The sequence below is a fragment of the Macaca mulatta genome, chromosome 19 (assembly GCF_049350105.2).
Source record: "Macaca mulatta isolate MMU2019108-1 chromosome 19, T2T-MMU8v2.0, whole genome shotgun sequence".
NCBI lineage: Eukaryota > Metazoa > Chordata > Mammalia > Primates > Cercopithecidae > Macaca > Macaca mulatta.
This window is the reverse complement of record NC_133424.1, coordinates 70,518,614-70,625,846: the sequence shown is the minus strand read 5'-3', so window position 1 is coordinate 70,625,846 and position 107,233 is coordinate 70,518,614. Positions and strand designations below refer to the sequence as shown.

At 50.8% G+C, this 107,233-nt stretch overlaps 6 protein-coding genes and 6 long non-coding RNA genes across 30 annotated transcripts; 5 read left to right on the top strand and 7 right to left on the bottom strand.

Annotated features, from left to right (window-relative positions):
• Nucleotides 1-10,342: 10,342 nt before the first annotated feature.
• On the bottom strand, nucleotides 10,343-19,165 carry ZNF446 (zinc finger protein 446). Of its 5 annotated transcripts, none has more exons than XM_077980227.1 (8): nucleotides 19,026-19,165; nucleotides 16,053-18,211; nucleotides 14,286-14,667; nucleotides 14,020-14,209; nucleotides 13,665-13,759; nucleotides 11,815-11,899; nucleotides 11,534-11,623; nucleotides 10,343-11,406 (listed from the first exon to the last, which is right to left on the bottom strand). In XM_077980227.1, exons 3-8 carry the CDS (start codon nucleotides 14,625-14,627, stop codon nucleotides 10,856-10,858), a joined length of 1,353 nt encoding a protein of 450 aa, XP_077836353.1. In that variant the 5' UTR covers nucleotides 14,628-14,667; nucleotides 16,053-18,211; nucleotides 19,026-19,165; the 3' UTR covers nucleotides 10,343-10,855. The 5 variants fall into 5 exon arrangements, with proteins under 5 accessions (XP_077836353.1, XP_077836354.1, XP_028695649.2 ...); XM_077980228.1 differs by lacking the exon at nucleotides 19,026-19,165 and having other exon boundaries at nucleotides 17,673-17,780; nucleotides 18,068-18,211; XM_028839816.2 differs by lacking the exon at nucleotides 19,026-19,165 and having other exon boundaries at nucleotides 17,673-18,111.
• On the top strand, nucleotides 15,917-21,493 carry LOC144337152 (uncharacterized). The gene is made up of 2 exons (XR_013409824.1): nucleotides 15,917-16,026; nucleotides 21,365-21,493. It is a non-coding gene; the product is annotated as an uncharacterized LOC144337152 (long non-coding RNA).
• Nucleotides 18,263-25,107, bottom strand: LOC100423439 (zinc finger protein 324A). Of its 5 annotated transcripts, none has more exons than XM_077980215.1 (5): nucleotides 24,906-25,107; nucleotides 22,912-23,038; nucleotides 22,375-22,491; nucleotides 19,855-21,178; nucleotides 18,263-19,177 (listed from the first exon to the last, which is right to left on the bottom strand). In XM_077980215.1, the coding sequence occupies exons 2-5, from the start codon at nucleotides 23,030-23,032 to the stop codon at nucleotides 19,171-19,173; spliced, it is 1,569 nt and encodes a 522-aa protein (XP_077836341.1). In that variant the 5' UTR covers nucleotides 23,033-23,038; nucleotides 24,906-25,107; the 3' UTR covers nucleotides 18,263-19,170. The 5 variants fall into 5 exon arrangements, with proteins under 5 accessions (XP_077836341.1, XP_014980485.3, XP_014980487.3 ...); XM_015124999.3 differs by having other exon boundaries at nucleotides 19,829-21,178; nucleotides 25,002-25,107; XM_015125001.3 differs by having other exon boundaries at nucleotides 25,002-25,107.
• Nucleotides 25,108-28,196: 3,089 nt separating this feature from the next.
• On the top strand, nucleotides 28,197-40,408 carry LOC144337122 (uncharacterized). The gene is made up of 2 exons (XM_077980243.1): nucleotides 28,197-29,019; nucleotides 38,737-40,408. Exon 2 carries the CDS (start codon nucleotides 39,780-39,782, stop codon nucleotides 40,293-40,295), a length of 516 nt encoding a protein of 171 aa, XP_077836369.1. The 5' UTR covers nucleotides 28,197-29,019; nucleotides 38,737-39,779; the 3' UTR covers nucleotides 40,296-40,408.
• On the bottom strand, nucleotides 33,527-40,015 carry LOC713528 (zinc finger protein 324B). The gene is given in 5 exon segments (XM_001102916.5): nucleotides 33,527-34,877; nucleotides 34,880-36,163; nucleotides 37,015-37,131; nucleotides 37,532-37,658; nucleotides 39,933-40,015. Coding segments are annotated over 4 exon segments (1,641 nt in total). The 5' UTR covers nucleotides 37,653-37,658; nucleotides 39,933-40,015; the 3' UTR covers nucleotides 33,527-34,758.
• A 2,774-nt stretch (nucleotides 40,409-43,182) lies between the features above and the next one.
• On the bottom strand, nucleotides 43,183-45,280 carry LOC144337137 (uncharacterized). Of its 2 annotated transcripts, none has more exons than XR_013409809.1 (3): nucleotides 44,754-45,275; nucleotides 44,250-44,674; nucleotides 43,183-43,385 (listed from the first exon to the last, which is right to left on the bottom strand). It is a non-coding gene; the product is annotated as an uncharacterized LOC144337137 (long non-coding RNA). The 2 variants fall into 2 exon arrangements; XR_013409807.1 differs by having other exon boundaries at nucleotides 43,186-43,356; nucleotides 44,217-44,674; nucleotides 44,754-45,280.
• A 1,665-nt stretch (nucleotides 45,281-46,945) lies between these two features.
• Nucleotides 46,946-65,909, bottom strand: LOC144337125 (uncharacterized). Of its 7 annotated transcripts, none has more exons than XR_013409790.1 (4): nucleotides 65,287-65,909; nucleotides 56,027-56,298; nucleotides 55,128-55,894; nucleotides 46,946-48,159 (listed from the first exon to the last, which is right to left on the bottom strand). It is a non-coding gene; the product is annotated as an uncharacterized LOC144337125 (long non-coding RNA). The 7 variants fall into 7 exon arrangements; XR_013409791.1 differs by having other exon boundaries at nucleotides 47,788-48,195; nucleotides 55,261-55,894; XR_013409792.1 differs by having other exon boundaries at nucleotides 47,788-48,188; nucleotides 55,261-55,894.
• LOC144337153 (uncharacterized) lies at nucleotides 58,593-60,444 on the top strand. The gene is made up of 2 exons (XR_013409825.1): nucleotides 58,593-59,773; nucleotides 60,362-60,444. It is a non-coding gene; the product is annotated as an uncharacterized LOC144337153 (long non-coding RNA).
• Nucleotides 65,910-66,103: 194 nt separating the features above from the next.
• ZNF132 (zinc finger protein 132) lies at nucleotides 66,104-73,490 on the top strand. Its single transcript, XM_001102643.5, has 3 exons — nucleotides 66,104-66,515; nucleotides 69,063-69,231; nucleotides 71,043-73,490. The coding sequence occupies exons 1-3, from the start codon at nucleotides 66,453-66,455 to the stop codon at nucleotides 72,932-72,934; spliced, it is 2,124 nt and encodes a 707-aa protein (XP_001102643.5). The 5' UTR covers nucleotides 66,104-66,452; the 3' UTR covers nucleotides 72,935-73,490.
• Nucleotides 73,491-75,973: 2,483 nt separating this feature from the next.
• On the bottom strand, nucleotides 75,974-79,090 carry LOC144337132 (uncharacterized). Its single transcript, XR_013409802.1, has 2 exons — nucleotides 77,367-79,090; nucleotides 75,974-77,070 (listed from the first exon to the last, which is right to left on the bottom strand). It is a non-coding gene; the product is annotated as an uncharacterized LOC144337132 (long non-coding RNA).
• A 3,246-nt stretch (nucleotides 79,091-82,336) lies between these two features.
• On the top strand, nucleotides 82,337-84,366 carry LOC144337150 (uncharacterized). The gene is made up of 3 exons (XR_013409822.1): nucleotides 82,337-82,542; nucleotides 83,038-83,476; nucleotides 83,600-84,366. It is a non-coding gene; the product is annotated as an uncharacterized LOC144337150 (long non-coding RNA).
• A 5,300-nt stretch (nucleotides 84,367-89,666) lies between these two features.
• On the bottom strand, nucleotides 89,667-100,929 carry ZNF584 (zinc finger protein 584). Of its 4 annotated transcripts, XM_077980233.1 has the most exons (5): nucleotides 98,518-99,050; nucleotides 97,596-97,722; nucleotides 92,189-92,311; nucleotides 91,896-92,017; nucleotides 89,667-91,187 (listed from the first exon to the last, which is right to left on the bottom strand). In XM_077980233.1, the coding sequence occupies exons 1-5, from the start codon at nucleotides 98,533-98,535 to the stop codon at nucleotides 91,140-91,142; spliced, it is 438 nt and encodes a 145-aa protein (XP_077836359.1). In that variant the 5' UTR covers nucleotides 98,536-99,050; the 3' UTR covers nucleotides 89,667-91,139. The 4 variants fall into 4 exon arrangements, with proteins under 4 accessions (XP_077836359.1, XP_001097216.1, XP_014980494.1 ...); XM_001097216.5 differs by lacking the exon at nucleotides 91,896-92,017 and having other exon boundaries at nucleotides 97,596-97,746; nucleotides 98,518-100,929; XM_015125008.3 differs by lacking the exon at nucleotides 91,896-92,017 and having other exon boundaries at nucleotides 98,518-99,079.
• Between the last annotated feature and the right edge of the window lie 6,304 nt (nucleotides 100,930-107,233).

Below are 107,233 nucleotides of genomic sequence, written 5' to 3'. Positions count from 1 at the left end.
GCTTTAAAAGGGATCATGTAGCTAGATCAGCCCCCCCACACCCCCAGATAATCATATAATCTCCTATTTTAAGGTCAGCTATGGGGCCAGGTGTGGTGGCTCATGCCTCTAATCTGAGAGCTTTGGAAGGCTGAGGCAGGAGGATGACTTGAGGCCAGAAATTTGAGACCATCCTGGACAGTATAGCAAGACTCTGTCTCAAAAAAAAAAAAAAAAAAAAAAAAAAAACGCCAGGCGTGGTGTCAGGTGCTTGAAGTCCTAGCTACTGGCTAGGCTGAAATGGGAGGATCACTTGAACCCAGGAGTTCTAGGTTGCAGGGAGCTATGACTCTACCACTTTGCTCCAGCCTGGGTGACAGAGTGAGACTCTGTCTCAAGAAAACAAAACTACAGCTGGTGAGGTGGCTCATGCCTGTAATCCCAGCACTTTGGGAGGCCAAGGCCAGGCATGGTGGCGCATGCCTGTACTCCAGCTTCTTGGGAGACGGAGGCACAAGAATTGCTCGAACCTGGGAGGCGGAGGTTTCAGTCAGCCAAGATGGCGCCACCACACTCCGGCTTGAGTGACAGCAAGACTGTCTAAAAAAAGAAAAAAAAAAAAAAAAGAAAAAAGGGCAACCATGCCATCTGACATAATCCAATCACAGGAGCAACAGTGTAACTGCCCAGTGGATTCACCTTTCCTGCTGCCTAGACAGAGCTGATTTCTCAAGTCGGGGGAATTACAGAGAAAGGGTAATTCACGCAGCGCCAGCTGTGCAGGAGACAAGGGTTTTACTATTACTCAAATCAGTCTCCCCGAGCATTCAGGGAGCAGAGTTTTTTTTTTTTGTTTTTTGTTTTTTTGAGACAGAGTTTCCCTCTGTCGCCTGGGCTGGAGTGCAGTGGCGCGATCTTGGCTCACTGCAAGTTCTGCCTCCCGGGTTTACGCCATTCTCCGGCCTCAGCCTCCTGAGTAGCTGGGACTACAGGCGCCCGCCACCTCGCCCGGCTAGTTTTTTTGTATTTTTTTAGTAGAGACGGGGTTTCATCGTGTTAGCCAGGATGGGCTCGATCTCCTGACCTCGTGATCCGCCCGTCTCCGTCTCCCAAAGTGCTGGGATTACAGGCTTGAGCCACCGCGCCCGGCCAGGGAGCAGAGTTTTTAAGGACAACTTGGTGGGCTGGGAGCCAGTGAACCAGGAGTGCTGACTGGTCAGGGATGAAATCACAGGGAGTCGAAGCTGTGTTCTTGTGGGGAGTCTGTTCCTGGGGGACTCAGATGAGCCAGGTTATGGATCTGGGTGGGGCCAGCTGGTCCATCAAGTGCAGGGTCTGCAAACTATCCCAAGCACTGATCTTAGGAGCAGTTTAGGGAGGGTCAGAGTCTTGGAGCCTCCAGCTGCATGACTCCTAAACCATCATTTCTAATCTTGTGGCTAATGTGAGTCCTACAAAGGCCGTCTAGTCCCCAGGCAAGAAGGAGGTCTGCTTTGGGAAAGGGCTGTTATCCTCTTTGTTTTAAATTATAAACCATATAGTTATGAACTATAAGTTTCTCCCAAAGTTAGTTCAGCCTACGCCCACGAATGAACTAGGACAGCTTCGAGGTTAGAAGCAAGATGGAACTGATTTAGTCAGATCTCTTTCGCTTAGTCATAATTTTGCAAAGGCAGCTTCAATAGCTCATCATATACACAGGGCCTGGTATTCACTTCCTCACCAATACTTTTTATTGGCGGGTTTTTTTTTTGTTTTTATTTTTTATTTTTGACGGAGTCTTGCTCTGTCACCCAGGCTGGAGTACAGTGGCGCCATCTCGGCTCACTGCAAGCTCCACCTCCCGGGTTTATGCCATTCTCCTGCCTCAGCCTCCCAAGTAGCTGGGACTACAGGCACCCGCCACCACACCCGGCTAATGTTTTGTATTTTTAGTAGAGACGGGGTTTCACTGTGTTAGCCAGGATGGTCTCGATCTCCTGACCTCATGATCTGCCTGCCTCGGCCTCCCAGAGTGCTGGGATTACAGGCATGAGCCACTGCGCTCGGCCTTTTTTTTCTTTTTTTTTTTTTTAATCATAGTCACGTTTATGCCTTTTTTTTTTTAATGGAAGGGTTTTTAATTGCTATTTTGAAGGCTGAGAAATGCATCATGTTATATTGATGTGTATCTTGTTTGTTGACAATGCTGTGAATACCAAACAGTGCTAGGAACAGGGTGTGTGGCCACGAGTAAGGCAGGTGAAGCCCTGCCCTCGGAGTGCTGGGGTTTCTCTGATTACTGCTAGGCATGTACTGCTAAGCATGTTTTCTTTCTGGTTCATCAGCCCAGTTTCTTCTGATATGTATTCCTGCCTTATAGCCTTTCTCCATGTTTCTATCGTGTTTTAGTCCTATTCATATTTATTATTTTTTGAGATGGAGTCTTGCTCTGTCACCCAGGCTGGAGTGCAGTGATGTGATCTCAGCTCACTGCAACCTCCACCTCCCGGGTTCAAGCGATTCTCCTGCCTCAGCCACCTGAGTAGCTGGGATTACAGGCGCCCACCACCAGGGCTGGCTAATTTTTATATTTTTACTAGAGACAGGGTTTCACCATGTTGGCCAGGCTGGTCTTGAACTCCTGACCTCAAGTGATCCCCTTGCCTTGGCCTCTCAAGGTGCTGGGATTACAGGTGTGAGCCACCGCGCCTGGACTTATTTGGAATTAAAAATACCTTCTGGGTTTGTTGAGTTTTTTTTTTTTTTTTGGTTTATGTTTTCCTCCAATATTTTGCTTATCTTTTACTTATTTTTACACTGTCTTTTCATAGAGATTTAAATTCGATTTATTAAACTTATCAGCTGTTTCTTTAGTCGTGAGGTAGAGGTGGACAGATTGCTTGAGACTAGGAGTTCCGGGTTGCAGTGACCTATGGTTTCTGAAGGGGTGGCCAGCCCCTCCATACCTGTGGGTATTCTCGTCAGGTGGGACGAGAGACTCAGAGAAGAAATAAGACAGAGACAAAGTAGAGAGAAAGAACAGTGGGCCCAGGGGACCGGCGCTTAGCATACGGAGGACCTGCACTGCGCAGGCACTGGTTTGAGTTCCCTCAGAGAGGAGGATGTGGCAGAACAATAGGGTAATGGTGGGGAGAGGGTCAGCAGGAAGACATGTGAACAAAGGTCTCTGTGTCATTAATAAATTTCAGGAAAGTTGCCGAGCGTTGATGTGCACGTATACAAACATCTCCGTGCATTAAAGAGCAGTATTGCCGCTAGCAGGGCTCAACTCCAGCCTTAAGGCGGTTTTCTCCTATCTCAGTAAATAGAACATACAATCGGGTTTTACACCAAGACATTCCATTGCCCAGGGAGGAGCAGGAGACAGATGCCTTCCTCTTAACTGCAAGGAGGCCTTCCTCTTCCACTAATCCTCCTCAGCACAGACAGTTTACTGGGTGGAGCTGGGGGACTGGACGGTCAGGTCTTTCCCTTCCCACGAGGCCGTATCTCAGGCTATCACATGAGGAGAAAGCTTGGACAATACCTGGCTTTCCTAGGCAGAGGACCTCCCTTCCGCAGTGTATTGTGTACTTTTAACAAGCATACTGCCTTCAAGCACTTGTTTAACAAAGCACATCCTGCACAGCCCTAAATCCATTAAACCTTGAGTCAGTACAGCACATGTCTCTGCCAGCACAGGGTTGGGGCTAGGGTGACAGATGAACAGCATCTCAAGGCAGAAGAATTTCTCTTAGTACAGAACAAAATGGAGTCTCTTATGTCTGCTTCTTTCTACACAGACACAGTAACAGTCTGATCTTTCTTTTTCCCCCCGTTTCACCACTGCACTCCAGCCTGGGTAACAAAATGAGACCCTGTATCAACAAAACAAAACAAGGACATCTATGCCACACGACATAATCAAATCACAGGAGTGGTAACTCATCAAATTCACAGGTCCTGTTCTGCACCGCCTAACCAATACTTGTTATTGGCAGGGTTTTAGTGGTCTGTATACTTTGTGTTATTATTTAAGAAATCATTTTCAACTCTTGAGGTCATAAAATTTTTACTTTCAGCTTGGGCAACATGGCGAGACCTCATCTCTCAAACAAAACAAGACAAAAACAAAAACACACACACACAACGAAAGTTAGCTGAGTGTGGGCCAGGCACGGTGGCTCACGCCTGTAATCCCAGCACTTTGGGAGGCCGAGGTGGGTGGATTATGAGGTCAGGAGATTGAGACCATCCTGGCTAACACAGTGAAACCCTGTCTCTACTAAAAATACAAAAAATTAGCCAGGCGTGGTGGCACATGCCTGTAGTCTCAGCTACTCGGGAGGCTGAGGCAGGAGGATCACTTGAACCCAGGAGTCGGAGGTTGCAGTGAGCCGAGATCACACCACTGCACTCCAGCCTGGGTGACAGAGTAAGACTCTGTCTCAAAAAAAAAAAAAAAAAAAAAAAAAGCAAGTTAGCTGAGTGTGGGTGGCAGGTGCCTGTGGTCCCAGCTACTCAGGAGGCTGAGGTGAGAGAACTGCTTGTGCCCAGGTCAAGGCTGCAGTGAGCCACGTGCGCACGACGGCACTTCACCCTGGGTGACAGAGCGAGACTCTGTCTCAAAACAAACAAAAAACAAAACAAAGTTTTACATTTTCCTGATATTTAAAAATAACTATCAGGCTGGGTGCGGTGGCTCAGCCTGTAATCTCAGCACTTTGAGAAGTAGAGAAGGGAGGATTGCTTGAGGCTAGGAGTTTGACACTAGACTAACATATTGAGACCCTGTCTCTACCAAAAAAAAAAAATATTGAAAACATCATTTAAAATATCCTAGTATTTAATCTGGAATTTAATTTCGAGTGTGTGTAAAGTGGAAATCCATTTTCTTTTGTATGAGGAGTTCAGTTGTTCGCCAATATTCAGTGAACATCCACCTTGTCTTCACTGATCAGTTGAGTCATTTCATGTATATCAAGTTCTAGAAGGTCTGTTCCTAGATTGACCTAGTTCTCCACTCCTGTGCCAGTACCACAATATTTTTTTTTTTTTTTTTTTGAGATGGAGTCTCACTCTGTCACCCAGGCTGGAGTGCAGTGGCACGATCTCAGCTCACTGCAATCTCTGCTTCCCGGGTTCAAGGATTCTCTTGTCTCAGCCTCCCGAAGAGCTGGGATTACAGGTGTGTGCTACCATACCTGGCTAATTTTCTTTTGTATTTTTACTAGAGATGGGGTTTCACCATGTTGGCCAGGCTGGTCTTGAACTCCGACCTCAGGTGATCCGCCCGCCTCGGCCTCCCAAAGTGCTGGGATTATAGACATGAGCCACCATGCCCGGCCACCACACTATTTTAATATTATGTAACTTAACAGTGTTTTCATTTACAATATGACAATTCTTCCCTACTTGTCATATTTTTCCAAATTGTCTCAGCAATTCTTGGACTTTTCCACATGCATTTTAGAATCTTTTTTTTAGATCATATAAAATGTGTTTCATTTTTTTGAGACAGGGTTTCACTCTGTTGCTCAGGCTGGCACGATCATGGCTCACTACAGCCTCTGCCTTCCAAGGCTCAGGTGATCCTCCTGCCTCAGCCTCTTGAGTAGTTGGGACAACAGGTGTGCACCACCACACCTGGCTACTTTTTGTATTTTTACTAGAGATGGAGTTTCACCATGTTGCCCAAGTTGGTCTTGAATTCCTGGGCTCAAGCAATCTCCCCGCCTTGGCCTCCCAAAGTGCTGGGATTACAGGAGTGAACCACTGCACCCAGCTGAAATGTGGTATATTTTACTTGTGTTTCATTTACTTTATAGATTAACTTGGAGAAAATTGGCTGATTGGCTTTTTAAATTTTTAAAAAAATTTTTATTGAAAAAAAGTAGAGACAGGGTCTTGCTATGTTGCCCAGGCTGGTCTTGAACTCTTGGGCTCAAGCAGTCTGCCCACCTTGGCCTCCCAAAGTTCTGGGATTACAGGTGTGAGCCACCACATGGGGGAAGGGGCCATGAGCTACAGAACAATTTTCCCCCTAGTGTTTACAGAAGGAATGCAACCCTGCCAATGCTTTTTTTTTTTTTTTTTGAGATGGAGTCTCGCCCTGTTGTCCAGGCTGGAGTGCAGTGATGAGATCTTGGCTCACTGTAGCCTCAACCTCGTGGACTCAAGTGATCCTCCTGCTTCAGCCTCCCAAATAGCTGGGACTACAGCTGTGCACCACCACACCCAGCTAAAAAATTTTAATTGTGTTTTTTTTTTTGTAGAGACGGGGTCTCACTCTGTTGCCCAGGCTGGTCTCAAACTCTTGGCCTCAAGTGATCCTCCTGCCTCAGCCTCTCAAAGTGCTGGGATTACAGGGGTGAACCACTGTGCTCAGCCCCTGCCAACACCTTGGGATTAGCTTGGTGAGATGGTGTCTAACTTCTGGTCTCCAGAATTGCACAATAAATTTTTGCTGTTTTAAGGCAAAAATACATCTCATGTTCCCTGTAACTCACCAATCCCATTTTGAGCAATTTATCCTACAGAAATAGCCACAGTCGTATCCAACTGTTTACTCGAGAGAATTTTTTTTTTTTTTTTTTTTTTTTTTTTGAGACGGAGTCTGGCTCTGTCACCCAGGCTGGAGTGCAGTGGCGCGATCTCGGCTCACTGCAAGCTCCGCCTCCCGGGTTTACGCCATTCTCCTGCCTCAGCCTCCCGAGTAGCTGGGACTACAGGCGCCCGCCACCTCGCCCAGCTAGTTTTTTGTATTTTTTAGTAGAGACGGGGTTTCACCGTGTTAGCCAGGATGGTCTCGATCTCCTGACCTCGTGATCCGCCCGTCTCGGCCTCCCAAAGTGCTGGGATTACAGGCTTGAGCCACCGCGCCCGGCCTCGAGAGAATTAATCACAGGACTGTGTACCGTGGGGTGAGGAGGGAACAAGAAATTCTTTGGTCTTGGTAGAGATGATGGTGCTGGCCAGAAAATGGAAGATTCATCCAGACATGAAAAAAAAAGTTAAGTGCTTGCTCACTTCTATAGCACATATACTAAAACTGGAACGGCCAGCATGGCCCCTGTGCGAGGGTAAACACACATTTGTGAAGCATTCCATAGGGTGGGGTCATCTCTCTCCCATTTTGAATATTTATGGTTACTTTATCCATCATCCCTCTGTCTGACCTACCCTTCCATCTCCCATTTCCATATTTTTTTTTCCAGACAGGGTCTCATCCTGTTGCCCAGGCTGGAGTGCAGTGGTGTTATCAGAGCTCACTGCAGCCTTAACCTCCTGGGCTCAAGTGATTCTCCCACCTCAGTCTCCCTAGTATCTGGGACTACAGGTATGCACCACTATGCCTGGCTAATTATTATTATTATTATTATTATTATTGAGACATGGTCTCGCTCTGTCACCCAGGCTGCAGTGCAGTGGTGCCATCGTGGCTCACTGCAGCCTCTGCCTCCCAGGTTCAAGTGATTCTTGTGCCTCAGCCTCCCAAGTAACTGGGACTACAGGCACCTGTTACCACGCCTGGCTAATTTTTGTATTTTTTTTTAGTACAGTCGAAGTTTCACCATGTTGGCCGGGCTGGTATCAAACTCCAAGTGATCCACCTGCCTTGGTCTCCCAAAGTGCTGGGAATATAGGCATGAGCCACCACGCCCAGCCTATTATTTTTATTTTTATTTTTTTTGAGACGGAGTCTTGCTCTGCCGCCCAGGCTGGAGTGCAGTGGCCGGATCTCAGCTCACTGCAAGCTCTGCCTCCCGGGTTCACGCCATTCTCCTGCCTCAGCCTCCCGAGTAGCTGGGACTACAGGCGCCCGCCACCTCGCCCGGCTAGTTTTTTTTTTGTATATTTTAGTGGAGACGGGGTTTCACCATGTTAGCCAGGATGGTCTCGATCTCCTGACCTCGTGATCCGCCCGTCTCGGCCTCCCAAAGTGCTGGGATTACACAGCCTATTATTTTTAATTTTTCTTTTTGGAGACAGGGTCTCACCATGTTGCCCACATTGGTCTTGAACTCCTGGTCTCCTGAAGTGAAACAACGTAAGTTGCCTTACAAGAACCTACTTTTTTTTTTTTTTTTTTTTTTTTTGTTGAGACAGAGTCTCGCTTTGTCGCCCAGACTGGAGTGCAGTGGCCGGATCTCAGCTCACTGCAAGCTCCGCCTCCCGGGTTCACGCCATTCTCCTGCCTCAGCCTCCCGAGTAGCTGGGACTACAGACGCCCGCCACCTCGCCCGGCTAGGTTTTTGTATTTTTTAGTAGAGACGGGGTTTCACCGTGTTAGCCAGGATGGTCTCGATCTCCTGACCTTGTGATCCGCCCGTCTCGGCCTCCCAAAGTGCTGGGATTACAGGCTTGAGCCACCGCGCCCGGCCAAGAAACTACTTTCAAACACTTCGATGTGTAAACTTCTAGAGTAAGCATTGACATGAGACAGTTGAATTAGGGGCCATTTTCACGATCTTCTGTGCCATCTTGTATATTTCAGATTTTTCTAAGTGGGCATAAATTACTTCTAAATGTGAAAAAGTTTATTAAAAAACTACCCTCATGGCCGGGTGCGGTGGCTCAAGCCTGTAATCCCAGCACTTTGGGAGGCCGAGACGGGCGGATCACGATATCAGGAGATCGAGACCATCCTGGTTAATACGGTGAAACCCCGTCTCTACTAAAAAATACAAAAAAAAAACTAGCTGGGCGAGGTGGCGGGCGCCTGTAGTCCCAGCTACTTGGGAGGCTGAGGCAGGAGAATGGCGTGAACCCGTGGGCGGAGCTTGCAGTGAGCTGAGATCTGGCCACTGCACTCCAGCCTGGGTGACAGAGCGAGACTCCGTCTCAAAAAAAAAAAACAAAAAACAAACAAACAAAAAAAAAGAAAAAACCACCCTCACCCCTGCAGCATTTCCTGCATGATCTGGCCCTTTCACAGCCTTCTATACCCTGGCTCTCCCTTCTGGGGCTGGGGCCTGGCTGGAGCCCCTGGGTACGCTCTGTCCTCTTCCTCTCTGTCCCCAGCACAGCTCTCGCCTCCTGCTTGCTCACAGATCACCCACCCACAGCTCCATCTCTAAACTGGCCCTGCTTTCGGAGGCCTGAGCACGGGAGCAATGGGTTAGAAGGTCCTCAGAAAAGGGGATGGGGAAGATAGGCCTCTGAGGAGAGCCTTGCTCTTGCAGCTTCAGGCTGCAGCAGGGTTCCTGCCCCCTGTCCCAGGGAGCCCCTCCTGGGGTAACCACAGTTGCAGCTCCCCTCAATATCTACCTGTAACTTGTGCATAAACCAGCAGCTGGCGAGGGCTCCTTCCGAGAGGGCACCTGTTTTCTGAAACCATCCCCTGTGAAAATGCCCCTTGTTTTCAGAGTAGGAAGGAGAGTGCTGAATCAAGGGGCCCAAGGACTCCCCATTGCAATCTCCAGAAGCCGTGAACATCTCATACAGCAAAAGGGATCCTGCAGGTGTGACTAAGCATGCAGGTAGGGGACAAGGTATGATGAGGGTCCTTAAGAGAAGGAGACCAAAGGATCGACTGGTGCCAGAGAGCTGGCAGCCTAGGCAGCCTAAAGAAGACGTGACTACTCATGGCTGGCTTTGAAGACGGAGGAAGGGATCAAGAAAAAACAAAAGGAACGTGGGCTGACTAGAAGATGGAAAAGGCAACAAAACAGATGATTCTCTCCTAGAGCCTTCAAGAGGAACCAGTCCTGTTAAAACCTTGATTTTAGCCCAGTGGGACCCATGTCAGAGTTCTGACCTTCAGACTATGAGAATAAATCTGTTGTTTCAAGCTGCCAAGTCTGTTAAAGCAGCAACAAGAAACTAATACAGTGCACTGGCGAGTCCCCAGTGACTGCCCGGAGATCCGGTGCTTCCCGGGGAGGCGAGTCCCCAGTGACTGCCCGGAGATCCGGTGCTTCCCGGGGAGGCGAGTCCCCAGTGACTGCCCGGAGATCCGGTGCTTCCCGGGGAGGCGAGTCCCCAGTGACTGCCCGGAGATCCGGTGCTTCCCAGGGAGCTGACCCTTTGCCCTCCTGCTGCACGACCAGCTAACTATGGAGGCTGCGACCTGACCTGGAAGTACCCATGGCCTTGGCAACACCTGCTTGCAGCCCCTCTTCTCAGAGGTCCCCCTTGTCCAGCCGTGCTTGGAAAGGAAATCCCCTTTGTGTCTACTCAAGCTGGGACTGATGAGTTCCAAGGCCAGTGAGGCTGGTGAGTGATGTGGACGGCTAAGGAGCAAGGGAGGCTGGGGACCTGGGTTCTGGGGCAACAGAGGTTTGGCCATTCCGGGACCAACTGCCCTGTGGCTCCAGCTACTGGGCAGAGACAGCAAACTGCCTATTTTCCAACCAGCAGAAGCCAGAAATCAGGATTCTTATTCAGAAACTCTGTATTATGGAAGTGGAATTTATGTTAAAATTCTCACACACACATGGAGGAGAAACGGAAGCCAATTGGGCTTTCCGGGGTCTTCTGCCCTCCACACTGAAACCTCAGGCCCAGCCTCTGCACAGAGGGGTGGGAAGGCACAGTTTGTGAACACCCACCTGAGGCAAGGAGGTCCCAGAGAGGGAGTGCTGTCATCCCAGGGCCATGTCGCGGGGAGGGAGGGAGCCTGGTGCTTGGCAGTCACCCCACAGGCACTGGTCACCCACAGAAAGGAACTCAGACCTCCCTCCAGGAGGTGGGGCAAGGAGGGAGGGAGCAGCTCCTTTTCCTTGCACCCAGGTCTTTTGGGGGAGACCAGACCAGGGGCAGGGAACTGGCTTAGGACCCCCTGTTCACTCCGGCATCCCCTTCTGCCTCCAGAGTCTTCTACTGGTGCCCCAGAGGCTGCATCCAGGCCGCGAGAACAGCGAGGCCCCGAGTGACTGCGCCACGTGGCTGCTCATGGAGCCTCCGGCCGGTGGCCCTTGCGGTGGATGACCAGCTGCGACTTCCAGTCGAAGGCGCGGCCACAGTCACTGCAGAAGTGGCGCCGCTGGCCCGTGTGGCCCTTGCGGTGGATGACCAGCTGCGACTTCCAGCTGAAGCTGCACCCGCACTCCTCACATGGGTAGCTCCGGGGGCCTGCGAGTGAATGTCGGGGGTGGCGCGGAAAGGCCAGCTCCCCTTGCGGTGGCTTCTCTGTGCCTTCCCCGGCGGCTAGCCCTGGGGACTGCGCACCTGGCCCACGCGTGTGTGTCCGGTGGTGGATGACGAACACTGACTTCCAGTCAAAGCCGCGGCCACACTGCTCGCACGTGTAGGGCTTCCTAGGGGTGGTACCCGGCTCCAGTCTCGTCTCTGTGGGTGTGGGCTGAGTGGGCACTGGTGGTGTCCCTGGGCGCGCAGTGGGGGCAGGAGTGGTGGCCTCAGGCAGGCCCTCCCAGGCTGCAGGCCCTGGGCCCTGGGGCGGCTGGGCCTCTGGGCAGCCGGGTGGACCCTCACTCTCATTTCCTGGGGGCAGGGGCAAACCAGGTGAGTTCCGGCACTCGGCACCCCCTCCCTCAGGCTTGTGGCTGTGGCACAAGCTCCCATCCCCCTAAGAGTGGGTGGCTCAGGCTGGATGGTGTGGGGCACTCACCTGAGCGCAGGCTTCTGCAGACGCCTGTCCCCATGAGCAGCATCCCCAGCTCTGACTGGGCCTGTGCCTCTGGCTGGTGGGGCGGTAACCCTGCCCGGGTGGGGGGCACAGTTAGGCGCAGGGTTTGCATGAAGGAGGGGTGGGGTGGGTTCTGGCAGGAGACAGGGTGTTCCTTTGGAAGGTGGGAGAGCTGGGTAGGGCTGGTAACAAAGAGTCCCTGCCCAGCTAGGGTGGGTGCAGGCCCCAGGGAGGGGGGCGGGGTGGGGCTGGCTGGTCCTCACCCAGGGAGACCACCGTGCCGTACTTCTCCAGCATCGTATCCCAGTACAGTTCCTTCTGTGACCGGTCCAGCAGCCCCCACTCCTCCTGCGGATGTGGCCCATCACTGTAGGTGTCCTTCTACTCCTCCCCTGCCCTATCTGGTTCACATTCTTTTTTTTTTTTTGAGACGGAGTCTCGCTCTGTCGCCCAGGCTGGAGTGCAGTGGCGCGATCTCGGCTCACTGCAAGCTCCGCCTCCCGGGTTCACGCCATTCTCCTGCCTCAGCCTCCCGAGTAGCTGGGACTACAGGCGCCCACAACCGCGCCCGGCTAATTTTTTTGTGTGTGTTTTTTAGTAGAGACGGGGTTTCACCGTGTTAGCCAGGATGGTCTCGATCTCCTGACCTTGTGATCCGCCCGCCTCGGCCTCCCAAAGTGCTGGGATTACAGGCGTGAGCCACCGCGCCCGGCCTAGTTCACATTCTTACTACCCGGGGGAGTCAGCAGGTTACCTATGCCTCATCTGCCCCTCCTGCTGAGAATGATCTCGAGGTGGGTGTTTGTTAAGTGCTAGGGTCCTCTTTCAGATCACCTGACCAGTGCGGCTGCCAGCTCTCATCCCCCTCCACTACCCCACCCTGCTGAGAGGGAGGGCCTGGCAGCATTACAGGGACCTGAGTGAGTTTATCAAGGAATGAACTCCCTGCTTGGGGGTCAGCTCTCCTTGCCTCCTGAGTCCCACCATCTGGGGCTTTGCTGGGTTGGGAAAATCATCCTGAGGGACAAGCTGTGGCAAGTCCAGGCGCAGGAAGGTGGCAGCTGTGAGGAGCCACAGCCAGAGATGGTGCTGGCTGGACGTGAGGACACTGTGGGAAGTGCAGCCTACCCACCCTGGCTCACTTTCTGATTGTGCCATGGGGCTGTGGAGGGAGCCTGGAAGGACTTCTCAGCCTTGAAACACATCTCAACCAGCAATGCTGCTGAAGCTCCCAGTGGAGCTGTTAGAAGCAGAGGAGTTGGGAGAGGAAAAGGCCTTGCTGCCCACACTTGGGAACGAAGTGATCCAGGTAGCAGGGGCCTCAAGCTGAGCTTCCAGGGCCAACAGGTGGCCTCTGAGGAAACCCCTGGGAGAGAAGGGACTTTGGGCATGTCCCAGGAAGAGTGTCTCCATCTGGTCTCAGGTGTGGGGGAGTCCTGCCACAGCTGGTCATCTTGTCCCCTCCCCAGCTACACGCAAACGTTCAAATCCCCAGGTTCTGGCTCAGGACCTCTGGGAGCAGCAAACCTCCCACCTGATTTCTCCAGAGGTGAGGAAGCCAAGCCCACCAGTTCCAGCCACTCTAAACTGCATTTTCATGGCTTGAGGCCCAAATCCTTTTTTTTGTTTGTTTTTGACACACAGTTTTGCTCTTGTTGCCCAGGCTGGAGCGCAGTGGTGCAATCTCGGCTCACTGCAATCTCTGCCTCCTGGGTTCAAGCGATTGTTCTGCCTCATCTTCCCTAGAAGCTGGGATTACAGGCGCCTGCCACCACTTCTGGCTAATTTTTGTATTTTTAGTAGAGATGGGGTTTCACCATGTTGGCCAGGCTGGCCTCAAACTCCTGACCTCAGGTGATCCACCCACCTCGGCCTCCCAAAGTGCTAAGATTACAGGTGTGAGCCACCATGTCCAGCCCCAAATCCTTTTCAATAATAGATCACCAGTCTGTCCCTCTGCCCCAGGGCCTGTGGAGGGGTACAGCTGTTACTCCACTTCTGGGCAGCAAAGAGTCACTAGCCAAGGAGCCTGGAAAACCACCAGGCAGAGGGCAGCCATGGGGACACTCCCTTCCCACACCTGGGGCCTACGCTTCCCACCTGGAGCGCTCACCTGAATCCTGGGAGGGTGGAAGGATGTGGAGGCTGCTGCTTGGTGTCCATGGTGCCCCTCAGGGGACTGCACTGCAAGTGGAGGGCTGGAGGGTGCTGAAAAGTGGGGCAGATGGAAAGGTGGTGTCAGGGGCTGCCCACATGAGCCATGGCAGACAAGGAAATCCTCTGCTGTGTGACATGGCACGTAGCCAGCCCTTGGCTCCTGCCTCCCAGGGCCCCATCCCAGACAGGGACATCCACATTCATTTCAGGAGTCCCGGCCTTGACACAACCTCTCCTGGGACTCCCACCCTAGCCAGGAGTGTCCACGCTTCCTCCAGGAACCTTCCATCCCGGGTGGACCCCAATCTCACCCATTTCCTGTCCATCGACATTGGGCTCCTCCTTCACACTGCAGCTGAGCTGGACAGACCCCTCTATTCTGGTGTCCTGGGGACCCTCTCCAGGGGACTCCACTGTCCCTGAGGGGTGGGGGCTCCCCAATGGTTCCTCTGTTTTCTGAGCTGCAGGGAGTACCTCCTGCTTCAGGATGTGGGCTGTGATCTGAGGAGAAGAAATAAGTCAAAAGGGTTCTAGCCAGGGTCTATCCCTCCAAGAAGCTGATGCCAGCCACACTCACCCAGCCCAACAGTTGCCCAGGGTCATGCTGTAGTCCTTCGACTAGGGCAGCGGCCTCCTCAGGACTGCCTGGCCGCTGACCGCGCACCCAGGCCTGGATCTCGGGAGGCAGTGTGCCCAGAAACTGCTCCAGCACCAGCATCTCCAGCATCTGCTCCTTGGAGTGTGCCTCAGGCTGCAGCCACTGGCGACACAGCTCACGCAGCCGGGCCAGGGCTTCTCGGGGACCTGCCACCTCCTGGTAGCGGAACCCTCGGAAGCGGAGGCGGGCAGTCTCAGGCTCCTCGAGGGCAGTCTCTGGGTCCATGAGGGGCAGGCATGGGGGACCCAGAGGGGATGGCATTTTTGCTCAAGGGGGTGGTCTTGGAATCGTCAAGATGGGCCTAAAGAAAAGGAAGGGTCAGAATGTCAGCCAAGAGAATCTGGCCAGGGAAAGGCAGACACCAGGCCCCGCCCAGGGAGCTGAGACCAGGACCAAGTGTACTCTGAGGCCAGAGGAGGTAAAGCCAAGAAAGCGTCATGGAAGGAGGAGGGTCACGGGAGCTAAACAATGATGGCAAATGAGGGCAGGAGGAAGTCTCGGGGACAAATGCTTGGACGCAAGGTGTCCAAGGAGCTTCCCGGAAATTGCAAACAGGTCCAATAGGTGACTGCTGGAAGATGACGGTAAAGAGGTGGAGAAGAACAGTCATCAGAGTTCCAGGGCCAGGCTGAGGAGCCACAGACAGTGCCTAGCCGAGGTGGGAGGAGAGTGGTCCAGGGAGGCAGGGGCTAGAAGGTGGAGCCAGGCTGTAAAGTATGGGGGCAAGTCTCCCTCCACAATCTCGGGGATGTTGACTGGGTGGGACCTCCCTTAGGACTGGCTCTGGGGAGGGGTCACGTGGGGCGTATGGGGCGAGGCAAGGGCCGATGTGGACACCGTGCTCGCTGACCACAGCGAACCGTGGATGACTCACACTGCCGGGACCCGTGCACGTAAAAACGAAAGGCAAACGCCAAGGAAAACGGGGCCAACGCTCCACGTTGCGTGAGTCGAGGGATGCCCACAGCATCCCGGCCCTGAGGGTCTGGAGTGAAACACGCCCACCTGGACTGGCCTGAGAGACCAGGCCTGATACCCGGCCTATCCGAGGGATGCTCGAACTTCGGGGTCTGTTTCCCAAAGGGGAAGGCAAGAGGGAGGTGTTCCAAGAGGACGTGCCCGGGCCGGCCCCCCGGAGCGGTGTTGAGGGGGAGGAAAGGCCCGTGTGAAAGCTGAGCCAACGCGCGGGGCCTGTCGGGAGGTGGGCGGGCCCCCAGGGCGCCGAGAGCAGGAGCTGTGCAGGCCCGAGGGCGGCCCCAAACCCTCCCACGGGGTGGAACGGCTGCGCCGCCTCTGGAAGCCTGCGCTCACCTCTACCCCGGAGCCGTTGCTGGGAGGCCGCTTCCCGGAAGCGGCGCCGCGCAACGCGGGGAGCCTTAGCCGGGAGTTGCCCCGGCGACGCCGCGCCGACCAATCTCTCGCCTGCACCGAAGGCACCACCCACGCCCTTTGAACTACGTTTCCCATGAGCGTCCGCAAGACAGGCGCGGCCGTGGCCCGCGGACTAGCATTTGCAGCAGCCGCTGACGCCTAAGAGGCGCTCTGTTCCTCTAGGAGGTGCCGCAGAGACCGCGTTATGTGGACTCCCTCCACCCTGGGAGCAGCTCTCCCCATGTTGTAAACCCGCGCGTCTGTACAGTGGACCGGTTCCTATTGGCAGGTGAGGAGAGAGGCAGGAGGTTTTACCCAATCAGAGGGGGCGCTTGCTTGGCCCTCGCCGCTCCCACGCCATTTCCCGCGGGCAGCCCCCAGAAAACAGGGCATATCCGCCCGCCTCCAGCTGTTCCCATGGCAACCTTCAGGCGCGTTGCCTCGACTTCCGAAGAGGCTGGAAGTGGCGGCCCAGTGGTTTCCTGGGTCGAGTAGTTCGCTGGCGCTTGCTTCCAAGTGGTCCCGGGAGAGGCGGTGGTGTGGAAGACCACCCTGAGCCTGGGCTTTCTCCCGGCGGGAGGGTGCGAGGGCCGCCTTTGACCTGTTAAGCGCCCTGAGGAGGTACCGACGGTTGTGACCGCAGTCTCTGACGTCTTCAGATGTCAGTCCTACAAAGTTGGGGGCGGAAGTTTCCCTCCAGGCTGATGGGACGTGCTCAACTGTTTATTTCCCTTTTATTTAATTTGGGGAGCAGAACTAGACAGGGTGACACTAGTGTCTCCCAATAAGCAGTGTTAGTTTTCTGTATCTGTGGGGTCAGTTTTGCTTCCACACTTAAAGTGGCCGAGCCATGAATTATTCAGTCCTAAATTACACCGCCTGTTTTGGTTGCTTTGGATACCTGGGAATCCCTGCTGCCTGCTCCGGATGAAAAGCAATGGCCTTAATCGCTGATTGGAAGCACTGAGCATGTGCGTGGGTAAGACCTGTGAACTCGGAGGTTTCCAGAGGCCTCCTCAGGTTGTTTTTGGGGATGAGGTGCTTAGGTCTTTTTTCTGGGACTATGCGTAGTCTCAGAAAACAAAAAAACTTTCACCCTCCACCAGGTGGGGAGAGCAGTGGGGCGTTAAGGGCTTCTTCAGTAGCTGTTCCCCAGGCAGCTTTGTTATAGGTCTCCCGTCTCTGGGCTGCTGGTTCTCAGCCTTCTGCAGTTCTGGAGTCAGCCTGGTGGGAACTCTCTCCACTTCCCCATGTCGCCACGCAGTATTTGGCCTTCCCTAACGTAGTGACAGCTCTCATCCATGTCTAGCTTAGGCATGCCATTGCTCCTGACTCCTCTTTCACCATCCTCATACTTGTGGGTTTATGTGTTTTAAATACTCCCCTCTGGTTTCAGTGGATTTCTGAGCCCACTGAGATGCAGGTGTTCAGTCTGACCTTTTGACCTAGAAGCCCGGAGATACTTTTACAGTCACTACCTACTCAAAAGTAAGAGCAGAGAGGGAGGTTGGAGGGAGGTCAGCTGAGGGGCCAAGACCTGCGTGGAGGCGGGAGCCTAGGCTGGGGGCCACTGACCAGTCATGGGTTTGGGGAGGGGGAGATTGGAAGAGGGTGGACAAACTGAGGGACAACAGGGGCACAAGCAGATACGGAAAGGAGCCTGATGGAGGGAGGAGGCTGGTGGGAAGACAAGGTAGGGCACTGAGCCCAGCCTGAGGGGTCAGGCGGGCTCAGGGCAGAAACTTTGTTCAAGAAGCATCTATCAAAGGCACAGAAATGATTTCATGTAACTCTCTGGGTATATACTTGACAGATGCTTTTGCTCCTGACTCCCATGGGCTCCCCCAGAAAAGTGCTCTTTCAGGCAGGGAAGGGTTATTGTCTGCATTTCACAGCTCTGCAGACTTAGTGGGGGACAATGGTTCAGGGACCTACTGGGATTCTGGTGGCCCAAGTCTTGCAGGCTCCGGGGGCGCTGGGTCCTGTGTGTCTCCTCACAGGTGGAAGAATCTGGCCCCAATATCAAGTAAGTGGGGCCTGAGTCTGCTCTTTGTGTATAGGGCAGGATAGCTGCAAGATTTTGGAAGATGAGATGGAGTGCCCACTGGTCTGGAGGCAGCCTTGCAGGGTCACCACATGGCCACGCCCTCTATCTCAGCAGCAGAAGGGACACAGCCCCTGCCTTGGTTTCTCCACCTACCATCCTCCCATTGCCAGGATCCACCAGGACTCGTTTCCTAGCCCAGCTGCTGCTCCAGGCAGCCCCACTCTATCCCATTTCATCGAGCTCCTGGCTCCCACAACCCCACCTCTGGCCCTGAAAAGGATACAGGTATCCCACTCCCTCCCTGGGCCGCAGACAGGCTGCATCTCTACTCTGTGGCCTCTTGAGGGTACCCAGGTTGAAGCCAAGTCCAGGAACTTCTGTGATGACGACAAACGCTGATGGCATGTCAGGGTATGTTCAATACCATCTGCATTGTATGAGGGTGAAATGGGTGTCAGGTTGCTACCGTTCACACACGTTTAAAAAGAAACCTTTATCAGAGAAGCTCTTTCAACTGTTATTGAAAACAACCATGCTCTGGAGGTCCCAACTGCTGTACAGGAAACTGCAACACCTATTCCGAGTTGCAGAAGCTAGTCGGTTTTTTTTTTTTTCCATTAAGGAGAACATGAATTTGCTTGGAGGTGAGGCTCCAGGTAGGGACACAGCCTGGTCTGCTGAAGGCCACAGGAAGCAAATGGCCCCCAGTCCCGGCCATGCAGGGCCATTACACTGGGGTGGGGAGGTCCTCAGGAGGGTGTCACACATGGCCTTAGGTAATAGCAAGTCCTTCCTATTCAGCTCTCTGTCCAGCCTCCAAATGAGGAGGGATAACGGGGGTAAGGTGAGACAGGGGCTGGGGGGGAAGTGGCCACCACACCCAGCAAAAATGAGCAGCTCCATCTTGTCTGAAGTTAACATCATCCCCTCAGGTGTAAAGGCTCCTCATCACATCGACTTTGGTAAGCGAGTCAGTGACAGGCCTTGGCCAAGCTGAGACTTGGGCGAACACCTGAACGAGTGCCACTGGAAAGCCAGCATCCTAGCTCTGTCCTTCCAAAGCTGAGAGTCACATGTTCCCCCATGGGCATCCCTCTCCTGAGTCGGCTATGTGTGTGAAGCCAGGCCAGGCCCTCATACCTGACCAACTAGAGTGCAGCCCAGGAGATGAGGCATCTGGATGCTGGATCAGTCCACCCGGACTTGGGTGCCGACTCCACTGTGTGCCATGGGAAACTCACCTTCCCCTTTATGTCAGTTTCCTCATCTTCCAAGTCAGGATACCAGCCACAGCAGCCATCTCACAGGGCTTCAGGAGAAATTTCCCAGCACTCAGGACGGGAGCTGGCAGTGAGCACGTGTTGGCTCTCATTAGGACCCCACCTGTCAGCGTCTGCAAACATGATGTTCAGTGGACCCAAACCTTTTCTTTTCCCAGAGGAGGTGGCTGACACTGAGAGCCCACACCCTGATCCCCAGTCCCTTGTGGTCTCGTCTGCTAGGCTGGCCTCTAGGAAGCCTTGGATGAACAGAGGCAGTGGTGGGTTGAGAATACCCTCAGTGGGCATCTATCCAGCAGCCAGTTTGTGTGCAGCTGTCGTAAGTTTCTCTAGGCCACCCCCAACCCATGCCCGCATCCCCCTCACCTTAGCACCCACTGTCAACACATGAAGCAGCACCACAGTGCAGTGCTGTGACTGTCCACCTCCTACTGGCTCTGAATAGTCTCGGCCCCACTAGAGTTCAGCCACCACATCCTCCCCATGAGGCTTCTGTAGTGCTACCTCTTTGGGGATGGAGCTGTGATCTGTGGGTGAACTGGCAACTCCTGTCCCCAAGTGCAAATGAAATCACAGCCAAAGCCCTGACTAGCAAACACGGGGCTTTTTCTCTGCTGTGGATCTGCAGAGGACATACGCCCTTTAGCTGTGGACGGGATTCACACAAGGCCAGGGCTGCAACCTGTGACCTCAGACCTCCCCTGGCTCCGAGACTGCGGCTGGGCCCGAGGCGGAAGTGGGCTCGGTTTCCTTCCCTGGCGCACCTTCTGATGATGTCGCGGAAACAGACCTGGCCTGGGGGTGCAAGCTGGCCCTGGATCGCCGGACGGGCTTCTCTCCGGTATGGATCCTCTGGTGGTGGAAGAGGGCCGGGCGCTCACGGAAGGCGCGGCCACACTGCGTGCACACGAAGGGCTTCTCGCCCGTGTGAATGCGCCGGTGGCTCAGCAGCACAGCGCCTTTGGCAAAGGCCTTGCCACAGTCCCCACAGCGGAAGGGCCGCTCGCCCGTGTGCAAGAGCTGGTGCTGGGTGAGGTTGGAGCTGTGGCTAAAGGCGCGGCCGCACTGTGGGCAGGCGAAGGGCTTCTCGCCTGTGTGCACACGCTGGTGCTTAAAGAGCGAGGAGCCCTGGCTGAAGGCAGCACCACAGAGCGCGCACACGAAGGGCTTCTCGCCCGTGTGCGTACGCTCGTGCTGGATCAGGTGCGAGTTGCGGCAGAAGCGGCGGCCACACTGTGCGCAGGCATAGGGACGCCCGCCCGCGTGGATCTTGCGGTGCTGGCTGAGGTTGGAGCCGTGGCTGAAGGCCTTGCCGCACTCGGAGCAGCTGAAGGACTTCTCGGCCGTGTGGATGCGCTGGTGCCGCACCAGTGAGGAGCTGTGCCGGAAGGCCTTGCCGCACACGGGGCAGGCGTAGGGCGTCTCGCCGCTGTGGATGCGCTGGTGCTGCGTCAGGTGCGACGTCTGGCTGAAGGCCTTGCCGCACTGGGCGCACTCGTAGGGCCGCTCCCCGGTGTGGGTGCGTAGGTGCTTGAGGAGGTCGGAGCTCTTCACGAACACTTTACTGCACGCCCTGCATTCGAAGGACTTCTCCCCAGCAGGGAGAGCCTCGCCCAGCTCATCCCAGGTGGAAGGTTCCTGGCCACCAAGGAGTCTCTGAGGCTCCTGCCAAGTCGGACCCATTCCATGATGCCCTCGACCGCTGGTGGCCTCCAGATCCGGGGCATTCCCGAAGGCTCTCCCAGGGACCTCCTGTGCACATGGTTTCTGCCGCTCAGGGGTCCTGGGCCGCCTCCCAGGCACCGGGTGCTCTGTGAGGGTCTTTTCCCTAAGCTGGCCGCCTTCGGGAGGCCTAAGCGGGGAGGTCAGTCGCAGGCTGACGCTGGCTTGCCCACTGCCCGAGCCTAGCAGGAGTCTCTCCCAGTAGATCACCGACACCCCTGTGGGTTTTCTCTCCCGAGATGGGGAGGCACCCCGTTGTCGCTGCAGGCTTTTTACACTGTGGTAGGCACCGGCAACTGGGAAGATGCTAGTAGTCATCCCAGGTGGGGTATCTGGGAAAGCTCGTGGCCATTCTCCAGAAACATCTCCATCCGCTGCCACACTCCAGGAACCTAAAGGCAGAGAAACGGTGGTTGCCAGGGGCATCCTGGTTAGGAGAGGACCAGGGCAGGTTGAGTGGACAGGCAAGAAGGAACCGGGGCGGGGGGGGGCTGACACAAAAGCTTAGGGGAAAAGTAGAGGCGAGGCCGGCCCTCCAGGAGAGGGCTGGGATTTGAAGGAACCATCTGCCCTGACAGGTGTGGCACTGACTACACTGGGGACTCCCATGAGCAAGACGGCAGCCCCCAGACACCCGGGATGTGAAGCTGAGAAAACTGAGCGGCTGCTGTATGCCACATACATCTCCACACTGGCTATTCCGCCCACCTCCTGTCCATTGCTCATCTATGGTCCCCCCGGCTCAGGCACCCACTCCCCAACCTGCTCGTGCAATGACTTCCATCCAGTGCTCTATACTCCTGAATCCTGCTTACTGCCTCCCTCTCCCACCACACCAGGAGCCCCAGAAAAGCAGGACTAGGATCATCCTGATTGAGGCTGTGCCTACATTGCCTGGAATGGGCCTGGCCACCGTGAGCACTCAGGAAACGTTTGCTGAACACAAAGATGAATGATGGGTGAAAGATATGACCTATTAATTATGGCAGTGACGCCGGGCGCGGTGGCTCACGCCTGTAATCCCAGCACTTTGGGAGGCCGGGGCAGGCAGATCACGAGGTCAGGAGATCCAGACCATCCTGGCTAACACAGTGAAACCCCGTCTCTACTAAAAATACAAAAAATTAGCCGGGTGCTGTGGCGGGTGCCTGTAGGCCCAGCTACTTGGGAGGCTGAGGCAGGAGAATGGCATGAACCCGGAAGGCGGAGCTTGCAGTGAGCCAAGATCGCGTCACTGCGCTCCAGCCTGGGCGACAGAGCAAGACTCAGTCTCAAAAAAAAAAAAAAAAAAAAATTATGGCAGTGACTAGCCATGGAGGGTTTGAGGCCAGCCCAGCTGATGGCAGGACTCTTAGATGGTCTCACCACAGCCTGAGTACCCTTCTGTGTCAACCCAGCTCCTGTGCCCTTGGAGCGCCACCCTCAAGGGCAGCTAAGGCTGCAGCCTCCAGGAGGGGCTGATGATAGAAGGGAAGGGAATCAGGTGGGAGGCAGGTGAGGAGGGTGCTTCTGGGGAGTCTGGGAAGCAGGGACAGAGGCGTGGCCACAGGTTGCTCCCGAGTTCACCCCACCCTGAGCTCCCACTCACCAGGGTTGCGCCTCCTGTAAGTGTTCCTGGACAGGATCGTGTCCGTTCCGCTGGGAACCCAGGGCTCCTCGCCACGCTCAAGTTGGATGACCACACGAGGTCGAGAGGTGGAGAGTCCTGTGAGGAGGAGGTACAGGTTAGAGTCCAGCCCCAGCTCAAGACAACCGACCTCCAAACAGAGGGCAGGAGTCAGGGCTTCATGGAAACAGAAAATGTCATCTGTGCAACAGGAGAATCTAAAGATGGCACAGGACAAGAGGCTCACAGGAATAGCTCACTCACCCCAAGGCAGCAACTGTGCCCAGAGCACCAAAGGAAGGGGACTGAGCCCAGGCTTGGAGAAGCCACAGCCGGACAGGGCCAAAGGAAGTGGTTGAGCCAACCAGACTGCATGTGTACAGGACCAGACCCCTATTCCACATGACCCCTGGCTGCAAGGTATGGGCCTGCTCGTCAGCCACCAGGGAGGTGAGGGGCAGTCCCGGCTAGTCAGCTTCTCATCAATTTGCCCGTTTCATAGGGTATCCAGGACCTTACCCAGCGAGGCCACAAGTGCAAAGTTGTCCAGCATCACACGGCGGTACAGGGCCCTCTGGGCTGTGTCCAGGAGCCCCCACTCCTCCTGGGAGAAGTACACAGCCACATCCTCGAAGGCCATCTGGTCCTAAAAGAGCAGGGAGGAGGAGACAGGCATGGTGTAAGGCTGGGTTATCCAATCTTTTGGCTTCCCTGGGCCACACTGGAAGAATTGTCTTGGGCAACACATAAAATACACTAATGACAGCTGATGAGCTAGAAAAAAAAATTTGCAAAAACATCTCATGTTTTAAGAAAGTTTATGAACTTGTTCTGGGCTGCATTCAAAGCCATCCTGGGCCGTGGGTTGGACAAGCTTGGTTTAAGGTATGGCTGTGAGCCAGGACCAAGCTCCCCATCCCAACAGCCACCTCCCATGATGTCCCTCAGACACTCACCCTCCTTCCCTGGGTTCTGCCCCCACCATCTTCAGATGGCACTTCCCTCACATGTCTGGGAACCCTCCCCTCTGCCCTCCCTGACCAGACCCCAGATGCCTTCCTGGCCTCCCCACTGGCCATGCCATACACAAGCAAACTAGAGCAAGCCCTGGCTGAGCCCTCAGCTGCCACACCAAGGGCAGCCCCAGGTATCCACTCATGATTCAGCATGACCAGATGCGCCTTTCCTGTCCTTGGAACAAGAAACTCTGTAAGTCCCAGCTGGGGCTTCCCAGGCATACCCATCACTGGGACCCTCCCCTGCTGAGCCTGCTTGCCAGACATTTCCAGGCTGCTCATCCAACCTGAGGGACTGGATGATTTTCACCAGTCGCCACAGGGAAGCAGCCCCAAGAACCTGTGAACACAGGAACTCAATCCCTTCCTCTTTCCACGGTGTCCCCTCTCTTTCTTCCCCTCTGTTGCCACCCTTCCCTCCTCAGCTGGGTGCTAGGCTCTTCCCAATAGCCCCAGTCATCCCAGCTGGTCTTCTTCACACTCAAGCCATAACTGCCCACACCTGGCTGAGTCCCTACCCATTCCTTAGTCCAGTTCATAGGCCCTGTCCTCAGCCCAGGACACCAACAACGTCAGGTCCGGTGACATGACCAACCTGGGACATCCCAGACTCCTGAGCTTTCCCCCTAAAGGAAACCTGCTTTCCCTTCAATTCTCCTGTCTACAGCAGCTCCCTTCTTCCAGGCGCTCAGGCCGAACCACATGGAGCAGTTCGTTCTTCAAACAGCCCACACCTGATGCATCCGCAGAGCCACCAGAATTCACCTGGCCGCTCACCTCCACTGCTGCCCAGACTGTGGCAGTTGGTTCTTCCCTTCATGCCGACACCCCTGGCATGTCTGTTCTCCACGCAACAAACGGTGGAACCGTTTTAAAACCCCAACTCAGAGGATGTCCTGATTCTGTTCAAAACCCGACGCCCCCGAGAAAAAACCCACCTCCTCGCCTGCTACTGCAGCCACACACGTCCCCTCTCCCCCAGCTCCACATCGAGAGCGCTCAGTCCCAGAAGCTCCTGGGCTCCGGCTCCCCTCCCAGGTTTTGCACACGCAGGACTCTCCCCTCGGAGCTTCCTTCAGGACCTCAGCCCCCTGACTGCCGGAAGTCGGGAGCCCACCGGTGCCCTGGACACAGGGATTTACACTGACCCCCGCAACCCCCCAGGGCGGGGAGAGGAAAGACAACGAGGCGAGGTCTAGGAAGCGGCCTCCCTCCGTGGGGGCGCGGTCTGTGGGAGCAGGGACTCCCCTGCCTCCCCGACGCGGGCTTGTCAGCGCCGCCGCCGCCAGCGGAACCCGCAGCTGGGAGGGAAGAAAGGAGTGAACCACCCGGCACCGCCATCCCCGCCCGCAGCGTCCCAGGGCCGCCCCGCGCCTCAGCCTCCCCGCCAGTCAGGGACGTGGAACGCCCAGCGCGCAGCCTCCTGGCCTGCCGCACCGTGGGGGAGCGCATGGCTCCCGCCGCGGCCCGACAGTCCCCGGGACGCCCACAACGCACTCTGAGAAACGGAGGCTTGGGGGCGCGGCCGGTGGCCGGCGCCCTTGGTCACGACGCGTGCGCAGGGCGGGCCCGACGCGGGCCCTCAGCCAGTACCTTCCTCGCCGCCAGCCTCGGGCCCCGGGAACCTCCTGGAAACTGGCCCCGACCCGCGGGCCCCAGCACAGACCACCGGTATGGCCTGACGCGGGCGGCCAATGACAGTCCCACCGCCGGAACTCCAGCCCTTCGGTTTTCATTGGCCCAATGCGCGCCGCGGACGCTTGCGCACAGCCTTCCGGGTCATGTGGTTCCCGCCTGTTTCCCTGCGTGGAGGCGGGGCCACTGCCGGTCTCCTTGGCAACGCCCAAGCCCCCGCCGCGCGGGGCGTTGGGAAATGGAGTCGCGCGGCGGCCTCGGGTTTTCAAGGGTTTGGTGGCGCTGGTGCACTCGCCCGGTGTGTAGTCCTGCCTTCTGCATTCCCCGTGTCCTCCCAAGCAGCCCGAGACTAAACCCTGCAGGTGCAAAAGCAGAAACTGCCGAGGTTCCAGAAAGCACCACCAGCAGGCCGCACGGAGGAGAAAACGCACCGGGTAGGGCAGGTGTAAGTGGAGGCGCCGAAGCCTGGAGCTCAGGGTTCCCTTCCCAGCTCCGCCTCACCGACTGTGCGTCCTGGGCGCGGGTTCGACCTCTCTGTGTCAGTGTCCCGTAAAGGTTTAAGGTCAGTTTTTCAACCTTTACACCAAGAATTCTCAGCCCGTAACCCTACATTTGCCTCAAGTCTGTGATTGTTCTTGGACTCTTGCCCAAAGCATCTGTTTTCCTTGTAATTTGGATGGGCAGAAGGTACTTCCCCAGCCTTGCTTGTCCTTAGACCATCTAGTTCTTGTCTTGCCCTACACATCACAATATTGATTCTTTTTTCCTTTTTTCTTGGGACCCATTTAAGTGTCTTTTTTTTTTTTTTCACAGGGTCTTATTCTGTTGTCCATGCTGGAGTGCAGTGGCACGATCTCAGCTCACTGCAACCTCTGCCTCCATGTTCAAGTGATCCTCCCGCCTCAGCCTCCCTAGTAGCTGGGATCACAGGTGCGCGCCACCGCGCCTGGCTAATTTTTTTATTTTTAGTAGAGACGGAATTTCACCATGTTGGCCAGGCTGGTCTTGAACTCCTGACCTCAGGTGATCCACCCGCCTCGGTCTCCCAAAGTGCTGGGATTATAGGCCAATTTAAGTGTCTTTGACACATAAAAACGAAAGGCAGAGAAGTATCAATAGAGATTGTCCCTCTTGGCAGAGAATAAAAGGTTCTCTCTGTCTTGTTTTTGGAACCTGTAGACAGTTCTCAGGTGTCCAGTTCCTTAACTCTTTTTGCCTCCTTCCCTCTATACCTACCTCCATCTATAACTATCTCTCTGTCAAATGTCAGCTATAACTGTCCACCTAATTGATTCTACTTGTAAATCCTTGTAGAGCAAGGGAGCTCATCATGTTTTGAATGTTTTAATATAAATTTTGCTACTTTGAAAGAATTTAAGAACATTTCAGGACTGGGTGCAGTGGCTCACACCTGGAATCTGAGCACTTTGGATGGCCAAGGTGAGCGATCACTTGAGCCTAGGAGTTTGAGACCAGCCTGAGCAACAAAATGAGACCCCATCTGTATAAAAAAAATAGAAAAATTAGCTGAGCATGGTCTTGCAAGCCTGTAATACCAGCTACATGGGAGACTGAGGTGGGAGGATTGCTTGAGCTCAGGAGTTGGAGTGTTCAGTGAGCGATGATGGAGCCACTGCACTCCAGCCTGGGTAAGAGAGAGACCCTGTCTCAGGAAAAAACAAACAAACAAAAACCCTGAAGAAAAAAAAAACCCAACACTTAGAAGTATTAAAGTTGTGATGTAATCAAATGCTTAGAGGCATTATTACCATTTCAAGCAGTGTATGCATGTTTGGAGGCATTTTAACTCTTTAAACGTTTCATTTTTAAATTTTTTATTTAATTATTTATTTGAGACAGCATCTTGCTCTGTCACCCAGGCTGGAGCAGAGTGACGCAATCTCAGCTCACTGCAATCTCTGCCTCCTGGGCTTAAGAGATTTTTGTGCCTCAGCCTCCCGAATAGTTGGAATTACAGGTGCATGCCACCACACCCATCTAATTTTTGTATTTTTAGTAGAGATAAGGTTTCACCTTATCATGTTGGTCGGGCTGGTCTCGAAATCCTGACCTCAAGTGATCCACCTGCTTTGACCTCCCAAAGTGCTGGGATTATAAGTATGAGCCACTGCACCTGGCCTGAGTGCTAGTTTGATATTTTCTTTTAGTTTTTTTTTTTTTTTTAGATGGAGTCTTGCTTTGTGGCCCAGAATGGAGTGCAATGGCGTGACCTCTGCTCACTGCAACCTTTGCCTCCCAGGTTCAAGTGATTCTCCTGCCTCAGCCTCCCAGGTAGCTGGGATTACAGGTGCCTGCAACCATGCCAGACTAATTTTTGTATTTTTTGTATTTTTGTATTTTTACTAGAGACAGGGTTTCACCATGTTGACCAAGCTGGTGTTGAATTCCTGACCTCAGGTGATCCACCCGCCTTAGCCTCCCAAAGCGCTGGGATTACAGGCATGAGCCACCGTGCCCAACCGCCTGAGTGATAATTTTCTAACACATTTTCTACTTCTCATGCTGGTGTGAACTATAAGATGACTGGTATATGGTATGCTATCAGTCACAATGATGATTATTGAGTTCTTGGCCACAAAAAATAAAATGGCCAATTTTTTTTTTTTTTTTTTGACAATCACATCTTTAACCATGCCATTTTAAGTTTTGTCCTCTTCCTTCTTGGGGAATGGGACTGCCTCAGTTGGAGATCTGGAATGATCGAAGATGTCTACTCAAGCAGGGCTGCATTTTGTAAAAATGAAAAATCTGCGAGTCAATGCCTTTGAGTTTAGCTTGCACAAGGATTGGTTAAGAATACCTGACATAGGCCAGGCGCGGTGGCTCACGCCTGTAATCCCAGCACTTTGGGAGGCCGAGGTGGGCGGGTCACGAGGTCAGGAGATCGAGACCATCCTGGCTAACATGGTGAAACCCCGTCTCTACTAAAAATACAAAAAAATTAGCCGGGCGTGGTGGCGGCGCCTGTAGTCCCAGCTACTTGGGAGGCTGAGGCAGGAGAATGGCATGAACCCTGGAGGCGGAGCTTGCCGTGAGCCGAGATCGCGCCACCGCACTCCAGCCTGGGGGACAGAGCGAGACCCCACCTCAAAAACAAAACAAAAAAAAGAATACCTGATGTGCCTCCCCCAACTTTTTTTATTTTGAGACAGGGTCTGGCTGTTTTGCCCAGGCTGGAGTACAGTGGCACAATCCACCTCACTGCAACCTCTGCCTCCTGGGCTCAAGTCATCCTCCCACCTCAGCCTCCCAAGTAGCTGGGACTACAGGTGCATGCCAGCTAATTTTTGCTTTTTTTGTTGTTATTGTTGAGATGGGGTTTCATCATGTTGCCCAGGCTGGAGTTCTCTTCAACATGGTTGTAGGGAGTCCTTTATTAGATGGCATTTCTCATAAACAGAATCTCCACGTTGGAGCCCTTGATCTTTGATATTTTGTCTCCCCGGAGCTCACATTAAGGAGAGTTGGTTTGTAGGCTCCTTCATTCAGGACCATTGGAAAAGCCTTAGGCCACGGAAGGTTAAAAGTTTCTGTAAGCTTTGTAAATTGATTTTTTAATTACATTATTTGTACATTCCAGCAATCTGGAAGACTGAGAGTAGTACGCAAAATGGGAATTCTAAATAACCAGTCATATGTTAAAGTAGATTGAATTGTTTCATCAGTGAAATAGATTCCTTGGTTGCTGTGAAGCTTCAAAGGAACTCCCCAAGAAGGAAGAGGACAAAACTTTTTTTAAATTTAATTTCTTTTTTTGAGACAGAGTCTTGCTCTGTCACCCAGGCTGGAGTGCAGTGACGTGATCTCGGCTCACTGCAAGCTCCGCCTCCAGGGTTCATGCCATTCTCCTGCCTCAGCTTCCCAAGTAGCTGGGACTACAGGTCCCCGCTACCCTGCCCGGCTAATTTTTTTGTATTTTTAGTAGAGACGGGGTTTCACCATGTTAGCCAGGATGGTCTTGATCTCCTGACCATGTGATCCACCCGTCTCAGCCTCCCAAAGTGCTGGGATTACAGGCGTGAGCCACCGCGCCCAGCCAACTTTTTTTTTTTGAGATGGAGTTTTCCTCTTATTGCCCAGGCTAGAGTGCAATGGCTGGATTTCGGCTCACTGCAACCTCCACCTCCTGGGTTCATGTGAATCTTCTGCCTCAGCCTCCTGAGTAGCTGAGATTACAGGCATGGGCCACCACGCCTGGCTAATTTAATTTTTATCTCTACTAAAAATGTAGAGATAGGGTTTCTCCATGTTGGTCAGGCTGGTCTCGAACTCCTGACCTCAAATGATCTGCCTGCCCTGGCCTCTCAAAGTGCTGGGATTACAGGCATGAGCCACTGTGCCCAGCTGAGGACAAAACTTAAAATGGCCATGGTTAAAGATGCAATTGTCAAAAAAATTTTGGTCAATTTTTTGTGGCGTAAAAGTCAACATAGGCCAGGTACGGTGGCTCACGCCTGTAATCCCAGCACTTTGGAAGGCTGAGGTAGGCAGATCACGAGGTTGTCAGTTTGAGACCAGCCTGACCAACATAGAGAAACCCCATCTATGTAAAAAACTGGCACAGTTGAAAGGCAGAGCATCTAGAGCTTTAAAAAATTAAGAATTCCAGGCTATGCGCAGTGGCTCACTCCTGTAATCCCAGCACTTTGGGAGACCGAGGCAGGCGGGTCACGAGGTCAGGAGATTGAGACCATCCTGGCTAACACGGTGAAACCCCGTCTCTACTAAAAACACACACACATACACACACAAATTAGCCGGGCATGGTGGCGGGCACCTGTAGTCCCAGCTACTCGGGAGGCTGAGGCAGGAGAATGGTGTGAACCGGGGGCGTGGAGCTGAGATCGTGCCACTGCACTCCAGCCTGGGTGACAGAGCAAGACTCCGTATCAAAAAAAAAAAAAAAAAGTCAAGGATTCCGCTTTATTTTTTTCTTGAGATAGAGTCTCACTCTGTCACCCAGGCTGGAGTGCAGTGGCCGGATCTCAGCTCACTGCAAGCTCCGCCTCCCAGGTTCCCGCCATTCTCCTGCCTCAGCCTCCCGAGCAGCTGGAACTACAGGCGCCCGCCACCTCGCCCGGCTAGTTTTTTTTTTGTATTTGTTAGTAGAGACGGGGTTTCACCGTGTTAGCCAGGATGGTCTCGATCTCCTGACCTCATGATCCACCAGTCTCGGCCTCCCAAAGTGCTGGGATTACAGGCTTGAGCTACCGCGCCCGCCGGATTCCACTTTTAAATGGAATATTGAGGCTCCCACAAGATGGAAATACCACAGGACAGGGCTGTATTTCCACAGCGCACCTCACTGCATGGACATTCCCTGAGGCTGGTGGGAGACCCAATACCCATTAGCCCACTCTGTGATCAGCCCATCTCCCACAGGATTCTTATCCCTTGACAGCCACCAGCCACCACCACAACTCAGCCCTTGCTAGGAACTTGCCAGCCACTGCACACCCAAAAATCATGTTCTTTCATACAACAAAGTAACCCCTGGCACCCCCAAGCCAAAAGGTCAGAGAACTCAGTGTAAAAGAGATCAGAGCTTTAGACCTAAGATAAACTGCCTGATATTCTTAGGACTCCATGAGGAAGACAGAACTCCATAAAAGGTATATGTGACACTTTTTTCTGTGTTCCTCAAAGGATCTCAGAGACATCAGAAGGCTCTTCTAGATTTCTTTATGTGGTACCAAAGATAGCTAAAGGAAGAAAGAGTAGAAGAAAATGGGAGAACAACTCTAAGCCAATTTGGAGAGATTTTAAGTTTTTCAGAAGGTCAATAAAATTTCACATCATACTAACAAGAAAAGAAGCAAACAAAAGGATCAGACATATTTAAAGAGGAGTTTCAGTCAACTGAAAAAAAAAAAATTCCCAGAAACAGGATCCAAATGAGAAAAAGCAGAAAGGCATTTTTTCTTTAAAAGAAAAAAAAGCCTGAATATCAGCTTTTAATTAAGCTGACATCTGACCAAACAGTTCATTTTATTTACTTACTTTTGTGACGGACTCTTACTCTGTCACCTAGGCTGGAGTTTGCTGTAGTTTGATAGTTCACTGCAACCTCTGCCTCCCAGGTTCAAGTGCTTCTCCTGCCTCAGCCTCCCAAGTAGCTGGAACTACAGGTGCACGCCACCATGCCTGGCTAATTTTTGTATTTTTAGTAGAGATGGGGTTTTGCCATGTTGATCAGGCTGGTCTCGAACTCCCGACCTCAGGTGATCCGCCCACCTTGGCCTCCCAAAGTGCTGGGATTACAGGCATGAGCCACTGCGCCTGGCCTATAGAGCTCTTTTTAAAAAGCCTTTAAATATCTTATTATCAGAGTATAGCCTGCACAAACAGAAAGTAGGGCTCCCATCCAATTTGTCTGATTTTAGAACAAACATATTCGTTTCCTATTTTGCACACAAATATATTAATTTAGGAATTTCAAAAGATCTCCATTTTGGCCACTGCGTTTTAGGGTCATCTCGAGTGACCTGGGTCCATTTACCTAAGTATTTGCAAATTGGAGCTCCATAGGTATTATACATAAATCCAGGTGACGTTTCGAAGGGTGGGTGGTTTGCTCCTCAAGGGAAAGCTCAGTTTTGATGAGCAGTTTCCCATAATTGTAGAAATATCTTTTCAAAAGTGACCAAGGTTAGTACAGTGTATTTAGACGACGTGTATTGCTTTGTGAGCATCACTCTTCAAGGAGTCACCAGTGAGTCGTGATCCACTCTTTGATGTGTCTTGGAATCTATGATCACCTGTGTTGGCAGAGTGCTCAAGGTGCCAGATGACCAACCTTTATGTGAACCTTCTGGCTGAGCTGAAAGTCCCTTCTTGAGGAAGAAGTAGGGAGACCCTATGAGGCCACTACACATCAGGAACAAACATCCCGACACCTTCATAAATCTCTAGTCACCTAGAATTGGGTTTAGAGGGAGCAAATGCCTCTTCACTTAGGGCCAAGAGAACTGATATGGTTTGGATGTGTGCCTCCTCCAAATCTTATGTTGAAATGTGATCTCCAATGTTGGACGTGGGGCCTAGTGGGAGGTGTTGGATCATGAGGTATATTAGGCCATTCCTGCATTACTATAAAGAAATACCTGAGGCTGTGTAATTTATAAAGAAAAGAGCTTTAATTGGATCACTGTTCTGAGGGCTATACGAGCATGGCTTCCGAATCTGCTTCTTGGGAGGTTCTCTAGAAGCTTACAATTGGTGGGTGCGATTACAGATCACACCTGTAATCCCAGCAGTTTGGGAGGCCGAGGCAGGTGGATCATGAAGTCAGGAGATCGAGACCATCCTGGCTAACACCCGTCTCTACTAAAAATACAAAAAATTATCCAGGTGTGGTGGTGGGCACCTGTAGTCCCAGCTACTTAGGAGACTGAGGCAGGAGAATGGCGTGAACCCGGGAGGCGAAGGGTGCAATGAGCCGAGATCGTGCCACTGCACTCCACTCTGGGCGACAGAGCAAGACTCCTTCTCAAAAAAAAAAAAAAAAAAGTGTGTGACACTTCCCCCTTCTCTCTCTTGCTTCCTGTCTTGCCATGTGATATGCCAGCTCTTCCTTCATGTTCCATCATGATTGCAAGCTTCCTGAGGTCCCACCAAAAGCCATGCAGATGCTGGTGCCATGGCTGTACATCCTGCAGAACCATGAGCCAATTAATCCTTTCTTTATAAATTACCCAGCCTTAGGTGTTCCTTTATAGTGACACAAAACAGACTAATACAAGAACTCACCCCTCATGCACCTTTCAGTTTAAAACAGAAATTGGTTACCATTGGAAAAACAACTGAGTTACAAGCAATAGGAAACAGCTGCAACTTTAAAATCATGGTATGTAGGCAGGTGTGGTGGGTCACGCCTGTAATCCCAGCACTTTGGGAGGCCGAGGTGGGCCGATCACTTGAGGTCAGGAGTTTGAGACCAGCCTGGCCAACATGGTGAAACCCCGTCTCTACTAAAAATATAAAAATTAGCCAGGTGTCGTGGCGCAAGCCTGTAATCCCAGCTTACTGGAGGGGCTGAGGCAGGAGAATGGCTTGAACCCAGGAGGCAAAGGGGAGTCGCTCCATTGCATTCCAGCCTGGGCGACAGACTGAAATGCTGTATCAAAAAACAAACACAGTGGTTCATGCCCTAATCCCAGCACTTTGGGAGGCCAAGGTGGGCTGATCACTTGAGGTCAGGAGTTTGAGACCAGCCTGGCCCAACATGGTGAAACCCTGTCTCTACTAAAAATACAAAATTAGCTGGGCATGGTGGCGGGTGCCTGTAATCCCAGCTACTCAGGAGGCTGAGGCAGGAGAATCGCTTGAACCTGGGAGATGGAGGTTGCGGTGAGCCGAAATTGCGCCATTGCACTCCACCCTGGGCAACAAGAGTTGCCTTGAGACTCTGTCTCAAAAACAAACAAACAACTGAACCATGCCCTGGAATACAGACAGGAGGCTGTAAAGGAAACTACATCTATTTTAAATTGCAAATGTTAGTTGTTTTTTTTTTTCTTCCCCATTGAAAAGACCATTAATTTCCTTGGAGGTGAGGTTCCAGGTAGGGATGGGGCCTAGTAGGCTTAAGGCCACAGGAAGTAAATGACCCCCAGTCTACCCTTTTGTCTCTGCCATACAGGCCCATCACACTGGGGTGGGGCAGTCACACATTGCCTTAGGTAATGGCAAGTCCTTCCTATTCAGCTCTCTGTCCAGCCTCTAATTGAGGAGGCATAACAAGGGAAAGGTGAGATAGAGGGGGTGGGGGTGGGGAATGGCCACCAAACCCAGCAGAAATTAGCAGCTCCACCTTATCTGCTCTGAAGCTATCACTGTCCCCACCGTTGTAAAGTCTGCTCCTCACATCGACTTTGGTAAACGAGTCAGTGACAGGCATTGGCCAAGCTGAGACTTGGACGAAAACCTGAACGAGTGCCACTGGAAAGCCAGCATCCTAGATTTGTCCTTCCAGTGCTGAGAACCACGGGCATCCCTCTCCTGAGTCGGCTGTGTGTGTGACCACAGGCCAGGCCCTCACACCTGGCTGACCAGAGCACAGCCCAGGAGCTGAGCACACATTGACTCTCATTAGGATCTCGCCCAGCATCTGCAAACACGAGGCTGAGTTGACCCAAAGCGTTTGTTTCCCAGAGGAGGAGGCTGACACTCACAGGCCACACCCTGATCCCCAGTCCCTGGTGGTCTCCTGTCTGCTGAGATGGCCCCCAGGAAGCCTTGAACAGAGGCCTCAGGGGGCAAATGTCCTCAGAGTCCATCCAGCGGCCAGTTTGTATGCAGATGTGGTAAGTTTCTCTGGGCCACCCCTACCCCATGTCCGCATCTCCCTCACCTCAGCATCCACTCTCATAACACATGAAGTAGCACCACCATGCAGTGCTGCCTTTGTCGGCCTCCTATGGCCCCAGCTGCAGCCTCAGCCCCACCAGAGTTCCAGCTGACATGTCCTCCCTCTGATGTTTCTGCAGTGTTACCTCTTTGGGGATGGAGGTGTGAGCTATGGCTAAACTGGCAAATCCTGTCCCCACCTGCAAATGGAACCACAGCCAAAGGGTCTCCCTCGTCCCTGACTCTCAGGCACAGGGTTTTTTTCCCATCGTGGATCTGAAGAGCACACGGACCCTTTAGCTGTGGAAGGGATTCACAGAAGGCCAGGAAAGGGTGGGGCTGCGAGCTAGGACCTCAGACCTTCGCTGGCTTCAGGACTGGGCTTGGCATCCTTCCCCGGCGCACCTTCCGATGTCGCCCCTGAAGGAAACCTGGCCCGGGGGTGCAGTCTGGTGCTGCCGCATGGGTCTTCTCTGTGGTGTGGATCCTCTGGTGGTGCAGGAGGGCCGGGCGCTCACGGAAGGCGCGGCCACACTGCGTGCACACGAAGGGCTTCTCGCCCGTGTGAATGCGCCGGTGGCTCAGCAGCACAGCGCCCTTGGCGAAACCCTTGCCACAGTCCCCACAGCGGAAGGGCCGCTCGCCCGTGTGCAGGAGCTGGTGCTGGGTGAGGTTGGAGCTGCGGCTAAAGGAGCGGCCGCACTGGGCGCAGGCGAAGGGCTTCTCGCCTGTGTGCACGCGCTGGTGCAAAAAGAGCGAGGAGCCCTGGCTGAAGGCAGCACCACAGAGCGCGCACACGAAGGGCTTCTCGCCCGTGTGCGTACGCTCGTGCTGGATCAGGTGCGAGTTGCGGCAGAAGCGGCGGCCACACTGTGCGCAGGCATAGGGACGCCCGCCCGCGTGGATCTTGCGGTGCTGGCTGAGGTTGGAGCCGTGGCTGAAGGCCTTGCCGCACTCGGAGCAGCTGAAGGACTTCTCGGCCGTGTGGATGCGCTGGTGCCGCACCAGTGAGGAGCTGTGCCGGAAGGCCTTGCCGCACACGGGGCAGGCGTAGGGCGTCTCGCCGCTGTGGATGCGCTGGTGCTGCGTCAGGTGCGACGTCTGGCTGAAGGCCTTGCCGCACTGGGCGCACTCGTAGGGCCGCTCCCCGGTGTGGGTGCGCAGGTGCTTGAGGAGGTCGGAGCTCTTCACGAACACTTTACTGCACGCCCTGCATTCGAAGGACTTCTCCCCAGCAGGGAGAGCCTCGCCCAGCTCATCCCAGGTGGAGGACTCCTGGCCACCGAGGAGTCTTTGAGGCTCCTGCCAAGCCGCACCCATTCTTCGATCCCCACCACCACTGGCGGCCTTCAGGTCCGGGGCATTCCCGAAGGCTCTCCCAGGGACCTCCTGTGCACATGGCTTCTGCCTCTCAGGCGTCCTGGGCTGCCTCCCAGGCACCGGGTGCTCTGTGAGGGTCTTTTCCCTGGGCCGGCTGCTCTTGGGGGCCCTGAGTGGTGAGGTCAGTCGCAGGCTAATGCTGGCCTGGTCACTGCCCGAGCCTAGCAGGAGTCTCTCCCAGTAGATCACCGACACCCCTGTGGGTTTTCTCTCCCGAGATGGGGAGGCACTCCGTTGTCGCTGCAGGCTTTTTACACTGTGGCAGGCACCGGCAACTGGGAAGACGCTAGTAGTCATCCCAGGTGGGGTATCTGGGAAAGCTGGTGGACATTCTCCAGAAACATCTCCATCCTCTGCCACACTCCAGGAACCTAAAGGCAGAGAAACGGTGGTTGCTGGGGGCTTCCTGGTTAGGAGAGGACCAGGGCAGGTTGAGTGGACAGGCAAGAAGGAACCGGGGCGGGGGGGGGGCTGACACAAAAGCTTAGGGGAAAAGTAGAGGCAAGGCCGGCCCTGCAGGAGGCGCTGGAGTTTTGAGGAAGTATCTGCCCTGACACGTATGGCACTGACTGCAGTGGGGACTCCCATGATCAAGGTGGCAGCCCCCAGACACCCAGGATGTGAAGCTGAGAAAACCTGAGCAGCTGATGCATGCCACCCAGGTCTCCACACTGGCTGTTCCACCCCCTCCCTTTCCATAGCGCACTGCCCTCTCCCTTGGTGCCCTGTCTCAGGAACCCACTCCCAAACCTGCTCTTGCAATGACCTCCATCCAATGCTCTAGACTGTACTCCTGAACCCTACTTACTCACTGCCTCTCCTCTGGCACCATCACCCCCACGAAGGCAGGACCATGAGTGTCCTGGTCAAGGCTGTGTCTACAGTGCCTGCAAGCCCTCAAGAAACATTTGATGAATACAAAGATGAATGATGGGATAAATAAATGACCTATCAATAATGGCCGCTAGTTGTGGAGGGTTCAAGGCCACACAACCCAGCTGAGGGTAGGCCCTTCTGTGTGAACCCAGCTTCTGTGCCCTTGGAGCTCTCCCTTCAAGGGCACCTACTAAGGCAGCAGCCTCCAGGAGAGGCGGATGATGGAAGAGAAGGGAGTCAGATGGGAGGCAAGAGAGGAGGATATGTTTCCAGAGTTAGAAATGCAGGGACATGGGCTTGGCCACAGGTTGGTCCTGAGTTCACCCCACCCTGAGCTCCCGCTCACCAGCATTGAGCCTCCTGTAGGTGTTCCTGGCCAGGGTCATGTCCTTTCCACTGGGAACCCAGGGCTCCTCACCACGCTCAAGCTGGATGACCACATGAGGTCGGGAGGTGGAGAGTCCTGTGAAGAGGAGCCCCAGGTGAAGACTCCACCTCTCAATAGAGAGCAGGAGTCAGGGCTTCATGGAAATAGACAGTTATCTGTGCAACTGGGAGAATCTAAAGATGGCACAGGGCAAGGGGCTCATAGGAATAGCTCATGTGTCCTCAGAGCAGCAACTGTGCCCAGAGCACCAAAGGAAGGGGACTGAGCCCAGGCATGGGAGAGGCCACAGCTGGACAGGGCCGCAGGGAGTGGTTGACCCAACCAAACTGCATGTCTACAGGACCGGACCCCTGCTCCACATGGCCCCGGTCAGAAGATTTGATCCTGCTCATCAATCAGGAGGGAAGTGAAGAGGCAGTCCTGGCAGGTCAGATGGTCACCAAGTGCACTTTTCATGGAGCACCCAGGGTCTTACCAAGTGAGGTCACAAGTGTGAAGTTTTCCAGCATCACGTGGCGGTACAGGGCCCTTTGCGCTGTGTCCAGGAGCCCCCACTCCTCCTGGGAGAAGTACACAGCCACATCCTCGAAGGCCATCAGGTCCTAAAATAGCAGGGAGGTGGAGGTAGGCATGGTCTAAGGTATGGCTGTAAGCCAGGACCAAGCTCCCCATCCCAACAGTCACCTCCCCTAGTGTCCCGCCTTCCCTGGGTTCCACCCCGGGGTTATATTCAGGTGGCACTTCCCTCACCTGTCTGGGACCCTTCCCCTCTGCCCTCCTGGTCCAGGCCCCAGATGGCTTCTTGACCTCCCCACTACACAAGCGGGCTAGAGCAAGCCCTGGCTGGGCCCTTAGCTGCCACACCAAGGGCAGCGGCAAGTATCCACTCATGACTCAGCATGACCATTCATGACCCTCCCCATGGCCCTTCTTGCTTTTGTAATAAGTAACGCTGTAAGTCCCAGCTGTGGACACCCCAGGCATGCCCATGACTGAGACCTTCCCCTGCTGTGCTTGCCTGACATTTCCAGGCTGCTCATCCAGCCTGAGGGACTGGATGATCCCCACCAGTCATCATAGGGGAGCAGCCCCAAGAACCCGTGAACACAGAGAAACTCAATCCCTTCCTCCCTCCACATGGCGCCCCCTCAATTTCTTCTTCTTATTTTTTTGAGACGGAGTCTTGCTCTGTCACCCAGGCTGGAGTGCAGTGGCGCGATCTCAGGTCACTGCAAGCTCCGCCTCCTGGGTTCACGCCATTCTCCTGCCTCAGCCTCCCGAGTAGCTGGGACCACAGGCGCCTGCCACCACACCCGGCTAATTTTTTTTTTTTGTTTTGTTTTTTGTTTTTTTTTTTTTTTTGAGACGGAGTCTCACGCTGTTGCCCAGGCTGGAGTGCAGTGGCGCGATCTCGGCTCACTGCAAGCTCCGCCTCCCGGGTTCCCGCCATTCTCCTGCCTCAGCCTCCTGAGTAGCTGGGACTACAGGCGCCCGCCACCGCGCCCGGCTAATTTTTTTTGTATTTTTAGTAGAGACGGGGTTTCACTGTGGTCTCGATCTCCTGACCTTGTGATCCGCCCGCCTCGGCCTCCCAAAGTGCTGGGATTACAGGCTTGAGCCACCGCGCCCGGCCATTTATTTGTATTTTTAATAGACACGGGGTTTCACCGTGTGAGCCAGGATGGTCTCGATCTCAGCGCCCCCTCACTTTCCCACATTGCCACCACCCTCTCCTACTCAGTCACCTGCCAAACTCCTCCCCTGATAGCCTCAGGCACCCCAGCCAGTTTTTCTTACCCTCAAGCTGTAACTGCCCACGCCTGACAGCTCATCGGTTCATCACCTTCCTCAGTCCAGTTCATAGGCCCTGTCCTCAGCCCAGGACACCAACAACGTCAGGTCCAGTGACATGACCAACCTAGAACATCCCAGACTCCTGATCTTTCCCCGAAGGAAACCTGCTTTCCCTTCAAGTTTCCTTTCTGTCTACAGCAGCTCCCTTCTTCCAGGCGCTCAGGCTGAACAACATGGAGCAGCAGTTCGTTCTTCAAACAGCCCACACCTGATGCATCCGCAGAGCCACCAGAATTCACCTGGCCGCTCACCTCCACTGCTGCCCAGACTGTGGCAGTCGGTTCTTCCCTTCATGCCGACACCCCTGCATGTCTGTTCTCCACGCAACAAACGGTGGAACCGTTTTAAAATCCCAACTCAGAGGATGTCCTGATTCTGTTCAAAACTTCTGTCTCCCGACGCCCTCGAGAAAAAACCCACCTCCTCGCCTGCTACTGCAGCCACACACGTCCCCTCTCCCCCAGCTCCACATCGAGAGCGCTCAGTCCCAGAAGCACCTGGGCTCCGGCTCCCCTCCCAGGTTTTGCACACGCAGGACTCTCCCCTCGGAGCTTCCTTCAGGACCTCAGCCCCCTGACTGCCGGAAGTCGGGAGCCCACCGGTGCCCTGGACACAGGGGTTTGCACTGACCCCCGCAACCCCCCAGGGCGGGGAGAGGAAGGACGACAAGGCGAGGTCTAGGAAGCGGCCTCCCTCCGTGGGGGCGCGGTCTGTGGGAGCAGGGACTTCCCCGCCTCCCCGACGCGGGTCTGTCAGCGCTGCCACCGGATCCCGCAGCTGGGCGGGGAGAGAGGCGTGGACCACCCGGCACCGCCATCCCCGCCCGCAGCGTCCCGCGGCTGCGCCGCGCCTCAGCCTCCCCCGCAGTCATGGGCGCAGAATGCCCAGTGCGCTGCCTCCGGGGCTTCCGCAAGGCGGGAGAATGCGTGGTTCCCGCCGGGGCCCGACCGCCCCCAGGCCGCCCACGTCATACTCGAAGATACCGAGGCTTGGGGGCGCGGCCAGCTGTTCGCGGTCAGTACCTTCCTCGCCGCCAGTCTCGGGCCCCGACCCGCGCGCCACAACCCAGACCACCGGTGTGGCCTGACGCGAGCAGCCAAGTGACAGTCTCAACGCCGGAAGTCCAGCCCCCACAGCTCATATTGGCCCAATACGCGCGCGGACACTTGCGCACAGCCTTCTGGGTTGTGTGGTTCCCGCCTGTTTTTCGGCGTGGAGGCGGGGCCATTACCAGTCTCCATGGCAACGGCCAAGCGCCGCGGCGCAGGGCGCCTGGAAGTGGAGTAGCGCCGCTGCCGCGGGTTTCCAAGGGCTCCGTAGCACTGGTGGAGTCGCCCATCGGGTTGTCTAGCATTAGGGATTCCTGGTTCCTGGAGCCCACCTAAGCAGCCCCGGAGACTAAACCCTGCAGGCGTGAAAGCAGAAACTGCCGAGGTTCCAGAAGGCAACACCAGCAGGGAGCACGAAGGAGAAAACGCACCGGGTAGGGCAGGTGTAGGTGGAGGAGCCGATGCCTGGAGCTCCGGGTTACCTTCCCAGCTCAGCCTGTCACTGATGTGCATCCTGGGCGCGGGTTTGACCTCTCTGTGTGTCAGTGTCCCGTAAAGGTTTAAGATCCGTTTTTCAACCTCTACACCAAGAATTCTCAGCCCGTAATGATGCTGTCCGCTTGTCATTTGTCTTGAGTCTGTGATTGTCCTTGGACGCTCGCCCAAAACCTCTGTTTTCCTTGTAACTTGGATGAGCAGAAGGTAATTCCCCAGCCCTGCTTGTCCTTAGATCATCTAGTTCTCGCTTTGCCCCACACATCACAACATTGATGCTTTGTTCCTTTTTTCTCTGGACCAATCTAAGTGTCTTTGACACAAAACAACGAAAGGCAGGGCAGTCTCAATGTAGACTGACCATGTTATTGGCAGAGAATAAACGGCTCTCTCTTTGTTGCTCCCCTGTGAGGGTCTTGTTTTTAGGACCCCTGGTTCCCAGATGTCAAGTACGTTAATTCATTTTGCCTTCCTCTAAATCCACCTCCATCTATAATTATCTGTCTGTCAGCTACAACTGTCCACAGAATTGATTCTACTTGTAGATCCTTGTAGTGTAAGATAGCTCGACAATTTTTGAATGTTTTTATTTAAAATTTTCCTGCTTTGAAAGAATTTAAGAACACTTAAGGTACTATTGTGATTTAATGAAATCCTTAGAGACATTATTAAGATTTCAAGCAATTTTTTTTATTTTTTATTTTTTGAAACAGGGTCTCACTCTGTCACCCAGGATGGAGTGCAGTGGTGCATACTCGGGTCACTGCAACCTCTGCCTCCCATGCTCAAGCAATCCTCCAACCTCAACCTCCCAAGTAGCTGGGACTACAGGCAGGAGCCATGATGCCTGGTGTATTAGTCTGTTTTCACGTTGCTGATAAAGACATATCTGAGACTGGGTAATTTATAAAGAAAAAGAGGTTTAGTGGACTCACAGTTCCACGTGGCTGGAGAGGCCTCACAATCATGGCAGAAGGTGAAAGGTATGTCTTACATGGCAGTAGGCAAGAGCGAATGAGAGTCAAGCAAAAGAGGAAACCCTTATGAAACCATCAGATCTCGTGAGACTTATTCACTACCACAAGAAGAGTATGGGGGAAACTGTCCCCATGATTCAATTACCTCTGACTGGGGCCCCTTCCACAATACATGGGAATTATGAAAGCTACAATTCAAAATGAGATTTGGGTAGGGACACAGCCAAACCATATCATTCTGCTCTTGGCCCCTCCCAAATCTCATGTACTCACATTTCAGAACCAGTCATGCCTTCCCAACAGTTCCCCAAAGTCTACTTATATCAGCATTAGCTCAAAAGTCCACAGGCCCCTCGTCTCAGACAAGGCAATTCCCTTCTTCCTATGAGCCTGTAAAATCAAAAGCAAGTTAGTTACTTCCTAGATACAATTGGGGTACAGCCATTGGATAAATACACCCATTCAAAATGGGAGAAGTTGGCCAAAACAAAGGGGCTAAAGGCCCCATGGAAGTCTGAAATCCAGCAGGACAGCCAAATCTTAAAATTCCAAAATAGGCCGGGCGCGGTGGCTCAAGCCTGTAATCCCAGCACTTTGGGAGGCCGAGACGGGCGGATCACGAGGTCAGGAGATCGAGACCATCCTGGCTAACACGGTGAAACCCCGTCTCTACTAAAAAAATACAAAAAACTAGCCAGGCGAGGTGGCAGGCGCCTGTAGTCCCAGCTACTCGAGAGGCTGAGGCAGGAGAATGGCGTAAACCCGGGAGGTGGGGCTTGTGGTGAGCTGAGATCCGGCCACTGTACTCCAGCCTGGATGACACAGCGGGACTCCGTCTCAAAAAAAAAAAAAAAAAAAAAAAAAAAAAATTCCAAAATAATCTCCTTTGATTCCATGTCTCACATCCAGGTCACGCTGATGCAGGCAGTGGGTTCCCATGGTCTTGGGCAGCTGCAGCTCTGTGGCTTTGCAGGGTACAGCCTCCCTCCTGGCTGCTTTCATGGACTGGTGTTGAGTATCTGTGGCTTTTCCAGGTGCATGGTCCAAGCTGTTGGTGTATCTACCATTCTGGAGTCTGGAGGACCTTGGTCCTCTTCTCGCAGCTCCACTAGGCAGTACCCTAGTGGGACTCAGTGTGGGGTCTTCAACCCCACATTTCCCTTCAGCATTGCCCTACCAGAGGTTCTCTGCTCTTGCACCAAACTTTTGCCTGGTCCAAATCCAGGCATTTCCATACATTTTCTGAAATCTAGGTGGAGGTCCCCAAACCTCAATTCTTGAGTTCTGTGCACCCACAGGCTCAACACCACGTGGGAGCTGCCAAGGCTTGAGGCTTGCATCCTCTGAAGCCATGTCCTAAACTGTACCTTGGCTCCTTTTAGCCATGGATGGAGCAGCTGGGATGCAGGGCACCAAGTCTCTAAGTTGCACACAGCAGGGGGAGCCCATGAAACCATTTTTTCCTGCTAGGCCTCTGGGCCTGTGATGGGAAGGGCTGCTACAAAGGTCTCTGACATGTCCTGGAGACATTTTTCCCCATTGTCTTGGCGATTAACATTTGACTCCTGGTTACTTATGCAAATTTCTTGAATTTCTCCTCAGAAAATGGGTTTTTCTTTTCTGTTGCATGGTCAGGCTGCAAATTTTCTGAACTTTTATGTTATATTTCCCTTTTAAAACTGAATGCTTTTAACAGCACCGAAGTCACCTCTTGAAAGCTCTGCTGCTTAGAAATTTCTTCCACCAGATACTTTATTTTTATTTTCTTTTTTTTTTTTTTGAGATGGAGTCTCACTCTGTCGCCCAGGCTGGAGTGCAGTGGTGCAATCTTGGCTCACTGCAAGCTCCACTTCCTGGGTTCACACCATTCTTCTGCCTTAGCCTCCCAAGTAGCTCGGACTACAGGCGCCCGCCACCACGCTTGGCTAATTTTTTTTTACTTTTTTAGTAGAGACTAGGTTTCACTGTGTTAGCCAGGATGGTCTTGATCTCCTGACCTCGTGATCCACCCACCTTGGCCTTCCAAAGTGCTGGGATTACAGGTGTGAGCCACCGCGCCTGGCCCAGATTCTTTAAGTCATCTCCCTCAAATCCAAAGTTCCACAAATCTCTAGGGCAGGAGCAAAATGCCACCAGTCTCTTTGCTAAAACATAGAAAGCATCACCTTTACTCCAGTTCCCAACAACTTCCTCATCTCCATCTGAGACCACCTCAGCCTAGAGTTCATTGTCCATATCATTATCAGCATTTTGGTCAAAGCCATTCAACAAGCCTCTAGGAAGTTCCAAACATTCCTACATTTTCCTGTCTTCTTCTGAGGCTTCCAAACTGTTCCACCCTCTGCCTGTTACCCAATTCCAAAGTTGCTTCCAAATTTTGGGGTATCTTTATAGCAATGCCCCACTCTACTAGTACCAATTTACTGTATTAGTCTATTTTCACATTGCTGATAAGGACTTACTCGAGACTGGGTAATTAATGAAGACAAAGAGGTTTAATGGACTCACAGTTCCATGTGGCTGGGAGGCCTCACGATTATGGCAGAGGGTGAAAGCCATGTCTTACGTGGTGGCAGGTAAGAGCAAATGAGAGTCAAGCAAAAGAGGAAACCCCTTATAAAACCACCGAGTCTCTTGAGACTTATTCACTACCATGAGAACAGTGTGGGGAAACTGCCCCCATGACTCAATTACCTCCCACCGGGTCCCTCCCACAACATGTGGGAATTATGGGAGCTACAATTCAAGATGAGATTTGGGTGGGGACACAGTCAAACCATATCACCTGACTAATTTTATGTACTTTTTTTGTAGAAACGGGGTTTCACCATGTTTCTCAGGCTGATCTTGAACTCCTGTACTCAAGCAATCAACCCGCCTCAGCCTCCCAAAGTGCTAGGATTACAGCCATGACCCATCATGCCCAATCTCAAGCACTGTTTAATGTTTGGAGACATTTAACTTCTTAAACACTTTATTTTTACATTATCCATCTAATGTGTAATTCTTTATGCAAATGTTAATTACTTAATACTTAGAAAAATGCTAACTGTTTGAAACATTCTTAATGAATTGGTCATGAAATAAAAATAGCACCAAATTGCCTTCTGTACACACAAGAGCCTCCTCTTTTTTTTTTTTTTTTGAGACGGAGTCTCGCTCTATCGCCCAGGCTGGCGTGCAGTGGCTGCAAGCTCCGCCTCCCGAGTTTACGCCATTCTCCTGCCTCAGCCTCCCGAGTAGCTGGGACTACAGGCACCTGCCACCTCGCCCAGCTAGTTTTTTGTATTTTTTAGTAGAGACAGGGTTTCACCGTGTTAGCCAGGATGGTCTCGATCTCCTGACCTCATGATCCGCCCATCTCGGCCTCCCAAAGTGCTGGGATTACAGGCTTGAGCCACCGCGCCCGGCCAAGAGCCTCCTCTTTTTGGCTCAGACCTCTACCCTGCACAGGACTGCACTAAGGGTGGTCACGTGGGGCAGCTGATTTAACCTAGCCAACCTGGTCCTTTGGTTAAGCTCCTGCATTGTCAGCCGGGCACGTGGCTCACACCCGTAACCCCAGCACTTCGGGAGGCAGAGGCGGGTGGATCACCTGAGGTCAGGAGTTCAAGACCAGCCTGGCCAACTTGATGAAACCCCGTCTCTACTAAAACTACAAAAAAATTAGCCAGGCGTGGTGGCGGGCGCCTGTAATCCCAGCTACTTGAAAGGCTGAGGCAGGAGAATCGCTTGAACCCGGGAACTGGAGGTTGCAGTGAGCCGAGATTGCACCACTGCACTCCAGCCTGGGCAAAAGTGAAACTCTGTCAAAAAAAAAAAAAAAAAAAAAAAATTCTCCTGCATTGTCGTCTGTAAAACAGAGATAGTACTAAATTCTTGCAAGATTCTGAAGTGTGCCGGGCTCGGCTCTATGTTCTTTACACTTATCACTGGGAAAGTCATGCCATTAGGCATCCATTCTAATATTGGACAAACGGAGACACATGCTGTAGAGCACAGAGGTTATTGATTGTCAGCCAGGGGGGGATGTGAACCTGTAGAGTCTAACTCGAGTCTATGCCTTTAACCATGTCACTGTCTCTAGGACTCATCTGCAGAACTGTTGTGAACTTTAAACCAAATAAAGGTTTAAGTTGAAACCACAATGCCTGAGATTTACTTAGCTCTCAATAAGTGTTAGCTGCACCAACAAAGACCTAGAAGCTGGACATTAGGGTGGGAGACAGGTCATGTCTGGCCAATGGGGCTTCCTGAGTGGGAGGGTGAGCCTAGGCAGGGGAGTGAGGGAACGGGCTAGAGCCTAAGGAAGAGGTTTCTGGACACCTTTGGATTTTATCCTCGAGCCAGGGAAAATCAAGAAACCAGGGGTTACCTTCCCTGGTCCCACATGCAGGTCAGGAGACTCAAAGAGGCACCCAACAAAGGGACCAGGGCAAACTGCCCCACAAGACCAACCTCCAGGAGGTCCATTGCTGTGCTTCTCAGTCTACAGCAGACCATGTGCAGGGCTGCTGAGAAATCACCCAGCTTCTAGATTGTGGCAATGGACTGGACCTATTGAAACTGATCTGATTTTTTCCTCATAAAACTGAAGCTTGAGAAATTTACATTAGTCATATGTGAGTTCCTTTCTCAGGAAACCAACCTATGTGGGGAACTGATGCTTTTGAGATGACATCTGGACAGTGAGATGCACCTGCTACCCATGTTGACCAACTCCTCTTCCTTGCCCCTCCCATTTTCCTTCCCTGCTATATAACCTCTAACTTTAGTCAGTAGGGAGGGGTGGATTTGAGACTTGTCTTTCTTCTCCGGCTATATGCATTGTCTCAGTGATTGAATTTCAGTGTGGCAAACAATGAGACCTAGGCTGAAACACTGATGTTTGGCAATGCTCCTAAGTGTTATTTATTTTTAATAAGCTGTCTGGAAAATTTTGATCCAGTCTACCACCTCTGGCTTGAGCTGGACTCCCAGGCCATCCTAGTTGGAGGTGAGGCCCCAGGACAGAAAAGGGCCAGGACCTGAGGGCAATGAACACCACAAGCCAGAGTGCCAGCTTCCTTCTGGGGAAGGTCCTCATAGAGAAGAGTCAGGGACGACTCCTTGAACATGGGGGCACTAATGTGAAGGGGGATGATCTCACATGGCAGGAATTGCAGTTGCTCTTCCGGCTTTCAGTCTACGGTCAGTTGGTGCAAATGCAGGGAAAATGGGTGCATTTAGTCATAACTGCAGAGAAGGTGCAGTCATAATGAGACTTCTTTTCACTAAAAGGAGAGTGTCAATTGCTGTGGTCACCTGAGCCCCTAGAAGACAGAAAAGAGGACTGATCCAGAGGGCCTGAAATGCAGAGAATCAAGGGGAGCTCGATCAACATCCAACAAAGATGCCACCTTTATACCCCCGATCACAGTTGCCAGTTTACATTTGCTAGTGTGATTTGATTAATGTTGTCAACACACTGCTGACAGAGCAAAGGTTCAGTCAGTAAAGAGACAATAAGCTCCATACGGATTTAGATAGTTTATGGTTTACATAGGCATTAAAAAGTAGCCAAAGGTGCCAGCTCTCTGGTCCTGTCCCACACACCCAAAAAGGACACTAAAATGAAGGGGGCCAGAGAACTGCAACACGAGTTGGGGGACATCCCTTTGCTGAGAGTCCAATTCCAGACTCCAGCTAAGTAGCTGTATCGTCTGCACCTGTACCCCGAGGGCGAGGGAAAGGCAGGTATCCTCACGCCTCATCAGAAGGTTGGGGGCAAACAGAAACAGTCACATGATAGCCTCACAGTCAGAAAGAGGCAAGCAGGAGACGGCCTTGTAGCAGCTCCTCCTAAGCTTCCCATTCTCTCCTGTTCTGGGAGGATCAGGAGGCAACTGCTAAGTCTAATAAGTCGTGACTCAGACCTTCGGTGGCCTGGTCCACGTGGGTACCCGGGAGGTGGAGCTGTTCTACACATGCTTACCTCTCTCACTGAAAGTCAGCTCCCCGGGGAAGGGCACTTGTGCATTTTGTTCGCTGCTGAGCTAGTCCACTGCCCACCACAGTGGGGCTGAGGCAGCACATGTTAGGTAAGTGAACATGTACAAGATACTTGCTTGGGTGCAGCAGGGTATAGGGCATTTCAATCACCCCTCACAGTTCCCTTGTGCTTCCCTGCAGTCAACAACTCCACCTCTGCCCCATCAGAAAACTGGTTTGGGAGCCAGGTTCAAATCTATTTTAGCTTCTTGTCAGTATGGATTAGTTTTGACTTTTCTAGAACTTCTAATAGATGCAATCACAGTAGTACAAACTCTTCTGTGCCTGGTTTCTTTTGCTCATCATTTTGTTGATAATGAGAGTTATCCATGATCCCCTTTATTGTGAAGTAGGATTCCATTATATGGATGTAGGACAGTTGATTTTTCCATCATCCTGTGGTTGGACATTTTGGTTGTTTTCAGATTTTTTAGCTATTGAATGAAATTACTATGAACATTGTGTAAAATTTTGGTTTGGGACACAGGTTTTCATTTTTCTTAGGTGAAAACTAGAAGTAAGCAATTATATGTTTAACTTCATAAGAAACCAAGGAACTATTTTCCAAAGCTATTTTACTACTTATAGTCCCACCAGCAATGTATGAGTGTTCCAGTGGCTCTTCATTCTTTCCAACACTTAAAATATTTTAAAATTATTTTTTTTTTTTTAGACAGGGTCTCATTGTGTCACCCAGGCTGGAGTGCAGTGGTGTGATCTCGGCTCACTGCAACCTCCACCTCCTGGGTTTAAGTGATTCTCCTGCCTTAGCCTCTCCAGGAGCCAGGATTACAGGTGCACACCACCATGCTCGGCTAATTTTTTTTTTTTTTTTTGTATTTTTAGTAGAGACAGGGTTTCGCCATGTTGCCTAGGCTGGTCTCGAACTCCTGGACTCAAATGGTCCACCTGCCTCAGCTGCTCAAAGTGCTGGGATTACAGGCATGAGTCATCCTGCCCGGCCCAAACTATTAATTTTAATTGTGGTAAAATACACACAAAATTTACTATCTTAATCATTTTAAAGTATACCTATTAACCAATAACTTCCCGTTCCCCCTCCATGCCCCTGACAAACACCATTCTACTTTCTTTCTCTATGGATTTGGCTACTCTAGGTACCTTATGTAAGTGAAATCATTTGCCAACACTTTTCAACTGTTATAGTGGGTGTGTGGCAGGACCTCATTGTGATCTTAATTTTCATTTCTCTGATGATTGCTGATATTGGGGATCTTTTCATGTACTTGTTGACCATTGGTGCTATCTGAGCTTCCTGAATCTGTGCTGTTTGTCATGAATTTTAGAAAATTCTTGCCACCATTTTTCGGTTATTATTTTTTCCTGTGTGCATTTTAGCTTCAGAAGTTTCCATTGGCCATGCACAGTGGTTCTCACCTGTAATCCCAGCACTTCAGGAGGAAAGGGCAGGAAGATCACTTGAAGCCATGAGTTTGAGACCAGCCTGGGCAGCAAAAGTGAGACCCTATCGGTACAAAAAAAAATTTTTTTTCTTTTTTTTTGAGACGGAGTCTCGCTCTGTCGCCCAGGCTGGAGTGCAGTGGCCGGATCTCAGCTCACTGCAAGCTCCGCCTCCCGGGTTCACACCATTCTCCTGCCTCAGCCTCCCGAGTAGCTGGGACTACAGGCGCCCGCCACCGTGCCCGGCTAGTTTTTTGTATTTTTTAGTAGAGACGGGGTTTCACCGTGTTAGCCAGGATGGTCTCGATCTCCTGACCTCGTGATCCGCCCGTCTCGGCCTCCCAAAGTGCTGGGATTACAGGCTTGAGCCACCGCGCCCGGCCCAAATATCTTTTTTCAACAAATGGTCCTGGAAAAACTAAAGATACACATACAAAAAAAAATAAATAAATCTAGACATAGACTTACATCCTTTCCAAAACTTAGCTCTGCCCTGGTCTCTCAGCAGGTCGGAAAATACACCAAAGTTCCTGGAAGCTTTCCCATGCTTGACACTCCCAGAGTATCCCTCCACTGGAGACAGACATGTGATTCCACATCTGGCTGAGGGAAATTTCAGAAATGCTCATACTGTCTCTCACATGCAATTCATTTTTTTTCTTCTTTTTTCCAAGGTTCATTTTAAGTTCAGGGGTTGCATGTGCAGGTTTGTTACATGGGTAAATTGCATGTTGCTGGAGTTTGGTTTACCAATGATGTCACCCAGATCGTGAGCATAGTAACCTCTTCCTCAAGTTTTTTGTTTTTGATCCTCATCCCTCACCCTCCACTCTCAAGTAGGCCTGGGTGTCTATTGTTCTGTTCTTTGTGTCCATGTGTACTCAATGCTTACCTTCCACTTAATGAGTGAATATGTGCAATATCCGGTTTTATGTTCTTGTATTAAGTTTTTTTATTTTTAATTTTTTTTTTAGACAGTCTCACTCTGTTGCCCAGGTTAGAGTGCAGTGGCAGGATCTCGGCTCACTGCAACCTCTGCCTCCCTGGTTCAAGCGATTCTCCTGCCTCACCCTCCCGAGTAGCTGGGACTACAGGCACCCGCCACCATGCCTGGCTAACTTTTGTATTTTTAATAGAGACAGGGTTTCACAATATTGGCCAGGCTGGTCTCAAACTCCTGACCTTGTGATCCACCTGCCTTGGCCTCCCAAAGTGCTGGAATTACAGGTAATTTGCTTAAGTTAATGGCCTCCAGCGGCATCATGTTGCTGCAAAGGACATACTTGCATTCTTGATTAATCCATGTGTAGTATTCCATGGTGTATATGTACATTTTTAGAAATCCAATCCATTGCTGATGGGCATGGAATCTAGGCTGATTCTATTCTTTGCCATTGTGAATAGTGCTGCAATGAACGTACAAGTGCATGTCTTTTTGGTAGAACAATTTATATTCCTTTGGGTATATGCCTGTAATGGGATTGCTGGGTCGAATGATAGTTAAGTTTTTGTTTGTTTGCTTGTTTTGTTGTTGTTGTTTTTGAGACAGTCTTGCTCTGTCGCCCAGGCTGGAGTGCAGTGGCACAATCTCAGATCACTGCAAGCTCCGCCTCTTGGGTTCACGCCATCCTCCTGCCTCAGCCTCCCGAATAGCTGGGACTACAGGTGCCCGCCACCACACCTGGCTAATTTTTTTGTATTTTCAGTGGAGACAGGGTTTCACTGTGTTAGCCAGGATGGTCTCCATCTCCTGACCTCGTGATCCGCCCGCCTCAGCCTCCCAAAGTGCTGGGATTACAGGCTTGAGCCACCGTGCCAGGCCCAAGTTTTTTGAGAAATCATCAAATGGCTTTCCACAGTGGCTGAACTAATTTACATTCCCACGAGCAGTGTGTAAGTATTCCCTTTTCTCCACAACCTTGCCAGCATCTATTATTTTTTGACTTTTTAATAATTGCCATTCTGACTGGTATGAGGTGGTATCTCATTGTGGTTTTGATTTGCATTTCTCTAATGATTAATGAACTTGAGCACTTTTTCATATGCTTGTTTCATAAATGTACGTCTTCTTTTGAGAAGTGTCTGTTCATGTCCTTTGCTCATATGTTAATGTTTTTGTTATTGCTTGTTAAATTCCTTATAGATTCTGGATATTAGAACTTTGTCAGGTGCATAGTTTGCAAATATTTTCTCCCATTCTGTAGGTTGTCTGTTTACTCTGTTAATAGTTTATTTTGTTGTGCAGAAGCTCCTTCCTTTTTTTTTTTTTTTTTTTTGCAATTGCTTTTGGAGACTTTGTCATGAAATCTTTGTCAACGCCCCCGTCCAGGATGGTATTTCCTAGGTTTTCTATAGTTTTAGGTCTTATATTTGTCATTAATCCATCTTGAGCTGATTTTGTGTACATGGAGTAAGGAGGTTCAGTTTCAATCTTCTGCATATGGCTAGCCAGTTATCCCAGCACCATTTATTGAATAGGGAGTCCTTTCCCCATTGGTTTGTTTTCCCCATTGATTTGTTCCCCATTTGGTTCAGCTTTGTTCAAGACGAAATAGATGTAGGTGTGCAGCTTTATTACTGGGTTCTCTAACATGTTGCATTGGTGTATGTGTCTGTTTTTATACCAGCACTATGCTGTTCTAGTTACTGTAGCCTTCTAGTGTAAGTTTGAAGTCAGGTAGTGTGACGCCTCTGGCTTTGTTCTTTTTGCTTAGGATTGCATTGGCTATTCAGGCTCTTTTTGGTTCCGTGAGAATTTTAGAATAATTTTTTCTAATTTTGTGAAAAATGACATTGGTAGTTTGATAGGAATAGCATTGAATCTGTAAATTCCTGTGGACAGTATGACCATTTTAACAATATCAATTCTTCCTATCCATAGCATGGAATGTTTTTCCATTTGTTTGTGTCATCTCTGATTTCTTTCAGCAGTGTTCTGTGGTTCTCATTGAAGAAATCTTTCGCCCCCTGGTTAGCTGTATTCTTAAGTATTTTATTCTTTTTGTAGTTATTGTGAATGAGATTGAATTGATGATTTGACTCTCAGCTAGGATATTATTGGTGTATAGAAATGCTACTGATTTTTGGCCAGGTGTGGTGGCTCACGCCTGTAATCCCAGCACTTTGGGAGGCCAAGGCAGGGGGATCACGAGGTCAGGAGATCGAGACCATCCTGGCGAACATGGTGAAACCCCGTCTCTACTAAAAATACAAAAAAAATTAGCCAGGCGTGGTGGTGGGCGCCTGTAGTCCCAGTTTCTAGGGAGGCTGAGGCAGGAGAACGGCGTGAACCCGGGAGGCGGTGGAGCTTGCAGTGAGCGGAGATCGCGCCACTGCACTCCAGCCTGGGTGACAGAGTGAGACTCTGTCTTAAAAAAAAAAAGAAAAAGAAAGAAAAGAAAGAAATGCTACTGATTTTGGCACATGATTTTGTATCCTCAAACCTTACTGAAGTTGTTCATCAATTCTGGGAGCCTTTGGGCACAGACTATGGGGTTTTCTAGGTATAGAGTCCTATGATCTGCCAAGAGAGAGACTTTGACATTCTATCTGGAAATCTTTATTCTTTCTCTTGACTGACTGCTCTGGCTAAGACTTCCAGTACTATGTTGAAAAGGAGTTGTGAGAGATGGCATCTTTGTCTTTTTCCAGTTCTCCAGGGAATGCTTCCAGCTTTTGCCCATTTGGTATGATGTTGACTGTGAGTCTGTCATAGATGGCTCTTATTATTTTGAGGTATGTTCCCTCAATGCCTAGTTTATTGAGGATTTTTAACATAAAGGGCTGTTGAATTTTATGAAAGGTTTTTCAGCATCTATTGAGATGATCATGTGCTTTTTGTTTCAGTTTCTGTTAATGTGACGAATCACATTTATTTATTTGTGTATATTGAACCAACCTTGCATCCCACGATTAAAGCCTTCTTGATGGTGGTGGATTAGCTTTTTGGTGTGCTGCAGAATTCACTTTTTATTTTCTTTTTCTTTTTTTTTTTTTTTTTTGAGACAGAGTCTCACTCTGGTGCCCAAGCTTGAGTGCCGTGCCATGATCTCGTCTCACTGCAACCTCCGCGTCCTGGGCTCAAGCGATCCTCCTGTCTCAGCCTCCTGAGTAGCTAGGATTACAGGTGCCCACCACCACACCCAGCTAATTTTTGTATTTTTAGTAGAGACGGGATTTCACTATGTTGACCAGGCTGGTCTCGAACTCCTGGCCTCAGGTTATCTGCCTGCCTTGGCTTCCCAAAGTGCTGGGATTACAGGCGTAAGCCACTGTGCCCGGCCGGGAATTCATTTTTATACTGACAGGATAATAGCAGCAGGGCTCTGAAGTGTCACTTAGGTTTTATGTTTGTTTTTAGAGCCAGGGTCTCCTTATATTGCCCAGGCTGGTCTTGAACTCCTGGGCTCAAGCAATCCTCCCACCTTAGCCTCCTGAGGAACTGGGACTACAGGTGCATCCTATTGCATCCTGCCCATTTTTATACTGAAAATGTCACAACAGCAGTTGAAGGGGTTTCTAGGTTCACTGCACTCATATGCCTTTTTCTAACACAAACCTTGGTGCTAAACGAGTGCACTACATGGGCTAAACATTTTCTCACATTTGCCACATTAATAAAGCCTTTCTCCAGCATGAACTATTTGGTGCCTGTCAGGAACAGAGAAGGGACTGAGATTTGACCCTATGGCAAGTTACAAGTTACCCTGACAAACTATGAGAGCCAAGCTTTGAGCCTCCAGAATAGGTCTAGAATCCACACTCTCAACTTCCTTTTTTTTTTTTTTTGAGACAGAGTCTCACTCTGTCACCCAGGCTGGTCTCAGCTCACTGCAACCTCAGCCTCCCGAGTAGCAGGGATTACAGGTGTGCGCCACCACACCCAGCTAATTTTTGTATTTTTAGTAGACACGGGGTTTCACTATGTTGGCAAGGCTGGTCTCCTGACCTCGTGATCTGCCCGCCTCGGCCTCCCAAAGTGCTGGGATTACACGTGTGAGCCACCACGCCCGGCCCATACTCTCCACTTCTTATCTCATAAGATTGTAGGGAGGATACAATAAAATAATATGAATTAAGTGAACATGAGCATAACTGGTCCAGAATAAGCAGTCAGCAAACAGTACTGATGTTGGGGCTGGGTGTGGTGGCTCATGCCTGTAATCCCAGCACTTTGGGAGGCTGAGGTGGGCAGATCAGCTGAGGTCAGGAGTTCAAGACCAGCCTGGCCAACATGGCGAAACCCTGTCTCTCCTAAAAATACAAAAAATAGCCAGGCGTGGTGGCAGATGCCTGTAATCCCAGCTATTTGGGAGGCTGAGGCTGGAAAATCACTTGAACCTGGGAGGTGGAGCTTGCAGTGAGCCGAAATCACACCATTGCACTCTCCAGCCTGGGCGACAGAACAAGACTCCACCTCAATAAGCATAAAAATAATAATAGTATTGATGTTATTAACATCATGGCTATTCCTTTTGTTTGATCAATGTACATTGGTTTTTCTAGGTCATAAGGTATGGAACAAGTATGTCCATCCTAACAGCATGTGAACTAAGGCCTGGAGGCTAACAGCCTGGGCCTCTAGATAGGCGTCTTCTGTGGATTGAGTGGGCTGAGCTGCTAAAACAAGGGGTTAAAGGGAAGGATTGAAGCTTGGAGGGCCTTCCCCCACCCCCTTTCGGGTTTGGACTTCAGTGAAGAGAACTGGAAACCAAAAGGTAACGCTCTCTGCACTCTCAAAGGCAGGATGGGTGGCAAACGAAGGTCCAGGTCTTGGATAGAACCAAGGCGAATTGCAGAGCCAGTTCCACCTCCAGGAGGCACTGCAACTGACATGCCAGCCACTGTGGCTGGCTTCCTCAGATGCCTCACAGAAGCCTCAGATTCAGTCCCCTGCTGTGCAATCATCTTACTTTTAGGTAATGGCATCTTAAAATCTTGACTATTTCACAAAAATTAGCTGGGTGTAGGCCAGGTGTAGCGGCTCACGCCTGTAATCCCAGTACTTTGGGAGGCTGAGGCGGGCGGATCATAAGGTTAGGAGTTTGAGACCAGCCTAGCCAATATAGTGAAACCCCGTCTCTACTAAAAATACAAAAATTAGCCAGGTGTGGTTGCATGAGCCTGTAGTCCCAGCTAGCTATGCGGGAGGCTGAGGCAGGAGAATCACTTCAACCTGGGAGGCAGAGGTTGCAGTGAGCCGAGACCACACCATTGCACTCCAGCCTGGGTGACAGACTGAGACTCCATCTCAAAAAAAAAAAAAATTAGCTGGGTGTGGCAGCACATGCCTATAATCCCAGGTACTAGGGAGGCTGTGGCAGAAGAACTGCTGGAACCCAGGGGGCAGAGGCTGCAGTGAGCCGAGATAGCTCCACTGCGCTCCATCGTGGGCAACAGAGTGAGACTCTGTCTCAAAAAACAAACAAAAAAAAGGAATCCTGAGTATTTCACAAGCCCTTTGGGGAGCCTCAAAAGCAACTGTTACCTTGGAGCTGGATTTCCCAGACAGCCTTGGATCAGGAGAAAGCTTGGGAGGTGGAGATCGGTCAGGTCCTAAGAGAATGGGTAATTACTGGGCTTGGTAGTGGTGGGGATAAAGACAGAGCCTGGGGCATTCACAATACCTGTGTCAAAGGTTTTCCAGAGACAACTTGGCAGATGACTGCAGTCAGGCCTGAGTCTAGGTGTCAAGGAAGGGAGTGGGGAAAACAATATCATCTCCTTTTAGGGAACCACAGGGGCTTGTGGGTAGAGGAACAGTATTGGGAGAGTCAGGGGTTGTTGATGTGGCCCCTGGCACTGAAGTCTGCAGGCAAAGGTGCTCAGTGGATTCCACATCCAGGAATCTTGGTGTCCCCATAAGGCCAGCATGGAGGCTACCGTAAGCGTTCACAGCATCTCTGGACTTCTGGGCAGGTCAAAGGATAAGGTCAGCAGGCTGTGGCACGGGCTGTTCTGGCATCACCATGGAAACATCCCCACTGCACTGACCCCCAGCATGGCTGTTACCTAATGGCCCAAGTGGAGAGATTAGAGCACAGAATGGGAGCAAGGTGTTCAAGATCTAACTGTGGCTGCCCAAGCAATGTACAATTAAGCTCTGATGGCCCATGCCACTCTCCCACCCTTCATGCAGCTTACCTGGACATTTACTCGGGCTCCACTGACCTCTGTCTCCAGTAGTGTTGAGAGAAACTTCAGAAGGTATGTTTTTCAGGGCACATACTTTTTGGCGTGGATGTCATTTCTTCCTCTAGACGGGTAGGTCTGAAGCAACCTGAGTAGTCCAGAGGACTTCTGGAATTACCAGGGAGGTGTCAACTTGGCTGACTGTGTTTTTGCCAACAATGAGACTGGACAGGGTATATAAGTCCTTCCATGGGTGATGTCATCTCCTTCCTCTCTTCATGGTGCTAGGTAGGGCAGACAGGCACAAGGGCATGAGAGACAGCAGCAGTTGCCACTCACCCAGTGACATAGTATGGGGCAGACTTGGGGCTCTCCATCCTTCTCAGGCCAGCCCTTTTGAGGGCAGGGTGCGTTTAGGGGGTTTAACCCTTATCTGGAAGTCATAGCGTAGCCCGGGGATCATTCATGGACTATACATTGGTTTTGCTGAATAGAACCTTTTCCTAACTCCTTAAGTGTTTTGTAAATAGGTAGGAACTTTTACAAACGAGGTGATTTCCACATACAGTTACCTATCTCCCATTCCTCTTGGAAGTCTGGAGAATCCAACAGTCTTGTGTTACCTTGCCCACCCGCTTCCCATTCCTTGTTGGGGTTAGCCCTGCCTCAGTGAGAATGTAACCAGAAAGGAATGAAGATCACAGCTGCTAGAGTCCACCAGGAAGCCTCGCTGAGTCTCGCCTTTCTAACAGTCCTAGAGTTCCTGACCACATAGTGATGCCCAAAAGGTGCCTGGTCCAAGGGAGCATGACAGGAAGGTATAAAAATTATTTTGGTGGCCGGGCACAGTGGCTCACACCTGTAATCCCAGCACTTTGGGAGGCCGAGGCGAGCGGATCATCTGAGATCGGCAGTATGAGACCATCCTGACCAACATGGAGAAACCTTGTCTCTACTAAAAATACAAAAAAAAAAAAAAAAATTGGTTCTTTTTTTTTTTTTTTTTTTTTTTGAGACGGAGTCTCGCTCTGTCGCCCAGGCTGGAGTGCAGTGGCCGGATCTCAGCTCACTGCAAGCTCTGCCTCCCGGGTTTACGCCATTCTCCTTTCTCAGCCTCCCGAGTAGCTGGGACTACAGGCGCCCGCCACCTTGCCCGGCTAGTTTTTTGTATTTTTTAGTAGAGGCGGGGTTTCACCATGTTAGCCAGGATGGTCTCGATCTCCTGACCTCGTGATCCGCCCGTCTCAGCCTCCCAAAGTGCTGGGATTACAGGCTTGAGCCACCGCGCCTGGCCAAAAAATTGGTTCTTTAAAAGGCCAGGAGCGGTGGCTCATGCCTATAATCCCAGCACTTTGGAGGCTGAGGCAGGTAGATCACGAGGTCAAGAGTTTGAGATCAGCCTGACCAACATGGTGAAACCTCGTCTCCACTAAAAATACAAAAATTAGTTAGGCGTAGTAGTGTGCACCTATAATCCCAGCTACTCAGGAGGCTGGGGCAGGACAATCGGTTGAACCTGGGAGGCGGAGGTTGCAGTGAGCCGAGATCGCACCACTGCACTCCAGCCTGGGTGACAGGGCGAGACTCTGTCTCCAAAAAAAAAAAAAAAAAAAAAAAAAAAAAGCCTTTTGGCATTTGTATGGCTTTGATAGATGTGCAAGTCTGCAGGTCCTGAGAACCTTACCCTGCATGGACTCAACCATCAAAGCAAAGTTTTGGCTGTCCCTATGGACTGGATACAGTTCCTTCAGGTCACTGATCTCACTCACTCCCTAATTCCTCACACCCGTATTTCCTTACCATTTAGTATACCGACTTGGCCACTGTCTGAATACAAGGAAGTGACACTGCCTAACACAGTCTGGCGTCCAGATGGCAAATGTTCATAACAGCATTATTTTTTATTTTTTATTTTTTTTTTGAGACAGAGTCTTGCTCTGTCGCCCAGGCTGGGGTGCAGTGGCCGGATCTCAGCTCACTGCAAGCTCCGCCTCCCGGGTTTAGACCATTCTCCTGCCTCAGCCTCCCGAGTAGCTGGGACTACAGGCGCCCGCCACCTCGCCCGGCTAGTTTTTTGTATTTTTTAGTAGAGACGGGGTTTCACCGTGTTAGCCAGGATGGTCTCGATCTCCTGACCTCGTGATCCGCCCGTCTCGGCCTCCCAAAGTGCTGGGATTACAGGCTTGAGCCACCGCGCCCGGCCAACAGCATTATTTATAATAGCCAAAAACTGAAAACAATCCAAAAGTCCATCAACTGGTGAATAAATAAAATGTGGCATATCCATGCAATGAAATGCTATTCAGCAACACAATAAATAAAAGAGTGATTTATAATATGTATGAACCTCAAAAACATTCCAGTAAGTGATAAAAGCTGGACACAAAAGGCCACATATTACATGATTCCATCTACATGAGATATCCAGAAAAGACATAAAAAGGATTAGTGGTTGCCAGGGGCTGGGGGCGGATCTTAGCTGCAAAGGCTGTAAAGGAACTTTTGAGTCTGATAGGAATGGGCTAAGATGATGTTTGTACAACTGTATAAATTTACTTAAAATCATTAAATTGTACACTTATTTTTTTTTTTTTTTTTTTTTTTTTTTGAGACGGAGTCTCACTCTGTAGCCCAGGCTGGAGTGCAGTGGCTGGATCTCAGCTCACTGCAAGCTCCGCCTCCCGGGTTCACGCCATTCTCCGGCCTCAGCCTCCCGAGTAGCTGGGACTACAGGCGCCCGCCACCTCGCCCGGCTAGTTTTTTGTATTTCTTAGTAGAGACGGGGTTTCACCGTGTTAGCCAGGATGGTCTCGATCTCCTGACCTCATGATCCACCCGTCTCGGCCTCCCAAAGTGCTGGGATTACAGGCTTGAGCCACCACGCCCGGCCCCTAAATTGTACACTTATAATGGGTGAACTTTATATGTATATTATTTGACAGTTCAATTAAACTGTTTTTTAAAAAGGAGGTATAGAGGATGTTTGTCACAATCCTGGAGTTCCTGACCACATGGTGGTAACCAAAAGTACCCAGCCCACTAGGAAATGACAGGAATTCATAAAACCTTTTGTTATGAGTAGAGCTGTGGGAGATAAACGGGTGGACAGGCCTCAAGACATTGCACATCCTCATTCTGCAAGGGTTCAGTCACCAAGCAGTTTGCTAGGCTCCCCATGCTCTATTTCCTCACATCCAGTGTTTCCTTATCCACCTATGATACTTGACCTAGTGCTTGTATGAATACCAGAAGGTAATATACTACCAAGGTGTGGCCTCCAGAGGGCTTGCTTTCGACATTGCTGGGGGAGACATTCCTTGGAAGAGAGGCCACTTTCTTGCTTCTTCCAGACCAACCACTCCCCTCTCCAGGCAAACTCCAGGTCAGAAGCTTCAGAACACAGCCTTTCATTCTTTCCCAGGGGCAGCCACAATTAGACAGAGAGATGCTCCCTGCTGCTGTGCTCTGAGTCAAGTGCACAGGGGCTCCTGGTGGCCAGTCTGAGAACACCTCCATGCTCAATTCACTCCATCCTCTAAACAGGACTCCAATACCAAAGGTGAACCAATGAGTGATGAATGCATTATGACACAGTCCAGTGTACTCTCTGAGGTAAGGGCACCAGAGCTAGGTGATGACAAGAATGCATAAAACCTCTGTTATAAGTACTTAATGAAGACATCATGGATGTCAAATGCACACTTTTCTTTTTTTTTTTTTTTTTTTGAGACGGAGTCTCGCTCTGTAGCCCAGGCTGGAGTGCAGTGGCCAGATCTCAGCTCACTGCAAGCTCCGCCTCCCGGGTTCACGCCATTCTCCGGCCTCAGCCTCCCGAGTAGCTGGGACTACAGGCGCCCGCCACCTCGCCCGGCTAGTTTTTTTGTATTTCTTAGTAGAGACGGGGTTTCACCGTGTTAGCCAGGATGGTCTCGATCTCCTGACCTCGTGATCCGCCCGTCTCGGCCTCCCAAAGTGCTGGGACTACAGGCTTGAGCCACCGCGCCCGGCCAAATGCACACTTTTCAATGTCTGTGGAAAATGGGAAACTTACCCACAAGTCCCTCAGAAACTATCCAATCAGGGCTGGGCGCGGTGGCTCACGCCAGTAATCCCAGCACTTTGGGAGGCCGAGGTGGGTGGATCACTTGAGGTCAGGAGTTTGAGACCAGCCTGGCCAATATATGGTGAAACTCCATCTCTAGTAAAAATACAAAAATTAGGCAGGCATGGTGGCACCACCCTATAATTCAAGCTACTTGGGAGGCTGAGGCAGGAGAATTGCTTGAACCTGGGAGGCAGAGGTTGCAGTGAGCCGAGATCACACCACTGCACTCCAGCCTGAGCAAGAGTGAGACTCTGCCTCAAAAAAAATAGAGAGAAGAGAAGAGAAGAGAAGAGAAGAGAAGAGAAGAGAAGAGAAGAGAAGAGAAGAGAAGAAAAAGAAAAACAGAGAGGCCGGGCACAGTGGCTCATGCCTGTAATCTCAGCACTTTGGGAGGCTGAGGCGAGTGGATCACGAGGTCAGGAGATCGAGACTATCTTGGCCAACGTGGTGAAACCCCGTCTCTACTAAAATACAAAAAATTAGCCAGGCGAGGTGGCACGTACCTGTAATCCCAGGTACTTGGGAAGCTGAGGCAGGGGAACTCTTAAACCTGGGAGGCAGAGGTTGCAGTGAGCTGAGATCGCACCACTGCACTTCAGCTTGGCGACAGAGAAAGACTCTGTCTCAAGAAAAAAAAAAAAAAAGAGAGAGAAAGAAATTATCCAATTAGGCTCCTTACTTGGAATGGGGTCATGTCCATATCAGAGCCCATCACGAGTGAGCATGATACCACCCCAATGCGTGCAAGGCCCCTACCATCCCTCCAAGGTAGTATAAGCAAGAAACAGGGAGTGACTTACATTGAAGAACTAGGAAGTCACCATCAAACCCAGATGGGCTTCCACCACAGGACCCAGTGGTGTCATAGCTCTGCCAAGGTCCCTCAGTGGGCTGCAGAACATGGGTTCTGTCGGCTTCTCCACATGCAGGGCCATCATGGAGTGTCTCCTCAGGGAGGAATCCTCTACACAAGGTTTAGCTGTGGCCGAAGGCTACTCATGTAGGGCTTTTTGTTGTTGTTGTTGTTTTGAGATGGAGTCTTACTCTGTTGCCCAGGCTGGAGTGCAGTGGCATGATCTTGGCTCACTGCAATGTCTGCCTCCCGAGGTCAAGTGATTCTCCTGCCTCAGCCTCCTGAGTAGCTGGGATTACAGGCGCCTGCCACCACGCCCGGCTAATTTTTCTGTTTTTAGTAGAGACGGGGTTTCACTATGTTGGCCAGGCCGGTCTCGAACTCCTGACCTCAAATGATCTGCCTGCCTCGGCCTCCCAAAGTGCTGGGATTACAGGCATGAGCCACCATGCCCAGTTGTGTCTCTATTTTTTTTTTTTTGGTGGGGGAGACAGGGTCTTGCTCTGTCACCCAGGCTGGGGTGCAGTGGCTCCAACTCAGCTCACTGCAACCTCAGCCTCCTGATGTCAAGCGATTCTCCTGCCTCAGCCTCTGGCATAGCTGGGATTACAGATGCGCGCCACCACGCCCAGCTGATTTTTGTATTTTTTGTAGAGAGGGGGTTTTGCCATGTTGGCCAGGCTTGTCTTGAACTCCTGACCTGAGGTGATCCCCCTGCCTCAGCCTCCCAAAGTGCTGGGATTACAGGCATGAGCCACCACACCTGGCCAGTGTGAATTCTTTTATATTAAATAAAGGAGCTGAAGACTTTCCTACATTTACTATAATAAAAAGGCTTTTCTCCAGGGTGAAGTTTCTGGTGCCAAGCAAGGCAGGAGCTGTGGCTGATGCTCTCCCACACTGGCTGCACTCCTAGAGGTTTTTTCCAGGGTGAATCACTTTGTGCACATCAAGGCAGAAGCTGCAATTTTTTGCTTTCCTACATGCTGCACTCACAATGCTGTAAAGTAGCTGGTGCTAAATAGGATTAAAACTGTGAGAAGAGGCTTTCCAACATTAGCTGCATGCACTGGGCCTTTCTCTGGTGAGAATTCTGCAGGATGAAGTTTCATACTTCACTGAAAGCTTTCAAGTAGTTATTGCATTTGTACAACCATTCTCTGGTGTTAATTTGTTTTTGCTAATGAAAGCAGAGCTCTGAATATAACATTTATGAACCTCAAGTCAGGTACCAGGGAAGCCACCAGGACAGCTGGCACTGCCCCACTTTCCCTGAACTTAGGAGTCCTTCATAGGGTATGACCATTTTGGTGCAGAAGAGTTTTGCAAAATTTTGCTCACGGCTGGGCCACACTCCTTGCGCTTATGGGGACTTTCTCTGGGGTGAATATTTTGGGCTCAAAGGAGGTAGAGTTCTGGCTGGAGGATTCCCCATGTTACTACACTTGTAAGGCCCTTCGAAGATGTGCGTGTACTCCTACTTTCTCAGGATGAAGACAAAAGTGAAGGCCTTCCCATGCTCATAACACACTTGCAATTTTTCCCACTGTGAAGTTTTTTGGTAGGACAAAAGGTTTGCTTCTTCTCAAACACCTTTCCATATGCTATGTATTTATCAGATATCTCTTCAGTGTCAGTTCTCTGTAGGTTCTGCAAAATGTGGAGCTGCAGGGCCCTCGTGTCTGGTGACAGGCCAGTACCATGCAGTGAGCGAAGCCCGGGTCTTGAACCATTGACACCTATGCCCACACTCCTCAAATGGAACAAGCCAGTCTCATGGAAGAACGGGTTTTCAAAAACTATGTATTTATGTTCTATTTATATTGGAGATAGGATCTCGCTCGCTATGTTGCCCAAGCTGGACTCAAACTCCTGGACTCAAGCGCTCCTCCTGCCTCAGCATCCCAAGTAGGTGGGACTATAGGTATGAGCCACCATGCGCAGATAACAACTATTTAAAGATACATTATCAGTTCAAGACACATTACAGGGAGGCCAATGGTAGGAGATCTGGCCATTGGAGGGGAGGAGGGGAGAAGGGGAAAGAATGAGTCTTGGAAGACAGAGAGGAGGCCATCCAGGGAACAGGAGTCAGGGGAAAGTAGGATAGAGTGTCAGAAGAACGTCAGGAAAATTTTTTAAAAAGGCATGTCTGGCCAGGCTCACGCCTGTAATCCCAGCACTTTGGGAGGCTGAGGTGGGCAGATCACCTGAGGTCAGGAGTTCGAGACCAGCCTGAACAACATGGAGAAACCCCGTCTCTACTAAAAATACAAAATTAGCCAGGTGTGGTGGTGCATGCCTGTAATCCCAGCTACTTGGGAGGCTGAGGCAGGGGAATTGCTTGAACCCGGGAAGTGGAGGTTGCAGTGAGCCGAGATCATGACATTGCACTCCAGCCTGGGCAACAAGAGTGAAACTCTTGTCTCAAAAAGAAAAAAGAAAAAAAGGGCATGGCTATACATCCTGGTGCCAGGACAATAGAGGTCACAACTCAGGTACCAGGTGAGCCACCAGGGCACTGCCAACAGCTCTCCCACAGCTGTCTTCCATTCAACAGAACTGGTGCACCATGGGGCCTCTCTGTCCATGGCCTAATTCAAGCCACCCTGTCCACCAGCCAGGTCTCTTCATTAGTTCTAGTTAGGTGATCACACGGCACGGGTGGCGGCAGTGATCCTATAGAGCTCTGATCAAGTGGTTTGTGAGAAGGCAGCCCACGTCAAGGTGATCCACCCCATGACAAACCACCGTAGGCGAAGATCACCTGTCCAGGTATATAGCTGGGAAGAACTGAACCTCACAAAGTCAATGCTCAGTGACCCCACCATCAGTGACCCTGTCAGTGCCCACTGGGACTCGCAAGGGACAGCTGGCAGAAAAATTCTACTAGAGTGAGGGGATGTGGCAGAAGGGACAGAAAAGTGACAGATCCTGACAGCGTAACCTAGCCAGGAAACCACCCAGCTGCATGTGATATGCTACACAGGTTTTGAGACTTATGATTCCAGGTCGGCGTTGAGGGGCGGGACTTCCGGCACCGCCATAGTGGTCCTCACTTTGCGGCTGGTGTGTTGGGCTACAGGAGACCTCGGGAGCCGGACAAGGGCGAGGGAGTGGGTGCAGGGGCCGTCACTGCAGCTTCACAAGGTTGTCAAGGTCCCAGGGCAGAAGGTGTGGGGGTTTATGAAGCAGCCAGGGATAAGTCGCAGAACACTGGCCAGTGCCAGGGCCAGCAGCACCTCCCACAGGGAACAAGGGAAAGGCGGAGGAAAACCTAGATTTCATGTGTAGTGGAAAGAGGAGACACAGTAGCCTTACCTGGTGAGCACAGGAATACAAAGCTCTGTAGCATCACGTCACTATAGAAGCCCCCCTGGACCTCACTAAGGAGCCCCACATTTTTGGAAGATGTACTGACCCTGCCCTTAAAGGTCACTAAGCCCTGCAACACCAAGTCAATGGGCAGACAGATGTGATCTAAGCACTGGGCATGAGCCCTAGCCACTGGTCCTTAGTCTCAACACTTCACCACGAGGGCCCATCTGTAACTCCAACCTAAAACCCCCCTTCCCAAATCCTATCCTCAGGCCCTTCCCTGGTCCAGGCCACCAACATAATGCAGTCTGGAGGTCCGGAAACCACACCAGAATGCTATACATCCAGAGGCCCATTTGACTCCTCCACTCACAGGCCTCCAGACAATTCAGACCCTATAACTACAAAATCCATCACTAATCTTCCAAGAAACGTCCTCCTCCTGCCAACTGCCAACCTCTATTCTCCACAGGAGGCATCCTAATTCTTCCTAACTACTTGGGATGGTCCTTCACCCCTACTCATGCTTATTCCACTTATCTAAGGTAGCAAAAAATTCCATTAGCTCTATCTTGAAGATCTATTGGGAATCAGATCACTTCTCCCATCTCTCTTGCTTCCGTTCTGGACAGGCCACTATCATAACTGTCTGGAACAATACTGCAATAACCTCCCCACAGTCTCCCTGCTTCCAGCCCCGCTACAACCACCTTCTCCAGTAGTGTGTTCATTCAGCAGCCACTGGAATACTTTCCAAATTCTAAGTCAGGTCATGTCCATCCCTTTTCTGTCCAACACCTTTCATGGCTCCCAGCGCCCTCAGTGTGCCAGGAGAGGCAGGACTCCTCTTACGCTCTCCACTCACTGCCGAGGGGGCACGAGATCCTTCCTGAACGCTAAGGTCAGTCTCACGTCCAAGTCTTCGCATATGCAGATCCCTCCTTCTGTACCCTCCACGTCTCAACAAACTGGATTCTGAAATGGTGACCCCCCTACCTGTGAACGCTCCACACTGTTCGGTGGGGCTGCAGAGGACCTGGGGAAGGTACTTCTCAATTGGAGACTTAGGGCAATGGTGCTGAGTCCAGCCGAGTGGGTGCCAGGAGACCCTTGGCACACGCTCCAAGCCTGCAGCCGGGCGCACGCTGGGTCAAGACCTCCCAACGCGTGGCTTTTCTTGGCCTCGGCCTCGCGCTCCTTAAAGCCGACACAACGCCAAGGGCGACCACTCCCGGGAGCCGCGGACACCTCCGCACGGTGCGACCTGAGGGTCCCATTGGGCCGGCTTTATCTACGGCCGGGGGCAACACTGGGGCTCGGGGGGCGATATTCGCCGCGGTCGGGGCGCTTATATGTCACGGAGGCGGAACTTCCCCGACTCTCGTGCCTTCCTCACTCCTGTTTTCATGGGCCCAGGGAGCCTCCAAGATTCCGTCCCTCGCCTGACAACGCGGTCCCTTCAGATGCAGACAAAATCGAGAAATGCCAAAGTGACGGTCCGAGGACGACGACAGAAGTCCCGCTTGCAGACTGATTGGCCCGCGTCTTCCACCCCGCCCGGAAGTGCCCTTCTCCTGGGCTGCCAATGGCCAGCCCTGAGGCACGGCGAGGGTCCTTCTGGATAATGTAGTTTGCGTTGCGTGAGCGGCGACGCGATAAACGCCTTTCCTCAATCACCTTGGCAACGGCCTAGCGGCAGCGTGACGGGCATAGGAAAATAGCGTCATAGTCGGCGGGGAGCCTTGAGCCAATGAAGGCGCGGACCAGGAGCAAGTCAGAGCCGGCATTGAGGGGCGGGACTTCCGGCGCCGCCATTGCGGCGCTCATTTTGCAGCTGGTGGGTTGGGCTACAGGAGGCCTCTGGAGCCAAACAAGGGCGCGGGAGTGGGTGCAGGGACCAACAACGCGCCTTCGCACGCACCATAACCCCCGGCTAATTACTATGCTTTTATGAGCCAAGGTGTTCCCGAAAGTGGAGCCAGCGCCACGCGTCTCAGGGGTCTCCATCCCCAGCCTTCGTCCCTGCGGTGCCCGGAGGCCTTGCGCGCATTTTGTATTAGGAAAGACAGGTCCTGAGTGCGACCGTCACCCAGCGTTCGCGCCACTCAGTGGAAGTGTGAGGGTTCGGCTGAGCGGCAGGGCTAGCCCTAGCGCCTCCTAGTATGGCCCTGCCCAGCCCACAGGTTCCAGTGGGGTTGCCAGCGTCGCTGATGGGCCCGGCGCAGGTGAGTGGAGTGTGCCCCAGGCCCTCACCCGCTGGGATTCCGGCCCTTAGGATCCTGAAGCCCAGATAGAGGGGATGTTGGTGTCCTGGGGCGCTTGGCCGTGTCCTGTCCTCACACGTGGGTCTTGGGCCCTGCCCTGGGAGTCACTTACCCTTACCATCCTGAATCCAGGCCAGGCGTTATATCGAGGGATTCCCATTTCTGGAATCCTGTGTAATGAGATCTGGAAGGCTGTCCCAGGCACAGGGACCAGCATGTGCACCTTGCTTGGTTGTGATGAAATGGAAGCATTCCAGGGACTGCAGGTCTCCATTTAGTCTGGTGGAAACAGAGCAGGGAAACCAGAGTTAGGCCTGGAATGGCAGCCTGAGGAGCTGGGCCTGTATTCTGATGGTGGTGGGAGCCATGGAAGGTTTGGAGCAAAGGAAGGAGGTGCTCTGACTCCAGTCTTAAGACTCCCTATAGATGCCTAGTGGGCAGCAGACTGGAGGGATGGTGAGGGTGGAGCAGGAAGGCCAGTGAGGAGCTGACAGACGTGGTCCAGATGTGTGCTTTGGGTAGCTGGACAGAGGGGTGCCCATGGAGGTAGGACAGATGGTTGGCTTCTGAATCTGCCCAAATTGGGCCATAGATTACCGGATGTGGGACAGTGAAAGAGAGTGAAATGTTAAGATTGACTTTAGGCTGAGCGCAGTGGCTCACACCTGTAATCCCAGCACTTTGGGAGGCCGAGGTGGCCGGATCACTTGAGGTCAGGAGTTCAAGACCAGCCTGGCCAACATGGTGAAACCCCGTCTCTACTAAAAATACAAAAAAATTAGCCAAGGCATGGTAGTGCGCGCCTGTAATCCCAGCAACTTGGGAGACTGAGGCAGAAGAATCGTTTGAATCTGGGAGATGGAAGTTGCAGTGAGCTGAGATCATGCCACTGCGCTCCAGTCTGAACGACAGCGAGACTCTGTTTAAAAAAAAAAAAAAAAAAAAAAAAGGTTTCCAGGCCCAGTGGCTCGCGCCTGTAATCCCAGCACTTTGGGAGGCCGAGGCGGGTGGATCACGAGGTCAGGAGATCAAGACCATCCTGGCTAACACTGTGAAACCCTTTCTCCACTAAAAATACAAAAAATTTGCCAGGCGTGGTGGCAGGTGCCTGTAGTCCCAGCTACTTGGGAGGCTGAGGCAGGAGAATGGCATGAACCCGGGAGACAGAGCTTGCAGTGAACCGAGACCACGCCACTGCACTCCAGCCTGGGTGACAGAGCGAGACTTCATCTCAAAAAAAAAAAAAAAAAAAAAAAAATTGACCTTAGATCTTTCAGATGTGGAAGTTGGTGTGAGGAGCAGATTTCAGGGGGAAGATAAAGAGTTGGATTTTGTTGTATTTGAGATGTCCCAGACACTACCAAATTGAGTTGCCAAGTAGACCCCTAAACATGCGATTATGAAATTACGTCGGGTTTAGGCTGGAAACATCCAAGGGATGGATGCTTGTGGGTGGGCACTGCATGCAGTTGTGGGTTGGGTTCAAGATAGTGGCCGAGCCTCCTAAACAGAGAGTAGGTCTAGGACAAAAATGAAGCATAGCGGCAGAAGTAGGATGAGAGTTGGGCTTTGGTTTAGGTTGATTTATCTCTCTACAGCTCACTACATTGTTGTGGCCATCCTTGTGGTCAGGGCATGTTACCTCCTCTTAAGTAGGGTCCTGGGGTTTTTGTCAGGCTGGTGTAGTGGCAGGATCAGAAAGGATCAGCCTAAGCTGAGTCCCCAAGCCAAGGTGGGGGCCAGTGGGTCTTGGATTTGAGTGTTAGGAAGAGCAAGGACAGCTATGACTGGGAAGGAGACAACACATACAAAGGCAGAGATATAAGAGGGAAGAGATATTTGAGATCTGCTTATGGTTCTGGGCAGCTGATGGTTGAAGAAATAGGGAAAGGACGGGAGGCATTGACTTGAGGGGCTATGGCCGCCTCTGGCAGTGGGGTTTTTGGAGCCCTGTTGTTGGCTTGGACCAGGATTGGATCCTGGTTGCGTCTGTCAGGTATGCTATGTGCATGGTGAGATGCTAGGGAGAATACCTACAGTGTGAACAGGGAGGAGGTGGAAATATAAGAACTGTATGGTCTGAGGAGTCACGTGTAAAGGTGAGGGAATGTGAACCATTGGGCCCATGGCCCTGGTACAAGAGTCTTAAGAGAAAGGGAAGCCCAAATTTTCTTATGTTTGGGAGGTATGAGCCAGAAGTCACAAGGAAAATTGACCAGCAGGAGGGAGGAGGCAGCATCCATCTGCCCACCTGCCTGTTGTTCCTCTAGGTTGGATTGGCCTGGATACAGTGACCAGTGGGACTACTAGGAGAGAGGGGCACCATTAATTCCAGGGCATGTTAGGCGGGGGCCCTGAGGAAGAAGATAAGCTGCGGATGGGTGAGTAGTGGATGGACTGAGAGGATCATAAGAAAAAGAGATGTTAGTGGTAGATGTGGCAGGATTCCGAGTCACACGGCAAGGGCCTGCATATTTCCATTTGACCAATTGTTTGTTTCTTTGTCAGCATACCTCTTGGCCCTGTGGCTCAGCTGTCCCCGCATTGAAGAGCCTGGTAACCTTTGAAGATGTGGCTGTATATTTCTCCCAGGAGGAGTGGGAGCTCCTTGATGCAGCCCAGAGGCACTTGTACCACAGTGTGATGCTGGAAAACCTCGAGCTCGTAACCTCACTTGGTAATACCCTGTCCCAGCATGGTGATGACCAGCTTATGCCCTGTGTCTTTTCCTCATAGAAAGCTCTGTTCATCCCAAAGCCAGATCACGGGTACTGCTTCCTTCTCAGGTTTCCTGTTGTAGGTGCTGGGGTGCTGAGACTCTGCTGTGTGTACTTCCCCTATCGCTCTCTGAGCAGCCTCATGAGCTTTCCTAATAGCTGTTGCCCAGAAGCCTTGTGGAGGCAAAGGTTGGGGATCAGACATCTCCAGTCTGCCTAACAGATCCCACTGAGCTTCACCAAATCCCTGGTTGGGTTACCTAGTATGAAGCCATGCCCAGATTTTGTCTCTGTCTCCAGTGAGATTTTTTTTTTTTAGATGAACTCTAGCTCTGTTGCCCAGGCTGCAGTGCAGTGGCGTGATCTCGGCTCACTGCAAGCTCCAGCTCCCAGGTTCATGCCATTCTCCTGCCTCAGCCTCCCAAGTAGCTGGGACTACAGGCGCCAGCACCACGCCCGGCTAATTTTTTTGCATTTTTAGTAGAGACGGGGTTTCACTGTGTCAGCCAGGATGGTCTCGATCTCCTGACCTCTTGATCCACCTGCCTCGGCCTCCCAAAGTGCTGGGATTACAGGTGTGAGCCACCGCGCCCAGCCCTCAATGAGATATTTTTAAAAAACAGCTTTATTAAGATAAATCATACAATTCACCTTTTCAAGTACACAGTTTAGTGATTTCTGTATGTTTTCACATGGTATAATCATTGCTATAATGTAGTTTTAGCATGTTTTCATCACCTAAAGAGAAACTATAGATCTCATTAGCAGTCCCATTAGCTGTCACTCCCCATCTTTCCTTATCCCTTTCCTTCCGGTCCTAGGCAACCACTAATCTACTTTCTGACTATATAGATTTACCTTTCCTAGACATTTTATAGAATACTATGTTTTTCTGTGACTGGCTTTCTCTTAGCATGTTTTTGAAGTTCATCAGTGTTGTAGCATGTATCAGTATTTCGTTCTTTTTTACAGCCAAATATTCCAGTGTGTAGATGGACTACAGTTTGTTTATCCATTTATCAGTTGATGAGCATTCAGCTTGTTTCCATTTTTTAGGTGTTAGAAAAAATGCTACTATAGAAGCTGGGCGAGGTGACTATAATCCGGCTACTCAGGAGGCTGAGGCAGGAGGATCACTTGAGCCCAGAGGTTTGAGACCAACCTGGGCAACGTAGCAAGACCCTATCTCAGTTTTTAAAAAATACTGCTATGAACAGTCTTGTACACATTTTTGTGTGGATGTGTTTTTAGTTCTCTTGTGTAGCTCTGTAGGAACAGACTTGTCAAACTATTTTCCAAATTGGCTGCACCATTTCACATCCCTATCTGGAGTGTATAAGTGCTCCAGTTTTTCTACTTCATCTTCATGTATTGTTGTTTATTTTTTTATTATTATTTTAGCTATGTTAGTGAGTGTGAAGTGATATCTCATTGTGGTTTTGGTTTGCATACTCCTCATGATTAAGGATGCTGAACTTCTTTTCATATGCTTATTGGCCATGTGTGTATATATCTTCTTTTACAGAAATGTCTAAGTCCTTTGACCCATTTCTGTGTCCTTGCCCCTAGGGAGGTCTCCCTTATTCTGTTGCTTGGCTGGTCCCTATCCTGCCAATAGTAGTGGGCCCTTCCTCACCCTGATGGCCCCGTTGGCCTATCAGCAATCCCTGGGACCTCTTCTTGAGTGTGAATTCCTGGGTAACATTTCTAAGGAAGTCACCCATTCCCACCAAGTAGAATAGTTAATTAACTGGCATTTCTGTATTTTCAGGTTGTTGGCATGGAGTAGAGGGTGAGGAGGCCCATCCCAAGCAGAATATTTCTGTAGAAGAGGTGTTACCAGTCAGGATCCCCAACGCAGATTCTTCCACCAAGAAAGCTAACTCCTGTGACATGTGTGGGCCATTCTTGAAAGACATTTTGTACCTGGCTGAGCATCAGGGAACACACTGTGAGGAGAAACCCTACCCATGTGGAGTATGTGGGAGAGACTTTTGGTTGAATGCAAATCTTCACCAGCACCAGAAGGAGCATAGTGGAGGGAAGCCCTTCAGATGGTACAAGGACAGGGATGCACTTATGAAGAGCTCTAAAGTCCATCTGTCAGAGAACCCCTTCACTTGCAGGGAAGGTGGGAAGGTCATCCTGGATAGCCAGGACCTCCTCCAGCTTCAAGCTGTTGACAGCGGGCAGAAGCCGTATTCCAATCTTGGGCAGCTTCCAGAAGTCTGTACCACACAGAAACTCTTCAAGTGCAGTAACTGTGGAAAAGCCTTCCTGAAGAGCTCCACTCTCCTCAGCCATCTGAGAACTCACTCTGAAGAGACACCATTTGCATGCCCAACAGGTGGAAATTTCTTAGAGGAGAAATCAACCCTTGGTAATCAAAAATTTCACACTGCAGAAATACCCAGTGTGTGTAAGGAGTGTGGGAAGGCCTTTAGTCACCCATCTAAGCTGAGGAAGCACCAGAAATTTCACACTGAAGTAAGATATTATGAGTGCATTGCGTGTGGGAAAACCTTCAATCACAAACTCACATTTGTTCATCATCAGAGAAGTCACTCAGGAGAAAGACCTTATGAGTGCAGTGAATGTGGGAAAGCCTTCAGTAACAGATCACACCTCATTCGGCATGAGAAAGTTCACACTGGAGAAAGGCCTTTTGAGTGCCTGAAATGTGGAAGAGCCTTCAGCCAAAGCTCCAATTTCCTTCGGCACCAGAAAGTTCACACACAGGTAAGACCTTATGAGTGCAGTCAATGTGGTAAATCTTTCAGCCGAAGCTCTGCTCTCATTCAGCACTGGAGAGTTCACACTGGAGAAAGACCGTATGAATGCAGTGAGTGTGGAAGAGCTTTTAACAATAACTCCAACCTTGCTCAGCACCAGAAAGTTCACACTGGAGAACGGCCTTTTGAGTGCAGTGAATGTGGAAGAGACTTCAGCCAAAGCTCCCATCTCCTTCGACATCAGAAAGTTCACACTGGAGAACGGCCTTTTGAATGCAGTGATTGTGGTAAAGCCTTCGGTAATAGCTCCACACTCATCCAGCACCAGAAAGTACATACTGGGCAAAGGCCTTATGAGTGCAGTGAATGTAGGAAATCCTTCAGCCGCAGCTCCAGCCTGATCCAGCACTGGAGAATTCACACTGGAGAAAAGCCTTATGAGTGTAGTGAGTGTGGGAAAGCCTTCGCTCACAGCTCCACTCTCATTGAACACTGGAGAGTTCACACAAAAGAAAGGCCTTATGAGTGCAATGAATGTGGGAAATTCTTTAGCCAAAACTCCATTCTCATTAAGCATCAGAAAGTTCATACTGGAGAAAAGCCTTATAAGTGCACTGAATGTGGGAAATTCTTTAGCCGAAAATCTAGCCTTATTTGTCATTGGAGAGTTCACACTGGAGAAAGGCCTTATGAATGCAGTGAATGTGGGAGAGCCTTTAGCAGTAACTCCCACCTGGTTCGTCATCAGAGAGTTCACACACAAGAAAGGCCCTATGAATGCATCCAGTGTGGAAAAGCCTTTAGTGAAAGATCTACGCTTGTTCGGCACCAGAAAGTTCACACCAGAGAAAGGACTTATGAGTGTAGCCAGTGTGGGAAACTCTTCAGCCATCTTTGTAACCTTGCTCAGCATAAAAAGATTCATATTTGAGCCTTATGGAAGTGGTCTTCGTGAGAAAATCTTCAGCCAAGTCAAACTTTATGCAGCAGTATCCCCATACCAGAAAAATTACCTACAGGTACTGCTAATGTGGAAAAGCCTTCAGAAGCTACCCTGTTTCTGACCAGCCCAGGAACCTTTGCAGGGCCATCTCACCCATGCAGCATAAGGCAGAAGCCATGGCCACTTTCCATCTTGCCTGGATCCAAAAATTTGCAGCAGTCCTGTCCTCTGGCTTGGGGAAAACAGTACCCTGAGCCTCCCTTCACCTGTCCTGTAGGGATTCAGGACTGTCCTCAGCTCACTGGAATGGTTTAATTCCCATTGCTTCTGAGAGGGTTAGGCAGTGAACTGAATGCATGCTGGCCGAGGGGCCTTGAGGGAAACCTAATTTGAGCTCAGGAAGATGCACATTCCTCGTGGATGTAGTCAAGTCTGTGTTTAACCCCTAAGATGTGTCCATTGAGACCACAAATCACCTGCCACTAGAATCACCTACCTTGTCTGCACCATACGCGTGATAATAAAGACCTTATTGATCAGGTCACCTTTAATCCTAGGGGTTCTGTTGGGGTAGGTTGAGAAAATGAATGGATAGAGTGGGGAGTGCCTTTTCAGGGCACAAAATCTGCCTGAGGGCACAGTAGAAGAGCAGGTAGTTGCTCTGTCCTGTTGTAGCCTACTTTGCATTGCTATGTGAGACTGAAAGGCTCTGGATTGAACGTAGTGGCCTATGTTTCAGTTACCACAGGGCCCAAAGCTTACCCTGAGGAAAAATAAATCCGTCTACAACACTAATGTGTCACAGGGTCACCAAGGCAAAGACCTAGAGGGGTCCAGGGAGGACTCTGTGCATAGAGAAACACTGGATGTGAGGTAATAACTAGGAATTTAGGGAGACTGTGGTGAACTAGGGCACATGCCATCATGGACAAAGAAGCAGCCATAGTTCCCCATCAACTGGGACTCTGCAGGGTGAGGGTGTGCAGAACAACTGCAGAGCTGCAGACCTTTGTATTTGCCATGTTAAAGTTTTTGCTATAGTTAAAGCAGATAAATGCAATATTGTTTACATTCACTTCTCTCAAACTGTATCTTGGCATCCATCACTCCCCAGGTAGGAACTGGGGACTGAGAGAAGCAATAGCCTGACGTCCAGGAAAGTGTTTTTTGTAGTCTGGCCAGGGTTTCTGGTCACTAACACATACTTCATGCCTTCACAGTCTTGCTGGCCAACAGAGTGGGCACAGGCAAATGGGGGCGTTTAACACAGTTGACAGAGCTGGTATTTTAGAAGGAGATTGAGATTTGGAACCTTGCAGAATATGGTGTTTAGCACCTATTTTAAAAAGCTTATTTACCATGTAATGTCATCATCATCACATGTGAGTTGTTGCTGTTTCTTTGACCTCCCCCATACAAGGAAGTACTCATGAGAGCACTGGCTGGGATGTGAACAGGAGTCCCCATAAAGGAGAGGCCTGGCCAGGTGCAGTGGTGCACACCTATAGTCCTAGCTGCTTGAGAGGCTGAGGCAGGAGGATCTCTTGAGCCCAGGAGGTTGAGTCCATCCTGGACAACATAGCAAGGCCCCATCTCTAAAAAAGAAAAGAGTGGCCTGGGCTCACATCACTGAACAGCAGTTTCAGTAGCCACTGCCAGCTGTCCTAGATCCCTCTGTTCTCCCTGCCCATGTGAATGTCACCTAACAGGCTCAGCAGTGGGGTATGTGACAGGACCAGTACTCCATGACTGGTCGTTCCTCACCCTGACCATGGCACCCTTGCCCTGCCAAAGATTGTACTCCTGGCTGAACATTAGGCAGTATACTCCAGATAGAAACCAAACAGAGTAGTGGATCAAACTTTTCACCAACAACAAGACCATTTATGGTGGAGACCACCTTTTCAGATGTGACATGGCTCACAGTCTCATTTGTAAAGAGCACTTTTCAGTTCATGCACAGCAGGATTCATAAGTGAGAGGACTCAAGGACCAGGCATTTGTGAAGGCTTTCCAGGGTAACTACCCACTTCTGGCACTGGAGTACCCGAATAGTGAGAAGCTCAAAAGAGAATATGGAAATGCCTTCCTTTCTCCATCACCAGAGCACTCATGGCACAGGGAAGCCATGAAAAGTTGAGTGGGAAGATCCTGCCACACAGCTCCAACATCAGATAACACCAGGCAGGCCATGATAGGGAGAAGCCCTTCAAGAGCAGTGGCTATGGGAAGACATGAAGACTTTTGCCCTCTTCAACCACCTAAGAACCCACACTGAAGAGAAATCTTTAAACACTTGGTATGAAAAAAGACCCTCAAGAAGAAATCAATCCTTATCTATAACCAAAAAATTCACAATAGAGAAAACCCCCGCATGTAAGGAATGTGGGATGGTCTTTGGTCACCTCTCCTGTGTGAGAAAGCAATATAAAGTACCTGTGGGGAAAAGGCATTACAAGTGAAGTGAAAATGGGAAAGCCTTCAGCTGTAGACACCCCCTTTAAAGAAAAATCACCAGAGAATTCACGACAGAGTTATGGGCAACAAATGTGGGAAAGCCGCAGCTCCCAGAATCTTAGGCAGCACTGTATTACTGCTATTGCAGAAACCATCTGTATTAGTTACCTATTGCTGTGTAACAAATTACTTAAAACCTAGTGGCTTAAAACAATAGTTATTATCTCACAGTCTCTATAGGTCAGAAACTTTGGTGCAGCTAGCTGACTCCTCTTCAGGGTTTCTCACAAGGCTAACATCAAGATGTCACCTGGGGGGTGTGGTCATCTGAAGGCTTGCCTGGGGAAGGCTCTGCTTCCAAGCAAACTCACGTAATTGGCAGCATTCAGGTTTTTTTTGTGGGCTGCTGGACTGAGGGCCTGTCTGTTGGTCTGAGACCTCCTCCAGTTCTCTGCCACATGGGCCTCTCCAAAATGGCAGCTTGTGGATCAAAGCTTGCAAGCTGATAATGCAATGGAGAATACCAACAAGTCAATCATTTGTAATCTAATAATGGAAGTGAGATCCCACCATCTTTGCTATGTTTTATTTGTTAGAAGCAAGTCACTTGGTCCAGCCCACAGTCAAGGGGAGAGGATTACACAAGAGCATGAATACCACAGGGCAGAGATCATTGGAAGCCATGTCAAAAACTGCCTGCCACACTGTGTCATCTCTGCCACCTGGCAAGATCTCATGATGTGTCAGTCTCCTCCACTGTGCTAAGGGAAGGCAGCCTACCTTTCCATTCTCTAGAGAGAATTTCATATAGTCTGAGCCCTTTGAGTACCCTCATTTTCTTTCCCACTGATGGCTTTAGATTTTGGTATGACACAGTTCTTGCTAAGATCTGAGCTGGTGTCTTCTGGAGCTTTCCAGAAAAGGCTTCTTGCCTGGGCGTGGTGGCTCACGCCTATAATTCCAGCACTTTGGGAGGCCAGGGCAGGCAGATCATGAGCTCAGGAGATTGAGACCATTCTGGCTAACATGGTGAAACCCCGTCTCTACTAAAAATACAAAAAATTAGCTGGGCGTGGTGGTGGGCGCCTGTAGTCCCAGCTACTTGGAAGGCTGAGCAGGAGAATGGTGCGAACCCGGGAGGCAGGGTTTGCAGTGAGCCAAGATTGCACCACTGCACTCCAGCCTGGGTGACAGAGCGAGACTCCGTCTCAAAAAAAAAAAAAAAAAAAAAAAAAGAAAAGGTTTCTCTTCGTGGACACATTGTTTGCATCTACAAGTGACACTTGGGAATGATTTGTTTAATCTCAATCACCCAGTCCTGGATCTGCCTGTCTCTCACTGAGATAATAAAGGCCTTAATGTGTAGCCCCTTGCATCAGAGGTGGCAAGGTGAGTTGAAACAATTCATCCTAATAAAAAGAACAGGCCGGGCGCGGTGGCTCAAGCCTGTAATCCCAGCACTTTGGGAGGCCGAGACGGGCGGATCACGAGGTCAGGAGATCGAGACCATCCTGGCTAACACGGTGAAACCCTGTCTCTACTAAAAATACAAGAAAATTAGCCAAGCGAGGTGGCGGGCGCCTGTAGTCCCAGCTACTCGGGAGGCTGAGGCAGGAGAATGGCGTGAACCCGGGAGGCGGAGCTTGCAGTGAGCCGAGATCGCGCCACTGCACTCCAGCCTGGGGCACAGAGCAAGACTCCGTCTCAAAAAAAAAAAAAGGCCGGGCGCGGTGGCTCAAGCCTGTAATCCCAGCACTTTGGGAGGCCGAGACGGGCGGATCACAAGGTCAGGAGATCGAGACCATCCTGGCTAACATGGTGAAACCCCGTCTCTACTAAAAATACAAAAAAACTAGCCGGGCGAGGTGGTGGGCGCCTGTAGTCCCAGCTACTCGGGAGGCTGAGGCAGGAGAATGGCGTGAACCCGGGAGGCGGAGCTTGCAGTGAGCTGAGACCCGGCCACTGCACTCCAGCCTGGGCGACAGAGCGAGACTCCGTCTCAAAAAAAAAAAAAAAAAAAAAAAAAAGAACAGCTTTTGTAGGGGGCACTGAGTGTCTCAAACAGCCGCATGGGCAGGAATAACACTCAGTCCAGTTTTGGTTGAATTTGCCTTGTTGCCCTAAGGCCTCCTGTGAAAAACTGACAGGCTCAGACTGAATCTTGTGGTTTAGACACCAAGGGTCACCTGTGGACCCAGAGCTGGCTCTGAAGAATGGGGTAGTTTCTTTGAGAACCTCCACAGCAAAAATTTGGTCCTCTGTTCCCAGTGCATGTCCTACTTTACTAGCTATGTCTCCCAGTACCTGCCCATGGCTCATGACTCATGAAATATAGAGCTCACTAGGCAGGTATAACTGGTTCAGACCTGCCAGGGCTATGTGGAAACTATCATTGGTACAAAAACAGTGTGGAGAAGACTGTGGTAGACAAGAGGGGACATGTCTGTTCTAAGGGCATATCAGAAACTTCCAATGACTATGGCCAAGTGAGATAAGGGTGTATAGGACTTCTCAGGACATGCAGACCTATGTGTCACTCATAGCTGAAATTCAAATAAATGTTTTGTGGATTTCCTGTGGACTCCCTGGGCTGTTCATCTCATGGCCATCCCTGCACAGGTAGGAACCTCCAGACAGAGAAGACAGAAACCATGGTCTGGAGGGGCTTATGTGAGTAGCCAGGGTTTCTTGAGACTCACATGGCCGTGGCCTTCATCATTCCACTTCTGGTGGCCACCAAGCAGGTCTGTCCCTCTTAAGGGGTGGGGAAACAATATGGTGGAGTCAGTACAGATTTCCCATATCTCCTGCTTTTCCAAGAAGAGCCAAATATTCAGATTTTTATGTGGCATGTGATTTTATAAATGTTGAAAATCATTTCCAAAAACATTTCAATGCAAATTCAGTTCACCAAAACTATAGGTTGGCTTTAGATATTTCCCTGGGTCCTCCTGAGGCCTAGGGGAGAAAAGACCAGAAATCCTCTGACATGAGAATCTTTGGCCTGTGGTGTCCATCCATACTGTATGATGGATCAGAGGCCACTGCAGCTGCCATCTCTCCCAGAAGCCCCTGAGGGGATGGACAATGATAACCACATTGTGAGCAGAAGCCACAACAGTTTTGCAGTTAGCAGAGTTTACAGCAGGGCTTCTCAAATACTCCCCAGCACAGTGAGGTGTCTGGGGGATCCCTACCCTGCTTGGGCCTGCCTTCCTGAGTGTAATGTCTCCAATATGGAAGACGCATGTGGGATCAGAATTAAAGGTCAGTTGAGCCACATGGGGCTCAGGCTTCTAAGCTAATAAAGTTAGGGTAGACACATCATCAGAGCTCAGTCCTCTGTGTGAGTGGCCAGGATTAGATCTGATAAGATGGTGCTGGGCATGATGGTGGCATGCCTGTTCCCAGCTACTTGGGAGACTGAGGCAGGAGGATCACTGGATCCCAGGAGTTCAAGACTGCAGTGAGCTATATTTGCACCACTGCACTCCAGCCTGGGCAACAGAATGAGACCTTGTTTCTAAAACAGGGAAAAAAGGTCCGGGCACGGTAACTCACGCCTGTAATCCCAGCACTTTGGGAGGCCGACACGGGTGGATCACCTGAGGTTGGGAGTTTGAGACCCGCCTAATATGGAGAAACCCTGTCTCTACTTTAAAAAAAAAAAAAAAAAAAAAAAGCCAGGCATAGTGGCACATGCCTGTAATCCCAGCTACTCAGGAGGCAGAAGAATTGCTTGAGCCTGGGAGGTGGAGGTTGTGGTGAGTTGAGATCGCGTCATTGCACTCTAGCCTGGGCAACAAGAGTGAAACTCTGTCTCAAAAAAATAATAAAAAGTAAAAATAAAAAAGGGAAAAAAAGGTTCCTAAAACATGAGTAGAGTCCTATGTGTTTCTATTGAACCTGCCTTCTGATCTCCGACTGGGTCTCAGTATACAGCACCCAACCTGTTAGCGGAAGAGAGAGAGATGTTTGCCAATAACGCCAGAGTATTCCAGGCAAAGTCTTGATGGCTCTGATCTTTGAGCTGTCCAGGTTACCAGCTTTTGTGGGATGCAGTGGTTCCACTGCTTTCAGACTATGCTCAACCCAAAAGGTAGTTGCCTTCAGCCCCTTGATGCAGTGTACTGACTACCCTCTTACTGTACACTCCGCTGTATGCAATGGTAGTTCTCTTCTGGAATCTACTGGGCAGTTCCATGCCCCTGGACCTTTGCTTGTGCCCTCCCACATCAGGGACACCCTTGAAAGGCTTCTCAACCTCTCCCAATCATACCTCCAGATCAGCCGCAATCTCTCCTTTATGCTGGTGTCAGCATCTGTTGATTGCCTCATCTCCAACTCCCAAGCTTTGAGTGAACTATCCGGAACATGAGGGCTATGAAATCTGAAGAGTAGCAGATTAAGGCCAAGGGTGCCAAAACACTCAGTAACCTTCTCTGGCTTGGCTCAACTTGGACTCCTACTGCTAACAAATTATGTGATCTGGGACACAGACTCCCAAGTTTCAGTTGTCTCTTCTATAAATCCATGAAATCTGTCTCGTAGTGTCACCAGAATTTCGGTCAACACAGAAAGCTCTCCATCAATATGAAGCCCTTTACACCTAGAGTGGGAATCACTACATTCCCCTTAGGCCACACCCACTAACCAGAGCTTCAGCCATTATACCCGGATGGCAGACAATGTTGTCCTACCATGCCATCCTCTCACCTTGGACCCCAATTTTGACATTTCCAGACTTGCCTCTTGTGAAACCCAGATCCTCTACCCCCAGCCCCAGCCTGCTTTTGGCACTCAGTGAAGTCAGCCAAGCTTCGATTGTGTGATGGGGGAGGCACGGCCTGACAACCAGTGACTCAGAGCTACCAGTCTCTGGCCTCTCCAAAATGCCAAGAACTCATCGATCTGCAGACCTTGTAACCCTCAACGAATCACTATTCCCTCAATGGGTATGAAAATAGACACCACTGTGATTCAAGAAGGTGATCCCAGAAAGGAACACAAGTGAAAATTTATAACCAAGAGATTTCAACATGGGAGGGTAGAAATCTAGAGGTAGGGAGAGGTGAGTAAACAGTGGAAACATTAGACCCAGTTCACCTGCCTTGAAATCCCAGCTCTCTTTCTTACTAAATCCTACCTACCATGTGACCTTTGCATTAGGCTGTTTTTGTGTTACTTTTTTTTTTTTTTTTTTTGAGACGGAGTCTCGCTCTGTCCCCAGGCTGGAGTGCAGTGGCCGGATCTCAGCTCACTGCAAGCTCCGCCTCCTGGGTTTATGCCATTCTCCTGCCTCAGCCTCCCGAGTAGCTGGGACTACAGGCACCCGCCACCTCGCCCGGCTAATTTTTTGTATTTTTTTAGTAGAGTCGGGGTTTCACCGTGTTAGCCAGGATGGTCTCGATCTCCTGACCTCGTGATCCACCCGTCTCAGCCTCCCAAAGTGCTGGGATTACAGGCTTGAGCCACCGCACCCGGCCGTTTTTGTGTTACTATAAAGAAATATATCAGGCTGGGCACAGTGGCTCACGCCTGTAATCCCAGCACTTTGGGAGGCCGAGGCAGGTGGATCACCTGAGGTTGGGAGTTCGAGATCAGCCTGGCCAACATGGTGAAACCACGTCTCTACTAAAAATACAAAAAATTAGCCGGGCATGGTGGCAGCGATTGTAATCCTAGTTACTTGGGAGGCTGAGGCAGGAGAAATGCTTGAACCCAGGAGGCAGAGTTGCAGTGAGCTGAGATCACAGCATTGCACTCCAGCCTGGGCCATAACAGCAAAATTCTGTCTCAAAAAAATAAATAAAAATGAAAGAAAGAAAAGAAATATCTAAGTCTAGACAGTTTATAAAGAACAGAGATTTGGTCAGGCGCGATGGCTCACGCCTGTAATCCCAGCACTTTGGTAGGCAAAGGCAGGAGGATCACTTGAGCCCAGGAGTTTAAGACCAGCCTGGGCGACAGAGCAAGACCCCTTTTTTTTTTTTTTTTTTTTTTTTTTTTTGAGACAGAGTCTTGCTCTGTCACCCAGGCTGGAGTGCAATGGCTCCATCTTGGCTCACTGCAAGCTCCGCTTCCCGGGTTCAAGCAACTCCCCTGCCTCAGCCTCCTGAGTAGCTGGAACTACAGGCACACGCCACCATGCCTGGCTAATTTTTTTGTAGTTTTAGTAAAGATAGGGTTTTGCCACGTTGGCCATGCTGGCCTGAAACTCCTGACCTCATGATCCACCTGCCTTGGCCTCCCAAAGTGGTGGGATTATAGCCATGAGCCACAGCGCCTGGCCAAATTGTTTCTGACTATCTCAAATGAAGCCGCTATAAACATTTGTGTACAAGTCCTTGTATGAATGTATCCTTTGAACTATCTTGGGTAGATACCTAGAAGTGGAATTTTGGGGGTATATAGTAGGTGTATGTTTAATTGTTTTTTTTGTTTTGAGATGGGGTCTGGCTATGTTGCCCAGGCTGGACTTGAGCTCCTGGGCTCAACAGATCCTCCCGCCCAATGTAGCTGGGACTACCAGTGCACTCCTCCATACCCAGCTTTTATGTTATGTTTAACATTTTAAGAACTGTCAAACTGTTTTCAAAAAAACTACGACACTTATATTAGAACTCACTGAGAGTTCTAGTTTCTCCACATTCTTGCCATATTTTTGTATGTTTGTCTTTTTCATTTTAATAATTCTAATAAATGTGTAGTGGTATCTCATCATAGTTTAAATTTGCATTTCCTGAATGACTAGTGATATTGAACTTTTCAAGTGTTTATTTGATAACCATATATCTTCTTTCAAAGAATGTTTGTTCAGATCTTTTGCCCATTTTTAACTTGGGATGATTATCAACTTATAATCAACTTGTGTTATTTATATATTTGAGATAAAAGATGTCAAATATATTTAGCAAATATTTTCTCCCAACATGTTTTTCCTTTTCCTTTTGCTTGTTTGTTGTTGTTGTTGTTTGTTTTGTTTTGTTCGAGACTGAGGTTCACTCTTGTTGAACATATTGAGACTTCCAGTTCATGAACATGGTAAATGTCCTCATTTACTTAGGTGTTCTTCAATCAGTCTCTCTGAGTCAAGCCATTCTCCTGCCTCAGCCTACCAAGTAGCTGGGACTACAGGCGTGGTGGCAGGTGCCTGTAGTCCCAGCTACTCGGGAGACTGAGGCAGAAGAATGATGGGAACCCAGCAGGCGGAGCTTCCAGTGAGCCAAGATCACGCCACTGCACTCCAGCCTGAGCGACAGAGTGAGACTCTGTCTCAAAAAATAATAATAATAATAAAAAAATAAATCCAGTGTTCATTAATTTCCTATCTAGATGATCTATCTGATGCTGAGAGTGGAGCATTAAAGTTCCTATTACTGTATCAGGGTCTACCTCTCTCTTTAGATAGAATATTTGCTTTATATATCTGGGTCCTCCTGTGTTGGGTACATATATATTGGTAATTGTTATATCCTCCTGCTAAGTTGATCTCTTTATCATTTATAATGATGTTCACTGTCTTTTTCTTTTCTTTTTGTAGAGACAGGGGTCTCACTATGTTGCCCAGGCTGGTCTAATTCCTGGCTTCAAGTAATCTTCTCACCTAAGCCTCCAAAGTGCTGGGAATTTAGGTGTGTACCATCACACTAGGCCTCTTGACTTAAAGTAGGTTTTATTAGTTCCTCTCGCTCCATTTTACTCCATTTTCTATCTGCATGGAGTACTTTTTTCCATCGTGTTACTTTCGGTCTTTATGTATCTTTACAGGTGAAATCAGGCAGGCTAATTCTTAGGCCTACAGGTGGCTTGCTCAGGTGCCGGCAGTGGCAGAGGTGGGCCAAACAAGGTCCTTGGGCCCCTAGGAAGCATGTGTGGCATGGGCAATGGCACCAGTGGCGGGACAATCCTCAAGTTCCCAGGCAGCATGCACAGGCATTACTATTGTCTGCAACAGGCAGGGCTGACCAGTCTCCAGAACCCCAGGTGGCAGGTATGGGAGGGTGCTGGTGGTGGCAACAGACTGAGTGGGCAAATCCTCAGGCCCCCAGGAAGAGTGCATAGATGCCAGCAGTGGAGGACAGGGAAGGGTGATCTCTAGGGCCCCAGGCAGTGTGGATACCACTCAAGCACACTGCCTGGAGTCCTAGGAATCACCGGTGCTTCCCTGTCCACCACTGCCGGCATCTGTGCCAGGGAGAACCTGTCCTCAGGGTGTGTGCAAGTGTGTGGTGGCCCTGATATTGGGAGGGGAGTAGGGTTGCTGTTGGTGGCAGCAGCCCCAGGCAAGCAGCTTTCAGGCTCTGGGGAGTACACACTTTGGCTCCCCTTGTCCCCGGGGCAACCTCCAGGGGAACTACACTGCTAGAGTGCAGGGGACCCGACCACACTGCTGGGTCCAACCCCTGTACAGCCACTGCAGCCTTAAAGATGGATGTAGGGGGATGTCAGAGGGGCTCCAGGGTTGTGTAGATGCAGGGTCGTTGGGTCCCAAGGCACGATACAGTCTGGTCTCTCAAGTATGGCCATGCAGCATCTGACCTTAGGTCCAGCAGTGAAAGGGGTGGGGTGTGGGGGGAGGCGGGACACCACATGAGCTCCCTGTATGGAATAATGTCATTATGCAAACTCTAGACAAATCCCTATGCTAGTCTCAGGGGCTGTAAAGATTAAGGAGATCTGGCCAGGTGCAGTGGCTCACACCTGTAATCCCAGCACTTTGGGAGGCGGAGGCGGGTGGATCAATTGGGGTCAGGTGTTCGAGACCAGCCTGGCCAACATGGTGAAACCCCGTCTCTACTAAAAATGCAAACATTAGCCAGGCATAGTGGTGGGCACCTGTAATCCCAGCTACTTGGGAGGCTGAGGTACGAGAATTGTTTGAACCCGGGAGGGGAAGGTTGCAGTGAACTGAAATCACACCACTGCCCTCCAGAAAAAAAAAAAAAAAAAAAAAAAAAAAGATGAAGGGGATCTCTTGTGACTGGGATGGCTGGAGACCATGGTAGGAACTTGGACCACTGAGGATGTCTCACTTTCCCTTTCCCTGCACTCGGGAGCCTCTCCCAGCCAAGTTGGATTCTAACTTCCTTCTTCTGTGCCTCAGGTGTTTCCTGTCACTTCTCTGCTGAATTCCATAGTTTTCTCTTAGGTACCGTATTCAAAATGTGATAATCTCCTCGCTATTTCGCTATTTCGTTGCCTCTTTGTGGAAGAGGCAATTGCCAGATGCCTCTATTCAGCCATCTTGGAGCCCCCTCTCAATTTAATTTTTAATGCGGTGTGATTTAAGGATCAAGGTTTCCATTCTGTTTTCTTTGCTTCTGTTGGAGTATGGCTATCCAATTGTTCCCGCACTCTGTGTTGAAAAGACTATACTTTCCTCCACTGAATTACCTCTGCTGCTCTCTCTAAAATCAATTGATGATCTATGTGTGTCTATTTCTAGATTCGGTTCTACTTAATTTGTCTTTTTTTTTAACTGTAGCTCTGTAGTAAGTCTTGAAATCATGCTATATAAATTCTTTATTCATTTTAAAGTTGTTTGGTCCTCTGCATTTCCATGTGAATTTTAGAATTAGCAAGTATATTTCTGTTTTTAAGAAAGCCAACAGTGGCTCACACCTGTAATCCCAGCACTTTGGGAAGCCGAGGTGGGCAAATCACTTGAGGTGCGGAGTTCGAGACCAGCCTGGCCAACATGGTGAGACCCAGTCTCTACTAAAAATACAAAAATTAGCCAGGCGTGGTGGTGCGCACCTGTAGTCCCAGCTACTTGAGGGGCTGAGGCAGGAGAATTGCTTGAACCTGGGAGGCGGAGGTTGCAGTGAGACAAGATCGCACCACTGCACTCTGGCTCTGGTTACAGAGCAAGTCAAAACCAAAAAAAAACCTAGTGACATTTTTATTGGGACTGCATTGAATCTGCAAATCAACTTGGGGAGGATTAACATATTGAGACTTCCAGTTCATGAACATGGTAAACGTCCTCATTTACTTAGGTGTTCTTCAATCAGTCTCTCTCAGCAACGTTTTGTAGTTTTCAGTGTACAAGTCTTGCATAATTTTGTCAAATTTATTTCTAAGTATTTCATAATTTTATGCTTTTATAAATTACATTTTTAAAATTACACAGCTGGGCGCAGTGGCTCACACCTGTAATCCCCCAGCACTTCGTGAGGCCAAAGTGGGCGGATCACGAGGTCAGGAGTTTGAGACCAGCCTGACCAACATGGTGAAACCCCGTCTTTACTAAAAATACAAAAATTAGCCGGTATGGAGCCACACGCCTGTAATCCCAGCTACTCGGGAGGCTGAGGCAAGAGAATCACTTGAACCTGGGAGCTGAGACTGCGCCACTGCACTCCAGCCTGGGCGATGGGGAGACTCCGTCTCAAAAAAAAAAAAAAAAAAACTTAACAATTTGAATTGGCATCCATTCACCCCAAAAAAGCAGCACTGAGATTTCTTTTTTTTCTTTTTTGGAGATGGAGTCTCGCTCAGTCACCCAGGCTGGAGTGCAGTGGCACGATCTCGGCTCACTGCAAGCTTCACCTCCTGGGTTCACGCCATTCTCCTGCCTCAGCATCCCGAGTAGCTGGGACTACAGGCGCCCACCACCACACCCGGCTAATATTTTGCATTTTTAGTAGAGACGGAGTTTCACCGTGTTAGCCAGGATGGTCTCAATCTCCTGACCTCGTGATCCACCCGCCTCGGCCTCCCAAAGTGCTGGGATAACAGGCGTGAGCCACCGCGCCGGCCAGCAATGAGATTTCCATAGGCAGCAAGGTGATCAATATCCTATCCAGCAGCCAGTCTGAGTGCACAGGCTGGGGAAGTGGGGAAGCAATGGAAAATGAAGGTAATTCCTCCCTCAATGGATTTTTGTGAAGCTGAGGGAGGAGGCAGATGGAACTCTACTCCAGAGCAGGTTGAAGACGCTGAAATCAGCAAGAGGCTGAAAGCACTTCCCCACAAGACAGGCCCGTCATTGCCATGGCAGTTTGCCATTGCCTTGGCAACACCCGGAAGTTACCACCCATTTTCTAGCCCATTCTGAATAACATTTAGCATCTTGTATGTCTTTAAGAGTGGGTATATAGGCTGGGCGTGGTGGCTTACGCCTGTAATCCCAGCACTTTGGGAGGCTGAGGTGGGCAGATCACAAGGTCAGGAGTTCGAGACCAGCCTGGCCAGCATGGTGAAATCCCGTCTCTACTAAAAATACCAAAATTAGCCAGGCACGGTGGCAGGTGCCTATCATCCCAGCTACTTGGGAGGCTGAGGTAGGAGAATCGCTTGACCCCAGGAGGCAGAGGTCGCAGTGTGCTGAGATCGCGCCACTGCACTCCAGCCTGGGCAACAGAGTGAGACTCCGTCTCAAAAAAAAAAAAAAAAAAAATTGGGTATAAGCCAGGAACAGTGTCACACCTGTAAACCCAGCACTTTGGGAGTCTGAGGCTGGAAGATCACTTGAGCCCAAGAGTTCAAGATCAGCCTGAGCACATGGCAAAACCTTATCTCTTAAAAAAAAAAAAAAGAGATGGGGTCTTGCCATGTTGCCCAGGCTGGTCATGAACTTCTCGGCTCAAGCGATCCTCCCACCTCAGTCTCCCAGAGTGCCGGCATTACAGGCATAAGCCACTAATCCTGACCCCCCACCAAAAAAAATTTTTTTTTTTTTTTTGAGGCGGAGTCTTCACTCTGTCGCCCAGGCTGGAGTGCAGTGGCACCATCTCGGCTCACTGCAAGCTCCGCCTCCCGGGTTCGCGCCATTCTCCTGCCTCAGCCTCCCGAGTAGCTGGGACTACAGGCGCCCGCCACCTCGCCCGGCTAATTTTTTTTGTATTTTAGTAGAGACGGGGTTTCACCGTGTTAGACAGGATGGTCTCGATCTCCTGACCTCGTGATCCGCCCGCCTCGGCCTCCCAAAGTGCAGGGATTACAGGCGTGAGCCACCGCGCCCAGCCAAAAAAATTTTTTTTTTGAGACAGAGTCTTGCTCTGTTGCCCAGGCTGGAGTGCAGTGGTGCAATGTTGGCTCACTGCAACCTCTGCCTCCCAGGTTCAAGCAATTCTCCTGCCTCAGCCTCCCAAGTAGCTGGGATTACAGGTGCCCACCACCATGCCCTGTTAATTTTTTTGTATTTTTAGTAGAGATGGGGTTTCACCATGTTGGCCAGGCTGGTTTCGATCTCCTGACCTAAAGTGATCTGCCCACCTTGGCCTCCCAAAGTGCTAGGATTACATGCATGGGCCACTACGCCCAGCCTAAAACGATTTTTTTTTTTAATTAGTTGGGTATGGTGGCATGCACCTGTAGTCTCTGCTACTCAGGAGGCTGAGGTAGAAGGATCACTTGAGTCCCAGAAGTCAAGGGTGCAGTGAGCCGTGATCACACCACTGCACTCCAGGCTGTGTGACAGAGCAAGACTTGGAAAAGGCCCCATAAACCCCAAGATCTGGATCCATACTTTGGTTACATCACCTGTCTCCCTTGAGCCCTAGAGGGAGAGCCCTGACGCTGTGACTGCAAAAACTTGACAGTGGAAAAGGCCACAGCATCCAGAGACACCGGGAGTACTGGCCAGGTCAGAAAAGGCACATCCCATGACTACAGAATCCTTCAGTCTCAGGATAATGGCCATGAGAAGAGAACAGCCCAGAGAGTATATGAGAATCCATAAAGTCTGTAAATTATTTGCTGACAGTGAGCTTGCTACAAATAACAGGTCTGCGATTGCTGAGTTCTGGTGCCCTCACTCCATGAAACCTCAGTTGCTGGAACATTTGTGGATGCGTCTTTAGAACTGGCACAAGCCCTCTTGTTTACCAGACACTTCACTCCATACTGCTTCACTATTTCTATGCCCACTTACTATACTCAGATTACTCTACCCAGCAGGCCCCTAAGGGTTTTACAGTCAGTCTAGAACTTACCTCAATGTTCCAGATTTTGGAGAATATGGCTTCTGAGCTGAAAATGGAAATAGCTCCTTCTGACTAATGCTGGAAGTTCTGGAACATTCCCTGGGAACAAAGAACGCAACTTTTTCTGTCCATAAACATACAGAAGATCTCTCACCAACTATTCCCTTCCTCAAGGTGAGCTCTGGACCCACAAAAAAAAGCCTGACATCCAGGCTACAAGTCTTTCCCTGGAGGACTCAGGGGCCAAAACAAATTAGGCCAACCTTGATTAGAGCTATTTTCTGTCATCCTGCCATCCCCACTGAGGCAGAAAAAACTCAAGAGACCACCCCCACAAAAGCCATTCCCTCAACTTATGGTGATAGTGCCTGATTCTATTCTCAACAATCTCTCCAAGTACAGGGATCAGAATCTCAATTTTTTTTTTTTTTTTTTTGAGATGGAGTCTTGCTCTATTGCCCAGGCTGGAGTGCAGTGGTGTGATCTTGGCTCACTGCAAGCTCTGCCTCCCGGGTTCACGCCATTCTTCTGCCTTAGCCTCCCAAGTAGCTGGGACTACAGGCATCCGCCACCACACCCGGCTAATTTTGTTTGTATTTTTAGTAGAGACGGGGTTTCACCATGTTAGCCAGGATGGTCTTGATCTCCTGACCTCGTGATCTGCCCGCCTCAGCCTCCCAAAGTACTGGGATTACAGGTGTGAACCACTGGCGCCCAGCCCCAGAACCTCAATATTAAAAGTGACTTGGCAAGGCACAGTGGCTCACAACTATAGTATCAGCACTTTGGAAGGCTGAGGCAAGAGAACTGCTTGAGGCAAGGAGTTCGTGACCAGCCTGGGCAATGTAGCAAGATCCTGTCTCTGTAAAAAATTTTTTAAATTAGCCAGGCATAGTGCCACACAAGTACAATCCTAGCTATTCAAGATGCTGAAACAGGAGGATCACTTGAGTCCAGTAGTTCAAGTCTGCAATGAGCTAGGATCACACCACTGCACTCCAGCCTGGGCAAGAGCGTGAGACCCTGTCTCTAAAAAAACTAGGCCAGGCACAGTGGCTCCCCGCACTTTGGGAGGCCAAAGCAGGAGAATAGCTTGAGGCTCAGAGTTCGAGACCAGCTTGGGCAATGTAGCGAGACCGTGTCTACGAAAAAAAAAAAAAAAAATTAGCCAGGTGTGATGGCACACACCTGTAGTGCCAGCTACTCAGGAGGCTGAAACAGGAAGATCCCTTGAGACCAGGAGTTCAAAGTTGCGGTGAGCTATGATGGCACCATTGCACTCCAGCCTGGGCAACAGAATAAGACCATCTCAAAAATATTTAAAAAAAAAATTTAAGCGGCTTAAACCATAAAGCCTTTATTGCCACACAGTCCAGAGCAGTATGAGACAGTCCATGCTAGAGCATGACAAATACCACGTATGATGTCAACCATGTCCATGAAAGTGGTAAACCTTCCCAGGAAGCCCCCAGCAGATACCAGCTCAGCTCCTCTGGCCAGAGGTGGGTCATGTCCACAGCTAAACCAGTCAGGGGTAGGGAATGAGATCTGTTTTGGGCTCTACCATTAATGATTCTCTACTGTTTAGAGCAAGGAGCACAAGGTCTCCTGTCCCACTTGCTGTAGGGACCTTACGGGGTGGACAGAGGAGGATGGCGGTGGATAAACTGACAGTGATGTGACACTCCCAACAGCCACAGGCAATTCAGAGTGCAGTGTGGCTCCTGAAAGCTTCCCACACGCCAGGCACACATGGGAACTCTCCCCGGGGTGGATGTTGGGATGTACAAGGTTTAGCTTCTTTCACATGGCACTCTCATGGCCACTCTCCTCAATCTCCTTTCTGGAAAAAGACCCTTCCTGATGAACACGGTGCTAGCAGCTAATGACTTTCCCATGTGAGCTGTCCCCCTGGGGCCTTTCTGAAGTATGGACTTTCTTGTGCTGAAGGAGGGTGGAACTATGTTTGAAGGCTTTCCCACACTCTGTACATTCATAAGACCTCTCTTCAGTGTGGAACTGCTGGTGCCGATTGCGGTAGGATCTGGTAGTGAAGGTTTTCCCACACAGGCTACATTCATAGGGCCGTTCCCCAGTGTGGACTTTCCAGTGCTGATAGAGGCCTGAACGGGTCACGTAGGCTTTCCCACATTGCTTGCATTCAAAAGGCCTTTCTCCAGTGTGAACTCTCTGGTGAAGAATGAAGCTATTACTGTATTTAAAGAACTTCCCACATTCTGTACACTCATAGGGCCTTTCTCCAATGTGCACTTTCCGGTGCCGAATGAGGGTAGACAGAACACTGAAGGTTTTCCCACATTTGCTGCACTCATAAGGCCTTTCTCCAGTGTGAATCCTCTGGTGTAGAACCAGGGCGTCTTTGCGGTTGAAGGTTTTCCCACAGTCACTACACTTAAAAGGTTTTATGCCTGTGTGAACCTTCTGGTGTTTCCTCAACTTGGACGGGTAACAGAAGGCCTTCCCACACTCATTACACACATGGGCTGTTTCTCCAGGTCGAATTTTTCGGGGATTAATGTGAGTTGACTTCTCCTTGGAAGCACTTCTGCCTGCTGGGCATCTGAAGGGTCTGTCTTCAGCATGCGTTATCAGATGGTCAAGGAGGGCGAAGGCCTTTGAGAACACCTTCCCACAGTCACTGCATTTGAACAGCTTCTCGGCCACATGGACTTCTTGCTGTTGCCCACAACTGGAACCAGGTGGGAAGGCTGCCCCATGCTCAGTGTGCCTTCTTGGTTTCCCCTCACCATGAGTGTCCTGGGGCTGGATGACTCTGTAGCTCTTTAGATGCTTAGGACGGGCTCTCTCATCCTCCACTCTACATAGACCATCTGAAAGCAGAGATGAATCTGTTACTAAGAGTTGAACTAGAGAGAGGAGGTACCTTCATCACCAGTGCATGTCAGACACACCCAAAGGGACTCCATAGAATTGCTGAAAGGCTCAGGTGCGGTGGCTCACGCCTGTAATCCCAGTGCTTTGGGAGGCCAAGCTGGGCAGATCACCTGAGGTCAGGAGTTCAAGACCAGCCTGACCAACATGACAAAACCCCGTCTCCTCTAAAAATACAAAATTAGCCAGGCATGGTGGCGTATGCCTGGAATCCCAGCTACTTGGGAGGCTGAGGCAGGAGCATCACTTGAATCCGGAGGCGGACGTTGCGGTGAGCTGAGATCGCGCCACTGCCCTCCAGCCTAGGCAATAAGAGCAAAACTCCGTCTCAAAAAAAAAAAAAAGAATTGCTGAAAGGTTGCTAGGAAAGGTCTGGACTGGGAAAGCCTGGCCCAACTGAACATGGCTCCACCAGACTACAGAATAAGGAAAACCTCAACTGAGGTGAAGGCACAAGATAGGATGCAGTGCAGGGAAGAGAAGTGGGGTCTCCAAGTCACCCCTCTGCAAACGGTTTCAGCAGGGCCTTGGCTGCTGGGGACAGTCAAGCATTATGAGGAGGCATGCATCTAGACCCAGCAAAATGTGATTCCAAAGTAGTAGCTAGTGTTTAAGTAAAAATTAAGGATGGGCTGAAGTTCAAATACCTGTTTAAGGATATGAGCACATCTCAAGACACGCACTGAGTCGCCAATAATAGACAGCTCTGCACAGATACAGAGAAGGGCAATGAGGACACACAGGCCAGACAAGCAGGAACATGCGGGGCCTAAAGTCATGGTAGAGATGGCAGACTGCACAGTGTCCAGATAAGACAGGAAAGGTGGAAGGAAATAAGGTATGGTCACTGCCCTCAACACCAAGGTAACAGTGTATGCAGATACTCAGCATTCTGTGAGCCCACTGTTGAAACCAAGGTATTCCCCTCCATGCCACTTACCAAGACCAAAACCTCTCCTGGCTTCTGCTCTGCTGACTGGAGTCACATCCACCCAGCTGGGCACCCACAACTGTTCATCCTTCTCCAGTTGGGAAAACACAGGGGATCTCGAAGGTGCAAGTCCTGCGGGCGACAGGTAGTAAAAGAAACAGGCTGGGCATGGTGGCTCATGCCTGCGATCCTAGCACTCTGGAAAGTGAGGTAGGAGATCGTTAAGCCCAGATGTTCGCAACCAGCCTGGGCAACACAGTAAGACCCCAACTCTACAAAAAATATATTATTTTAATTAGCTAGGCATGATGGCATGCACCACCTGCAGTCCCAGTTACTAGGGAGGCCATAGTGAGAGGATTGCTTGAGCCTAGGAGGTCAAAGCATCAGTGAGTCATGATTACACCACTGCACTCCAGCCTGGGCAACAGAGTGAGACCCTGTCTCAAAAACAAACAAACAGGCCAGGGACGGTGGTTCACACCTGTAATCCCATCACTTTGGGAGGCCAAGGCGGGTGGATCACGAGGTCAGGAGATCAAGACTATCCTGGCTAACACGATGAAACCCCATCTCTACTAAAAATACAAAACATTAGCCGGGTGTGGTGACAGGCAACTGTAGTCCCAGCTACTCAGGAGGCTGAGGCAGGAGAATGGCATGAACCTGGGAGGCGGAGCTTGCAGTGAGCTGAGATCACGCCACTGCACTCCAGCCTGGGGGACAGTGTGAGACTCCGTCTCAAAAACACAAACAAACAAACAAAAGGAAAAAAAAAAAGCCTTTCTGTGAACCAAAACTGACATAACTGAAGAAACAGACAGTTCAGCAATAGTAAAGATTGTAATTTCCTACCATCAATAATGAATAGAACCACTAAGAAGAAAATGAACGAGGACATAGCAGACTTGAACAACAATGAAAACCAACTAGCCCTAACAGACACCTACAGAGCATGCCATCTAACAACAGCAGGATATACATTGTCACGTGCACATGGAACGGTCTTCAGAACATACCATTTGTTAGGATATAAAATAAGGCTCGGCCGGGTACAGTGGCTCACGCCTGTAATCCCAGCACTTTGGGAGGCTGAGGCGGGTGGATCATAAGGTCAGAAGATTGAGACAATCCTTGCTAACACAGTGAAACCCTGTCTCTACTAAAAATACAAAAAAAAAAATTACCCAGGCGTGGTGGCGGGCGCCTGTAGTCCCAGCTACTCGGCAGGCTGAGGCAGGAGAATGATATGAACCCAGGAGGCAGAGTTTGCAGTGAGCCGAGATCATGCCACTGCACTCCAGCCTGGGCGACAGAGTGAGACTCTGTCTCAAAACAAACAAACAAACAAACAAATAAATAAATAAGTCTCAACAGATTTCAAAGGACTGAAATAACATCAAGTACGTTCTCTGTCCACAAATGAATTAAAACAGAAATCAACAACAGAAAGAAATTTGGGAAACTCACAAATTTAAGGAATTTAAACAAAACATTCCTAAAAATCCAGAGTCAAAGAACAAATAAATCATATGAAAATTACAAAGTACTTTGAGAGGAATGAAAATAAAAACACAACAGACTGGGCGGTGGCTCACACCTGTAATCCCAGCACTTTGGGAGGCCGAGGCAGGTGGATCATGTAAGGTCGGGAGTTCAAGACCAGCCTGACCAACATGGAGAAACCCCGTCTCCACTAAAAATACAAAATTAGGCCAGGCGCGGTGGCTCACGCCTGTAATCCCAGCACTTTGGTAGGCCGAGGTGGGCAGATCACCTGTGGTCAGGAGTTCGAGACCAGCCTGGCTAACATGGCAAAACCCCGTCTATACAAAAAAAAAAAAAATACAAAAATTAGGCGTAGTGGCACATGCCTGTAATTCCAGCCATTTGGGAGACTAAGGCAGAAGAATCGCTTGAACCTGGGGGGCGGAGGTTGCAGTGAGCCAAGATTGCACCACTGCACTCCAGCCTGGGCGGCATAAGACTCCATCTCAAAAAACAAAAACAAAAACAAAAACAAAAACAAAAATATTAGCCGGGCATGGCAGCACATGCCTGTAATCCCAGCGACTTGGGAGGCTGAGGCAGGAGAATCACTTGAACCCAGGAGGTGGAGATTGCAGTGAGCCAAGATTGCGCCATTGCAGTCCAGCCTGGGCAACAAGACTCCATCTCAAAAAGAAAAAGTAAAAAAAGAAAACAGAAAAAGAAAAAAAAAACACAACAAAAAATTATGGGATGCAGAAAACGCAGTGCTTAGTGGGAACATTATAGCTATAAATACCCATATTTTAAAAGATCTCAAACCAATAACCTAACTTTACATCTCAAGGAACAAGAAAAAGAAAAACAACTAAACCCAAAGATAGCAAAAGGAGGAAAATAATAAATATTAGAGCAGAAACAAATGAAACAGAGATTAAAAAAAGGGAATCAACAAACCAAAATTTGGTTATTTGAAAAAATCAACAAAATTGGCAAACATTTACCTAGAGTGACAAGAAACAGAGAGAAGACTCAATACAACTTCAAACAGGAATGGAAAAATTAAAAAATAATGAAATACTATGTAAAAATGTATGCCAACAAATTAGACAACTTAGATGAAATGGACAAATTCCCGAGTAGACACAAACTATCAAAACTAACTGATTCAAGAAGAAATAAAAAAGTCTAAATAAAAGTGTAACAAAGAGGTTTTTCTTGTTGTTATTAAAAAACTTTCCCCCCAACAGGCACATAACCCCAAGCCCCGATGGCTTCAATGGTGAATACTAACAACACTGAAATAAGAATCAACACCAATACTTGACAAACTCTTCCAGAAAACAGAAGAGAAGGAAACATTCCCAACTCATCCACTGACGCCAAAATTACCCTCATACTCAATACAGAGACATTATAAGAAAACTACACCACTGGTCGGGGATGGTGGCTCACACCTGTCATCTCAGCACTTTGGAGGCCGAGGCGGGTGGATCACCTGAGGTCGGGAGTTCAAGACCACCCTGGCCAATATGGTGAAACCCCCGTCTCTACTAAAAATAAAAAAATTAGCCGGGCATAGTGGTGCATGCCTGTAATCCCAGCTACTCGGGAGGCTGAGGCAGGAGAATCACTTGAACCCAGGAGGTGGAGGTTACAATGAGCCGAGATTGTGCCACTGAACTGCAGCCTGGGTGACAAAGTAAGACTCTGTCTAAAAAAAAAAAAAAAAAAAAAAAAAAAAAAAAAAACAAGTATTATAAGCCATGACAGGGAATTTATCCCAGTAATGCAAGGTTGAACATTTGAAAATCAGTTACTGTTGGGAGGCCGAGACGGGTAGATCACAAGGTCAAGAGATTGAGACCATCCTTGCCAACATGGTGAAACCCCATCTCTATGAAAAATACAAAAATTAGCTGGGTATGGTGGTGTGCACCTATAGTCCCAGCTACTCGGGAGGCTGAGGCAGGAAAATCACTTGAACCCTGGAGGTGGAGGTTGCAGTGAGCCGAGATCGCACCACTGCACTCCAGCCTGGAGACAGAACAAGACTCTGTCTCAAAAAAAACAAGACAATTATTGTAATACACCACGTTAACAGAAGAAAGGACAAAAATCACACAATTATTTCATTAGACATTGGAAAAGCATTTGACAAAATCTAGGGACCTTTCTTTTCTTTTTTCTTTTTTTTGAGACGGAGTTTGCTCTTCTGCCCAGACTGGAGTGCAATGGCACAATCTTAGCTCACTGCAACCTCCACCTACCAGGTTCAAGCGATTCTCCTGCCTCAGCTTCCCAAGTAGCTGGGATTACAGGCATGTGCCCCCTTTCACAGCTAATTTTTTATTTTTAGTAGAGATGGGGTTTCACCATGTTGACCACGTTGGTCTTGAACTCCTGACCTCACCTCAGGTAATCCACCCGCCTTGGCCTTCCAAAGTGCTGAAATTACAGGCATGAGCTACTGCACCTGACCGTGACTTTTCTTAGTAAACACATTAAATGAACTAGAAAGAGCAGGGAACTTCCTCACCTGAAATGGGCATCTGCAAAAAACCAACAGCTAACACTATACTTAATAGTGAAAGACTGAACACCCTCAAGATAGGGAACAAGGATGTCTTCTCTCCCCATTTCTACTGAATAAAGTACTGGAGGGTCTAGCTAGGTCAGTGAGGCAAAGGAAGAAGTAAAACTATTTCTATTCATAGATGGCATGATCTTATATATGGAAATAGGAAGGAATCCACTAAAAAACTATTTGAACTAATAAACAGACTTAGTTGGCCGGGCGCGGTGGCTCAAGCCTGTAATCCCAGCACTTTGGGAGGCCGAGACGGGCGGATCACGAGGTCAGGAGATCGAGACCATCCTGGCTAACACGGTGAAACCCCGTCTCTACTAAAAAATACAAAAAAAACTAGCCGGGCGAGGTGGCGGGCGCCTGTAGTCCCAGCTACTCGGGAGGCTGAGGCAGGAGAATGGCGTGAACCCGGGAGGCGGAGCTTGCAGTGAGCTGAGATCCGGCCACTGCACTCCAGCCTGGGCGACAGAGCGAGACTCCGTGTCAAAAAAAAAAAAACAGACTTAGTAATGCTACAGGATACAAGATTAGTATACAAAAACCGATTACATTTCTACAACTAGCAACAAACAGTCCAAAATTAAATTAAAAAAACAATTCCATTTAAAATAGCATCAAGCCAGGTATGGTGGCTCATGCCTGTAATCCCAGCACTTTGGGAGGCCAAGGTGGGCAGATCATGAGGTCAGGAGTTCGAGACCAGCCTGGCCAACATAGTGAAATGCCATCTCTACTAAGAATACAAAAATTAGCCGGGCATGGTGGCACAAGCCTGTAGTCCCAGCTACTCGGGAGGCTCAGGCAGGAGAATCGCTTGAACCCTGAAGGCGGAGGTAGTGGTGAGCCAAGATTGCACCACTGCACTCCAGCCTGGGCAACAGAGCGAGACTCTTGTCGCAAAAAAGAAAAAAAAAAAAAAAGGTAATATTCCTCAAACTGTTCTGATTAAAATTCATGGGTCAAGGCTGGCCCAGGGAGGTCCCTGCAAAATTTATTTTGTAGGAAGTCAAAACCCGGAGCACAGAGAAGCCATGTCTTCAAGAGTCACTGGCCAGGAAGAGACAGAGCTTGGTGGGATTTGGTGGGCAAACTATGAAACATCTGACCCCCAAAACCTGCTCCACTGGCTCCTGGGGCAAGAGGTGTTGAGACTGCCAACAGCATTGCTCAGAAAAAGGCAGAGAAAGAGCACACAGCCGAGTCCCACCACCCACAACACCTACAACAGGGAATCTGGGAAGAAACAGCTCCTGTGGTTTGGCTTCGTTACGGACAGAACTTCGCATGGGGAAAATGCGGGGGTAGTCAGTGTGCTGAGGGACAGTGTGAGAGACTTACCCAGTGAGCTAACGAGTGCAAAGTTCTCCAGCATCACATCCCGGTATAGGCCCTTCTGGGTCACATTAAGGAGCCCCCACTCCTCCCTGGAGAAATATACCGCCACATCCTCAAACATCACCAAGCCCTGCAATGATGGGTCCAACTGAACCTTGGGGTCAATGATGGGCAGAAAAAAACAACCAAAATATGGACAGATGGACATATTCAGGCCCTTGACCTGTATCTCAGGGTCCTATCACATCTCCCCGACATTATCCTTCCCTATGAGACCCAAACCCCTCCTCACTATACTCCCTACACATACCCTTATACCTTCCTTCTCCTATCCCAGAGGAATATCAGAGCTGCTGGTGTTATTGATGTCTCTGGTGTTACTACTGGAAACTGTGTCCAGCCCAAAGCGACAACAGGCTGGTGACCAGACTGATGCCATCTATGTGCAGGGCCAAGCACACAGGCTCCACTCTATCTCCTGCCTGCCAATTCCAGTCCCAGAAATCACCTCTCTCAGACGCAACCAAACCTATGCTCATCCTTCTCCCTTAGGTCCCAAGTACCTGGTCCCAGGGTCCAGTCTGCCTCCTGCTCGACAGGCACAAAAATGGACAGCAGAATGCCTAAAACTCTACACCCTCAGCACAACCTCCCCAGTTTACCCTATAGGCAATCGCCTGGCCTTCCACACGCCGTTCTGCACATGCGGCTCCAGAGTGCCTGGCACAGCAACTACGACCCCATCCTGTCCCAGTCCTGCGGCACATCTCCATTGGCTCCCACTGCCAAGGGCATGCCCCAGCCCTGCATCAAAGACCTCCCCCGAGAACCATACGCAGACCTCCTGCCCTCCTCCAACTGCCCTGGCACACGCCGCCCCCCACTTGGCGGCCCCCCTCATTCCTCGGAGGCACCCTCTGCTCACCTCCGCCTCCCCGGCCATCGGACAGTGCGGGCGGAATCCGTGGCCTGGACCCACGGCCTCAGCTGAAACGCGTCCCAGGGGCTGAAACCCTCGGCCGTCGTGGAATCTTCTCAGGAAGCTCTCCCCGCGCGGTTGAAATGCGTCCGAAGACAGGGAGCCGCTTCCCGGAGCCGCGAGGAAGGAGGACGGTACGGAGGCCCGGGAGACCCACGGCGCCTGTCCGCGAGCGACAAGTCTGAGGAAGATGGAGCCACTCGCCGGTGGGGCACGGAGCGTGGAAGGCGCGGCAAGGGTCCTTGCCCTTCACCTCGCCCAGGGGATCGCGAGAAAGTCACTCCGGCCCACGCAGAGCTGCCTGGGGCGCCGGGACAGATTTCCCGCCGAGGACTGCGGACTGCCGGGCAACGCCGGAACTCCCGGAACTCCCGTGGCCTCCGCCTCCCGTAGCTCGGCGCCCCTCACGCCACGACCTCCATTCCCGGCTCTCCTCGCGGCGCGGCTGGGTCGTTGCCAAGGCGATAAGGGAGGGCGCCGCTAGCTCCTGAAGCGGGGCGTGAACTACATTTCCCATAAGGCGCCTCGACGTGCGACCGTTCAGACTTGGCCAATGGAGGCCCAGGAAGGGGAAACGTTCGGGCGGGCCCTGCGCGGGGCGGGGCTTTCGGATTCGACTTTCGGCGCTGGCTTTGGGGCGGTTTGCGGCAGTGGGATCGTTGGGCCGTGGGCGGTTTCGAGGAGGGTCCGCTGGTCTTATTGATGCCTCTGGTGTTACTACTGGAAACTGTGTCCAGCCCAAAGCTACAAGAGGTTGGTGACCAGACTGATGCCATCTATGTGCAGCGCCAACGAGCGAAGGCGCGAGAGTCCGTAAGTTCTGCTTCGATGACCTGTACGCGTCCTGGCCGCAGTGAACGTTGCTGAGCTCCGGTGACCTCACAGTGGAGGGGCGGCCCCGTGGGGCCATCGGACCGCGCCGCGCGGGGGCGTTCGCCAGGGCCTCCGCAGAAGCCCGCCTGTGCCCGCAACCGCCCCGAAACCCTCTCCCTGGCACCGTGTCCGCTTTACGGAGCCCGGAGCAAGACTCAGAAAAACGTCCCAGCCAGAAACATGGTACATGCCTGTCATCAAGCAAGTCTTCGAAGAGCGTCTGGGACCGGGGGCCATCGTTAAGAGGCGGTGTCGGGGGAAGGTCAGCGGTTGTGTTTCAGATGTGTTGGGCTTTCCGCGCCCCACAGTGCGGGCGACGTGTGGGCCACAGGTGTGAATGTCAGGGACACGTCGCCCTGCACATGGCCGAGGCACGGTAGACTCGTAGTCTACCCCATATCAGGCCATGGTGATCTCAGGTGTGGGGGCCTGGGACAGGAGGGTGGGTACATGACTGAGTACGTCAGGGCACGGCGTCTGGGACACATCAGGGGAGGACGCTGACAGGAGAGTAAACGGGCTCCTGGGTGTCTTGCGCTGAAGTTAGACGCGTTCATGTTAGAGCATGTGGGCCTGTGTCCCCCCGGACGAACGGAGTTCTTAGGCAAGGTCCAGAGGAACTTCTACCTCAGGGTGATGCAGGAGAACTTCGCACTAGGTGCTGGGTCAGATCACTGGCATCATCACTCTCCCCAGCCAAAACTCTAGTTTTTTTCCTCTGCTCTTTCCATGTTCCCCTTGGAAGTCGCTGTTGGTCGTGGCACTGAGGCCCAGATCATGCCACCTCCTCTAACAAGTGACTGAGTGGACACTCCAGTCTACCCAAGGGCCACGAGTGGCCAAGATCGGGGCTCAGAAGTCTCTGAATCTTTGCAGCAGGTCATGTCCAGCTCGGTCACTTCCTGTAAGATTCCAGGCACTGCATGCACTGACATGGGTACGTGTGGGGCCACCGGGTCCTGCCTGGGAGCCTTCCCTGGATGTTCATTTTGTGCAGTTCTGTGTTTGTCTTGGAGTAAGGATTATTCTCACTTGCTGGGGCATGGTGTTTTGGCCTCTCCTGGGCTGGACTCCGAAAAACTCATCCTCCATAGGTCTGATGGCTTCTACATTCCCACCAGCAGGTGGACCACATGAACTCAAAACTAGTTGTGGCAGGGGGACCCTGAAGAGATCTACCCCTGGTGAATGCCCCCAGGTGTGGGCTGTTCTCACCTGGTGCCCAGCCTGTGCCCTCGCAGGTCTTGGTGCCTCCTGTCAGCTCCCCAGTTCCAGTTTTCTGGCCATGCCCCCACTCTGTTCCCTTCTCTCAGTGTCTAGCTGTGCAATGTTTGCCTCTCCTTAACATGTCCTCAGCTGACCCCATACATATCCTCAGATAGTCCTTGCAACCCTGTTCCTCAATGACTCCTGTGTATTCTCTCCAGTGGAGACGCAGGTGGGACACCCCCAAGCTCATGGTACCTGCCTGTCATCAGTACCCCTGGACTGCCATGGTGGGTCAGTCTGCCCTAGGCTGGACTGACCAACCTGTTCATTCCCCCACAGGATTGCCCTTTACAGTTCATGAGTTCCCCCAACTGGAGTGCAGACAAGAGCACTGATTGATGGACCAGGTAGACTTGAAACCAGGAATAACACAAAAGTTATCAGAGGCTCAGCCATGGAGATTGCAGGCTGGGGATGGAAGTATCCCTGGAGTTGAGCTGTTCTCACACCTAGTACCTGAGTTATACCCCTGGTGTCTGGGTACCAAGGTCACTAGCCTTGCCACTTTTCTATGTTCCTGATCCCCTACTAAACAGTCCACCTTTTTGCCTACTTCCCCTGACGCGTATACCCTGTCCCCCACTTGTCCCCTCTTTCTGCCTAATTTGAAGACATTGGTCATCCCATAACCTGTCCTGGGCTAATATATATCCTCGAATTGTTCTTGAAAATCTGTTCCTGGCCAGGCACGGCCCAGCACTTTGGGAGGCTGAAGCAGGTGGATCATGAGGTCAGGAGATCGAGACCATCCTGGCTAACGCGGTGAAACGTCTCTACTAAAAATACAAAAAATTAGCCAGGCATGGTAGCGGGCGCCTGTAGTCCCAGCTACTTGGGAGGCTGAGGCAGAAGAATGGCGTGAACCTGGGAGGCGGAGCTTGCAGTGAGCCGAGATGGCTCCACTGCACTCCAGCCTGGGCAACAGAGTGATACTCCATCTCAAAGAAAGGAAAATCTGTTCTCTGTGAGATGGGCCTGATCTCTCCCATGGGTGGAGCAGAGGAGTAGAGGGTCCAGGGGGCCTGAGTCTCCCATAGGCTGTTTGCCCTGAGTCATAAAGCCAGTGGGAGGCAGTGCTACAGTTTGATTCCAGGAAGTCTCAGGCCCAAGATCTTACTCTTTATTTTTTTTTTGAGACGGAGTCTCGCTCTGTCGCCTGGGCTGGAGTGCAGTGGCGCAATCTCGGCTCACTGCAAGCTCCGCCTCCCGGGTTCACGCCATTCTCCTGCCTCAGCCTCCCGAGTAGCTGGGACTACAGGCGCCCGCCCCTGCGCCCGGCTAATTTTTTCTATTTTTTTAGTAGAGACGGGGTTTCACCATGGTCTCGATCTCCTGACCTTGTGATCCGCCCACCTCGGCCTCCCAAAGTGCTGGGATTACAGGCGTGAGCCACCACGCCCGGCCCCCCAAGCTCTTACTCTTAACCAGTTACCTTTCCTGGGCTTAACAACTCATTATGTTTTTCCTGGCACTGCTTCATTGGACCTCACTTTAGTTTCACTTTTTTTTTTTGAGATGGAGTCTGGCTCTGTCACCCAGGCTGGAGTGCAGTGGCGCGATCTCACTGCAACCTCCACCTCCCGGGTTCAAGGGATTCTTCTGCCTCAGCCTCACAAGTAGCTGGGACGACAAGCACATGCCACCACACCCGGCTAATTTTTGTATTTTTAGTACAGTCAGGGTTTCACCATTTTGGCCAGGATGGTCTCTATCTCCTGACCTCATGATCCGCCTGCCTCAGCCTCCCAAAGTGCTGGGATTACAGGTGTGAGCTACCACATCTGGCCTATTTGTTAACATTTTAAAATGAATATTAGTACATTATTAACTAAACCCGTATGTATTGTACATTATGTGGGTTTTCACAAATGCATAAACTCATGTATCCACGATTACAATATGGCACAAAATACTTTTACTGCCCAAAAAAAAAAATTACTTGTGCTACTATTCATTCCTCCCTTCCTCCCTCCCACTGAACCCCCCCGGCAGTCACTGCTTTACTGTCTCTATAGCTTTACTTTTTCCAGAATGTCATAAACTTGTAATCATACAGTATGTAGCTTTTTCAGTCTGGTTTCTGTCACTTACCAATATGCATTTCAGACTTCTCCATGCCTTTTCATAGCTTGGTAGCCAAGTTAATTTTATTGCTGAATGATATTCTATTGTGCGGATGTAACAGAGATTAGCCATTTATCTATTGAAGGACATCTGGGTTGATTCAAGTTTTGAGCAATTATGAATAAAGCTGCTATAATAATTTGTGTGATTTTTGCATGGATGTAAGTTCTCATTTGTGCAAATACCCAGGAGTGTGACTGCCATATCATATGGTAAGACTACATTTAACTTTTTGTAAGAAACTGCCAAAGTGGCTATACACCATTTTGCCTTTCTACCAGCAGTAAATGAGAGTTCCCATTGCCTCACAACCTTGCTAGCATATGGTGCTGTCAGTGTTTTGCATTGTAGCCATTCTAATAGGTGTATAGTAGTATCTCATTATTGTTTCAACTTGCAATTCCCTAATGGCTTATGATGTGGAGCATATTTTCATATGCCTATTTGCCATCTATGTATTTTTCTTAGGTGAGGGGTCTATTCAGATCTATTGGTTTTTTTGTTTTTTTGAGACACAGTTTCCTCCTTGTTGCCCAGGCTGGAGTGCAATGGTACAATCTTGGCTCGCTGCAACCTCTGCCTCCCGAGTTCAAGCGATTCTCCTGCCTCAGCCTCCCGAGGAGCTGGGATTACAGGCATGTGCCACCACACCCGGCTAATTTTGTATTTTTAGTACAGATGGGGTTTCTCCATGTTGGTCAGGCTGGTCTCGAACTCCTGACCTCAGGTGATCCGCCCACCTCAGCCTCCCAAAGTGGTGGGATTACAGGCGTGAGCCACCACGCCCGGCCTTAAATTGTACACTCTAAATGGGCAAATGATATGGTATGTAAATTATTTTTCAAAAAAGCTGTAATTTTTTGAAAGCACAAGTAGATATCTGGGAGATTCTTTGAAGAAGTCCAATACTTAATGTGAAGTTTTCCACAAGGATAAAAATGAAAGCATCCATCCCCCTGGTGGGAGGCCACAGGCCACAGGTAGCTTGTGGCCCCTCTTAGGCACTTCTCCTATCACCCTCTGCTCCTTCTGCAGCGGCTGACAGAACAGAGTAAACCCCAACCTAGGGCGAGACTCCCAGCTTTGCCACGCCAAGCCGGGCCCCAGGGGAGTCAGTGCGAACCCTAGTCTCCCTGGGATGAGAAGACCTCAGCACTAACCAGGTTTGCGGGTGGCTGTGGGGTTAGGGTGGGTCAGCTATGTGATCCAATCAACCTATGTTCGAATTTGACTGCACTAAAAAAACAAAACAAAACACCTTTTTTTTTTTTTGATTTTTTTTTTTTTTTTTTTTTTTTTGAGACAGAGTCTAACTCTGTCGCCCAGGCTGGAGTGCAGTGGCCGGATCTCAGCTCACTGCAAGCTCCGCGTCCCGGGTTCCCGCCATTCTCCTGCCTCAGCCTCCCGAGTAGCTGGGACTACAGGCGCCCGCCACCTCGCCCGGCTAGTTTTTTGTATTTTTTAGTAGAGACGGGGTTTCACCGTGTTAGCCAGGATGGTCTCGATCTCCTGACCTCGTGATCCGCCCGTCTCGGCCTCCCAAAGTGCTGGGATTACAGGCTTGAGCCACCGCGCCCGGCCAAAAAAAGCTTTTTTTTTTCCCCCCGCCTCAAACGGAGTCTCTCGCTCTGTTGCCCAGGCTGGAGTGCAGTGGCGCCATTTCGGCTCACTGAAGCCTCCGCCTCCCGTGTTCAAGCGATTCTCCTGCCTCAGCCTCCCGAGTAGTTGGGACTACAGGCGCAGGCCACCACGTCCGGCTAAAAAGAAAAAAAAAATTTTTTTTTTTTGAGGAGTCTCACTATATAGGATCCTCACGTTATCCTGTTTGGATCTGCGTTAAAATATATTCATAACTATATGATCTGTACTCACAGCCACCGCCCCCCAACAACTTAAGCCCGCGAGACTGTGCCACAGACCCGCCCCGGCGTGGCATGGGGACAAAACACGTGAAGGCGCTCGAGGGGCCTGGCTCTCTCGCTTGCTGCTCACCTAAAACCCCGCAGCCTCCTGTCCCCCATCTTGGGGTCCCGCAACCTCGAGTCTCACAACCTTGGGCGCCACAGCCCTGCTCTGCGCGCCGCAGCCTTTCCTCTCGCCAACGCCATCCGAGTGTTGGTGCTGACTGTGCTCACCGCTAGCTCCCAGAGTTCCCCGCGGCCCCGGCACCTGTCGCATTCTCCGGCGCAACGTGGTCGTCATGGCAACGCCGGCCTCGGGTCCCTGATTGGCCGTCGAGTCTGGCGCGCCTTCCCTGCCTCACCTAACCCGGCTGCGGTGCGGAGGCGACGATGGAGGCGCAGCGCAGGCGGGATGAGTTGTTATGGCGACCAGAGTCCCGCCTCTTCAACCCTACATAGGGCCTCCGATTGGTCCGGGCTTCCCCGAAGGCCTCTCCGCGTTCTGGGCGGGGCCAGCCCGGGGCATGACTAGGGAGAAGGCAGGGTGGTGACTCTAAGGGCGAAGGAGAGAACTGCAGCTGTGATCTTGGGAAGGAGGGAAACCCAAAGATGCCAGCACGTGCGGTTGAGGTGAGAAGGGATCTTGCAGAACGCTTCCAGGACCCAGGTTCGAATGCACGCCCTGCCCAGCTGGTCAGCCTCAGTTTCCCCATCTGTCCGTCTGGACAGTGATCCTCCCAGCGTCCGGCGAAGCCCCGCTCTTGGCCCTTGGTCCCTCGGCCTGATCACAAGAGGGTGTCGCGACGGCCGGGGATGGGTCCGGCGTGGGCAGGGACCTCTCCGACCCTCATTGAGGAAAGAGTGGCGGAACCCGAAAACCGGGCCCTGGCGTCCCTCCAGCAGGGTGGGTAGGAGAGCTGGATGGCAGGATTTGGGAAGGGCTTGGGGCGCAGGGGACCCCTGAGCGTGGCGGGGGAGGCAATGCTACCGGAACCATGACTCGGTTGGCTTAGCCCCCTGGACCTCGTCTGCTCCCTGAGGTTGGTCCTTGCTCCGCACACTGGTGCGGCCTGGTACACAGAAGGCGCTTAGTAAACACTTGTGGATGAGAGAAAAAGAGGATTTATTGTCCTTCATTTACAGAAAAGAGAATCAAATGCTGTCCCGTGCTGGGCCCTCTGGCACCGGGCTTCACAAGCACCCAGGCCTGCCAGGAAGAGCAAGTCTGGGGCCGAAGTGCTAAGGGGCAGGGTGTACATTAGTGATGGAGTGGTCAGAGAGAGGCTAGAAGGGCACAACTCCAGCTCTGAAGAAGAGAAAGAGGAGATTGGCTGAGGCTGGGCAAGGGTGGGAGGCATCCCCCTGGGTGGTTTCAGGCAGCCCCTTTGTTTGAAGGCAGTGGGTAGGCAGGCAGACACCGGGCACTAAGGTAGTAATCAGCAGACCAGATGCTCGACAACCCCTAGGCTCAGTTATCAGCCTCAATTTACTGCAAGAGAGAATGAGGCCCCTGGCTCCAAGCTGATAGAGTGCAGAAGCCACAAAAGCCCCTGGGAGCGAGCTGGTTAAGACAGAGCGTGGGGCCAGCTCCACCCAATACCCTCAGCCCCACCCCTGGCCTCCCCAGGTCCTCCTGTATTTGTGCAGGCTACGCCACTGGCCTCAATGCCAACTCCTGAGCATCCTTTAGGACATAGCTGCCTCCTCTAGACAGCCTTCCTGGACCACCCTCAGGCAGAGAGCATCCTCTCTCCCTCTTCTGTGCAACACCAGGCAAGAGCCCCTTTCTGACCCCCTGCTTGGCCCGTCTGGGTCAGATCTACTATTGCACACCCCCACTCTCCTAGGTTGGGTGGGAGAGGGAAGCAATGAGGAGGATCTCTGAGACCCTATGGTAGGCAGAATAATGGCCTCCAAAGATATCCCAGTCCGAATCCCTGGAACTTGTGAATCTTTTACCTGACACCACAGAATGGACTTTGCAGGTGTGATTAAATTAATGATCATGAGATGGGGAGACTATCTTGGATTATCGGGGTAGGTGCCATGTGCTCATAGTGTCCTTTATAAGTGAAAGAGGGAGGCAGGAGGGTCAGAGAGATTTGAAGATGCTGCACTGCTGGCTTTGAAGGAGCCAGGAGCTAAGGAATGCAGCCCTAGAAGCTGGAAAAACTAATGAAATGGATTATCTCTTAGAGCCTCCAGAAAGAACTAGCCCTCCACTTTAGCCCAGGGAAACTGATTGTGGACTTCTGGACTGCAGAACTGCAAGATAGTAAGTGTGTGTTTAGCCAGGCATGGTGCCCCGTGCCTGTAATCCCAGCACTTTGGGAGGCGAGGTGGGTAGATTACTTGAGACCAGGAGTTCAAGACCAGCCTGGCCAACATGGTGAAACCCCGTTTCTATTACAAATACAAAAAGTTGGGCATGGTGGCAGGCGCCTGTAATATCAGCTAATTGGGAGACTGAGGCAGGGGAATCGTTTGAACCCAGG

What these genes read in the sequence shown, in the direction of transcription:
- ZNF446 (XM_077980227.1), bottom strand. Translation starts at nt 14,627, where the DNA reads ATGCCATCCCCTCTGGGTCCCCCATGCCTGCCCCTCATGGACCCAGAG. An exon ending in TGTCGATGGACAGGAAATGG is followed by an intron (nt 13,760 to 14,019) that starts GTGAGATTGGGG and finishes CCCACTTTTCAG; the next exon opens with CACCCTCCAGCCCTCCACTT. An exon ending in TCCACCCTCCCAGGATTCAG is followed by an intron (nt 11,900 to 13,664) that starts GTGAGCGCTCCA and finishes CCACATCCGCAG; the next exon opens with GAGGAGTGGGGGCTGCTGGA.
- LOC100423439 (XM_015124999.3), bottom strand. Translation starts at nt 23,032, where the DNA reads ATGGCCTTCGAGGATGTGGCTGTGTACTTCTCCCAGGAGGAGTGGGGG. An exon ending in TTACAGGAGGCGCAACCCTG is followed by an intron (nt 21,179 to 22,374) that starts GTGAGTGGGAGC and finishes CTCTGCCTTTAG; the next exon opens with GTTCCTGGAGTGTGGCAGCG. An exon ending in TTCCGCGACATCATCAGAAG is followed by an intron (nt 19,178 to 19,828) that starts GTGCGCCAGGGA and finishes TCATGTTTGCAG; the next exon opens with ACGCTGACAGGTGGGGTCCT.
- LOC144337122 (XM_077980243.1), top strand. Translation starts at nt 39,780, where the DNA reads ATGGGCGCAGAATGCCCAGTGCGCTGCCTCCGGGGCTTCCGCAAGGCG.
- ZNF132 (XM_001102643.5), top strand. Translation starts at nt 66,453, where the DNA reads ATGGCCCTGCCCAGCCCACAGGTTCCAGTGGGGTTGCCAGCGTCGCTG. An exon ending in CGCTGATGGGCCCGGCGCAG is followed by an intron (nt 66,516 to 69,062) that starts GTGAGTGGAGTG and finishes TTTCTTTGTCAG; the next exon opens with CATACCTCTTGGCCCTGTGG. An exon ending in CGAGCTCGTAACCTCACTTG is followed by an intron (nt 69,232 to 71,042) that starts GTAATACCCTGT and finishes CTGTATTTTCAG; the next exon opens with GTTGTTGGCATGGAGTAGAG.
- ZNF584 (XM_001097216.5), bottom strand. An exon ending in TGCACTCGTTAGCTCACTGG is followed by an intron (nt 92,312 to 97,595) that starts GTAAGTCTCTCA and finishes TGTCGCCCGCAG; the next exon opens with GACTTGCACCTTCGAGATCC. An exon ending in CAGGAGAGGTTTTGGTCTTG is followed by an intron (nt 91,188 to 92,188) that starts GTAAGTGGCATG and finishes CTCTGCTTTCAG; the next exon opens with ATGGTCTATGTAGAGTGGAG.